The sequence below is a fragment of the Salmo salar genome, chromosome ssa22, assembly GCF_905237065.1.
Source record: "Salmo salar chromosome ssa22, Ssal_v3.1, whole genome shotgun sequence".
Lineage (NCBI taxonomy): Eukaryota > Metazoa > Chordata > Actinopteri > Salmoniformes > Salmonidae > Salmo > Salmo salar.
This window is the reverse complement of record NC_059463.1, coordinates 33,450,795-33,580,315: the sequence shown is the minus strand read 5'-3', so window position 1 is coordinate 33,580,315 and position 129,521 is coordinate 33,450,795. Positions and strand designations below refer to the sequence as shown.

Genomic DNA, 129,521 nt, shown 5'->3' with positions numbered 1-129,521 from the left:
TACACCCCCAGTGGCTCTGTGACGTCCCCCTGACAACTGTAAGATGAGGAAATGTCTGGTAGCGACAACCAATCATATCGCCGTCTACAACCAAGACGTAACCATGAATTGCACTTGCCAACCTATCCGAGACCCCAGTGCACCAGGAAGTAACCAAGAATTGACCAATGAGAACAGAGCTATAGAATTGGCTGGCACTAGAATAGGGGCCTTTCCTCTCCATCTCTACCATGAACATTTCATTCAACAGTAAAGTTTTTGCTGCTTACGTTATCTTTTTCTGAAATCAGAAGTTTTGTTGTCTGCTGTTTTCGATTAGAATATCTAGCACTAGCAGGTAAGATCAGTGCATTAGATTACATCACATTAGTACAGTTGGCTAACAATTTAGCTAGTTAGCGAGCTAACTAGCTACAGTACTTGCAGTAACAGTGTATTTTGACAGATTGTCAAAATAGTTTGTCACATCATCATCAAAATAGTCTAATGTCAGCGCCAATACTTCCATACTAAGTTAAAATCATAAAGTGTGTGATTTTATAGTAGACCTATGTTTTGTCACACCCAGTTAGCTAATGTTAGATACTAATCGATAACAAATTTTACTGTGTGATATTGAATAAACATGCACTTTTTTTCCTAATGTGTTGAGTTCTTAAGTAAAGGTTAGGCACTATTCATTTAATGTTCCATCTATACATCCAATCTGCACACTGTGATTACATTTTACATCTTATACTCACCATTACAATCTTTTCCTGTTATTTCCATAACGGACCTGGAACAGCCCATCTTCAAAAAGATGCCACATGGGAGCCTTGTCCTGAAAGACACCAGTTTCTACAGATGCACCATTGAGAGCATCCTGTCTTGCTACATCCCCACCTGTAAAGGCAGCTGCACCGTCCCCTGGAAGATCACAAAGGACTTCAGCCACGGCCTGTTCTCACCGCTTCCGTCTGGAAGATGGTAAGGGCATCCACCTCCAGGCTATAAGACTGTTGAAAAGCCTAGTTGTCCACCTGCACAACCTGCTGTTCACCTGCACCTTAAGAGACTATTTCCACTGACTCTCTGTAACAGTATTGCTTACGTTCCTGTCCTTGCCTCAACCTGGGCTCGAATCAGGGATCCTCTGAACACTTTTACAACTTGTCACCCACAAGGCATCGTTAACTATCGCTCCACAAAAGCCGCATCTCTTGCACATGCACGCATGCATGCACACTCACTCACTACCATCACTGCTGCTATTATTTATTACTGTTTATATGTACTGCTCACTTTATCTACTTGTTGACATAGCACATTTCATACTACATCCTGTTACTGCTAGTTTTACTCCTACTTTTGAGAGATAGCCCAATAATAGACTAAAGGAGCCTATCATTACTCCTTATAGTCCAAGGACCTTACAGGTTCTGTTTGAAGGTGAATTGGCTCTAGAAGCCAAAAGAACCAAACACTCCATCTAAACGTGGATCTATTCTCAATTGCGGTACGGTTCTAGAAACATAAATCCCTCTACTTTCACATCAAATCAAAATAATTTCCCAAATGCAAAATACACACTTACTGTACACTGTTTTGACTGGTTTAAACTTCTATGGGCTAGGTGGGACGTTTGCGTCCCACCCTAGTCAACAGCCAGTGGAATCGCACGGCGCGAAATACAAATAAAATGCTAAAACTTCAATTTCACAAACATATGACTATTTTACACCATTTTAAAGACGAGACTCTCGTTAATCTAACCACATTGTCCGATTTCAAAAAGGCTTTACAGCGAAAGCAAAACATTAGATTATGTCAGGAGAGTACCCTGCCAAAAATAATCACACAGCCATTTTCAAAGCAAGCATATATGTCACAAAAAACAAAACCACAGCTAAATGCAGCACTAACCTTTGATGATCTTCATCAGATGGCACTCCTAGGATATTATGTTATACAATACATGCATGTTTTGTTCAATCAAGTTCATATTTATATCAAAAAACAGCTTTTTACATTAGCATGTGATGTTCAGAACTAGCATACCCACCGAAAACTTCTGGTGAATTTACTAAATTACTCATGATAAACATTGACAAAATACATAACAATTATTTTAAGAATAATAGATACAGAACTCCTTTATGCAAACGCTATGTCAGATTTTAAAATAGCTTTTTGGCGAAAGCACATTTTGCAATATTCTGAGTACATAGCTCGGCCATCACAGGCTAGCTAATTTGACACCCACCAAGTTTGGGGCTCACTAAACTCAGAATTATTATTAGAAAAATTGGATTACCTTTGCTGTTCTTCGTCAGAATGCACTCCCAGGACTTCTACTTCAACAACAAATGTTGTTTTGGTTCCAAATAATCCATAGTTATATCCAAATACCTCCGTTTTGTTGGTGCGTTCAGGTCACTATCCGAAGGGTAACGCGCGAGCGCATTTCGTGCCAAAAAAAATCAAAATATTCCATTACCGTACTTAGAAGCATGTCAAACGCTGTTTAAAATCAATTTTTATGTTATTTTTCTCGTAAAATAGCGATAATATTCCAACCGGGCAACGTTGTATTCATTCAAAGGCTGAAAGAAAAAAAATTGAGAAGTCTCGTGAATGCGCATCTCAGTCTCACTGTCCCCAGGCTGACCACTTACAAACTCTGCTGCTGTTCTTTGCCCAGAGACAGCAGACACCCCATTCCACTTTCTGGCGGCTTTAGAGAGCCAATGGAAGCCTTAGAAAGTGTCACGTTACAGCACAGATGCTGTATTTTCAATAGAGATGCAACAGAAGGACAACAAATTGTCAGACAGGGCACTTCCTGTATGGAATCTTCTCAGGTTTTGGCCTGCCATATGAGTTCTGTTATACTCACAGACACCATTCAAACAGTTTTAGAAACTTTAGAGTGTTTTCTATCCAAATCTACTAATTATATGCATATTCTCATTTCTGGGCAAGAGTAGTAACCAGTTTAAATCGGGTACGTTTTTTATCTTGCCGTGAAAATACTGCCCCCTAGCCCCAACAGGTTTTAACACAGTTGCAGCCAACAGTATTTTTCAGTGACACATTTGTGGCATCCGTCTGCCGTTTACACACAGCTGTTAGCAGACGCATATAGCTAATTAGCACAGGTAGTCAGTTGGCTCTTGTCTTCTGTCTTTTTTCCGTAAACACCAGTAGGGATTTTACCATGTAAATCTTGGTAGGGCAACAACAACAAAAAGAAGTGTGATGCATGCCATCAAAGTCACAACACAACACTAAATAATACATTAATTGCACTATAATGGTGACAAGCGGTGCCCACAAACTGTTAGGGCCTACATAATGCTGTCCCAACAGCAGAGTCCCAACAGCAGTCCCAACACCTTACTGCTACACCTGGCTATCAGCGGAGCCTTGTCTGGTAGCGAAACAGTTCCTTCAGCCTCATTTACTGCCTTAAAAAAAACATAGCTGATATGGCTGACTTACTTAAACAAATGCGGTTTCTGCTGACAATTGAGATGTACAAACTATGGGATAAGGGGACGACGAGCGGTAAGAGGCAATCTGTAATTTTGATTAAGACATTAATGAGCGAGCTAGGATGGACGTAGTCAATATAACTATTTGTTCAGCACTTTTGAAATGTACAGCGACAGAATTCAGAACATGGGCCGTTCTTACAGTGTTCTTCCTGTACACCAAGTCAGAAACATAGGATAAATAAAGGGGGCATATAAGCAGACAATGAAAGCTCTTACAATATTCGATGATTACATTTCACAAAAACAGGTTATAGGCTACATGTGCACCACCAAGTCAGAACAGTAGGCAAAATTAAGTGGTGAAAATAGACCAAATTATTAGGGTGAGGCACATGGACTACTAACAGCTTACTATACAACATACACTTAGTATTACTTTCTTACCTACAGTATACATATCTCCCTAGTATATTACATCATTTATGCAGCAGCATACAGTACAATACATTTTTGGACTTGCGTTGTTGTGCTGTGCTCACTTGAACAGGAAGGTGGTGCGGTGGTCCTTCGTGGGAAAATGTTGTCATCAAAGTCTGGCATTCTCTGGATTCATGGTGCTTTCAAGACAACTGGGAACTCAAAAAAAGGAAAAAAAGGTTGAATCATGATGACGTCAGTGATCTTCAAGTCGTAGCTCTAGAAAGAGGCCCGAGTTCCCGATTTACAATTCCGAGTTGGATGAAAGTTCAAACGTATTTTCCCAGTCGTAGCTCGTTTTTCCAAAGTTCTCAGTTGTCTTTAACTCACTAAAGTCAGATTTTGCAGTTGCGAGTTAACAGTTGTTTTGGGTGCGGCACAAATCATGCTTCATTGACAACATGGCCAATGTGGAATGTCAATCATTTTAAACTAGGAAAAGAGACCCTTAATCTTAGACTTGGGACCACACAGCCACTCCACAGAATAGCAGGCTAATGATTGCTTTGCAATGCTTGCAGTTAGCCACTGATTCCTTCCAAACCACTAATTGTTGAATTTGCGATTTCCAACTTGTTGTGTAATGTTTATGTCCAATGAGCACCGATACGTTTTATTTATAATTTCACTTAATTATTTATCTTCATATGACAATGATTAAAAAGGATATGCCAGTAGATTGTCAACTTGATTCATGATGATGACTGCTAGCTAAGATTTTGAAAGTAAGAAAGCTACTGTAGATATAACGTGATTTGATGTAATTTTATCTTTGGCCAATGACCTTGAGCTTTCTTGGATGGGCACTTCTAATGTAACTCTGTGGCAGCACCCAAGGGGCTTGAATTTTCGAGCTCTACCCTTAGACTTGGTGGTGACGTAGTGTCCCCATGATTGACAGAACACTGAGCCAATCACGGCGCAATGCTCCGTATTTTCTGCTGGCTTGCCCCACCACCACAGAAAGCACTTTATTTCTTAAATGTTTTTATATGCTCTGCCCCACCTGCCCTGAATGACGGGTCGCCACTGGCAAACACACACTGTAACATGGAGATATGGCCCTGTGGTAACACTAACCCCATAAAGGTGTGTATCAATTTAACCTTTTGTTTTTTGTTTTGTATTTGAAAGATAAGGTCCTTATGCTTCCAAGACCGTACCGCAAGCGGTGCGTGTAAATGTTCAAACCGAACTTCGGGGCTCTTAACAACTTCCCGTACAGAATACGCCTTCGTCCAATGACTCTTGCGTGTAATGGAATTGAACTGAGAGTTTATGACCTTCACACCTGTGCCCGGCTGGGCCTCTGTCCATTCTCCACATCTATGCTCGGCTGTCCCTCAGTCAGCTCCTTGTCCTCTGTTCCTTACAGGCTGGGCATTCTGATTGGAGCCAACGATCAGTCTCTCTCCATTTTAAGGTAATTATACAAAATTGTAATTATTTGTGTTCAATTGTTTGTCCCTCTGTGGTGTTTATGACCTCCACACCTGTGCCCGGCTGATCCTCTATTTTTCAAGCTTATACAGCATCATTTTTTATTGATGTATTAGTCAACAGTATTCTCCCCTTCCTCTTAATTTACTCTGAGCACAAAACCCCTTAGCTGAATGCTGTAATTACATTCTGAACAATTAATGTCAGTCTTTGAATGCCCCATTGTATAAACTATTTAATTTTCCTGAGTGTGTGCTGTGCACTGATTTTAAAAAAAATTGAGTATATTTGATATTCTCACATCTTCCTCCAATTATGTTGTCTTTAATTACATCCTTGATTTACAATCAAAATAACTTAGCTAACATTAAAAACATTTGTCATAAGAAACTAGCTCCCTGGTATACAGAAAATACACGAGCTCTGAAGCAAGCTTCCAGAAAATTGGAACGGAAATGGCGCCACACCAAACTGTAAGTCTTCTGACTAGCTTGGAATGACAGTACCGTGCAGTATCGAAGAGCCCTCACTGCTCCTCGATCATCCTATTTTTCCAACTTAATTGAGGAAAATAAGAACAATCGGAAATTTATTTTTGATACTGTCGCAAAGCTAACTAAAAAGCAGCATTCCCCAAGAGAGGATGGTTTTCACTTCATTAGTAATAAATTCATGAACTTCTTTGAGGAAAAGATCATGATCATTAGAAAGCAAATTACGGACTCCTCTTTAAATCTGCATATTCCTCCAAAGCTCCGTTGTCCTGAGTCAGCACAACTCTGCCATGACCTAGGATCAAGGGAGACACTAAAGTGTTTTAGTACTATATCTCTTGACACAATGATGGAAATAATCATGGCCTCTAAACCTTCAAGCTGCATACTGGACCCTATTCCAACTAAACTACTGAAAGAGCTGCTTCCTGTGCTTGGCCCTCCTATGTTGAACATAATAAACGGCTCTCTATCCACCGGATGTGTACCAAACTCACTAAAAGTGGCAGTAATAAAGCCTCTCTTGAAAAAGCCAAACCTTGACCCAGAAAATATAAAAAGCTATCGGCCTATATCGAATCTTCCATTCCTCTCAAAAAAAATTGAAAAAGCTGTTGCGCAGCAACTCACTGCCTTCCTGAAGACAAACAATGTATACAAAACGCTTCAGTCTGGGTTTAGACCCCATCATAGCACTGAGACTGCACTTGTGAAGGTGGTAAATTACCTTTTAATGGCATCAGACCGAGGCTCTGCATCTGTCCTCGTGCTCCTAGATCTTAGTGCTGCTTTTGATACCATCGATCACCACATTCTTTTGGAGAGATTGGAAACCCAAATTGGTCTACACGGACAAGTTCTGGCCTGGTTTAGATCTTATCTGTCAGAAAGATATCAGTTTGTCTTTGTGAATGGTTTGTCCTCTGACAAATCAACTGTAAATTTTGGTGTTCCTCAAGGTTCCGTTTTAGGACCACTATTGTTTTCACTATATATTTTACCTCTTGGAGATGTCATTCGAAAACATAATGTTAAATTTCACTGCTATGCGGATGACACACAGCTGTACATTTCAATGAAACATGGTGAAGCCCCAAAATTGCCCTTGCTAGAAGCCTGTGTTTCAGACATAAGGAAGTGGATGGCTGTAAACTTAATACTTTTAAACTCGGACAAAACAGAGATGGTTGTTCTAGGTCCCAAGAAACAAAGAGATCTTCTGTTAAATCTGACAATTAATCTTGATGGTTGTACAGTCGTCTCAAATAAAACTGTGAAGGACCTCGGCGTTACTCTGGACCCGGATCTCTCTTTTGAAGAACATATCATTACTGTTTCAAGGGCAGCTTTTTTCCATCTATGTAACATTGCAAAAATCAGAAACTTTCTGTCCACAAATGATGCAGAAAAATTAATCCATGCTTTTGTTACTTCTAGGTTGGACTACTGCAATGCTCTACTTTCCGGCTACCCAGATAAAGCACTAAATAAACTTCAGTTAGTGCTAAATACGGCTGCTAGAATCCTGACTAGAACCCAAAAATTGTATCATATTACTCCAGCGCTAGCCTCCCTACACTGGCTTCCTGTTAAGGCAAGGGCTGATTTCAAGGTTTTACTGCTAACCTACAAAGCATTACATGGGCTTGCTCCTACCTATCTTTCCGATTTGGTCCTGCCGTACATACCTACACGTACGCTACGGTCACAAGACGCAGTCCTCCTAATTGTCCCTAGAATTTCTAAGCAAACAGCTGGAGGCAGGGCTTTCTCCTATAGAGCTCCATTTTTATGGAATGGTCTGCCTACCCATGTGAGAGATGCAGACTCGGTCTCAACCTTTAAGTCTTTACTGAAGACTCATCTCTTCAGTGGGTCCTATGATTGAGTGTAGTCTGGCCCAGGAGTGTGAAAGTGAACGGAAAGGCTCTGGAGCAACGAACCGCCCTTGCTGTCTCTGCCTGGCCGGTTCCCCTCTCTCCACTGGGATTCTCTGCCTCTAACCCAATTACAGGGGCTGAGTCACTGGCTTATTGGTGTTCTTCCATGCTGTCCCTAGGACGGGTGCGTCACTTGAGTGGGTTGAGTCACTGACGTGGTCTTCCTGTCTGGGTTGGCACCCCCCCCCTTGGGTTTTGCCGTGGCGGAGATCTTTGTGGGCTATACTTGGCCTTGTCTCAGGATGGTAAGTTGGTGGTTGAAGTTATCCCTCTAGTGGTGTGGGGGCTGTGCTTTGGCAAAGTGGGTGGGGTTATATCCTTCCTGTTTGGCCCTGTCCGGGGGTATCGTCGGATGGGGCCACAGTGTCTCCTGACCCCTCCTGTCTCAGCCTCCAGTATTTATGCTGCAGTAGTTTATGTGTCGGGGGGCTAGGGTCAGTCTGTTATATCTGGAGTATTTCTCCTGTCTTATCCGGTGTCCTGTGTGAATTTAAGTATGCTCTCTCTAATTCTCTCTTTCTCTCTCTTGGAGGACCTGAGCCCTAGGACCATGCCCCAGGACTACCTGACATGATGACTCCTTGCTGTCCCCAGTCCACCTGGCCGTGCTGCTGCTCCAGTTCCAACTGTTCTGCCTGCGGCTATGGAACCCTGACCTGTTCACCGGACGTGCTACCTGTCTCAGACCTGCTGTTTTCAACTCTCTAGAGACAGCAGGAGCGGTAGAGATACTCTCAATGATCGGCTATGAAAAGCCAACTGACATTTACTCTTGAGGTGCTGACTTGTTGCACCCTCGACAGCTGTGATTATTATTATTATTTGACCATGCTGGTCATTTATGAACATTTGAACATCTTGGCCATGTTCTGTTAAAATCTCCACCCGGCACAGCCAGAAGAGGACTGGCCACCCCTCATAGCCTGGTTCCTCTCTAGGTTTCTTCCTAGGTTTTGGCCTTGCTAGGGAGTTTTTCCTAGCCACCGTGCTTCTACACCTGCATTGCTTGCTGTTTGGGGTTTTAGGCTGGGTTTCTGTACAGCACTTTGAGATATCAGCTGATGTAAGAAGGGCTATATAAATTGATTTGATTTGATGATTACATTTTCGATGGGATCATGATATTACATTTATAGATTAAGCCCTTTCTCTAAAACTGGGATAAACAAGATTTAACTCCTGTGGTGTTTAGGCCTACCAAATGTACCCTTCTACAAGTTCAAAGCCTGACGAAAGTGAATGGTTTGACAAAAATAGACAGGTTTCATATTAAAACGTTATGGAGGATGATATATGTTGGCAGAAGCCCAATGCTTTTCTACTCTCATATTTTCAAAGTAAGGAAAAGAAAGCATAAGAAACACAATTCTAGGCTAAATACAGCCGCTATGTCAGGACCGTGTCGGCCAGTATGTTCATTTTTGCTTAAAAAAAATCCTGGTGAATTCGCTACACTTATTAATTCCTTAGTTGCATAACCTCGACTGATGAACGATATCCTTGTCATGGAAAGTGCATGGGACTTCTAAGTAAAGGCTTGAATTGATTCAAAGGTTGTGGGCTCGAGTCCCATCGGAGTTTAGGTTTTGACCTGTTGATAGTAAAACATGAGTGGCCACGCACACCAGTGTCGAAGGAAGGATGAAGAAAAGAACGTCATACCTACTGTAAAATATGGTGGTGGATCTTTGTTGTTTAATGGCTGTTTTGCTTCCACTGGTCCTGGGGCCTTTGTTAAGGTCAACAGAATCATGAATTCTACCAAGTACCATGTTATTTTAGCAAAAAACCCGGTTGCCTCTGTCAGGAAGCTGAAACTTGGCCGCAAGTGGATCTTCCAGCAAGACAATAACCCAAAGCACACATCCAACTCCACAAAGAAATGATTAATTTACCACAAAATAAACATTTTGCAATGGCCATATCAGTCTCTGGACTTGAACCCCACTGAAAACCTGTGGTTTGAATTGAAGAGGGCAGTCCATAAGCACAGACCAAAGGATATCAAGCATCTGGAAAGATGTTGAATGGAGGAATGGCCTACCAATGTGTTCTCCAATCAAATAAAACATTTTAGAAAAAGGCTCAGTGCCGTTATCTTTGCAGGGGGAGGGTGCCGGAGTATTGAAAACAGGGGTGGCAATCATTTTAACAAATTTTATTTTTTTTTTAAACGTGTTAAATCAAATCTCTTTCTCTGAGCAATTGTATTAATGTAAAAATAATAATAGCATTTTTTGCATACAATATAGCTCAATATTTGAATTATTTATTTAATTGTCTTTTTTGCTCATCTTTATCAAGGGTGCCAATAATTTTCACCTGACTGTATGTAGCCTAGGTATGTATACAGGTTGTAAGAAACTGTTAGCACAGGTGAGAGGAGAGCGTACGGTTCTTTCCGCCTCACTAGAACAACATGGAATACACGTCTCTGCATCCTTTCTACGGTAATCTTTTGCAGGGAAACTATGTATGTTATCTCATGCAATAAATGGGAACCTCACTCAACCAAATATCTATCAACTTTTAGTCTGATAAGCCAATTTTATATGGAAGCGTCATCAGTGGCGTTCCACAGCTCTGTTCTCATTGGCTAATTCATGGTAATGTCTTGGTAGCCGTGCCGTCTCTGATTGGTTGGTGAGTGCAATTCTTCGTAACTTCTTGGTAGGAACAGGGATATGATTGGTTTGCTCTACCAGAAATTTCCTCGACTATTGTTCCGAACCGCCAGTACAATATTGTAACGAAAGACCATCAAATTCCTAATGTGTAAGAGATGGTACTGTGACTGTGCTGGAGTGATGTAACGGTTGTGTTGAGTTTATGATGGGCCTATGTTTATTTTATTTATTTACTGTTTTTTACCTTTGTTTAACCAGGTAGGCAAGTTGAGAACAAGTTCTCATTTACAACTGCGACCTGGCCAAGATAAAGCAAAGCAGTTCGACACATACAACAACACAGAGTTACACATGGAGTAAAACAGACATACAGTCAATAATACAGTACAAAAACAAGTCTATATACAATGTGAGCAAATGAGGTGAGATACGGGAGGTAAAGGCAATAAAAAGGCCACGGTGGCGAAGTAAATACAATATAGCAATTAAAAAACACTGGAATTGTAGATTTGCAGTAGGTGAAATGTAGCGTAATAATATATGACCAAAAAACTAGAGTTATTGTAGGCCACAGCTTGGGTCATCTATTTTGAAACCCCAAAAATAAAAGCGTTTGATGGATTTTTTTTGAGACTTTGGATTTTACTTCAAATCGTGTGCAGCCTATTTCATAACCGCCCTAATCTTGACAGAATGACGTGAAGATAAAAAGATGGACATGTTTCAAAGGCGAGGGTCGTATTTGAAACTGCTTCCCAAGACGTCAGCGGCTCCGTGGCGCAATGGATAGCGCATTGGACTTCTAGGTTAAAGATCGTGGTGATTCAAAGGTTGTGGGTTCGAGTCCCACCGGAGTCGAATTTTTTTACCTGTTGATAGTGAAACATGGGTATAGAATGACAATGAAACATGAGCATTTGCGAATACGCAAAATGTGCTTAACCTCAACTATAATAATAGCTCGACTATTCATCTCCATTGATAAGCCGAAAGGCCTATCTACACACACCGTAGCATAATCTTTCGCTGACATTCAAGGAAGAATCACCAAAAGTTGTATACTTTTATTTACATCAGATATCGGGTCAATAGTCATAGTCATAGTCAATAACCAAATAGGCGATCCTTTACTATGCATACAATCTTGAAACATGTTAAAATACTGTGCTGGCAAAAGTTGTTTGCGAACTGCTTGTTGCTCTCGACGTGCTCGTTCAGGATTACGCAGCCTGAAAGCCTGCGTAACAGTGCACGTGGCGTAGTGGGTGTGGACTCGGAGTTGGCGGCTGGTGCTGGAAAAGGCTTCCAGGCATACAGTGTTGGAACAGAGAAGTGCAACGAAAACCCATCAGTCACCATGAAACATATAACTTTTTTAGTAGGTTGATGGAAAAACACATCATCAACAGAATAATTCCGCTATGAACAGCAGATATTGAACACACGCAATGGTGCCCCAATCTCTGATAGAATCTCCATAAATAGAAAGCATTGGCTGGATAGCCTATATCCCACTAGGAATTCCCAGTGTAGTTCATCCAGTATTACGTTTAACAGAGGTCTACTACTGAGTAGTATCAATACAAGAACATAAACAGGTATGCCGTCATGTTTTAGCAAATACTGACCACATTGTTCTTGAGGTGACATTTGGTTCTATTCTTATTTCCTATTGAATTGTGTGGTTATAACAAGGCAAAACACTTAAATACAGATTAGGGAATTATGCGTTTGAATGCTGCTATTTTATACTGCAGAGACGTTAACTTCTGGCAGGCAGAGAGAAGCTGCATGTTTGCGTTCAATCAGACTGAAAACAATATTTCACTCTCTCACAAACTTGCAGCATCAGCTCGCTCTAGATTGAAGCCTCTCTGCACGCTGGCTGTGGTCTCACAACTAAACATAGACTATTATATTTGACTAAAATCCGTCCCACTCCATTTAGTATGATATGTTACTTTACATTAGGAGTATGATATGCTACAATAGGGTAGACAAAGAACGAGAAGAGTTTGAATACCCCAGTATTATGGGCCCTTTGTTTCTGCATAGGCTGTTCAGACGGAAAGAATCATTCATTTTCATTTATCGTCTACATGAATCAGGCATGCAGGCCTGTTATATCTACTATGTTACACAACATTGACGATAAACTGTAAGGTATCTCTGTTACCTTTATTTTCGGCAGCCTTATGTCATGACCGTCACGTTAAAATAACGGATCTCTCCAAGTTGATATTATGAAGTGCCCTCCCTAAACGATAAATAAAAAGTATAGGCCTATACCATCAATGATCTTAATGTAACCGGGTGCTCATTATTCTTCTATTTCGCTAACATCGATTGTTTCAGACCCAAGCTCATGGTTCTGCAAATAGCGGGACAGCCCTTATACAAAGTGATTTGTCCATTAACAAACTAAAGTTCGAGTCAAATCTTTAAAAGTATATTGGTATGTGTCTCTACACTTAATGCCAAGGATCACCGGGTGAACTAAGGCTAATAAAATTCATGTGAATAACATACCTGCTCATATTAATTACACATTACAACAACATACAATTGTCTCAATAATAATATAGTTTAATTTATAAACAAACATTTATTTTATGAATATGTTAATAATAATAATATTTTTGATTTATCATGTTTTCAATCTTATACAAAAATAAATGACTGTCAAAGTCAGTAAAAAAAGGGCACGCATCATTGTTAAATGTGCAAGTTCCTATTCTGAGGTGATTCTACAAAATAACAGAACTTATTCAACTTCACACCAGACAGATTTCAATTTGCAGTATAGCCTGTGACAGATAAGTGGAGTTGGAGTGGTTTGTTGGTAATCGATTGAGAGAATTTTTTGAATATTTAGTCAACTGAGTGTTGCCTCTCCAACCCGGTGACCGAGTCAGCCCAAGGCGAGTCAGAGGTTAAAAGGTCGAAGTTGAAATGGGGAGCAAGTTCCAATCACCCAAGGAAAGCAATGTAGTCGAGGAGTAAGTGAAGAGCTGTAAACACCAGTAAACATGCAATTTGATGTTTCTAATTGAAGTTAATTTGGAACGAGTGAAAACACTAAAATAAATCTTTGAAATGGTCTGTAAAAAGGTTCATAACATTATCCCCACTTTTTCCTGAATTTAATCTAATTCATTCCGATGCAGCAGAAACCTATGTTCTTAAATTTGTATTTTCTTAACATGTATTTATTTTTAAAACGTGTAGGCTATACTTCAGCGTTCTGATATCGTTGTTTTGCCTTTTAATTGTTTATTTTTCAATGAATATCTGACAAATCCAGATTCTGAACGTACCAGATGTGATCTCCCCACTCACTACCGTTCTCACTTTTCTCCCTTGTTTCCCCCAAAACATGTCAGCATAATGCGGAAATCAATAGTGACTAGTCATTTGTAGTTTTCCACCATAATCCACATTTTTATGGCCGACATTAACTTGCCAGCAGTCATTTACCGTGTTTAACTTCATTTAAGAGACGGAAAAATATTGCACGGTTGCACAAGTTAATATAGATCTAGCCCAACTTTAAAACATGTTTTGTTGGCTGCACTTAAACCTCGAAAGTAATTCGTTTTGAATTGAATTAGGCTAATTGCTTTTTTCCTTTAACCATGATGCTCACTGACTTCGGTACCAGAAGGACTGCTGATAAAAGTGATGAAACCTATCGAGAAATTATCGGAAATGAATTTCAAGACCAGAACTTGCTGTGTCAATTAAATGTAGCCTACTTCTTTGTAGGCAGTTATAGGACGTGTTATCCTTTTTGGCGTGTTTTTAGTGGGATAATTTTTGTTTTTTTGAATGGCCAGTTTCATAATTACGTTTTTTAGATGTTAGTCATTATATAGGCTCTGAGATTGTAAGGGGTTGATATGCTATTTTTACCAAATCATATCTCTCAAGTTGCACTAGCTTAATATTCTTTATTCTTTTCTCAGTCTTAATATCTCACAGTACCGCCTGTAGGCCTACTCACGTACATGTAGGCGTATTTATTACCAGAACGTCGAGGTCAATAATCAGACAATAATCATCGTATGCCATTCTGCATGCATTTCGATTGCATTGAACTTGTACAGTGTCGAACACATTTTCCATGGGATTTAATTGAAAGGGTTTACCATGTAGCCTATTATCCTTTCCAAGTATTGTGCCAATAGTTTATCTGGGCTATTTAACACAAAAAAACATTAATCATTGTGTTAGGCTACACGATAACTAATTTCCCTTGCATAAAGAACCGGCACGTGCCACTCTTTCCTGACATTGTTCACGCACGGGAGCTGCTTTAAGACCTTTTTCAAGATGTTACCCGCAAGACATCTGTAATAGAGAACACATTGGGAATATGAAGGAAACGCCTATATCTTTGTTCAGCTTGAAATTAACATTTCCATTGTATCAAAATGTATTATAAAGGATCGTTTAAATGAATATTTAACTTATCGCGCTTAATGAAACCATCATAACCTATCATGAGGCCTACATAGATGCTTCACAAACAATTTATAAGAAAAGTGATGGGTGATATAAAACGTCCATACATCTTGTGCTTGGCCAAATGTGGCATAACCGTTTTGACACCCTTTACCTATTGTTACATTTGCTTTTGAGTGCTTTGAAGCTGTACATCCTTATTTAGCCTACATAATGAAATCTGTATTCTAATAATTCTTTGCTGACTACCAAAGTTGTTGAAGTGTTCATGTTACTGACCTGTTACTGCGCTCTCTGTTAGCCTACATGGGGATGTTGAGAGTAGCCCAGGGCCCCTATTGACAAAGCGTCTCAGAGTAGGAGTTCTGATCTAGGATCAGGTCCCCCCTCTTATTTATTCTGATCAAAAAGGTAAAACTGACCCTAGATCAGCACTCCGAGATGCTTTATGAAAATGTACCCAGCTCGTGGATCTGGGGCATGGGGTGCAGTCATAGCCCACTGAGGTTTGGTATGATGGAGGCAAGAGGCAAGTGAGCAACATCACTCAGAGGTGCCCTGATAGATCTTCCAGGGCTCTGATAAATGATAGGATTGGCCCGTGCACACAGAGCCATCTCTCTTTCTGGGTCCATCTCTCTCTTCTTTATCTTCTCCTTTTTTCTTTCCCTCTATCACCTGTGCTCTCCTTTTTCTCTCAATTGTCTCTCCAACTCTTTATTTTATCTCCCCTTTCTTTGCTACCTCAGCCTCACTCTTTATCTCTTCCTCCATCCATTTCTTCTGTCCTTTGTGACCTCTCTCTCTACTGTAGCTCTGACGATTTTCTCTAAGTTCATTTCTAAAATGTAAGGTCATTTATAGGCGATTGAAGAACGTATTTTTACAACACCAAGCCTTCACATTTTATCACTGTTTAGACAAACATGTCACACTACTTGATAGCAAGTACCTTTGTCCTCTCTCTCTATATATTTGGGCTCCTGAGTGGCGCCACGGTCTAAGGCACTGCATCTCAGTGCTCAAGACATCCCTACAAACCCTGGTTTGATTCCACGCTCTATCACAACCGGTCGTGATTGGGCGGGGCACAATTGGCCCAGCATCTTCCGGGTTAGTGTTTGGCCAGGTAGGCCATCATTGTAATTAAGACTGTTCTTAACTGACTTGCCTAGTTAAATAAAAAAATATATACCTCTGCCAATTGTTTCTTGAAGACCTTACAATGACCCTTAAACTCTCTTAGAACTGGGTTTAGCCTGTAGTTGGACAACATGGCTCCAAAATGTGATTTCTGTCGTGATTGCTCTGACCAAGTGTCTTATTACAGCAGCTCATTTGATAGCAATGGGGCACAGTTGACCCTCTTAGTTAGCCTATAGGAGACCACGATGTTAGGGAACTTTGAGCACGCACGTGTGTAACTCGAATTTTCACACATTAGGCTACCCATTGACGTCAATGCATGATTTAGAGCTCCTCGTTTAAAATATCATTTGAAACATAAAAAACAACCAGAGCTGTTGGTTTCTCGTCGCCTCCATAGGTTTACCTGAAACAGGCTGGCCTGTCAAGCGCCTGACTTCAATCACAGCTTCAGCCTACTTTTCAGAAGTCATTTGATCCACCGACCTGTGATGACGTAGACTGCTTAGATGGGTCCGTAGGTTTGTCCATGCAATGGTAGCCTACCCCTCGCTTCGAGTTGAGGATCGAATACATTTATTTATTTATTTAACCTTTATTTAACTAGGCAAGTCAGTTAAGAACTAATTATTCTTTACAATGACGGCCTAATTTAGTCAAAACTTTTGTGGAAGTTTTTCATGATCTGGAAAACAACAGGATTCAACTTTGTATTTGCTCTGTTAGAATATCTAATATTGAAAGGAAATATATCAACTCGGAAAAAAACATTCGCCGACTGAGGTGATCTAAAGCCATTTATAATCCGTAGTGGACCAGTGACTTCATTATGGACTCATGATAATTTCGCAAGCTGCATGATGCGGGTGGGCTCGAATGGTAAGGATAAGGAAGATCAAACTTCTATTTTGGTGGTGTTTATATTTTTGTGTGAGGTCAACATTCATAAAACATTTTAAATATACCCTGCATATCTAGGATTTATACCATTTATGTTTTCAAAGTTCGTTTTGAGAACCATTCGAATGTGCCTTGTGCCACTGTGCCATTACGGTATATTGCAGTACAAGACTCGGCACATATTTATTATGTCATGCTTGCCAAAAATATTTCTTAATTAAGATTTCTAATATAGGTCTACCTTTTCCAAACTGTAATCACAAAAATAAAGAACATTTTATCGGAGGAAAAAACAGCATACAATCAAAATCTCCGTTTTTACTGAAAACACTAGATCTATCCTCAAATCGAAGGAGACCTAGCAACACAATTAAATTAAGGTAGGTATTTTGACAAACTATTTAGCAAAAGAGATTCAACATTCTCAATTTTGCAGAACGTTGTCAACACGTTTTGATAATAGGAATTCCTGACTCCCATACATTCTGAATAGAAACCTTGAAAATTCATCATGAGCACACATTTCTGTAGCCTAAATCTTTAAATTGGATTACTTTGGTAATACGTGGACAGATTAATGTGGTAAATTGTGGCTGTTGTTCGTTTGCTATGTCTTTTAGAGACAAATTAAAACATAAGATAGAGATAAAGCATGCTACTACTATGCTTAACCTTTAAAAAATAATCTCAAAATATATGGTTAATCATTATTTGTCTTCTTAGGTTTTGAGAAAAAAAAATCTTTCTGAATGTTTTATGTTTTTCAAATAATATGTCATGCTCCAACAGAATGGATGCATTTATAACAGTCATTCATTTGTAAATATCCAGCACAGTCTATTAATACTCATAATAATTCACACATATACAGCGCTTCTTTATGTAAGCCACTTACCTTCATTATGGTGTTTAGATGCCATGTCTGTCTTCACTCACATAGAGCAGGTATCAGGCGTTGTAGTGGGCTCGAGACAGGGGCATTCGGTATGCGCCATTGACACTTGAGTGTTTCTAATGGGTCTATTCACTAGCATCAGTGTTCATTGATCTCTGAATTTGTACTTGGGAAAGTTAGATTTTGGGTTGAAATGACATGGAAACAATGTAGATTCAACAAGTTTTTGTCCAGTCGGAAAGCTTTGAATTCAACCAAAAATGTATGAAGAAACAATGTGTGTAAATGAATTGCCGTGCCTGTGCTCCTCTTCATCCAGCTGTGTTGTCTCCTCTGTAAACTTATTTGAGTGTGTTAGCATTTGTGTTCTGCTTGTGGTCAAATCCTGTGTGTTTGACTGCTAGAGAGAATACAATAAAGATCTGTAGAGAACCCAATTAAGATACAGTATGTAGCCTACTTTATTTAAAATATATATGTACAGGAGGCCTACTTGATCCCTATTCCTGATTACCATTGCAGAAACAGAAATGAATAATCAATAAACATGATTAAAATGTGTTTACTGCTTGTGATTGTTATTGTAGAATTACAATCATTATCAATATCCTCATCGCCATTATCATCATCATCATCTTCATCATCATCACCCCTCCTCTCAGTGTCACCATCATGGGATATGGTCTGTTTGCATTGAGTGTCTGGAGGCTGTTTCATGCAGATTTGATATACATTTGCAAATGATCAGCAATATGCAGTGTGCATGGGTACAACACTGAGATATATCCCTGGTCCCAGCTGGGCGGGCTAATGGTATCCTACAGGCTGGGATCAATAGCTCACTCCTTACATTTGCATAATAAGCAGATATGTCTGTGTGACAGCTCCTGGGGTCGTCCAGGGTTCACCTGCCTCCCCACTACTGTTTCTCCCACCCGGAGCTCGATTAATACAAATACGGGTAGCTTTTTTTACCGTCTGAATATTCATTTACTCACAGTCAATAGTGGAGCTGCCTCACAGAGACACACAGGAAACAGCATGTATTTGTAATAGCCTGCATCTGGAGTAGGGGACAAAAAGTGTCCTTCCTTCCTCCTCCTTCCCTTTTCTGTTTAATTAACTCAGCACTGCATGCCTCTAAAACCGACCTGCATCTTGCCAACACACACAACTCCCTAGGTTGGACGATAATACATTTTTTTTGTCTGAACTCATTTTCAGCTCATTGTAATTCATGAAATAATGAATTACTAGTCTTTAACTTTGTTTAAAATTGGATCATAAATGTGCATGATGTCTCAGTGATTCCATGCACCTCATCCAACAGTCCATAGCCTACTCATGCAGTTGAGTTTACTGGGAAATTGGGGTTCCCGTTTTTTGGTTTATCTTCTATGATAGCCTTTTCCCTTGTCTGTCTAATAATCATATAAGAGCACATACGTCTGGTGTCTTGATAAACCTGCTAAGTGCAGTGGTGAGCCTTGGCGCAGTGGTGAACTATGGGTCTTGGTGAGCCTGTTCAACCTTGGTACTCAGGTGAAGTGAACCATAGGTCACGTAATGTCATGTAATGAATCAATGCCTGCTGAAACCCCTTCAAACACTGTGGAGACAAGCACAGCCAGACAACTGAACCAAACACCCTAACTGCTTGGTGAGCTGATACAAGTAGTAGCATTTCGAAGCAGTGGACACGCCTCTCTGACCTCAACATTCTCTCTCTCTCTCTCTCTCTCTCTCTCTCTCTCTCTCATATTTTAGAGTTCGGGTTAACCCATTGTCTTTAAAGGTCTGGAACAGTTTCTTAACAATTTGTTATCCTTCCTCTTGACTGTTCTTGTACCTTCTACACATAATAACATGATTTTACTGAGCGGTTGTTCTCTCCTCTCAAACATTAGGAGAGGATGGAATTCAGTGATTTCTGAATGACAGTGTTGAAATATAAAATCGTGTTTTACACATTACGTTGTATGTAAAGTGAATCCCTGAATTCAGGCCTTCAGAAAACATCCGGTCATAGGTTCATGTGTTTTCCTGTGTCAGCTACATGAAGAGTTTTAATCAGGTCCCAGGCCTTCATCTGCATCATATCTGCTCACCTCATGATGAACTACATACCAATCACCTTGGTATTTAAGAACGGAATGATCACATGGGGAGGTCAGGGTTGTTATGTAGTGAGCCTCACTTGACAGGGATGCATCTCCCCGTAGCGCATTACCTCCTCACTTCCCCTGACAATGCCCTAGGAAATTATGCAGCGCCTGGTGGCCTCTCGTTTGACCGCAGAGGAGCGGGAGGCGTTGTTATTTGTCCATCTCTCGACCCTGGAAGCGCCAGAGGGATGAATTGGTGCTGGCAGATGACTGTCACCGCCAGGAGAGGAGAGGAGAGAGGAGAGAGGAGAGAGGAGAGAGGAGAGGAGAGAGGAGAGGTCAGCGAGCACCGCTGAAGTTGAGGTAGTGCTGCCTGGGCTGCTGCCTGGGCTGTGGAGAGAGTATGATTGGTGCAAGCTTGCTTCATTCAAACTTGCCAACCTGTGTGAGAGTATGGAGTGGTGCTGAGAGAGTGGGAGAGAGAGCAAGAGGGAGAGAGGGATCTTTTACTCCATCTTAATGGACAGTGCCGTGGACAACACCTGCCTGGAAGCATAGTATGGTGCTGTGTGAGAGTGAGCCATGTCATGATCTAACACACTGACAGGGATTTCATATCACTAGTTAAAATCCAAGGGATATTTTATCGAGGCATTGATTTCAGGAATAAATTCAGCTACTTGAATCAGAGGAAAAAAAGATTTATGTAGAGGGTATTCCAAATGATTGTCTATTACCAAACACACACTCTTAGAAAGGAAGGTTCTGGATATAACCAAAAACAGTTCTATGCCTGCTTCATATGACATCCCTAAAGGTTCTATATAGAACCCGAAATTGGCTCCATATAGAATCCTATATTGAACCCAAGGGTTCTATATGGAACCAATTTTGGTTCAGTGAAGAATAACCCCTGGGTTCTGATCAGAGAACCATACAAAAGGGTTCTACATAGAACCTTCAGGGGTGCCATATATGAAGCAAACAATATAACCTTTTTGGATCTACCCAGAACCGTTTTTCTAAGTGTATGGCATCTTACTAGTTCTTTTTATTGATTTAGGGGACAGTTTTATTAACAATGACAATGAAGTGACCCTTAAGTTGTGTGTTTGGAGTTGTTGTTTGTGTTTACCCGTAGCCTCCTCGTACCTCTTTGCTTTAACTGGCACCAATCATCTGCTTAACTGGAGTGCAGTTAAATCCTCATTGATTTTGATAATGTGCTGCTTTAATATGACAGTAACAGTTGTAAGCAATACAGGTAGTCAACTTACCCAGATTGATGGTCCTTAGGTGAGTTACGAGTTACGACCCATCTACCTTGCTGATGCCTCTGTCCCCAACACCATAAAAGAAAGCAGACAAATAAATAAGAGCCGTAAAGGTGACAAAGGAAAGGGGACATTTAACATTCCCCAGTGAACAGGCTCTGGTGGATGGAGACGAATCGTGTCTCACCAAGCCAGGGAATATCTGACCAAGAGAATGTGTCATTATGACCAAACAGTTATATTTCATTAGACCAGAGGACATTTCTCCAAAAAGAATGATCTTTGTCCCCATTTGCAGTTACAAACTGTAGTCTGTCTTTTTTTATGGTGGTTTTGGAGCAGTGGCTTCTTCCTTGCTGAGCGGCCTTTCAGGTTATGTCGATATAGGACTCATTTTACTGTGGATATGGATACCTTTGTACAAGTTTCCTCCAGCATCTTCACAAGGTCCTTTGCTGTTGTTCTGGGATTGGTTTGCACTTTTCGCACCAAAGTCCGTTCATCTCTAGGAGACCGAACGCGTCTCCTTCCTGAGCGGTATGACGGCTATGTGGTCCCATGGTGTTTACACTTGTGTACTATTGTTTGTACAGATGAACGTCGTACCTTCAGGTGTTTGGAAATTGCTCCCAAGGATGAACCAGACTTGTGGAGGTCTACAATTTGTTTTCTGAGTTCTTGGCTGATTTCTTTTGATTTTCCCATGATGTCAAGCAAAGAGACACTGAGTTTGAAGGTAGGCCTTGAAATACATCCACAGGTACACCTCCAATTGACTCAAATGATTTCAATTAGCCTATCAGAAGCTTCTAAAGCCATGACATCATTTTCTGGATTTTTCCAAGCTGTTTAAAGGCACAGTCAACATAGTGTATGTAAACCTCTGACCCACTGGAATTGTGACACAGTGCGTTATAAGTGAAATACTCTGTCTGTAAACAATTGTTGGAAAAATTACTAACCGACTTGCCAAAACTCTAGTTTGTTAACAAGAAATTTGTGCAGTGGTTGAAAAACGAGTTTTAATGACTCCAACCTAAGTGTATGTAAACTTCCGACTTCAACTGTGTGTGTGTGTGTGTGTGTGTGTGTGTGTGTGTGTGTGTGTGTGTGTGTGTGTGTGTGTGTGTGTGTGTGTGTGTGTGTGTGTGTGTGTGTTTGTGTCAAGTGCACACAAGGAGATTGAATTTCAAGGGATTCTTTTGCAAGATACTACTTGATTTAATGTCAACATATTCCATGTAAACAGCTGTTGTTCAATCACTGAGAGATTTTCACATCTTTTGAAGGCTCTTGACACATCTGGGAGGCATAAAATAGAGCTAATGATAATATGTATACGCCTTCAGAAGTCACACACACACACACACACACACACACACACACACACACACACACACAGTATTATTCAATCACTAAGCGTATTCACACTCTACATTTCTTAACCACATTACTTGATACAGGGAAGAAAAAGAAAAACGGAAGAACAAAGTGAGAAGTTTGAACAGCAGGCTTGGTTGGACCACCAGAGGCAATAACAAATAAACACAATCAAAAACAGGCAAACAGAGAAACCACTTGTTTGGTGTGGGTCATTGAGTCTTTCCTCCAGCATTGCTGCCATTACTTGGAGTTCCTCTTTTGAGTAATAGCCGTGGGATTTGGAGCCATGTGTCGCCAAAATGCTCTCTCATCTGCATCTGTTCCCACATTTACATAATTTCAATCTGAGTGTGATTAGACCAAAATGTCGTTATTCAGCAATGACTTGGGCTGCCAGCATGACCCCTTCCGGTAATGTAACACAGAACATAGCTGTTTCCCTGGCTTCTGGAGTCATTGGGTTATGCTGTTTACTCCATCTTGTAACTCCAGTACTCCAGTGCAGGGCCTCCAGGGTAATGCTAAAGGATGAAGGGGAAAACAAACAGAATTGTCATTCACAGTAGTAGGCTAGTTTTCATTACTTTTTTACTATAGGGTTATGAAAAACCTTCAATGAATAATAATGAGTAATTTCAACACAATTTCTAGAATTCTCTATTCGCTAAGACCTCAATTGAAGTTCTCAAGCCCCATATGTGAAATCTGCATAAAGAGAGGGTCTCCATGTGTTGGGTTCTTGTAGATTGAGTTGCATTAATTGTGCTGGTGTATTTCTCCCCCTCCTCTTGTTCTTCTGTGGCTGTGATTAATAGTCATATGACAGTAATAACAGAATTAGAATGGCAGAGCGCGAGGCGTGTAGCACAGAGTTGGCATTTGCTACTGTTACGAACAGGGGCCATTGGCGGGCCAACTCGTCCATTAAGCCCACTGCTCTGACTGCGTGGCTGACAGATGATAATGCAGTGGCGTATTTACAATAACAGCATCCGCGTACACAGCATACAGCCAGCCACTGCAAACACCATCAGAGAAGCAGACAGAGAGACAGATAGGGTGGGCGGGCGGGCGGGAGGGAGGGAGGGAGGTTGAGGGGAAAAAGAAAGAGAGGGGTAGGGAGAATGAGAGAGAGTAATATGGATGAGAGAAAAATAAACACTTCAAATATCAAATACACTTCACTGTAATTCTTTGATAATAATTATTTACACATTCTCAGAAATGTTATTATTATAATCTGTAGTCATTATTTGGCAAAAACCTTTTAACCTCAAAGCGTATCAGACTAAGCTAGGATGAAAACAGAAGGACAAAGCAGGATTTGATTGCAATGCAGGGATAATGTTACTATGCACTGATGCAGGAGCTAACATTGTGTTCTATAGGGAGGAGGTCAGAGACCTGGCAGTGTGGTGCAAGGACAACAACCTATTCCTCAACGTCAGCAAGACAAAGGTGCTAATCGTGGACTACAGGAAACTAAGGGCTGAGTGCGCCCCCATTCACATCGACGGTCTGTAGTGGAGCGGGTCGAGAGCTCAAGTTCCTCAGTGTCCACATCACTAAGGATCTATCATGGTCCACACACACCAACACAGTCGTGAAGAGGGCACGACAACACCTCTTCCCCCTCAGGAGGCTGAAGAAATATGGCCTGGGTCCTCAAATCCTATAAAAGTTCTACAGCTGCACCACTGAGAGCATCTTGCTTTGCTACAACACCGCAAGGCGCTATAGAGGGTAGTGCGTACGGCCCAGTACATTACTGGAGCCAAGCTCTCTGCCATCCAGGACCTCTATACCAAGCTGTGTCAGAGAAAGGTCCTAAAAATTGTCAAAGATTCCAGTCCTAGACTGTTCTCTCTGCTACTGCATGGCAAACAGTACCGATGCACCAAGTCTGGAACCAACAAGATCCTGAAAAACTTCTACCCTCAAGCCGTAAGACTGTTAAATACTTAGTCAGGGTAGCTATTTGGATAACTATTTAACTATCTGCATTGACCCTTTTTGCACAAACGTTTTTTGACAGATCACATACGCTGTTGCTACTGTTTATTATCTCTTATTTTGACTTACATGTACATACAGTATAGTCAAGTTATTGTTACTCATTGTGTATTCATTATTACTTTTATTATTACGTGTTTTACTTTTCTATTTTCTTTCACTCTGCTTTGTTGGGAAGGGCCGTTAGTAAGCATTTCACTGTGTCGACACCTGTTGTTCATGAAGCATGTGACTAATAACATTTGATTTGATTTGCAAGAAAATGGTGTTGATCTCACAGCAGTCTGCAGACAATGCACCAAGGCATGGCTCGCTTCTTTCTCCTTAATTTGGGAATAATTCACATTGAATTTATGGACTAGAAAATGATGAGTTTTGTGTGTTTTTAGTTTGTTTTCCATACAACAAGGAACAAAGGCTGTCTATTTGCCACTGGTAATGAATCCCTCTATTTCACAGTATGTAATCTTATTATTTGCATTTCTAATTTGAACATGCATCACATTTACATTGCTCAGTTCAAAAGACACAAACTAGAGAAATACCATCAACTCTCATATTAAAGCATTTAATAAACAATTTCACAATCTGTACAACAAATTTAATTTGAATCTGTTTTTTCCATAGTTTATGGCTTCCATAATATTTGGTGGTGTGTCATTATCACAGGTGTATAAAACACATATACATATGTTTAACATATAAATTGTTTCAGTATTCAATATGAATATCTTAATACACTGTAGCAAAATACAATTAATGCATTCATCTAATTTAGCAATGAGAAAACAACTCACTTGATGAATCACAATGGGCCTGCAGATATTGGTAGTTCGCAAAATAGCTAAATATTTTGTGTGTCCTCAGAACAATCTTATCAGAGGTACTTGTCATAGTGAGAGGCTTCTACCAATGTCCCAACTGTAGCATCACATATCATATTAACCCGACTGGAACAGGTAAGGGTCCGTGGAGCTGGAGAGTTCACTAGCCTGCCGGTCGACAACAGTCCTCAGAGGTGTAGTCCAAAAGAGGCTGATGGCAAGATCAGTGTACTGAAGCAATTAGCCCTTGTCCAAGTTCCTGAGAGTAGCACTCTACTCTCAACGGCCCTCACTAATCATAACCTAATGTACTGACGGACAACATCACTTAATTCATAATCACTGCTGATCCAACAACGATCCCCCCTTAAGCTCTAGAGTTCAGCCTTGTTTGCTCCTCTTGTTTCCCATCGCTGAAGCTCTGTTTACTGTAGGGGATCAGAGGATGCACCATTTGCTGCAGGAGTGAGGTAGGTGCAGGCCATAGCTTCTACACTTAGGTCCTTGTCAGAGCACTGAGTGAAGTGCTGCTGCAGTCATATTCTCCCTTAGAGAATCATATCAAGGTGGAGCCCAAGAGCCAGGTTCCTCACAGCATCCATCCATGTGGTCGTCCAAGAGGAATAGGTGTGCTAGGCTCATCTGCTGTCTTTGTCACTGAACAGGATCCACCTCACTTTGCCTCTCAGGTGACATTCCTAGGGAGATAGAAAGCAGGGGAGAAAAACACATGGGGTTGAGGTTACATGTACAAAACCAGAAATGATGGACTATCAGTCAATTTTGGTGGCATGATGCAACGCAATGCTTCGCACACAATTTCTGTAAAAATTGTATTACAGAAGAAAATAACATTTGTATTTGCAGACATTTTCACATTTTACAAAGCATTCTAGTTAGGTTTTTTAGAAATACTTTTTTCCATCCAGGGCCTTGAACCAACACCACACTTAGAGGACAAGCTACCCTGGTTTGCCACTTTCATACAACTATTGTACGCATATTTGGGAGACTTCATGCCACATATAGCTTGCCTTCCACACCCTGAGTCACAATGTTAGGTAAATGGAAACACCTATAGCCTCCACACTGAAGAGAATGCCTGTAGCCTCCACACTGAAGAGAATGCCTGTAGCCTCCACACTGAAGAGAATGCCTGTAGCCTCCACACTGAAGAGAATGCCTGTAGCCTCCACACTGAAGAGAATGCCTGTAGCCTCGACACTGAAGAGAATGCCTGTATCCTCCACACTGAAGAAAACGCCTGTAGCCTCCACACTGAAGAGAATGCCTGTAGCCTCCACACTGAAGAGAATGCCTGTAGCCTCCACACTGAAGAGAATGCCTGTATCCTCCACACTGAAGAAAACGCCTTTTGCCTCCACACTGAAGAGAATGCCTGTAGCCTCCACACTGAAGAGAATAGGATACTCTCTTAGTCCCTAAAGTGGTTTGAAGGATGTTTTGTTGATATAAAGTGCAACAAATTAAATTAGTCAAATTCTACTGAGCGATGTTTTCTGTCTTTGCATAACCATAGACGTTTAAAAACTAAATTTGCATTTATTTCACATTTGCCAGAAAAATAAACACAATATAGTTCCCTGTCTTACATTTGGATGGGAATGGTGGAATGGTGTGTTTACAGATATCCCTCTACAATATTTAGTTTAGTAATAGCCTGAGACATCAGTCAAACATAGTCAAACATCTGCCCCCATTACAATAATGCAAATGTAATAAAACAAATTATAAACAGAATGATATATTCCTTTACCCATAGAGGTACTCATACAGAGTCATAAAGAGGCAATGACAGTCATTAATATAGAAAATAATACTAGGCTACAGTTGAAGTCAGAAGTGTACACTTAGGTTGGAGTCATTAAAACTCGTTTTTCAACCACTCCACAAATTTCTTGTTAACAAACTAGAGTTTTAGCAAGGCAGTTAGGACATCTACTTTGTGCATGACACAAGTCACTTTTCCAGCAATTGTTTACAGACAGATTATTTCACTTATAATTCACTGTATCACAATTCCAGTGGGTCAGAAGTTTACATACACTAAGTTGACTGTTCCTATAAACAGCTTGGAAAATACCAGAAAATGATGTCATGGCTTTAGAAGTTTCTGATAGGCTAATTGACATCATTTGAGTCAATTGGAGGTGTACTTGTGGATGTATTTCAAAGCCTACTTTCAAACTCAGTGCCTCTTTGCTTGACATCATGGGAAAATTAGAAGAAATCAGCCAAGACCTCAGGAAAAAAATTGTAGACCTCCACAAGTCTGGTTCATCCTTAGGAGAAATTTCCAAATGCTGGAAGGTACCACATTCATCTGTACAAACAATAGTACGCAAGTATAAACACCATGGGACCACGCAGCCGTCATACCGCTCAGGAAGGAGACGCGTTCTGTCTCCTAGAGATGAACGTACTTTGGTGCGATAAGTACAAATCAATCACAGAACACCAGCAAAGGACCTTGTGAAGATGCTGGAGGAAACAGGTACAAAAGTATCTATATCCACAGTAAATCAAGTCCTATATCGATTTAACCTGAAAGGCCGCTCAGCAAGGAAGAAGCCACTGCTCCAAAACCGCCATAAAAAAGCCAGACTACGGTTTGCAACTGCACATGGGGACAAAGATCGTACTTTTTGGAGAAATGTCCTCTGGTCTGATGAAACAAAAATAGAACTGTTTGGCCATAATGACCATTGTTATGTTTGGAGGAAAAAGGGGGAGGCTTGCAAGCAGAAGAACAATATCCCAACCGTGAAGCACAGGGGTGGCAGCATCATGTTGTGGGGGTGCTTTGCTGCTCCCAAGGATGAACCAGACTTGTGGAGGTCTTCAATTTTTTGGGAGGTCTTGGTTGATTCTTTTGATTTTCCCATGATGTCAAGCAAAGAGGCACTGAGTTTGAAGGTAGGCCTTGAAATACATCCACAGGTACACCTCCAATTGACTCAAATTATGTCAATTAGCCTATCAGAAGCTTCTAAAGCCTTGACATCATTTTCTGGATTTTTCCAAGCTGTTTAAAGGCACAGTTAACTTAGTGTATGTAAACTTCTGACCCACTGGAATTATGAAACAGTGAATTTTATAAGTGAAATACTCTGTCTGTAAACAATTGTTGGAAAAATGACTTGCACAAAGTAGATGTCCTAACTGACTTGCCAAAACTCTAGTTTGTTAACAAGAAATTTGTGGAGTGGTTGAAAAACGAGTTTTAATGACTTCGACCTAAGTGTATTTATACTTCCGACTTGTACTGTACATATTCTGCTGTGATTTGTATTATTGTGGTAATCAGTAGACCTAATTGGATTTCTAAAGTTTTGTCAAGTTGCCAAGATAGAACAGGTGAGTGAGTACAAGCTGGGCAGGTTTATTTAAACAAGGAAAGCAATACCAGCAAGGTTGTCAAACAATAGCAACAGCCCTGACAAAGGCCTACATTGCACCAAATTAAATTATAGTTATGGGCTAAATAGTTACATGGAGAAGTATGCAGAAGCAATATGCAAATTAATTATAAAAAGTCTTTACATATGCTAATCACACAACTCAAATGCTTCTCAATTTTAAATTGAAATGATATTGCACTTGCTATTGCCCTGCCCATGCATACATTTCCCACAAGTATTTTCTGCCTAGATAAAAGAGAAGCAAGTTTGACAGCAATTTCCCATGTTAAATAATCCTCATCACTGATGTGCCATGAACACCATAAAAGACATAGGCCTAAACAAAGTCAATATTGGAACATTTTCTTGGCATTTTGCCTAACATTGAGCTTATCAGAAGTCAAATGTCAAATTATTATAATTCTATCCAAAATTGTGCCTTCTCAAAGCCTTCGGACATTTTGCAAAATTTTCTAAATATATCATATTGTTAAAGTGAACACTTGGATTTATTAAAGAAATCATGCAAATATTGTACAATTATAGAATCCGCAATCTCTTCATTCTGAAGCAAAACTACTCTGCCATATCACTCGCAATTCTGCTTGACCACACTGATAAAAAACTATGAATGTATTATTATTAATAATATTAATATTACTTACAGAGTATGACACCATTGAACTAACATTTTAATTGTAATAATTTGCAAAGATATTTTCTATTTTGTTATTCTCTTTCTTCAGAGAGCTAGACTAGCTCAAGCCTTTCCTGTCCTTTCATTCACAAGCAGGCTGCAGCTCTTCGTGAACTCTGTGTGAACTGGGATGGCGACAATAAATCATTTTTTACTCTCCTCTTTCCCATCACTCGCGCCTGCCGTTAGCTCACCCTGTCAAACCATTATAATGTCTAGTCCCTGCCTTTGAGCTGGTCTAGGGGATATCGAGAAGAAATATCAATAAAAAGGAATTAGAAAAAAACTTCAATTAAATATTGAAGAAGATTTTAATCAAATAAGTCAAACTGGCTGTGTGCTGCTGGTAACTATAGGCGTGTAGTCAATAAGACAAAAGGCTCACATGTTACAATGAGTTTATTATTAATTTGTTCAGGGAATTTATCAGGCAGATAGTGACTTATGAACTATACAAACAATCAATAAGACGTTTTGATTCAGCCCTATAGGCAAACACAGTCACTCTCCTTGGGGTCAAATGGTATGATAGTGTATATAGGGGACAGACTGACCTGAGGGTGAGAGCAGGCAAGAGGCGAGCTGGGGAGACGTGAATAGGCAAGGTATGGACAGTGGTTAGAACCATGCATACAAATGGCGCTGTCTCGGTCCAGTCAGGGTAAGATGTATGACTCCATCGCGTTCTATTGCTGTAAACAACGCCGAGTAAAATAAAAAAGTTTGAGTTGACCGACGGTTGAGGAGACCAATTGTTGTGTTGGACCAATAATAACGTGATAGACCGTTTCGCAGGATGGCATATCCTTGTATCAAGACAGCACAGGGTTTAAATTATAATTTTAAAAAATGATGTAGGCTAATTTAGGTATCTAATTTAAATTGGGCGTTTAGGCATTTTGAAATCTTCCTCCACAATTATATTCACAACACATCAGGACTTTTATACAGGTGGAAGAGTGGGGCTGTTTTCATTTCACAAGGTATTATCTACACTTAACCTAGATAAGCATTATAAATGGCCTCATGAACAGATATTACATGACTATTATCTCATGCCCTGGCTATAGGTTTAGCGTTTATTGTGATAGCTGAAAGGTCCTACATTGTCCTATACAATGTAAAATAAAAAAAGCATAAAATGTCACTTAAAAATACCAATTTACACTGTCACATTTCCAAATCGTTCAGAACGCTTCTGTTTCTTTGCCTCAACGTCAGTTGCGACAGCACCAGTGAGTATCCCAAATCAAATATGACCTAAATATGACCTAAATATGACCTAAATTGTTATATTTGTGTGTGATATGAAGGAATATCATGACCATTTGTTGCAAATCAATTAGAGGACTATTAGACTATAGACAAATATAAGCTATTATTGTGTATGTGTACAGTTTTGTAAAGTACTTAAGAAAAATACTTTTAAGTACTACTTAAGTAGTTTTTTGGGGTATCTGTACTTTACTATTTATATTTTTAGCAACTTTTACTTTTACATTTAAAATAATGTACTTTTTACTCCTTACATTTTCCCTGACACCCAAAAAGTACTCATTACATTTGGAATGCTTAGCAGGACAGGAAAATTGTCTAATTTATGCACTTATCAAGAGAACATCGCTGGTCATCCCTACTGCCTCTGATCTGGCTGACTCACTAAACACAAATGCTTCGTTTGTGAATTTTGTCTGAGTGTTGAACAGTGCCCATGGCTATCTGTAAATTAAAAAAACAATAAAATCGTGTTGTCTGGTTTGCTTAATATAAGACATTTTAAATGATTCATACTTTTACTTTTGATACTTAAGTACATTTAAAACCAAATGCTTTTAGACTTTTACTCAAGTAGTATTTTACTGGGTGACTTTCACTTTTACTTGAGTCATTTTATTTTTAGGTATCTTTACTTTTACTAAAGTATGAAAATTGGGTACTTTTTCCACCACTGTGTGTGTGTGTGTGTGTGTGTGTGTGTGTGTGTGTGTGTGTGTGTGTGTGTGTGTGTGTGTGTGTGTGTGTGTGTGTGTGTGTGTGTGTGTGTGTGTGCGTGTGTGTGTTACAGTTGCACAGTTGATAGGCATTAGCATAGCCTGTTAGCCCTACTGTCCCATCTAATGATGAGGTCATAGTAACTGCTGGAGCCTTGAGCACACACCATCTTCATTCAATTTCTTGACAAGACAGAATAATCACTGGTGATGAAACAGTCATGACTGTTTGTGTGGGGAAAGCTTTATGTATCAGAGCACGGGCCTACTGTTGATTACTGTTGACACCCATACATCTGCAGTGGAAGTATCTTCTGAGTGCCATTTTGCTTTGACATGTTTCACACTGCATCTGTGACTGGATAGGATGAATAGGCTGACTGACCTCACTGTATTGCTCATTCACATAGAGATTTCCTATTTGATATTCTCCTCCTCCTCAAATAGTAAAATGTTTTGTCCATTGGACTAGATGGGACTGGGTATTATTCTCCAACAATGAGCCTGGAGGGAGAGTCAAACAAGACTTTATTTGTCAAGGCATAATTGTGGATCCTCCTAATAAGCCATATTAAATTGGAATTAAGGCTCCGGAAACACAACCTCCACTCTCATGTAAACAATCCTTTTTGGAATATGATAGTATACCCATAAACCTACCCACAAGCAAAGTTGTAGTGTAAAGTGTGAGATAGACACATGTGGACAGAGGATCCATTGAGGGACTACCAACGACCAGCAGCTACCATGCTACTGAATTTCCTTATGTTTGGCATTCTATTGAGTCCTCAAAATAAAACAATTAACAAATGGATCTAAATAAAATTCCACCAAAGTGTTTAATTAGCCTACAGGCATATAATCTTAAGGACAATTGACATGGAAAGATATTGAAGATAGGCCAAGTAGTTTGTTTTGCAATAGTATCCCATTTGTCATCCATCACATGACTTAAAACGGGCTATTGGCGAATAACTTACAATTTTGTAAACTTGAAAGTAGCAAGTAATATAAATCTGTCATTCTCTTAGACCACATATTTTCTGAGAGAACATGTTGACACAGCCACCAGATTATTTGACTTGCAAAACTCCCGTAAGGGTGTGTATGTGATTTGTGAGGGGACTTGTAGACCTATATGAAAATACTAGCCACCTTTCGCAAAAATGATTCCTTACAATGTATATGTAGTACATCGGATAACACATGATAATATGCAAATAGTTTTGTTTCATGTAGGCTAAAGTATAATTTTTCATCACATCACGTGTGATAGGTTACAGGGAGAGGTCCTAAACGACACACGCACGCACGCACAAGCACACACACGAATACAAAAACACACACACACGCGCGCGCGCGCACGCATCCGGGGAGAAGGGAACATCTGCTGTGCTTCGGAGTTTGAATAAAGAAGCGGCTAGATTTATAACACATCACCATTGAGAGTGCCTCCCTTTTTGTTCAATAGCCAGACGACCTCTGTTTCAACCCTGGGCTCCTATACTACCGCCATGATGCACATAACACTCTCCTGCACACTGAAACCATCGGCGAACTCCCAATAGAGATGGAATCAGCTAGGCTACCAATGTAAAATCCAAATGGTAAACTATTTATAGAAAATATTTTTCTAATAACTTGGTCATTTTATAAAATTATCACAAAAAGTCTGTGTAAATTAGGAAGCCATTGGCTGCAGCTGTGGCCTATATATCCTCCCACATAGCCTGGCCTATTCCAAAACCATTCCATGTCTTGTGGAAGAGTTCCGCATTTTTGAGGGACATGAGAGCAAAACTTGCCATAAATCAGAATGAGAAGGAGGAATGCTGGAAAGACTGCACAGTTCGAAAACAGCCCAGGGGCTGGGGACTCCTCCAGGCATGCAGCGACACAGAAAGCTATATATAAGCCCACTGAATGACACCAAGCGGAATGTTTTGAGTAATTTTATGGTTAAACCAATTGGCCTATAGGCCTAATTGCAAGTTTGATCGCACTTTTCTCAGCCTATTAAAACGGCCTTATGCCTATAGACACAAAACTATCAAGGGTGCTTGCCAACATGAAGCTGTCTGAATTGAAGACGGATATGGTGTTTAAGATATGACAACATCACGTCATAAAGACCCATTTTGGGAAATTTAGGCTTAAGAAATAATGGCTTATTTCGAGCACCTAGACTACACACGGATTTTTGTAGGCTACCAAATTACACGAAAAGTCTAAATACTACATACTACTAAATCCATTTAAACTTAAAAGTTAAAAACATATTGTTTATGGGCATAGGCTAAATCAATTTACAAAAAGACAAAGTTCGATCTAGTCCTTCATCCCTCCTCGCATCATATCTGAATGAAGGATTCGTTGACCTGAGAGCAAATGTCTGTCCGTGTGCCGTGTGACATGCCCAGTGCACCTGCATAATAGCCTAGTTTGGTGCCAATACAGCCATTGGTCCATAACCCATACCACAGCGCTGAGTGGGTCTCTGCTGCACCTCTTCTCCTCCCTCTCCTCTAAAGTGTCCATCCCTGTCTCAAGTAGGGTCATGACCCTTTTCGTTGCCAGACACGAACTCACAAGTAAACATGTCATTGGGTGTTTAAATATTTATCATTGCTCGCAAACAGCAGAAAAATCCAGCACAGCTCAATAGGCATGTTCTAGGCTCTTATCACGACAATAGTGTGTTTTCGTTGTTGGAGTTGCTGGTTACATCGAAATTCATTTTACAACCTATCAATTGTTCCTGAACACTTTTCTGACTCAGCCTTTCATTAGCAAATGCAATGATGTTAGTCATAGATATCGATTATTTTTGCCAATATGAAAATGGAATGGACGTGTATTCATCACTGACACTGATCGCTCAGAAATGTCAACGTAAACACAGTAAGTGCAGAAACCCGATGATGTAGCCTATCAATTCAATCCTGACAGACACACCTCTCTCTCTCTGTTCCGTCAAAGACACCTGGGAAGTATTAGGAGGTGATACTGTAAAACTTTTAGCCGACTGGATGGATGAACACGTGTGCTGCCTATAGGCCCATTGAAAATAGTGGATAGATTTGGTAGACTAACGCCTGTACTGAGAGGATGACACATTGAGATACATATTGAATTTTAAAAACACAATTTAAAGCTAGGCTACTAGCTGTACTATGTATCATTTAACCAAATGTAATAAAAAACGATTTGATGCTAAATATACACTGTGTACAAAACATTAGGAACACCTACTCTTTCCATAACAGACTGACCAGGTGAATCCAGGTGAAAGCTATGATCCATTATTGATGTCACCTGTTAAATCCACTTCAATCAGTGTAGATGAAGGGGAGCAGACAGGTTATAGAAGGATTTTTAAGCCTTGAGACATGGAATGTGTATGTGTGCCATTCAGAGGGTGAATGGGCAAGAACAAAGGTTCAAGTGCCTTTGAACAGGGTATGGTAGTAGGTGCCAGACGCACCGGGTTGAGTGTGTCAAGAACTGCAATGTTGCTGGGTTTTTCACGCTCAGCAGTTTCCCATGTGTATCAAGAACGGTCCACCACCCATGGACATCCAGCCAACTTGACACAACTGTGGGAAGAATTGACTCAACTTGGGCCAGAATCCCTGTGGAACGCTTTCGACACGTTGTAGAGTCCATGCCCCAACAAATGGAGGCTGTTCTGAGGGCAAAAGGGGGTGCAATACAATATTAGGAAGGTGTTCCTAATGTTTTATACACTCAGTGTATAGACCTAAAAATACACTTTAGTAATTTAGCAAACACTTTTATCGAAAGTGTCTTACAATAGCCCTTAGAAACATGTTGGTATAGATGGCTCCAGTGGGAATCGAACCCACGATGCTGACGTTGCAAGACAGGACCAATTTCTCCCCATAAACCTTGAATGTTTTATACAGGCCTATACGACATTTTTAGTGTTAAATAGCCTCAGGTGTATTACATGTTAATAATCGTAAACTAAGCTTTGTTATAGGCTATTAATTTCAGACATTACTCACGCATTTACGGTATTACGGCATAATGAGATTTTAGGCTTCATATTTGTAGTTAGAGATCACAGATAGGCTACAGCATCAGGACAATTAACCAATCACATCACACACACTCTCCACAGGTCAATTAACGTAGAACAAACATCCACAATCAAGGCAACCCCATGAAGACATACACACACGTTACAAGTCGACGTTACACGTCGAAGGAGCTTGACCGGCCATGTCAGGCCGTTGAAAAGGTCGAGCATCTCGGACTGGAATTAAGCTAATGGCACAGAAAACTTGTCCCCCGCCTGAACCCCAGTCTTTTATACCGTCCGCCTGAAAAAAAATTCAATACGATTGCCCTTTTCAGCCGCGCTATAGGGCGACAGAGTGGTAGGCTATAGAAAACAGATCACTGGGAGGCAGCGATTTTGGTATGCATACACCCTCATTTCTCACCGGTGTCCGGGAGTATAATGGCAGCCAGAACGGTGGGTGGATCTGGAGGGGTTCCACTCTCCCCGAAAGTCATGGCCAAGTGAAACTCAGAAAAGCCATGTCGCTTTGTTCTATAAGAATGAGCTGAGAGGTCCATGCTAAGATAGGAACATGTATATTAGAGGAATACTCCACTCAAAAACTGCAAAACTCATCATACTGTGACCTTTTCTGTATTTTGACAGTTCTATATCTTGAAAACTTAATTACTGACATGCAAAACATTTTGGGAATGAATCAACAGTGGACTAATAAAACAAATACCAAAATATATTGAGTGGTATTTTCCTTTAAGACTTAGAATATCAAAGCTTACAACTTCAGTCTATACGGAGATGCTCACTAGCAGTATTTGGGCCTCAGGCAATTAACGCCACAATCTGTAGACATCTAACTGCTTATTAACTTATACACATATTATAACAAAACACTTAGGATTTTGTTGTCATATAAGACTTTGTAAACCGTTTTGAAAAGTATTTTTGCTTGGAATGTCATCCCCTTGAGCACTACAGATAACCTATAGAAGATATCAAGTGCTATTTGCATGTGAAAATGGCTTGGAATACAACTCTTGCAAATTGTAGATTGAAAGTGAATCTGTAGGCTACGAAGCTGCAGTGAGTTTTATAACGCTGCTAATATCAGTCTAACCTATACATTTTAAAATCACTTTAGATTGAAGAGACATACTAGCTGGTTTGATTTGTAGTACGACTGTGTGTGCATGAATATTTTTCCTAGAATAACTAGACGAATTCAGTGTTTTCTACAATTAAAAATGTGTCTTGAAATAACATAATACAATATACACATATTTTTTAAGTTATAGCCAATTTGTTGAGGCTTTCATAGGTCTAGTTATGTTTAATATGTGCAAAACAGTTGCACATAGGCTTATGGAAATGCGCACGCAGGTCCATAACATTGTTGGTAGCCTGCTTGAAACACGTCACCTGTGCTCGTATGAATCAAACTTTGTTTGCAAACACATTCTATGGCATTAGTTTAAGTTTTATCAATGCATAATGTGCATTTCAATTTGGGGAAAACATTTTCAACCTTTTGGTGAACTCTGAAAGGGCTATTCATGTGAGATGACTCGGAAAACCCTCTGCCCCTCTTACTCATGGAAGAATGGAACTGCTCTAAGAGAAGTTATCAATCAGATATTCCGATGACATACAGGCCTAGGCCTACCACCTTAAGGGCCGAGCACTTCTTCGTTTGCAATGGGGACGCTCAAGGGTTCCCCATCTCTTACATTAATACATTTTCAAAACATGGTGTAGGTCACATGTAAATAGAATATAGGTTTTTATGCTGAATACGTAAATAAAGATGACTCAAACGTATTCTAAACTACTCGACACGGTTTTATTGAGCACTACGATTATCACAAAAACACTGAACTTATTTTGTTGCATTTTACAATGATCAATTAAAATAAATCTAAATCACAAAATGTAATCACAAAACACACTACCCTCACTGACTTTGCTTGATAAGAGGTTGTGCTGAAAAATAAATCACAACATTTCACTGATTCACATGTATTGCAAAATAAAAACTGGCTATTGATTCTGTCACCTCTGAGATGAACAGCCTAAATAAATAGATTACCCTAACATTATTTTTCAGAGAATAAATAAAACGATTGTGTTTGTATAAGTCTACTGACAGCTATGTATTCTGCCACAGGCAAATACTTTGATAATGTCTATTACTTTTCGTCAGAACAACTTACTAAAAAATAACAAAACATGATATAATAAATAAATAAACCCTGATAACCGTAATAATCCGTTGGTACAGTATCTGCAGTAATCCATGCTATATCACATGCATACTTGAATAACTGTGGACTGAGAAGAAAAACCCGTTTACGCACAAGAACACTACAGGAACAATTATATATATATAAAAAGAATATATATTTTTTAAATAAATAATCCGTTGTTTTTTCATCCTCTTTGTCAGATACTATTTTGTGTCTATAACCTTGTAATATCCTGGTCTCGTCCGACTACGGACACTCGAGAGAGTTCCTGGGAAGCTGGCACGGTGTCGGAGCCCACAGCACGCGGGAGAGTGCTGGCTGTTGTGGACGCTGTGTTGGACCCGGAGGTCGCGCTAGTGTTGGATGAGGAGGAAGATCTCACTTTCGTGTTGGGTAGCCTATGGTCTTTTTTCCACTTCATTCTTCGGTTCTGAAACCAAATTTTGATCTGGCGCTCGGAGAGAACCAGGGTGTGAGCGATCTCGATGCGTCTTCGCCGAGTTAGGTAGCGGTTATAGTGGAATTCCTTCTCCAATTCTAAGACCTGCTGGCGAGTGTAAGCAGTCCTGGACCGCTTTGCGTCTGCTCCATTGTAATTGGGATTCGCTGAGAGGTTTGTAGAGGTCAGTAGAAGAGAGGAGAAAGGGAAAGGAAAAGAAGAAGAAATAGGAGGGAAGCAAGATTGGCGTGAATTGAAATATGAAAAGAAATAGCGATGTGAATGGAGAATGAAATCACTATTATCTAATCCCCAATAAAATATTTCACAGTCAGGGACTCGACTCGTGGGCTCTACAATGGGTAGCACTTTCTCCACTGCGAGAGAGCAGCTGAATTATTTATTCTACATTATATATATATTTTTAAATCCTTAGCCCTCTTTTCCTCGCTCACTTTCTCCTCCCTCTGACACATACATAACACAAAAAGCCACATGGCAATACAACTGTCCAGACTAGTGCTTCCGCTATAAAATTTATGGCGGGTGTAATTGCCAATGCTGACTCGTAAATCCACATCATATGTGCCATTTCAAAGGGGCTGCTCTCTCAACGTACGTAGCACGAGCCGGTTATAGGCCAGGCGATATAGGTAAAATAAGGGTGAAAGAGGGGAAGAGAGAGCACGAGAGGTAGGGAGAGCGAGTAAAGAGAATAACAACACAGATTGCCTACCGATACTGACGTGGATTTTCTTCATCCATGGGTACACTACAGGCTGCTTAGCCAAGGCAGAGCTGGTGGGTTGCTCCGGGGCGGCTTGGATGCAGGCAGGCGGCGCAATCGGTGGGGTGGTAGGGGATGTGGGTAACAGTGGCAAGGGTTCACATGGAGATGTATGTGCCTTCCCCGCAAGCAGATTCCCCGAGTGTGTGAGCCCATGGCCGGTCTGGGGCTCGGGCTCGGGGATGCTTACACAGTTATACGGGCGCTCCTGGTAGGTCACTCGCGGAGGATACAACTCCTGGTGGTGATGCTGGTAGCCGGTGTCTCTCGTGCGGCTGTAGTATTCAGGGCTGTGTTCTGGGATGTAGCTATTTTGTGAATATTCCTCGCAAGGAGGAAATTTCGGATCGATGTAGCTAGAGTCCATCAAATACGAGCTCATGATCATTAATTTCTGGAGTGAAAAATAATTTTTCTACCTTTGTCGTTTTTCTGGTCCATAAAGCCCTCCTACTAGCAAGCGACCCTGTAAAGTTACTTTAACCACGTGACACAGCAGTCCAATGGCAGCTGGCGAGGTAGTTCCCGGATAAGGAACCAAACATTTATTCGAATATTTTTGTAGCCTTTGTGTGAGAGTGTTTTCTCGAGGCAAGGCCTCGGCTCTTCGACCAAGATCAGCATGAAATGACTGAATAGGGCAGAAAGTGGCGAAGATCCGTTGGAGGCTATGTGAGGAAACAGACAGGCATAGATACACACATCTCAGGCAGGGACTGAGGAGAGCAAAGGTATCGTGACATGACTCGGAAAAATATACACCAAAACAAACAGAACAAAGTAACAATTGCATAAATTGGTGTGAACTATGCGGTTAAGTACAGATAAACCACCCCATTCTTAAACCATGACAGCAGAATGCAGTCACAATCACACCCAATGGCTAACAATGATAGAAAATAACAGATATCTGAAGAAAAGGAGGATTTAGGGAAAACAGGACAACATTCTTACGATAACACACGTCTAATTAATTGGGCCGTATTGATCATTGACAAGCCAATCGTTTGTAGACCATTACGCACAGGGTCAATTCAACCATTCTAAACCAATGAGGATGATGCTACTACCAGTACAATGCTACTAATATGATAATAGAATACTTATAATGCTAATTTTCACGATATGAATAGGCCAATAATTATACTAATATGCTTAATAGGCTATTAGGCCATTACTATCCTATTGTAGGCTTGTTATGCGTTCACTACTGTAAATCGCTCTGGATAAGAGCGTCTGCTAAATGACTAAAAATGTAAAAAATTTAAAATGTTATAACAACAACAATATTGCCATTGCAATTTTTTAATCTTGTGTAAACCGAAGACTAGAATATAGCATTAGGTCGTGGTATTGGTGGTAAAATAACAAGTAGTTGGCAGCAGTATTTGCACTGGACTAGCAGTTATGGCTGTATAATGACCCTATGAGTGATAATGGCCTGGTAAATTACAGACGGAGTCCCCCTCACGATCTATATCAGAGAGACTGAGAGCTGAACCTCCAGGTTAACTGTCTACTTCCTAAATAACAGGCATCATTGCCATGTCAGTTTTTATTGGATAAAAATAAAAACGACACATAAAAGTTAGATTGGCTTATTTATTAGAACCCCCCCCCTTGTTGTTTGAGTTTTATTAGGCTGTAAATGCAGTAAATCAATCGCTTCAAATGATGCCCGCTCGTACGCGTGCTTTACGGTTTCCTAGATCATTCTCTCTCCAGGTTTCTATCTCGCTCCGTCTCTCCCACTCTCTCTCTTTGCGGCCCCACCTTCCCTCTCCTCCATCTTCCAAAGGTTAGACGTTTGCTTACGTCCATTGAAGCATTATCAGATGTTCTTGATGGGCTACTACGTTCTAACACAGAGGTATTGAAATCGCCCATATATTCCCGTAGAGGCGAATTTGCGGTTGTTAATTGTAAACACAAATTCGGTTCTACAGGGTGCATATAGACGACTTGAACTGCATTCCAATGCTGCAAGCTGTGATTGGAAATAACTGTTAATAAATTCCACTCAGAATAATAGGTAGGCCAATGTCATGCGGGCATATTTTAGAGATAGCACGTATTCAGCTCGTAGAAACTTTCTCACAGCCTAGCGTATAGGTTATGACGCGTCAATACACATAACACACCACATAGTGGCCTATATCTTGAAATATGTTATAGGCTATTAATGGGTGCACATGATGGTAAAGTGTTAATAATTATATAGAATTGAACATTTCTGTCATCATAGTGTCATCTAAACATGATGCACACAAAAAACCCAAACAGTTGAGACATTTCCGCAACACACTGTGAGACGCCGATAGTGTCTATTAGACCCATAAATTACTAAGCAGAGGCAAGACTTAAATCTTTCATTGCACAAAATGTATGCCTTTAGCTGAATGTCCTATGTTTGGCCTACATCTGGAATGTATTGGCTACACAAAGGAACTTCGAGAAGTAGCCAAAACACACAACAAACAAGTGAATATGCATGCGCAAAAGTCAAATGTATAATCAAATGTCATTCAACATTTCCCTGAATATAACCTTGCGGGTACCCCTTCCTAATCATAAATATTCAGTTTGGAAAAACGGAGGACACAAAGCGGCCACGTGACAGTAGAGATGAAAAATAACTTTCTATTATCCCCGAGGTATATTGTGTTTTCCATTACCATACTGACCGTTGGGTAACCCGAGTGTGGCGCGCTGAACGTACTCAATAGACTATGCCTATGCAAGAGATCAAAAGTGAACTCCCCAGAAAAAATACATTGAATATAAGCTACAATGAAAAAATATAAACCTCAAGAGCAATAACAATATTAATATGAAGAATAACAGTAATCAACATTTTCAAAAATAATTAATATGCCGTCGTCTATGTGTGTTTATTTCATATTTGATAACCTTAGTCTGCTTGATACGAATAGGCTAAGAGTCCCGTGACTATGAAGTTACTTCCTATAGGCTTATGGGGGGGAAAGACTATCGTTTTATTTCCCATCCCCCACAGTCCTCTTTCTCTCTCATCCTCTCTCGCTGAAGGCTCATTTTAATACTAGTTAGACAGCTTGACTGGTGTTTCACCTCTTGCATTTGACTCGTTCCAATAGTTCACTGCCAAGGAGCTATTGATGAAGAATCACCAATGAAATTAGTCTCCACACAAATGCCATTTAGATCTGTTACCTCGTTCAATAACTGAGTATAGGTAGAGATGGAAAAAGTAACCCCTTGAGTAAACTAGTCTTAAATCGTGTTAGATTTTTATTATGGCAAAATGACGTTCCTTGAATCTATATGGGCTTTGTTGCAATATGTACGCTACTTCAACTCAACGCATACTTTTGGAAAACATCAGCACTACTCTGTCTGCATCCTCCACAGTACCCCGGGTTTATAGGTTTTATGCGGGGCAGGGACTATACATTTATCCATTTCTCTGAAACGTGACTTGGTGGTGATACCCACTTGAAACACACTTTCAATTGATTGCAGTAATAGATCAACGACATGCCATTTTATTCAATCAAACAGACAAGGTGACTGAGCAGTCCTTCACCTGATGCCATCGCTTTCAGTGATAGAAAAAACAATAAGGTAACCAACAATGACATTCGCAGGTAATTGGCGTATTATGGATTAAAAATCCCAGGGCAAGGTTTTGGAATTTATTTTCAGTTCTCGTCAATACCGTTTGATCAAGTTGGAAGACTAAGGTACTTTCAAATTCTTCTAGTCAGGATGTTACAGCTCCCTGCAATAGTTTTCACCAAAAGTTATCTCTACAAGGCATAACCCCAGTTTGGCAATCAAATGTCATAAGATACAATCAAAATGTTTGTTGCTTATGTTAGATGTTAGGAAAAAACATAACATAGCCTCTGTCTATTCATTGCATTTTGATTAGTTTAAAAGTTCCTTCACATACACTACTTGAGATGTCTCATGTTGCCTACATTAAGGTGACCTCAGCCGTGCCCTCGCGCACTCAAATCAATTATACCCTGTGCTTGCACGAGAGTTGACCCCAAGGTCATTAGTGTGTGGCTGGCCTAGCAAGGACTGGTGTACTCCAGATCGATATTGATGACTCATCTTCAGAGATGATTCGTTTATATTGTGATCGTTTGTTAAAGCAATAAGCACATTATAATAGTGGGAATATGGTTTGAATAAATATTAGAAATAAGTATTGAAACCCAAAAAAGTGAGGCTACTATATAAACTAATACGAAGTTCCGTTAACAAGCGTTGTAAAAGTAAAAGTTGAAGGGGACAGTGATTGAATTGGGGTGCAATAGCTGAGTGAGATAGTACTTGATTTGTGCTGCTACCATGTTGTGTTCCTACCATGTTGTTGTCATGTTGTGTTTCTACCGTGCTGTGTTGTCATGTTGCTGCCTTGCTATGCTGTTGTCTTAGGTCTCTCTTTATGTAGTGTTGTGTTGTCTCTCTTGTCTTGATGTGTGTTTTGTCCTATATTTATGTGGACGAAATAAATATATATCATGGTAGGATTTTTTTTAATTGAGAGGAAGCCAGATCAGGAGAAATGTGACCCAGATGGGAGCTGTAATTTGATGCACATCATTCATTTTAAGGGGTAGTTTAAGGGGTTGTTGTTGTAAAAATGCAGTAAAGACATAATGTTATTAATACACATGTTTCAGAGTAGAAGTAATTGAGGTGGTACAACACTGATTTGAGTATCTGGTGAATTGATATGGACGTGCAACAGTATTGCAGCATTGTTAGAGGTAGCATAAAATGTAGACTATATCATAATCACAGTAATCATAAGTTTGGTGTGGGATCAGCGATGTAATAGTTTCAGAAGTGGGTTCTGTAGCCAGGCATTTGAAGTACATACAACAATGATATATACTACCTCTTAATTGTTTCCGCATTAAGATTCTCAAAATGTGGATAACAGGATTTTGTCGTAAAATGTCATTTAGTTCCCTAATGGAACGATAACTAAATAATATCCTAGTTATATGTGTTGCAAAATTTGAATCATCATATTTTCAAAGTAAATAGATACACTCTGCCTGTTTTTAATCATCAGAGTTCCCGCTTGCCTGAAATTCCACGATCTTTCTCTCCAAGTAGCGTGATAATTATTACTAAAAAAAGGCCATCCTACAGGGGAGGCATACTTTCTACTCATAGGCCTATTTCCTTCCAGTTAAAAGGTCGCTATCAAGATCCGATATCAATTTGCTTTAGCTCCCACAAATAGTCATGGAATAGCTAGGCCTACCAGATCTCATCAAACGTGACCCAACTACTACTGACGTCATGCACCACAGATACATTGTCTCAGGCCTGATGTATTATTATTAATATCATTACATAGCCTACTATTCAATCAGCATATGTTTTAGGCTTATGTTACCAGGTTATCACCTTCCAGTCAATTGATAACCCTAATTAATCAGGTACATATGAGAAAGAGAGAGCGAGAGATAAAGAAGACCAACAGTGATTATGGCCATGAAGACTGAGGCTGAGTGCTATGATCAAGTAAACATCAGGCCAGCAGTTTTTTTTGCTTACATTTTACAACACTATAGCTATCATCCCCAATATGAACACAAAGGTTACACTTCTGCGAAACCTCATAAAACACTCAACATCGCCGGTGGCCTGTAGCGGTGGCCTGTAGCGGTGGCCTGTAGCAGTGGCCTTTTTTAGACCTATTATAATATTGAATATCACAGGTGCCAGTCCAATGTTATGTTAATGAGGCCATGAGTTGCAGCAGTCTGGTTAGAGCTGTCAATCGGACGTGACGTCACGTGACCCAATCGTGACCCAATAAAACTAGGTTAAATCCTGAGCGTTACACCGGCTCTGGCTCTGACTGTATCTGTCATGTAACATTTTAATTCCAGCAATATTTAAATGCTTGTTGATATTCAATTTATTCATAAATTAGCTCTTAGGAACACGTGTCTACATTTCTTAGGCTACTGGTGAAGCCTAATCTAGGGTACTCAAGGTACAATTCACAACAAACATAAAACAAAGAATGAAACAAATCACCATTTGTGAAAACTGTCTATTGAACTAAAAGCAAGCCGCCATCTAAAGTAAAACACAAGGAAACCACGAAGCCAACACAGCTGGAACTTTTTTAAGTTAAATTCTGAGGTCCGGAAAATTTGACTTCCACAATCTGTTCCTGTGTTCAGTATAGGAGTCTCTAATGAATGAATGGGGTTCACGCGGTACTGGCAGGCATCACAGGGTTTAATGGTCCAACCTGTTGTTATCTCCGAGTCGCCTGCTCAGCCAAGTCACACCAGATCCAGTGCTGTATTCGACATTCGCCCAGGAGGAGATGCCTTTAATACCGGCCACTAGGGGTAATGGTGAGAGCTATTACCATCAAGTATGCTTGCGTCTTGCTTGGGCGTTGTGGATGGGGATGGCCGTAGGCCTACTTTGCTACTGAAGTCAATACTTAATTTGAAGTATGAAATATTTCCAAAAATTGTCAGCTGCAAAATTCACATTCACATTCAAATCATTATCATACACATTTTAAACACATTTTCAGTACAATGATATAGGCCTAATAGAATTGCAGAGCAGTCTACAGTCGACATTGTATGAGCTATTGTCTCATACCAGAAGGTGCAAATAAATTATAACTAGCCCAAATGTTGGAGTCCTGGCATTCCCCCTACAATTAAGCAACAATTGATAGCCTACAATTGCCATGCTTTCATGTTTAATTTAATTTTGTTCTATGTTCAAGTTGCCTATGTATAAATGCAGTATAAATGCTGATTGCTGAATCAAAGCTGATTGACTGCCGGATCAACAAAAACATTGCAATGTTGAAGTCTAATTATGTAATGACAACCACACACATATACACACACGTCAGGAGAACTCTGGGGGCTTCCGATATGCTACACGCTACAGTAACTGAAGGAAACGCACATAGCCTATACTGAACTGTTAACCCCCACAGCATCACATTCATATCACACGCAAGGGGCAGGTGTCTATTTCATTAAAAAGCAAGAGAAACAAGATTATTAACTTACTGCACCGTCTGGGAACAATTTTCCGGAGTCGAACGATGTGAGTGCAGAGCATTGGGGGCTAGATAATCCTCACTAAACGCCTCATACCCCTCCAACCACTCAGATAAGAGGACCCGACAGCTGCGATCCACGACAGTTAAGATTATATATGATGTAAATATATCGAGGGCTGGTTTGTCAGCTCTCCCAAACCATAAAATGTACTTTAATGACATCACGTGTTCTCTGTGAGCCACTCAGGGTCAGCGCCCTAGGGCCTTCAGCATACACAACCTCCAAAAGTTTAAAAGTAAAAAAAAAAAGACAGACGGAAACAAAAAAGTATCCAATACCAAATCAACCCTACTCCATGCGGTAAGCCTGCAACTGAAATATCCGAGAGGAATGTCAGACGCGGGACGTCCTGGGGAACTATAACCACAATAACATAGGGGTGAGTAATGTTTTTTTCATTCTCTCTCTCTCACGTGGACGCAGGGGTTTTGAAGTGTAAATAGTGTTTGGGAAATATTGCACCAAGAAGTCGCAGAGCACTGCGTAGCTAGACAAGAGTTTCCCCTCTAGTCTAGTATAATGGAAAGGCTACTTCAAAAGTGAAAGGGCATGAAGAGGGGTGGGGTGGGGTTGTCCAGCACTGTTACCTGCCTGTGTTGATACGGTGTGATGGCGGCTCCAGGAGTTCCTCTTAAGGGGATTTACTTGGTTTCATACTGCTCCCGGCCCGGTGTAGGACACATCCAATGACATCATGGAGGCAAGGCGTGTAGGTACTATTCCAGGAACGACATGGTAGTTGACCCTAAACATTTAACCAAACTAGAATTCACTTTGAACAGAGGTTTTGAAAATGATCGATGCATCGGTATCAACTTTACAAGTCACGTTTAGTGGACGTTTTCATCCAAAGTGGCTCCTTAAATGTGTGTTGTGTGGAAATTTCTGTCAGAAACATAGATATGGACAACATGTGGAAGAAGTGTTTGGACCTGTTTTGAGTACAGGTAGTCGTGTGAACTGATTATTACGGATAAATGATCGTTTCTGGTACAAGGCTACCGCTGATGGATCATTCAAAACGTCTAAAGAAAACTTTAACATTATCACTTAAGTTTGGTAGGCCTAGATATTGTGTTGAATGTTTCTGGAAATAGCCTAGGAGTGGAACGTATTTTAAAAGTACTTCAAAAGTTGAACTGCAGCTTGGGATTTTGATTAAAAGTTTACTTTTCCTTGGGAAACTGATATTCATTTCATCAACCTTGGGTGATTCATTTATTATTTTATCTAAGTGAACAGATTGGCTACATTCAGTGGAAATAGCGTTTTCTTATGTATTCAGACTCAAGAGTCGTGCTGAATGTGCATCTGTTTCGTTAAACAATTGTCGTTGTTTGAGAGGTGTTAGGGAGAGCTGTAAAGTTTTATGATGCGTCAGGGCCATAAAGTTTTACAGGCATCCGTCTGTACTGTACTGTAAATAATTACTGAGGAAGTGGAGGCTGACAGAGAACCGGGATCAAAACCTGAGACCACGTTGAGAATTGCTAAGGGCCAAAGAGTAAAAAAAACAGCCACTTCTTCTTGGAGTAATCAAACGACTACTGAATTGGCTGCACACAATTCCAGTGGGCCTATACACTTATACTTCCCCACCACAACCCGTTTTCCCCGTGACATCGTCAAAAGACAGTGGTATGAAGCACATGTTCACCCATCTTTATTTCATTATTTAAAACACAAACATTAACGAATGCCTTTCTTCTCAAGATTTCAGTCCGCTTCAAAGACAAAACTTCAGCTATCTAAACAAGGTGAGCAATGTAAAATATAGGCTCTACCATGGTGCTGACTGTTCTAGATGAATGAATAGGCCATTAAATCATTCCAGTGCATATTGTTCCAGAGGATCAACCCCCAATCTACCACTCAATAGATGAGTATTTCCACAAAGTGAAACAGGGATTTGACAAGAAAATGCGAACAGTAATATGTGAAATCGTTTTACCTACAAGGCCTTCAAAGTTTTCTTTGTGAGCAGTTATAACCATGCAGAGTATGAGAAAAGGTTGACATAACACTGTTTTCTGGCAGACGCTGGAAACGAGGGTGAGAAGGAAATTGTTTAATTGTTAGCTACTCATTGTGGACATGAGCCTCCTGCCTCATGACAACATTTTTGTGAACTCAACATCTCACCTCAGTTGGAGGCTACCTGTTCTGTGTTCTTCACTTTCAAACATTGGGCAAATGAATTTATATTTTTCCATGTTCCCAAATAATGGGACATTTGCAGGAAATGTAGGATGACCAGAACACTGGTCCATGTATTGCCCAATTCTCAGCAGAAATCCTCTATTACATGCATTTTTCGTGTTTTACCAAATATCTTCTAAATTGTTAATAATGATTTGTCACAAATGTAATGCTGAGGCAAAAAAAAACTCATCCCATGATCATACTTGGCACAATGAGTCAGATCTTAGTCAACAATCAGGCCAAATTCCCCCAAATATGAATCTCCTGCCGACTGGCAAGTTGTGTATTACAATATACCTTTCATATGAGGAAACCAATCACAGTATAAATGTTAACTACGAAATGTATAATAAGGTTTAATGTTTTATCGAAACTATTTAGATTGTACGAGTATCTCACTGTTCTCACGACACTGTTGCCAAAATCAACAATTTTACGTGGAATATTTCAAATACAATATCGTCATTGAGAATGATATAGTCCCCGCAATTGACTAAAATCTGTCTGTTACAGCTTAAGATCCCTGGTTGTTTAAACGGGCCTGATAAATAAAAAATAAAAAAACACAAACAGAACAGAAATATACAATAAGTTTGAAGAGTAGGCTAACTACAATGAATTTACCTTTCATGGTTGTGTTTAATATAAATTAATAGAAAACTCACACGGAGAAAACAATGGTGATAGTACTGTAGGAATAAGATAATATCAATAACTTTCAACTTGAAAACAATTGAAGGAAAAAGAGGGGAAGGGATGAAACGTTAAAATGATTAAAGTAACATTTTCTATAATTAATCTATTTCAAGCGTTTACATTCTCACAAGTTCTATAGGACTCTGTTGCACAAGTTCATATTCCAAGGTATAAAATAAAACAGTACAATATTCAAACAAATGACAGGTATATTACATCATCACATCCATAATCGAAGAATGTTCATTATTATCACACTGAAACATCGCATCACAAAAGTCACGGTTTGGAAACGGGTGGTGATGAGAGTCTTTGAATGTCATCTCAAACAGAAACGTTGATATCGTTTGAAAATGCCCCGCTGTTTTAGATGGACTCTTTCATTTTAAGCTTTGAGTCCTTCTTCCACTTCATTCGTCGGTTCTGGAACCAGATTTTGATCTGCCTCTCATTCAGACAGAGCGTATGCGCGATCTCGATGCGCCTACGACGCGTCAGATACCGGTTGAAATGGAACTCTTTCTCCAACTCCAGAGTTTGGTAGCGCGTGTAACTCGTCCTTGACCTTTTTCCGTCAGCCTCTGTGGTGTAATTGAGAGAAAATGTGTGACCGCACTGGAAATGTGAATATTCATATAAAAACAGAGTAAACATTATCACTTAAAATATACCTTAACTTGTCAATGGACATGCAATGACTTGTAGTTTACAAATAGATACGAATGAATAGCAAAACACAGCCTGTAAGTCACTATTCTGTGACTATATCACCATGTCAATAGATTACTTTAAAGTTTTAAAGTTACTGTATGGCCTAATGAACGTAAGGATAGCTGGATGGCTGGATGAATGATCATCAATATAGAGCTGTATGAGTTATCAAAATGTGGCCATTCGGGTTTACTCAATGAAACTACAGTGATTGTATTACTATTAGGCCTATGACTAATAATAGTATTGTAATTATAATGAAAATTGTTTTTTTAAACAATAACTAAAACAAGGGCAAGAGTCGTTACGGTTACAGAAATATCCTTTCTCCCTCTGAAGTAGCCTACTGTTGTATAACAAAAAATAACTTACCAAGGCCAGTAGCCTATATACATATTTTATTACATTAGAAACGTTCAGTTAAAGCGTATACAGTGAAATCCACAATCTCACTCTTCAGTTCAAATATCCTCAAAATAAGGATCATGTTTATCATACTACGTTGTTTTGGTTCTAAATATAGAACGCACACATTGTTTGTTGAGGGTTTGCAGAGACTTGTGTCTCCCTTATCCAATTACCCTGTCATAAATTTGGACGCAGATCGCCTCTTCGTTGTGACAGGACAGTTTTACGAGCAATTGATGCCTTTGTCATACAATTTATGACTGCGAGTTTTATTATTTACGAATACGGCCTATAAAACTCATAGAAGAAAAACTGTGAATGGACTCAAGAGGGTAAAAAAGATAGAACACATGGAGGAGAGAGGGTGAGAGGGTGAGAGGGACACTTTCCCTTCTGTATAAAATAAAGCGAAAAGAAACATCAAACTTTACCGTGACCCATGTGTAGTTTAGTCATCCAGGGATATATTTGTGGTTGCTGCTCGCTGGTTTGTGGCTGAGTCGAATGGTTTGCTAGTGTTACTGGCTGGACGGGTTGCAAAGTTCCGACTTTGATCTCTCCTGTTTGTGTCTTGCGGATGGGCATTTCGCTCAAATCGGAGTCCGTCACGGGTTTTCGACGATACAGTCCCAGATTTAAAGATCCCTGGCCGCTTGTCTGCTCGTTCATGAGGTGTCTCTGGGTAGAGTCTCCTGTGGAAGACTCTGGCCGTGGTGTAAGGTCGCCAGGATTGCCACGCAGCGCAGCGTTCATCTCTCCCATGCCAATGGAACTCGAGGACCGTGGGGACGCAAATGACCCGCGGTGATCATGCCCTCCATAACCACTGTAGCCGGACACGTTGAGTTCGGGGTTAGATCCGTAGCCATGGTTGTGCACAGCGAAAGTTGACGCATCGTGAGTTTGCTTAAACAACGAGTTGGCTACGTAAGAGCTCATTTCAAGAGAAAACGCTAAGGAAACGAAATGGAAGCATTTATACTGACTAAATTATTGCATTAAAGTTTTGACATAACGCGATAATTGTAAAATATGTACAGATAGCAATTATAACGGTGTAGTATTGTTATTGCGTTTGCGTTTGATTTGTAGCTCTTTTGAAGTTCATGGGGTTTTATCCTAAAAATGACAACGATTTATAGGTGGGGGATTTTTTTATTTTTTTATCCATTGCCCAAATATGGGACGTCTAAAAAGAATCACGTGCTCGTATCGGCCAGTCATAAATTTGGCTAGATCACATTTGGAGCTTATTAATGGCAATAGGAGAAACGCCTGATATCCGGGCATCGGGGACCCTGCTGGGGCACTGGCGGTGCAGGGCTGGACGGAAGGCGGAGAGCGTCACCTGGTGCCAGGGACGGATAAGAGCATAAAACACACAAGGGCATAGGGCACCTTCTCCTCTCTGCCACACTATGTCTTGATCTACCTGGCAACAACTACACAGTTATGCGCATCGAGGCATGCGCGCACATAGAATATTGTTATTTTGTAGGATAGAACTGCATTGATGGCCTAATCTTGCAGACCAGCTAATTGATTACCACCATAATCAACAATAGTAAAATTGCTCTATAGTTTTAAAATCAGCCGTAAAAGTGTAGCGTAGAGCAGGCAGTCGGTCTCCAAACAATACAAGGTCAATTTTCAACCTCCTTTATAATAGAATTGTCAGGCTACATAATGTCTGACCACAGCTTTACGCGCAATTGTCAGAAGTTTTTCTTTAATTGTTTTCCCACCATAAACTGCTAATAATAATAATGATAATAACAGAAGGCTAAACAATCAGTTACTATGGGATATGACTTTGGCCTTCTGTTATGCAGTCACCGTACTAGCAATACTTGAGCTTACTTTTTTGGGTCACTATACTGTAAGTTCGCCTTTTTTTCACTTTGGCTATATGTTTTATATTGAATTGTATCTGGAATTGTTTTCTAAATGGCTTGACTGATCACTAGCAACACGTTTCTCGATATGGCAGGTATGGCAGAAATCCAAATAGTCGTGCATAAGTTTGAGTAATTGTATAGCCTACAACGACTCTTAGAATGATAATGCCAACATTATGATAATGCCAACATAATAATTCTCATAAGAGTAAATGAAACCCCAAGTTCTTTTTATTGAAGTTGCATCACAGGTTTATCTGAAAAGACAAAGGCAAACAGAATGTCCTCCGTAAACAACGGTAACATCGGCTGGCAATGGTTTTAAATGGCTTGTGTGTGACTGAGAAGAAGGACTTTTAGTATTATGCTTGGTATTACGTTACATATAGGTCTACCTAATAACACGAATCACAACCTTAAACCATACAGTGAAAGATGAAATGGAAGTCTCTTCAGACTAGGAAATTAGATAGGCCTCACAGACAGTGATTTTCTATTGAATTGTGTGTGATTTGCGTTTCCTCTCCTCTCCCCATCCACATTTTCCAATATTTCTGTAGCTATTTGAAATGACTAGCCTATTCAAAGAGTTCACTGCATGGCTTTGAAAAAATGTGGGTAAATTGAATTGCTTTAACTTCTCAGTGAGCCCTACCACAGAGAGCCACAGACAAATATGAAAGAGCCACAGACAAATATCAGAGAGCCACAGACAAATATCAGAGAGCCACAGACAAATATCAGAGAGCCACAGAATATTCATTTATTTTAAGTGGCAAAGCTTTGAATTAAAAAAAGAACGTCAATAAAACATATAAGGGTAGCTGGCTTTGGGTCTATTATATGACGAATAAAAAACTTGAACAATGACATGTGTACACATTTAACCTGCATGGAGGGCTATAATGCTGCTGTTTGAGAACGAGACTAACTGGGTATGGTGGGCGCAAAGACATGGACAACTTTTTTATTAACAGTTTTATTAAATATGACGACGTAAATGTCATACATCACTGTTATTGTTTAGTTTTAGATTTTAGATTTTCATCTAACGCTACAATCTAAGCCACACCGGTCAGTTATTATTTGACCACATACTCAATGTAGGCTACTGGTACATATCTAAACATAAATAATGTAGACTACTGGTACATATCTAAACATAAATCATGTAGGCTACTGGTACATATCTAAACATAAATCATGTAGGCTACTGGTACATATCTAAACATAAATCATGTAGGCTACTGGTACATATCTAAACATAAATAATGTAGGCTACTGGTACATATCTAAACATAAATCATGTAGGCTACTGGTACATATCTAAACATAAATAATGTAGGCTACTGGTACATATATAAACATAAATAATGTAGGCTACTGGTACATATCTAAACATAAATAATGTAGGCTACTGGTACATATCTAAACATAAATAATGTAGGCTACTGGTACATATCTAAACATAAATAATGTAGGCTTCTGGTACATATCTAAACATAAATAATGTAGGCTACTGGTACATATCTAAACATAAATAAAGTGGGCCACTGGTACATATCTAAACATAAATAAAGTGGGCCTACTTACTACAAAAAAGTTGCGGGTTGCACACAAATGCTCTCACAGGGCTAAGGCATGTATAACAGATACACATATATATACAAACGTATAAACGATTTAGGTAGTGTGGGTCGTTATTATTCAGCATAGTTTTTTCGTACAACAGAACAGCAAAACCAAAAAACATCAATAAGTTACACAAGTGGATGTAACGCTTGTAGTTTCATTCACATATTCTTTTGACAATTCTTTTTGGAAAAACATATTCGTCATAGGTGTACAGACATCTGAGAACCATGTGTTTTGCATCGTTGTCAAACCACATTTATGAAAATACAATAATGAACGTCTTCGCGTTACACACAGTCTGGGTAGGCTATATGAGGGAATGTCAAGTAAGGAAAGAAATTCTGTGGTCACCGTGAAAAGTTCATATCAATACAGAATAAAATGAAAAAGGCAAACATTGACGTCTGAAGATATCTTGCATCCACATTGAATTTAACGCAGCCATATCTTTGAATACACTAGTGTTTTTATTGTGCCAAAAAATAGTTGATAGGTACTTGTTAGGTAGTTAAGTTATTCTCACATCACGGCGGATTGATGCATATAATAGGCTAAAATATGAAGTCGTTCATTCTTTCTTCTCTTCTGTCGCCTCTTTTGTGTCCTCTTTTCCTGTGTCTTGACTTGCCCCTGCCGAACCACTTTCGGCGAGAGTGGAAGTTAGATTGCTTTCCTTTTTCCATTTCATCCGGCGATTCTGGAACCAGATTTTTATCTGACGTTCCGAGAGACATAGTGCATTGGCGATTTCGATACGTCTGCGTCTCGTCAAGTAGCGGTTGAAATGGAATTCCTTTTCGAGTTCTAGAGTTTGGTATCGGGAGTAAATTTGGCGTCCTCTTCGTCTGTCAGAACCGTATCCAACTCCTGAATGGAAACACAATTTTGAATTATCATAATCAGGCATAATCAATCTTTTTACGTAGGATATGCAATGTCACTAGCCGAACACACGCGCACACATAATCACAAAAAAACACGGAAAGAATCGATGTGTAGGCCTAATCGTGTCAGTTCTTACATGCAATTATCTAAATAATCAACAGCAGTGGTGGTACATACTGACGCAACACACACACACACACACACACACACACACACACACACACACACACACACACACACACACACACACACACACACACACACACACACACACACACACACACGCACACACACACACACACACACACTTCCGCTATCAGGGGAACCCAGTCCACTGAGTGATATTTGAAGAGATTATAGGTTATTCGTCTTTAAATACCGTGAACTCTTTAATATGGGTGACAAAAGGATTAGCTTAAAATATATAAACTATTTTGTTTTGAGGGACATGGGGATGGACTGTGACTGAGACTTTTTCCTAGGAAGATAAAAGGCCTTTATTGCATGCGACAGGGTGCTGCTGTAGTAATGGTTTATGGGGTGATAAAAAGTAGCTTCCCCAGTCGTAAAACGGACCAGCTCGTTTAATTCATCTCTAGGAGTTTGTAATAGGCCTACTCACCGCTATGAGAGTTCATCCGCTGCATCCACGGGTAGATCTGAATGTTCCCCTTTTGTTCCTGTGAGCCGTTCCTGCCTGGATCAGACGGGTAATCCTGCGCGAGCGAGCTTTGTGAACCTTGTCCCAAAGTGCTCTGCCTACAGCTGGGCAGCACGTCCTTGTCTTGGTAAAACACGTTGGATCCATACTCGTACGGTCCCCTGGTCGAGCCGAATACAACGTTGTCTTGGGGGGAATAGAAAGGCGAGGAATATATCCGGTTTTGGGCCACAGCGGTTCCGTAGGAGGAGAAGTGTCGAACTGGTTCATAGGTAGTTGAGTTTAGGGCCACGTTTGGTAAAACCTCTTGACCACCAGCTAAATGGCATGAGAGCGACGGGTTTGCGAAATAAGAATTCATACCTCCCTCTCTCCCTTGCTCCCTCTCTTTCCCTTTCCCTCCCTCCCTTTCAATCTAAGCTCTCTCTTTATTCTCTCCCTCTCCCTCTCTCACACTCATTAAGTCACTCTCTTTTTTTCACTGTCAGTCTATCTTTTAATACAGGCACGCTGTATGATTTCTTTATAATGTATTTCTGGACGCCAATAAAGATACAAGGCACCGCCGAATGTTGTCGCTAAAGCCTCACTCTAGGATGGACAAGATGACAATGTCAGCTGACCAAATTTCCTCCAATAAAAAGCAGGGAGTAGAGGGACTGAGGGAGAAAAAGTAACTTAATTTAAAAAAAATCTCAGTCGAAACTACTCTCGCATATGCGCGCGCACACACGCCATCGCAAGCTAACACATGCACACATGCGCGTGCACATACACCCATAAGGACTACATACATAGGGAGCATTTACGCGCACGCACGCACGTACACACACGCACACGCGCACACACACACACACACACACACACACACGTCACCTCTTGCCAATCTGCTCCTGTAACGCAAATTCTTTGTTGTACAGTACTATCCCATAGCAACATAATAACACTCCTGTTCACAAAGGTATAAAGAAGATTCAGTGTGTGGATGAATTAAATCAGATAGGCCTTTAGCAATAAACATTCACAATAATGAATTAGCCTAAATGTGGAATTTAATTATTGAGAGAAATAGATGCCAACGCTAGACAAGCATGCTCTATTTAAATGATTTAACTTGAGTCCAGTCTCTTGTAATTAAAAAAAAAAGATTGGACATTAAAGAAGAACGGGAGTTATGTTTCCATACCCCTCGCGGTTGAGAAAATATGATTAGGGTTTATAACCGCAATACAGTGTGATCGAATTATTCAGTTCGAAAAAGCTTGACAATATTGCCCTCTTAAATCGATAGAATATGTTTTTCTTCGGTGTGAGTTACATAGTTTCTAAACGGATTAAAAAGCATGATTTATGTTGAAAAAAAAGGATTAGGCGGGCCTAATCCAATTGTTAAAATAGAGTCAAGAAAACGTGTTTGGGTGACTTTTAATTATATTATTTATAATAACAACAAATAGATAGATATGCTTTTAGATAATGCTTTAGCCTAATATGAATGGACTGAATGTTGATGTACTGATAATATGAAGGCCCATAACACAATGATCTAATACTTCCAAATAGGAAGTATTGAGTTAATCCAGTTTGACATAAAATAAGTCCTAACACAGGTTTGTTTGAGGGCTACAGGCTGGCAGGAAAACTGAACACAGGAGTGTGCGACACACACACTTCACACACACACACACACACACACACACACACACACACACACACACACACACACACACACACACACACACACACACACACACACACACACACACACACACCTTATTTTCTCATTAGAGTTGGAATGACACGAAAATGCAAAGGGTTCACTGTTGCTTATGGCAAGAGAGGCCTCTTATTGCTAATGCTAGCCATAAAAATAAGTTATGTATATATTGTTGTGGATAGACGGGCATGTCTTTTGGGGCATTTCCATCCCCAAAGGAACACACATTGTCACCAACCTAGCTATTACAGTGTGGTTAACCAAAGCGAGAATCTGCATAGCTAGGTAAATACCCATCTTTCTGATGTGTGTAGGGAAATATTAAGTCTAGGCTACATTAAGTCTAGGCTACATAGGAAATATTAAGTCTAGGTCTAGGCTACATTTGATAGCGTGTGAGGTTGCCCGATATAGGCAACGTTTTATAAGAATTAGATTAGACCCGGTGCACAAAATTCGAGAAACGTATTCGAAGAGGTAAGAAAAGTCTTATATTGGGACACGAGGCTTTTAGCTGCGTTACCCCTTTGTTCAGTGATAATTCTTTCGGCAGAAAGAGGGGGTTTTATGGTAGTTTTACAGCGAAAGAATGTCTTAATGCCTGTGTAAGCCGCAGAAGTCATAAAACCAGACAAATGACGGATTCTAGTCTATACTCTTCTACTGCATGCACTGTGTGTATCCGCGTGTGTGAAATCCTCGCCCATACAAATACATTAAATGCACTAGTGAATGGAAGGCTTTAGCGTTAGAGCATGGAAAGAGAATACACTTTAATTAAAGACGTTTAGTGGTGCCTTTAAAAAAACGTGTATTACTAAAAAGAAGGCTACAGGCCTAAACCTTACAGCATAAAATGCAACAGCAAGAGCGCAACAGTTATTGCTAGGCTACGTTACAGTATTGCAGTGCAACATTAGAGGGTTGTAACTGTAATAGTTTGATCATTTGTTGATGAAATAGCTAAGCCAGTGTGGAGATGGAAACTATTAATCATTGTCGGAATAGGTCTATTGTAGAACAATGCAATACAAAATAAAGAATGAAAAAAGAATATAGCTAACATCTTGATTTTCAAATATCCACTAAACATATTTAATATGTGTTTCAAATGTGTCTGTGGCGTTTTGTCTATCTACGTAGGTCTATCTAACGTTATTTGTATGACTAGACACTGGTAGACTATTATTTTTGGAGTAACATGGGAAAGATAAAACCGACTTTTATGACAAGTTTGATCATTTCGATTGATATCCACATAGCCTAATCAATCCTACTCTGCCTTCCAAATAAAAGTTCAGCACTCAGTTTAATCGAACTAATGAGCTCACGGGTGTGGCAGAAGTTGTCGGATAGAAACGTGGTGTTCCCCAAACAGCCTTTGATCTCTAAATCGAACGCTTTTAAAAGGTTATTGCTTTAATGCGGGCCATATGACAAACGCAGCAGTTGGAATGCAGTGGGATGTTATCGGTGAGCCTTTCTGTAAATTGAATAGAGAACTTACATGGAACCTTTTATCTCTGTAAGCCTTGTTTGTCATGCAACTTTAGATCATTAATACATGTATTAATTGACCCCCCCCCCATACACACAATATTAGACTATACACGTTGAGTAACCTATATCTATCTCTTTAATAGTGCTTCTTATTCCTCGCGTAAAACATATGTTGTTGATGCGCTATCTGTGAAGGAAACGTGAATTGGGTTGGGGGAGAGGTAGAGAGTGGTTTTATTGTACTATAGAAGTGGAAGTGTATGGGGAAGTGTTTTATTGCACCCTTTGTGGAAGACAGTCTGGCATTTGCACGCAAAAACAACTGGTCACTTATAACCTTTGGAGGTCTTGAGGTCTGCAGGTACTGGCCTATATGCTAACATTTGAACCAGACAAAAAACAAATCGGACTAAAACCATGTCGTCCTGATAAAGTTAAAATGGTGTTCTATGGCAGACACAGAAAGTCTAACAAAGCCTTAGAAGCATACAAGGGTAGCAAAATGATGCATTCTAAAACAAACTATTGCAACTCTAACTCTGTCTTATGCGCCAGTAGCACGAAGAGAATAGGTTAGTAAATAACTATACTACACTAATAATAACAATTATGGTATCAGGGTTATAGGTTATATTCAATATTACTGGTCTAAGATGAAATATTATATAAAACCATCATTAAATTACAATATTATCTTATATGGGCAAAACAACCCTAAACGTAGGCTATTTAAAATAAATTAAGAAAAGCAGCTGTCCAAAATGATCACATAACTTGGCTACAATAGTCTCTCTCACATTATAACGATAAGGCTTTTGTTTCAATGCACTTTCATATTCTTATTATTATAGAACATAATTATTCCGAATATTTCTAACAGTTTAATAACGCACAATAGCAGAATGTGCAAAATAGCCTTCAGAATTTTAGGGACAATCGCCTACCAAAGAGATTCAGGCCTACAGTTGCGATGTCCCCAATAATCTCTAAATACTTTGAACCACTTTTTTTTTGTAGTTTCAAAGATTTGTATCACCAAATAAAGCAACATATCGAAGGCCTATACCTGTACGTATAAAGCTTTTAAAAGTGACTTTACCCTATGCCATTCTCTAAAACCCTCAGCAGTTTTTAGAAATGTCCTGATTAGGTGCCAGTGAAGGTGACAAGACAAGCGCATTACCAGTTCACTTCCTCCTGCAACCACCTACCTGCTTTTACAGCAAAATAAATGAACATTAAACTGATATGAAAACAACCACAGCATAGACAGAGTGCGCCTAGAGAAAATCTATGGTTTTTCTAGTAGGCCCGTGCATTTTAGGTGGAGCGTTTTGGGTTTCAACCAAATATTACGCACAGGTTCTGTCCAGAATGTTATCGTGGCATGAAATTTGCTGACTCGAATAAATATTTAGTCTTAATGTTGTACTTGATTTTCATTTTTCATATTGAGCTTGAGTAGCTAGAATGTTTATGAAATGTTGTAGTCTAGTAGACTATTCACACGTAGGCTATAGGCCTACACATCTGTTGTCTATGATTACATTCACTACAGGCCAGGCATGCATGTCAAGCCTTTTGTGATGATAGATGTTCACCTACAAATAGTTTCCTCACTTCACTAAGCATCCATAAAATGTAAATCCCAAACAAAGCCAAGCGACACCTGGCTCTCACTGTAGAGAACTGAGAAAGCAGCAACAACAGAAGTTATAATAATAATAATAATAATAATACATCTTCAATAGAAAGAAGTGTAAAATCCTCAATGTTGGCGAGGAATGGCACTTTAGTACGGTAAAGCCATTGGGTTGTTGGTTGCTGCAGTGTAGTCACACGGTTTTTCCCACGTGTCATATAGGTTCCTAACAGTGAATCTTTACAATAGGCCCTACTAATGACACACAATATATGTATGGAGCATTACGAACAACACCGCGTGCAGCTTAATGTGGGCTATCCAAACAACATAATGTTGTTATTTTGTCCTATATTGTGTCAAAGCTAACATTGAATTAGGTAAAACCAATGTGACTGAACACACCCTACTGACATAGACCTACTGTATGTATGTATGTATGTATGTATGTATGTATGTATGTATGTATGTATGTATGTATGTATGTATGTATGTATGTATGTATGTATGTATGTATGTATGTATGTATGTATGTATGTATGTATGTTCTCGCATTATCGATCACACAGTAGTATTGGCAGTGACAGGATTTTGAGGTGCTGCGATCTAACACTAGATGGCAGTGTTCACTGTAATACATATTAGGTGTGGGAACAGAGGTAATCAAAGTTTGATCCTGAATTTATAGGCTATTGCCAAATGCTGTGCATGACAAAAACACGTTTGATTTTATATTGCTGTGATGCGTTATTGATTTACGCTTCGAACAAACCGCCAGTGTCATTGCATTTTGTTACACCAGAATTAGATTCATTTCCAATGAAAAGCAGCGTTTGCCTTGCAGCATTGTGTTGCAGGGGAAGTTGCAGTGCGTTCGGTGTGGTGCATACATTGGATTTATCGAACGTATGCGTCAAACTGTATGAGTAGACCGCTTGACAGAAATTATAGCAGAAGGTGAATTTTGAACTTTTGTTTCATACATATCCAGATGATGTTGCGTATTATTTTCCACAAAACACCGTCGGTGTGTTCGAAGCGTGAGGCTATCCATTGTGTAACTAAAGTGTTTTGCGTTGGTGATCCATGATGACTAAGTGTGTATTTCTATATATATATGTACATTATACACAATACACATTAGTGTACAGGCTGCTATGTAGATTATACACATTATACATTAGTGTACCAGTTCAATAAACAAAACGAATACTTGCACAATGTTATGATGATGACACCACCACAACCGTCAGCACAACCAACCATCAATACTAACTTTGTTTTGCCTGCTCATGTTGCATTATGGTTCAGATAAGTAACTAACTGAACATTGGGTCTTTGATTTACGCATGTGGAGCAGCCTACATAATATTATTGTAAGGTTTATAAGAAAGGCTACAGCTTGGCCCATCGCAATATATTGCCACACAGAGACATCGGTCCTAAACATTAAAGGCAAAACAATAACCTAGGCCTGGTAGTAAGGAAATAGATGTTCCCTTTTTTAACATCGAATGCTTGACTGGAGACTAACTGAGAAAACCCAATTCCTGAATCACACCAGGGTATCATAACCTATCACACTCGATATTTAATGCGCGTACAATTCAAGAGTTAAATAAATGAAATAGCTCAAATTCTATCGGAACCATTACAGTAAATAATACCAGGCATCAATGCACCAACCAGCAGGTTCTATAGCCCACAGGTACCAGTTACTTTCTATGGTCTGGTACAAGAAGCGCTGCTACAAGCTAGTCCAGGTGATGCACACAGGCCCTCTTTTTCTGTCACAATCAAAATGATTGCTCACGTGGGTTACCGCGAGCTACTACTAATATCAGGAATAGTTTCCCAGTCCCACTTGTAGATGAATTGCAGAATATATAGCTTGGCCTATTACTAACATTTACAAACACAGGCTCAGGTCCTAAAAAGGCAATTTACCTGCACTAACCAATATTAACAAGATAAAGCCTTTAGACGATCAATTATTTTATTACAATGGCAGAGTGTGTAGCTTATTACTAAACAATAATATATACACTATACCTTTATTTTGTGCATTTGATGTTTACGCAAACAGGTCTACTAACTCTACAATAGTTATACCTATATCAGGGGAAAACATGATGTCCATAGACCATAGACCTACAGTGGCAATACAAGTATACATTAGATGCATGATTTGGTTAACTTCTGCATTTTTCCCCCGTTAAGCAAAATATATGTTACATATTTAAATACATCCAAAGGCCACAGACCATTCGATTAATTTTAAACCAATACGGAACGCAGAAACACAAACTTACCCACGTTCTCCTTGCTGCTACAGTGACGTACATCCACTGGTCCAGCGGTTACCAGCGCTGGAGGGAAACCAAGGAGACCGAGGAACCCAACTTGTTAATATCCAATATGTCGCTTGTATTCCGTTCAACGCTGTAAAACGAAATGAAAGATATTCAGGTTCTGAAGTATGACAATCCACAACCTGAATCCGAGTAATCTACTCAGGTTCCACTTCTGATTTAACAGCGATGAGCGCGCAAGGGGAAGAGAGAGAGAGAGAGAGAGAGAGAGAGAGAGAGAGAGAGAGTGAGGGGGAGCACTGGATAGGGACGGAGAGACACAAAGCGAGAGAGGGAGGGGAGAAGGAGAAGCAGTCAAATGGAATGGCAAACATGTAGGTGTGCTGCAAAATAAGGCACATTTCTGTATAGAACGCGAAAAATGCTGTCGCTTAAACGGCCAGGTCGTGTACCGATTGAGAAAGATAGTAATCAGGGGGAGACAACAGTATAAAGTTGTTCATGGAGAGAGAGTCACATGTCAAGTTACAGCCAATCCAATTTCCGATTCAGTCGTAAAGTTTTATTACTCAGCTGAAAATGTCCCACTAAACAACCAGGAATGCGTTGCGCCTCCTTCCTGCCTGGCCGACCCATTCTCTATATCTTTCATTTTGCATAAGGACACTTCACTATCTATGGAATAAGGTCAACAACTCCAGAAACTCACATCTCATTCAGTATGTGTCGATGAAAGCTAGTCTACTTAATTTGCTTATTCGTTCCATACTGATGTGCCTCCCTTTACGCAATTGTATAGTCCTATATGCCAACTTACATGTCCATCGATAAATATTGTTCTGTTTTTCTTTGCTTCTGCATCTGAAAACATCAGTCACATAACCTACATTTTAGTCAGGGCGTAATACAGCATTTACACGGCGGATGTATCCAGCAGATGCACCAACCACTCCTCCACATGCGCAGTCATGCGGGTAAACATAGCGTCACCAAACATGTGCGCGCGCATGCTGTACCTTCACCCCAGGTCAGCAGCAGCAGCTCATTCTGTACATGATGGAGATCAGAGATAAAATATATCTATAAAACATGTTTTAGACCTATGTTTACATGAAAACAAGACAGAGACACATTCATGTTATCAATTGATTTGACGACAGGATTAGATTGTCTAACTCTGCCAATAGAAATAGCCTAATTGATTTGATTAAAATCCTATTGAGTACATTGTCAGATTGTCTGTATACCATTTTAAAATAATTCTGATGACAGCATAGTTTGCTTATTAATGTGAGACCGCCCTGGTATTCATTCCTGCCTTCATTCTCTACATGTTGTTGGCTATGTGAGCACATTGTAATAGGCTATGATATGCTCGTAAAGGTCCAATGCAGCTGTTTAATACTTGCTGTTTAAAACTTGCTGTTACTGGCAGAGAGGTTTGGAACTATCTTTCTTATTGGTCTATTAACTAATTTACAGCATGGTGATGTCACCATGGAAGGACAAACTCCATCCCACCAAAACAGGCTGAAATTTCAGGCGGTCATTTCAAACAGCGCTAAAACATGAAACACACCGAGAATCTCACTGCCGATAAACTGCCGATAGGTACTTATCACAGTGGGGAGGCTGTTCCTTCTCTTTCTAGAACAAAAGCAGTACTTGCTACGTGCAGACACATTAGTGACGAACCAACACAATGCTTGTCAGTGGCCACCAACTTGACTTTGAGCCAATTGGAGAGCACAAACCCCCACTTGGGGGAGCCCCCCAAAAAAGGATAAAGAGGGCGTTTTCTCCATACACCCATGGATGAGCCAGTGACACGTCATATGCAATGTAGGCTATGGGATGGTAGCTAGCTAAGTGCACAGACACAATGTACACAACACTAAATACTTCCTATTGACATTATTATTAAATCACAATGGATTAGTTAGTTTCCATGAAACAGCTGCCTGTGTTAGGTGCCAAGTTAGTGCAGTGTCCTTAGCTAGCTAGCTAGCTAGTTATGTTGTGCTAGTGAATATGCTAACGTTTGCTAGCTAGCTAAACATTTGTCTATGGGCTGGCACTGGCAGTATGGGATTATGGCGAGTGAATTAAATAGTTTCTTTGTCTTCTTACTAGGTAGTTAACTAGCTGTGGCCATCTGGCTAGTATCAACAAAGCTTTCTACAAAACAGCAACATTAAAGCAGATAGCTTGAAATCTAGACCATAAGCAATACGCACAGATATGCATTAACAAACAACGCTACTGCCTCCTTGTGGTTTGGACTATTTTAAGAAGTGGCTGATGACTTCCAAGATCTTTGCTGTGTGAACACAAAAGAGATTGACTGCTGACACTCTGTTCAGAGGTGCTAAGTACTGTTGGCAGGTAAATGTTTAACAATCCTATATTTATAAAACACAGGAAAATCATGTTTTTGACTGCACTGTGAGGGAGAAACATGTTGCACCATGGATTGAAAAATAAACTTATCCTCTGTACAAAAGAACAGTTTTAAATGTTTAACAATCCTATATTTATAAAACACAGGAAAATCATGTTTTTGACTGCACTGTGAGGGAGAATCATGTTGCACCATGGATTGAAAAATAAACTCATCCTCTGTACAAATGAACAGTTTTATTCTGCATATTGTTAACCTTTTACTGTAGTTCGCTAAATCAGGGTCACACAGAGTGTTTCTTGGTAGTCTTAAAGAAATCATATCAAATGTTATTTGTCACATGTGCTGAATACAACAGGTGTAGACCTTACAGTGAAATGCATACTTACAAACCCTTAACCAACAATGCTCTAAGAAGTTTTAAGAAGAAAACAAATGTTAAGTAGAAAATAGAAAATAAAAGTAACAAATAATTAAAGAGCAGCAGTAAAACAACAGTAGCGAGGCTATATACAGGGGGTACCGGTACAGAGTCAATGTGCAGGGGCACAGGCTAGTCGAGGTAATTGAGGTAATATGTACATGTAGGTAGAGTTAAAGTGACTATGCATAGATAATTAACAGAGAGTAGCACCAGCGTAAAAGAGGGGTCTGGGTAGCCCTTTGATTAGCTGTTCAGGAGTCTTATGGCTTGGGGGTAGAAGCTGTTAAGAAGCCTTTTTTCGGGACCGTTTGCCGTGCGCTAGTAGAGTGAAAAGTCTATGACTAGGGTGGCTGGAGTCTTGAACAAAAATCTACTTTGAAACAAAAGTATACACCTCACACACATAATCATGGGCTTAAAAAGAAGAAGACACCTGTACCATGTATAGAGTTGAAATGTATACATTGTTTTTGTATGCATCCCAATATTACACTGTATATACATCACAGAAGACTGAAAATGTTTTTATAAAAAACTGTTTGACATAGAAACACGGATTTTCGTCTGTTTAATTATTTTAGTTTTTTATTCATTATGAAATTATGAAAAATATGAATAACATTCCACAAATGAGGCCACAAGGTCATTTGACTGCAAGAAAGGGAGACCTGTTATTATTAAGCGATGTAATGAGGGTGATCACTTGCCTACAGCGGAATAAAGGTGCATGCCACCTTCACATGATGCATATTCCTCTTTCTACTGAAATATTGAGGTAATATTGGAAATGCATTTTAGTTATTGGAAAAAAATGTCCGCCATAATGGAGAACATTCTTGGTGTGCACAATTAATTAGGAGGATAACTCAAGATTGGCCATCTTTGTTTACAATTAACACAATAATGGATAGCCTATACCTAGAGAGTTGAGCCTCGATTTATTTTTCAATTCTATGAATTCTTTACATTGTAGCGTGTACGCCTACTACATTTCCTTTTAACATTGCAACATTTCTAGCAATTGAATATGTAGCCTATACACTTTAAGTACACTTTAAATAAGTCGGTAAAATACATTAAAGTTGGGCTATCTAATAATTAAAGTTTTGAAAGAACAAATATGAGACTTAATTGTCCATATGGCTGTGTATTAGGTTTTCCTCTTTAAACAACTGGTCAAAGAAGAGAAAACCAGACAATCGTATTGTTTGTGGAGGCCTGCACTGAAAGCACCAGTATACTAGCGCAGGGGTATTCAACTCTTACACTATGAGGTTCGGAGCCTGCTGGTTTTCTGTTCTAACTGATAATTAATTTCACCCACCTGGTGTCCCATGTCTAAATCGTTCTGTGATTAGAGGGGAACAATGAAAAAATGCAGTGGAACTGGCTTCGGGGTCCAAAGTTGAGCTTGAGGGCTATAGTGTGTCAGAACACAGAGACACTGTCGAGTTTATTTGCCGTCCATAAAGTTTACAGGTGGTTACGACCTTATTACGGAAGTGGTCTCCCCTCATGACAATATAAAGTACAAAGGGAGACGGGTAGACAATGCTCACAGACAATTGTCACTGTACAGAAAACTTCCGGAATTTCGGCAGTAAACAGCTTATAGAATTGGCTAAATCTAGCCGGAGACATTCAAGTCAAGAGAGTTTTACTATAAGGGGCCCAGTGTAGGTAAGAAGGCATCTGAACATCTGAGTGTGGCGGAATTGATTGACAAGGTGAGTTTTATTCTGTAAATGTACATGTTAAGGATATTTTTTGTATTTTACCTTGATTTAACTAAACAAGTCAGTTAAGAATAAATTCTTATTTACAATGAAGGCCAAAACCTAACGACACTGGGCCAATTGTGCGCTGCCCTATGGGACTCTCAATCACGGCCGGTTGTGATACAGCCTGCAATCGAACCAGGTTCTGTAGTGACGCCTCTAAGCACTGAAATGCAGTGCCTTAGACCGCTGCGCCACTCGGGATATCTTTAACACAGATTTCTCATTGTACAAGCTGTTCTTGAGTTGTTTGTAGTCGTGTTACGTAGACCTAATGCAGGCTATATGTGGCATTTTTTATTTTATTCCAAGAGATGGTTTAAAAAAATATTTTGAGTCTAGGCTAGGCCTGTGTGGTGTAAAATATGCATAGGATATGCACCATATTCCAATTGCCACACTGTGCTTGTTACGAATATATTTGGTCATCTTATTTTAAGGGTTAGCCTCCATAAAATAACAGATCCCTAAAAGGTTTCAGGAAAATGTTAGACAGGACCGATAGGCCTCAAAGGACTTAACATTTAAATATAAACCTTTCTTATTTCCTGTAACCTGCAGACTGTAATAGGCCTATGTGCATATGATTTCTTACATCGTCTACTCTGAGTATGATTTGATTGAATTTAAGTAACCCAGAGTAACACATCGCAAACATCTTGTACAGTTCCTTCAGAAAGTATGCATACCTCTTGACTTATTCGACATTTTGTTGTGTTACAGCTTGAATTCGAAATGGATTAAATAAAACTAATTCTCGACCATCCACACACAATACACCATAATGACAAACTGAAAACATGTTTTTGGCAAAAATGTATTGAGAATGAAAAACAGAAATATCTCATTTACATAAGTATTCACACCCCTGATTCACTACTTTGTAGAAGCACCTTCGGCAGTGATTACAGCTGTGAGTCTTTTTGCGTAAGTGTCTACCAGCTTTCCACACCTGGATTGTGTCACATTTGCTCATTATTATTTTCAACATTCTTCAATCTCTGTCAAATTGGTTGTTGATCATTGCTAGACAACCATTTCCAGGCCTTGCCATAGATTAGAGCTGCCAAGGTAAAAATCTGTTGTTCTGCCCCTGAACAAGGCAGTTAACCCACTGTTCCTAGGCTGTCATTGTAAATAAGAATTTGTTCTTAACTGACTTGCCTAGTTAAATAAAGGTAAAATATGTTTTTTTAAATTCCAGTCAAATTAAGTCAAAACCATGACTCAGGAATATTCAATGTCTTCTTGGTAAGCAACTCCAGTGTAGATTTGGCCTTGTGTTGTAGGTTATTGTCCTGCTGAAAGGTGAATTCATCTCCCAGTTTCTGGTGGAAAGCAGACTGAACCAGGTTTTTCTCTACAATTTTATTTGTGCTTAGCTCCCTTCAGTTTTTTTTATCCGGAAAAACTTCCCAGTCCTTAATAATTACAAGCATACCCATAATATGATGCAGCCACCACTATTCTTGAAAATATGTAAAGTGATACTCAGTAATGTGTTGTATTGGATTTGCCCCAAACATAATGTTTTTTATTCAAGACAAAAAATGTATTACTTTGCCATATTTTATGCAGTATTACTTTATTGCCTTGTTGCAAATATGATGGATGTTTTGGAATATTTTTATTCTTCTTTTCACTCTGTCAGTTAGGTTAGTATCGTGGAGTAACTACAATGTTGTTGATCCATTCTCAGTTTTCTCCTATCACAGCCCTTAAACTCTGTAACTTTTTTAAAGTCAACATTGGCCTCCTGGTGAAATCCCTGAGCGGTTTCCTTCCTCTGGCATCTGTGTTCGGAAGGACGCCTGTATTAATAAACCAAGTGCAATAACTTCACCATGCTCAAAGGGATATTCAATGTCTGTATTTATTTGATTTATACACATTGACCACTAGATGCCCTTGTTTGCGAATCATTGGAAAACCTCCCTGGTGTTTGTGGTTGAATCTGTGTTTGAAAATCACTACTCAACTGAGGGACTGGACCTAACAGATAATTGTATGTGTGGGGTACAGGTAGTCATTAAAAAATAATGTTAAACACTTGTATTGCACACCGAGTGAGTCCATGCAACTGAACTCATTTAGGCTTAGTATGAGCACTTATTGACTCATGATATTTCAACTTTTTATTTTTCATTTATTTGTAAAAATTTCGAAAACATAATTCCACTTTGACATGATGGGGTATTGTGTGTAGGCCAGTAAAAAAAGTATATTTAATGAGGCTGTAACATAACAAAATGTGGAAAAAGCCAAGGGTGTGAATACTGAAGGCACTGTAGGGTACTCTAATCGTTGCATAATAACGTATTCACTACAAGAGATTAAAGATGCACATAGAAGCCTACACACCTGTTTCTCTTTCCATAATAAAAATACATGTTGGATTGCATTTTTGTTACTGGGCAAATAACAACTTGAAAAAGAATGTCAAACAGTACTAATATAGTGTGTAACAACTGACTTGGCAACAATACAATTTATCTTGTCTTGTAGGCCAAATAGTATAATATACTACTCGACCGTCGTTCTTATAATTGAGATAATTGAGGTTATCTCAGATATAACTAAGCTATTTAGTGATTTTATACCTCTATACCGTATAGTGGTGCACATACAGTATGTGTTGAAGAGGTAGAGTATACAGACTTTTGACGTCCAAAACATAGCATGGCCTTTATCTTCCCATATATCCAGACAGCTACCCAAGGGTAGAGGGTATTTGAAATGTTTTGTAAACATACAGCAAGGTAGCCAATGCGGTTGAATGTGGAAGTCACTAACTTCTGGTATAGGCGGGTCTTAAACAAGAATATAACTGCCTCCGGCACACACACACACACACACACACACACTCACACTCACACTCACACTCACACACTAACATGTACAATCATTTATACTGTATTTTGGGCACCTATAAGGTAGCTTGGAAGTATGAGTTGCGCAGCGGTCTAAGGCACTGCTTAGTGCTAGAGGCGTCCCTACAGACCCTGGTTCGATACCGGGCTGTATCACAACAGGCCGTGATTGGGAGTCCCATAGGTTGGCGCACAATTGTTCCAGCGTCGTCCGGGTTAGGGGAAGGTTTGGCCGGATTAGGACCAGGGGCGGAAATCCCGGGGGGGACGGGGGGGACACGACCCCCCCCAATATATCACTGAAACATAACTATGTAATTTAAATAATATTAATAATACGCAATGAAAGCAATTGTGCTGATTATAGACACTTAATAGCGCGCTTTTAAGTTTCAAAAGATTGCGACCCCCCCCACCCTTTTCCTCACAATGGTTTGATCCACTGCCAGTTCCTTAGTTGGCAAGGTAACAGAGGGGTCGTATCTACTGTCTGAAAGGCACTCAATGAACGTAACTGACGTGAGGTTAATCCAGTCAATCGCGCACACACACTAGCTGAATATGCAGAGCTAGCGCGCAAATATTAGCTATTAAGCTAGCTAGTACCTATTCCATTTATGTGGCGTCGTCAAAGATAGAATCTTTGCTATCGTCAATTTATTCCAAGATCAGCATGCAGATGATGTAAGTTAGTGCTTCAAAGTCCCTGTGATAAGGTTAGCGATAAACTGAAGTCCAAACTGAACAGAACTTCACTCTCTTCTACCATTGTCTTAAATATATTTAATGGTCTCGTTGCAAAAGCTAAATTTTCGCAAGGGAACTTTTATTTATTTATTTTATTTCACCTTTATTTAACCCGGGTAGCAAAGATTATAGCAAACACCACTGAAACTGAATTGGTGCTCGCTAGCTTTGCAAATTCAGCTATTGTTGGAAGCCAGCCAATATGAAACAAACTATTAAAATTACAAAAGGTTGCAGCATATGTTGTGTAAATGGTGAACTCATACAGCTGTCAACTCTTGTCATTTTAATTCGTTTCACATTTGCTAGCTACCTTTTAGATCGAAGCCCAAATAGAATGATAGAAGATGATAGAAGCCCATCTCCTACTGTAAATAACCTACACACTGTGTGTGTGTGTAGCCAGCCAGCCAGCCAGGTAGAAAAATGGCAGAAAAATAAAAGACGGACATCAGAGTATTTTTCAATACACCAAAACGCATAGTAAGAACCCTAGTAGCCTAATATCTCAAAGACTAGTTGATAAAATGTTCATAAGAAAGAAATGAAATTCTAATGGAAATGTTTCACAATGATTTCATTAGGCAGAGCAGGCAACAGATGGCACACAGACAGCAGAGTTGGGGACAGATATGCAGGGACAGACTGGCAGAGACAGGGAGTCTCAGGTAAGTTTGTTGAGTCTTTGTTTGGCAACATTATGAAAGGTTCTCAATTTTTTTTAACTTGTAAAATAGGAACATAATTGGAAAATGCCATGGATACCCCCACTCTCAACTTAAACTGGTGACTGAACTAAGATTTGTTAAAGGCAATGGTATTGCTGTTGTGATTAGTTGTGTCGTTTTGGGTACCGGTAGTTAGGAGTACGGCAAACACCTTATTTCTTTGGTTGCTCAATATACATTTACCATATTACAATGTAGGCTATGTGTTACAGCACTACTTTTGGTGTCCCCCTCAGGAATTGCTCTTGAGAAAATTTCATGTAATTGTCCCCTCCAAAGTTGATATCAGATTTTCGCCCCTGGTTAGGACGTCATTGTAAATAAGAATTTGTTCGTAACTAACTTGCCTAGTTAAATAAAGGTAAAATAAATATAATAAATTAAGTACTCAAATGGATATCGCAGATTTGTAGGCTCGAAGTGTAGGCCTACGAAATAGTTTAGCTAAGGGGGAGCTTCTACATCATAAAACCACTCTGCTTATTGGTAAAATAACTCCTTATATATATATAAAGGGAAATATATATATTTCCCTTTATCAAATATAAACTACGTTGCAGGCGTTTGTGTCTCAAAACTAAAAATGTCTATGAACCACTATCAATACAGGCGTATCCATTCCTTCATCCATTGGTCTGACTGAAAACAAGTCATGATAAAAAATATTTTCTATAATGTCATTTTGTTTGGGTGTAAGATAATGTGATTAAATGTACTTAGAATTCATTGATGTTATTAGGTAAACATAAAATTACAAAACAGACATAATTAGATGTTTGGATTGCCTACCTAATTTGTTTTGTGTGTGTGTGTGTGTGTGTGTGTGTGTGTGTGTGTGTGTGTGTGTGTGTGTGTGTGTGTGTGTGTGTGTGTGTGTGTGTGTGTGTGTGTGTGTGTGTGTGTGTGTGTGTGTGTGTGTATTTTGGTCTATTGCAGTTCAGAGAAATTGCGAAATGGTATCAAGAATGAGGAAGAGAAATTCCGATTTTTTGCCATTTATTTCAACATGTTTATGCCAATCAAGTGTGTGTGCACTCGCAACCAACATCCCCTCCTTTAACTTTAAACATAAGAAATCAAGCTGATTCATACAATAAGAAATACGAAGACATACAGAGGTCATATTCAGTGCAATAAAAAACGAGTCTATTGCATCAGCACAATATTATAGGCTAATGGTATTTAAAAGCTGAAGTACAATTCTTTGTTCAATTATAACATATTGGTTAAATACATGTGCATTACTTAAGGCAGTTGAAGTTGTTGGGACACCAATTTTTGTTACATCGTCCTTTAGCTGGCTAGGTAGTATGGCGCAGAGACATTTGTTTCGAAGATCAATATAGGCCTACTATATCGCAACAAGTAACACCATAAGTATCGTGCAATCAAATGCAATATAATGTGTTATAGGCCTATCATTGCACTGGCGTGTCCCTTCAGTGAGAATGTATAGATATAACATTGCTAATGACAAAACCGTTTTCTTGGTAGATTTTAACATCACCTCCAAGTGCATCTAGATCTACTTAGGTAGTAAAGAGTTCCCCGTCTATTAAAACCAATATAGGCTAATAATCACGTCAAAATAACATTGCTGCCTTCTAGAATCTTACATTTTTCAGAATTAGGTCAAGAATCAAGAAATATTCTACATATGTCGAATTTCCGATTTGTTTTGTTATCGGATTGAATAGGCCCGGAGCATTGGCGATCAAAATCTCAGACAGCGCTCATAATGTTTACAAAATATAGGCTCATTACAATACACAATAGTAGGCCTATATTTGTGAAAATAATAGGCGTATAGATTGAAATTTGAGACAGAACAACATGAAATATCTTAACCACTGGGCCAACTGCCATCCCTTTCCCCACCTTTGGAATTGGCATTTATGAATAAAATAAAATAAAACTCCCATCATCCCAATACACACACACAAATCCACACAAAAAATACTCGAGGAAAAAAAAGTACAAAGAATTTGTATTAATAATGAACCCTTCTCCTCGAATGACAACATTGATGGAACATTTAAACATTTCCAGCCATCCTATCCTCTTGTGCATTCTGTGATATGGACATATGCGTAACAATATGATTTGCAAGTGCTTTAGGTCTTTATGTTATGAGAACCTTTGCAGCGTTTAGAGACTGTATAAGCTAAACATGATTAGTAGTTATTATCCTCATAGAGAGAGACATTTGCTGGAATGCAGAACAGTTATTTTTCTCTCATCTTGTTGACTCAATACAACGGTGGAGATAAAATGTGATCTCCTTCTCCCAGGACCATATTTCAACTTTTAAGCCATATAACCATAAAAAGAAAGAGCAATAAAAATCACTCTTTCGCCTCCTCTTCCTCTCCCGTTTCCTTTTTGTCTCCCTCTTCTCCTTCACCATCATCATTGCCTTCATCATCGCCCTCTCCCTCTCCCTCGCCCTCACCATCTCCATCACCATTACCCTCGTTCTCCGTCTCTACTCTTTGATACGGAAATTGGTCCTTGATGTTCTCCTTTTTCCACTTCATCCGTCGGTTTTGGAACCAAATCTTCACCTGCCGCTCCGTCAGCCCTAAAGCGTGAGACACCTCGATCCGACGCTTACGGGTGAGGTAAGGGTTGAATAGAAATTCCTTCTCCAACTCCAGTGTTTGGTATCGACTATAGGTCTGTCGGCCACTCCGTCTTCCGGGGGCTATAGAATGGAAATAGAACTTACAATTAAGCAGGAAATGTAGCAAGACTGTGTCTGGTTCACTATTGTTTTTGAAATATAAGATACATTGTTTGAGATTTTGTGTGTGTGCGTGTGTGTGTGTGTGTGTGTGTGTGTGTGTGTGTGTGTGTGTGTGTGTGTGTGTGTGTGTGTGTGTGTGTGTGTGTGTGTGTGTGTGTGTGTGTGTGTGTGTGTGTGTGTGTGTTTGACTATACATACCCTCTACCCTTGGATAGCTGTCCGGATGTGTGTGAAGATAAACGCCATGCCAAGTGCTTCTGGTCAACTTTCACTGAATTCGTTTTTACCGTTGTTATTAATCTCCGCTTATTTTCTCATCTACTAGCGATCAACGGAGCCGCCATTAATGGCACAGCACTGATGCCGATCTACTGGTATTTATACGCCTGTAATCAAAGTAGCTAAGATCTGATGAGAGCGAATCATTATGCCACGGTTACGTGACGAAGTTCTACTGTGATAAGTGAAGCTCCGAAAACGTTATAATATGTTACCGGATGTAGTCTACATGCCATGAAAACTACAACAAAATTACCACACAAGAAGCCTAACTGTAGCCCAGGCTTATAATGTTAGAGCCTTTATACTTGCACTAATGCACATATAAACAAGTAGCCTACTAACCGTGCGGTCTCATCCATGGAAACATGAGACTAGGAGACTGGTTTTGATTTAGGTGGCCTTGTCCTTCTCCGAGGTTAGTGCCATTTGACGATTTACAGTCTGGGTATAGCGCCACGCTTGCCTCTTGTTGGGTACCAAAAAGCGTTTGTTTTGGAAGAGCTTCGTATCCATAAAATGTAGTGCCATCTCCATGGCAAGCCAAGGCGCATTGATTCTGCTGGTAGCCTGGTGTGGAGATCGCCGGCGTCCTATGGTGAAAGAAGTCTTGGACGTGATGGGGCGGGTGCTGAAATCCCGTCGCCGCCGCTCCCGCACCGTACACCAGCGCGTGTCTCCCGGTGACGCCTTGAGGGAACCTGCAGTCGTAGTAAGTTGGTTCCAACGTTTCACTGCCTTTGCACGTGGAAAAGAGAGGGTTCACGAAATAGGAGCTCATGTTTTACGGTTTACAGTGGAAGAACTTAGTTTACGACAATTCCAAGTATTGCCTTAGTTTTGTTCCTAACCCCACACATACAACGAACGAAACCACGAAATCATAGAGACATGTTTAAGAAATAAGATATTAAAGCCTGTTTCCTTATCCACCTCTCCCCTGTTAAAACACTGCCCTGCTACCAAAGGAAGTCCTTTGCTTTTTATTGGCTTTTTCCTTTTGGAGCTTCAAATCAGCTTCTTTTGTCGTGCATGGTTGATATGTGCTATATAGCTAAAGCGGATAGCCCCTCCGACACACAGTCACTAGCGTCCCCCCCCCCTTCACGACATCGACCCCCTCCTCTCTCCCCACCAACCTTCAACCCCCTCCCATTCTCATTGGGAAGCTACTGTGCATTTTGCTTTACAATACAATAACATTTTGAATATTTTATGTAGCCTAGACTCTGTGTCAAATATCATTTTGTTTAGTCCTATATACATTGTCTATTTGAGAGAGTAGTGTTCAAGATGTTCCTCTCTAGACCTTCCTCCCTAGTTAATAGGCCTACCGTGTATTGCCCTTAAGAACGTGACAAAAACCTCGACCCCAGACTCTGTGAAGGCAAGGTTTATGCATTACGTCAATGATTTCCATTCAGGCACACATGTACGCGCACCCAGTGGCGGTGAAATGTTTTGTAGCCTAGCCTATTTCAATTAAAATATTATAATCGAAAATGTTTACATGTAGCAAAATTGTATTTGCTAATAATACAGCCTAGATATTTGGTTTGATATGTTTTTTATGTTACCAGAATTATTTTATAATGCTTAATAGTCGTTGATGACGTTGATGAATTATTGTACATGATTTACATGATTATTAATGAAAATAAAAGTGAAATAAACGTGTTTGGTTGAATTTTTGGTCTTTACTTAAAGCAAACATAATACAAATATGAAAATATGTTTCACAATTACAGACTATACATTTTGACATTAAGTTAGGCCTACATGTTCTGATGTTCTTTTGAGCCCATAGTAGATGTAGCCTACCTTATGCTACTTAACACTAAACATAGGCTATCGATTAACACAACGGCAAAACATAATTGATCAGTTATAACTCAAATAATTGTTCTTCATAACAATACAACACCAAGACAGAGATAGAGACCCACTGCCAAAATAAATGGGTGTAGATAAACATAGGCAAAATAATTTGGAATATCGATACTTAAAAAAAGAATGCAATATTGCCATATTACTGATATACTACTGCCTATAGTGTAGGCTAGAGAAGAAAGATAATTATTATCCGTAAAAGTTATATGCAGACAACGAATAACGGACGTTGTTGGTTGTTCAGCTCTACGCATGAGTTGTTCATCTCTACATTTGTGACTAGTAACCCTAGAACAGCCTTTAAGAACATTTTCTCCCTCCAGTCATCCAAAGGTTCCCATACAAAAGATAAACAGGCTACATGAGCTCGAAAATGTTAAATACTTAGTCAACAGCGACATCCAGTGGCTTTTTTTTGTGTGATTTGTACTGCACTAACTGGAGTAGTTCTAGACCTACAGTACTTTCACATAACCATGAGAGGCTATTATTTCGTGAGATATAGGCTAGGCCAACACATTTCTATTGGTTGTATCATGATAGTGGAAGATTGGATCGGCGATAGATTTTAAACCATAGGCCTAATTATTAGCCAATAATTTAAATACATACTATGAATCATATGAATAGAATGTTTCTGCCACTACTGGGCCTACTGCTAGTGCTGCTAGCTTGCTAACACGCCAATCCTCGTAAGGGATATAGTATAAGAATACTATAGCCTAATAGTGAAAGTAGAAATAATAACCATTTAATAATGAGCAATGAGGATCCCTAGGATACCTCTGAGGTTCAGAGGAGTATTTATGTCTGTAATAAAGCCCTTTTGCGGGAAAAACTCATTCTGATTGGCTGGGCCTGGCTCCCAAGTGGGTGGGCCTATGCCCTCCCAGGGCCACCCATGGCTGTGCCCCTGCCCAGTCATGTGAAATCCATAGATTAGGACCTAATTTATTGATTTCAATTGACCGATTTCCTCATATGAACTGTAACTCAGCTAAATCTTTGAAATTGTTGCATGTTGCGTTTATATTTTTGTTCATATAGATTTGGAATAAAGGATGTTCAATTTGGGGCCTTTCATGTGTTCCTCTTTCCCCTTCTGCCACACAATTCAGAGTGGGTAAATACAGGAGGATGGAGTCACGTTTGCAGCAGACAAAAACAAGTGCAATAAGCCTCCTTTAAACCCGCACACCATACCTTGAAATAAGAACAATAAAGTCATTTAGCCTAGAGGTCTAGCCAGTTCTGCTTTGTTAGATTGCATTCAAGACGAACAGCGCTGCCCGAAGCAGGGTCGTAAAACCCAACATTTCTCTGTGCACCACAACGGAAATGTTCAACTATATTGGGCTCTAAAATCTCTGCATCCTGTCAGTATTGTTTTTGACACTTAAGGGGAAAGCCAATTTAGTCCGGCGACCAAGAAAGAAAAATAAACGCCAGAAAAGATACTTCACACACCTCAAATGAACTGATCGGGTAAAAGATGCAAAAGATTACGCGGCAAATTAGTGTGGCGTCCAGAGGGTGTCCAAAAATAGCACCATGTCACAGGGGAACACTTGTATCGCCGTTTGTTGTGGGTTACATACCCACAACACATGGCCAGCATGACCCATCTAAAATACAACATAGAGCACCAACTCAGCTAGATCTAAATAATATAGCGCACTGCTCGGCTCACAATAGCCTCAAATCAGTGACCGAAAGTTTGCATTAGTTTATTACAAATGATTTCGTAACGTCAACAATGTGTAGACTAGGCCCTATATTCGCGATTTATGCTATGGAAACAACCCACTGGGCAAAGACATCAATTCAAACTCGATTCCACGTTGGTTCGACGTAATTTCATTGAAATGCCGTGGAAATAACGTTGATTCAACCAGTGTGTGCCCAGTGTTAACACTCATATAGACTACATCTGTATTATAAAATAGTGTTGTCTCTAGGCTACAAGAAGGCTAAGTAAAAACTGTAAAACACCTCACGCGTTGAACTAGCCTACGTTGTTTTAAACTACGCACGGATAGGTCTATATTGAGATAGGCCTATGCCACGTTGTTGCACGAAATGCACTCTCAATGCCCACCTCCGTTATACCTGAATCTCAATAATCAAGTTAATATGTGTGGCATGTTTTGTTAAATGACCACCAATCAGAAATATGGCCAGGCCTGGACAGATGACGGACTGAAAACGTTTCAGTGCCAGAATAACACGCTAAAGCATTTCCTTAAAATAGTTACAATAATCTTAAATGATTATGATTGGATAACACGTATAAAGGAAACAACGCGATGAAATGCGTTTACACAAGGCCTCAAATGTCACCTTATTTCCCCCCCAGAACCATTCCCATTTCAGAAAACACAGCGGCTGGAAGTGGTCAGGAAACGGGCTTTATAAAAGGAAATAGAAAAGGAAGAATAATGAGTTAAAAGACACATCTGCTTTCAATAAGGAGTAGTCCGTATCTAATGCTAATCTGTAGCCTATTGGAATTGTTGAATTACTTATATCCCAACAACAACTGCGAATTATAGTTTTGTACCCTACTCTCTTGTCAAGCCATCTCAGAATGGCATTTTTGCAAGTGTTAATATTTATGATAAAGGTAAGGTTTTAAGGTTTTAATATTGACCCAACAAAGACAGGAAATTAGATTATTTCGGATAGAAAGATGAGCACAATCTACATTATAACGTAAAAATGTAGCGTCGAGAGAAAATAATATAAAAACCATACAACAAAATCTATATCCACATAGGCCTAGACGAAACACAAGACACACGTTCCATGTACTTCGTGTACAAAACATTAATTTAAACTTGAATAGGCCAAAGATGCAACATCTACAAAAATACACAGGTTTTGTTATACACAGTTATCCAACTTGACCGTATACCTTTCTTTACTAATGTCCTATTCGTGTCTTTACTATGAAGCAGTAATAAAGGATAAATAGTCAAAACAAGCTGCATACTGTCACAGAGAGACGTGGCCCCAATTTGCAATGTGCTACTTTGTCAAGAATAGGCCTATAGATCTCAATTATATATCAGATCAAAAAGGAAAACTATATCCCTCAAGAGGAGAGACCATTGGAGAGGAGAGAACATGAGTGCCATTTTTTCTGAACGTGTACAAGTCAATTTGTCCATACAGCACGTTACTGCTCATTGCTTTCTGTCTTCTCTTTATTCATTTTCTTCATCTTCATTCGCCGATTCTGGAACCAAATTTTGACCTGTCTCTCGGTCAAATTAAGAACCCGAGCGACCTCATATCGACGGTCCCTAGTAAGGTACATATTGAACAAAAACTCTTTTTCGAGTTCGAGAGTCTGATATTTTGTATAAGGACACCGTTTCTTCCTCGTTGAACGAGCGTGTATCCAATTCGCCACCGGGTTGCCTGTAAAATGATAAATCAGAAAAAAGTAAATACATTGAGCACTTTTGCTGACCTTTTCCAGTGTATAACCCAAAATCATTATCATAAACACTTCGACAAAGAATAGACCAACGGAGAGCAGGCCTACTCTCTTATACATTTTGGGGGGGAATACGTCTATGGTTCAATATAATTCATGTACATTGTCAAATGTGTCATCAATGTTTTCCTTAATAATTATAAATAATCATCTCTCTTATAGACATGATCCATCTTCAACAGTGCTAGAAAAGGGCCGAGTCATAAAACTGTGAGTGCACCCGTTTGCTTTATTGGCCCATAAAATATTTTAAAAGCCTTTAACTTCAAGTCTCGGCAGGTCTGCAACCGAGCCAGCTAGATGCATTTCACCCTGGTATTCCTGTTGTGGCCTAAAATATTCTGTTCTGTGTTTATTGTAAGGCGTTTTCTCGGTGTTGTCATGTTTTTATAAGTACTGATATGAAGAAACTTCCATATCAATGGTTCTGGTCCTTGCTGAATAGGCTGTATTTGAGCAAAGTTATGTTTTGTGATTTGCTCGGCTTCGGTTGTACCAGAAAGTTGAATAATCACGTGAAAAAATCAGCCATTATTGACCAAATAACACGGGGCAATAAATAAGTATAAGTTTACATTGAATGAAATGAAATGAGCCATTATAATCATACTGCAGATAAAAACCATGGTGACTTGGTGGTTTCTGCAAACTCTTCTGTAAACATGGATCATCCTATTAGCTTGTTGGTTGATTTTAGGCTTCTGGATGTGCATTTCAATCGAAAGTATAATAATCCACTATAACACAAAGCCTATATCAGGCCACACCTCTTGTGTATAAATTACACGACATCAAATGTCTCGATAAGTAAAATAAAATATGCTTTTACGCACAAAAAAATGCTTTTAGGCACAAGTTTTGGCCATGTAAGAAGACAGTGGAGTGGCATTTACTAGAGATTCTGATCTCGCCAATGAAAAGCTTGCTTCCAGTTTCCCCATTGTATAGCTGTTTTATAGCTAATTCATATTTTACAACCTTAAGGGGATTGGCGTTTGTCCTGTCTAACACTGTCTAACAGCCCCTCCAGTTCCCCTTTCGTTCAAAGGGAAGAGAAAAGAGACGACCATTTCGTTTTATAGCGGGACAACAACCACGAGCAAAAACCCCATGGATGACGAACACCGCCACCTCATACACTCCTTTACCCGTTTGTAGACTGGCATGGCTTCCACTTACTTGGGTCGAATTCTGTCTTGTCGTCTTTGTGCTTCTCGGAAGCCAAAACCTCCGACTCTGGAGAAGGGACGATCTGCTGGGCCTGGTCTAGGATGTCCACGCAGGTGTTATAGAAATAGTCTGGGTATCCGCAATTGTTGGAGGTGATGCAGTCTCCGGCACTGGGCTGAGGGAAACCATCGGGTTTGAGTCCGTAGTGTCTGCAGTTAGCCGGGTAGCCTGGAAAGGATACTGTTCCAGATATGGGCTCCAGCCATGAGCGAACATACCTCGAGTCCGTTCCAACATGAGGTTGGTGGGTGTATGGGTGGTAGACCACTGAGGATTGGGAGTGAACTGGGCCCCAGGAGGAGGTAAAGACAGAAGGTTTAGGCGCAAAACTGCAGGAGGGATAATCGGAGCACCCTGGTACTACTGTCGTCTGACGCGAGCGGGTGGGGAGAAGCTCTCGGGCTGAGAACCGCGACGCCAGCACATCCTCGCGCTCATGGTTTATCCAAGAATCCACATAATAATTGCGTATAGGACCCGTGGTCGACATGGCGATGCTCTGGTCTCTTTTACATGCATCAGATTATTATATGGAGTGTATGTGTACTTTTATTTTACCCCTAGAACAATCAAGGCAGGTAATTATTTATCCCGGGGTTCTTTGACTCTCATTGGCCACGGTTGAACACGTGATTATGTTTACCCCAAAATGTTACAGTCGATTAATGCGCAAGCAGTCACAGGTCAGGGGTGTGTGTACCTCAGACCTTTGAATGCTATTTATGTACAATAATGATATTATATGAGCAATCATTAAGAAGGATTCACCACCTATAATGTTTTCGTTTTTCTTTGTTGTCCTAAAAGCATGGAGAACTGATTATCCCCTTGTATTGGAGCATGAGGTACGTTGATCACAGTGCATGAAGCACTATTTATCGATGTAATTGTCGACAATTTGAATAATTCTTGAGGTAAAACAGTTTTGGAAAATAAGAATTCCTTTTTCCTCTAGAGTTTTTTTCCAATCTTAATGCATTGTATAGACTTCGATGGGTGTAAGATGCACAATAGCAACAATAGATTAAAGATCGAATAATATAATAATATACGCCAAATGTGTGATTCACATGAGGCTTTTATGTTGTAGAAACACATAACACACGGTGCATATTGTAAAACTTTGTGACTGTGTCGCAACACTTGTTCACCACTGCAGCTAAATTCGGAGAGAGGCCGCTCATGTTTTATGTCCCTCAACAAATGTTTACGAGAACCATTTGATTGTTCATAAACTTGTGGTTAATAAAAAAAACTCTACCGAGTTATTCATAACACATAAACCGAACATATTACCAAAAGAACAAGATGCGAAATACAACTATGGCAGGAGTTATATAAAAACAACATTCAACAAAAATGTTTTGCAGGAAAAAACAAACATGCTAAACCTATATTGCAGAATGGAATTGGGCATCACGGGTCTGAGCGACAGTCAAAAGTAGAAATAGGCCTATAGACATATCCTACAATGAAAAGTTGGTTGGATAGCTGTGGGTGAATATATATTTTTAAGGATAAAGCTCTTTATAACCAGACAGGTCACCCATAATGCAAGTCAGTATTCGACGTCCATCCATGTCTCAGGATGTCGGGAGATGACGTGGAAACCGCCCACTAGAGGCAACAGTGAGCGCTGTTTTGCTAGGGCGTTGTGGATGGGGATGGCGGATGGGCTTAAGCATCTGCCTCTGGTTCAAAAGGTTGCATGTTCACATGTTGTTTTAAGCCTATCCCAAACTTGAACCCTTACCTTAACCATTCGTAGTTAATGCCTCACCATAAGAATTCGGAGTTAATGCCTAAACTTAACTGTAACCTAAAACATGTGGACTTAATGCCTACACTTAACATTAAACACTTCGAAATGTTATGTTTGGAACAACTTCGAAATGTTATGTTTGAGAAACATGGATGAACGTCTAATTCTGAAGTGAGGCTTTGAGAGCTAGTTGTGATAACAGCAAGTAGCCTATAGGCCTACCACAATACAATGTGTTTTTGATCATGTAGGCAAGGGGTCTCCAACCTTTTCTAGCATGAGTGCTACATTTAGAAAAATTAAACGTGTCTGAGCTACTATTTTTTTCTAGCATTCAAATAGGCACATTCTTCTCCTCTACAAGAGAAAGTAGTGCACTATAGTTTCTGTCAATATACCTGGTAAAATAATGGTTAATAAACAACTCTAAGGGGGGCCCAATAAAATCTGTGATGTCTTTCCCAAATTCAGTTTTATTTTTTCCAAAATTATGTTTTCTCAGTTTTATTTTTCCTGGTTTTAGATTTTTTTTGTTTTTCACTCTCAAAATTACAATTGTTCATAGAGAAACAACGAGATTGGATGTTGAGTCATGTTAATACTTAAATCACATCAGAAGACCAGAAAAAAAAGATTTTAATTCCCCTTTAATTGCGCATCTACTGAGTGAGGAATGTGCAGTCTAATGTTCCAGTCTCCGCTTCTGCCCTAGTAATAATATGACAAACTGCCATGTGGAGTAAACACAGTTTAGTTTGGATTTAAGTGGTAATATTGCGAACAATCTGGTGTGCACAAATCCTTAAGAGTCTATTGATGCACACCGCGTCAAACTAATTAACATAATAGTTTAAAGAGTTACAGTATCCTTTTTTTTTTTTGGTCCCGCCTATGTTGGCCTTCCACATCTGCAGTGGAAAAGTGTCAGAGCTACAGCACTGTTTGTCAGACCAGGAGACATCCTTAACATCGGTCTGGAGAGTCTGAACCAGCCTACAAACTCATTTGATGAGACTCTGAGGAACACAATGGCATTTGTCTGAAGTCGGACTGAGGACACATGGCTCCCGAGTGGCGCAGCGGTCTAACATGCTGATCACACCACTCACGTTGCAAAATACATTTACACAAACATGTTATTCAATCATTGTACCCACACTGCCATTGAGCATCTGCGTTGCCAAGCACTAAAATAGAAGTCAGTTCTATTTGTGACGCTGAACGGATGCAAGTCCTGCCTCTCCCATCTCCTCATTGGTTAATAGAAGCAGATACCTATGTGCCATCTCCTCATTGGTTATACCCACGTGGGTGATTGAAAGATGAACTGAGGTTGTGGTCGTTTTGGTAATACTATGAAAGTTAGATGCCAATCGCCATATAAAGTCCAAACAAGAAAAAGCCTGGAAGGAGGAGAGATGACTAGAAACGATTCGGTTGACCGTTTTGTGTGTGGATTAATTGTCGGAGTAGAGGACCTTGTGCATTTCAGGTAAAATAACAACTCAATGTTTATATCCCAGGGCAAATTAGCTAGCTAAAGAGGACAAATTAGCTAGCAACTGCCATAAATGTTTAATCCTTTTTGACCTGCCTCCTAATTAATATAATTGGTTCAGAGTTTGTTTTGATATTAAAACCTGCGTGTCGTGATCACGTTTGTTGTGGGGTAACAAAATCAATTTGCACACGATGGCGCGTCCGGTCTGGGCATGGTGTTAGGCACTGCATCTCAGTGCTAGAGGCATCACTACAGACCCTGGTTCGATTCCAGGCTGTATCACAACCAGACGTGATTAGGAGTCCAGTAGTGCAGCGCACAATTGGCCCAGCGTTGTCTAGGTTAGGGTTTGGCTGGGGTTGGCCGTCATTGTAAATAAAGAATTTGTTCTTAACTGACTTGCCTAGTTAAATATATATATATAAAAACATGCCAACTTCTCTCTGTAGCGTCTGAACCATTTGGGTTACAAACTAATGTGACCCCACTATGAACACGAACATGATGGTGTTGTCTGTCTTGCTCTACGACCCCCCCACAACTCTCACAGGCTCGTCTGAAGGTAACCATGTACTGGTTTAAAAACTGAATGGAATTATGGAGGTAGTTTTGTGCCAACAAAAAAAGGGTTACATATGTGAACAAAAAACGAAATTATTTCCTGAGCTTATTCCTTATGATTAGTTTTTTTTACTGGCTGTTTTTCCATTTTTTTTATGTGTTATTCAATGCGTTTCTATGGGCTATAGTAATAAAGCCCAAATGAAATATTTGATCAAATAATGTTTTTATATTTTTGGGGATACCTACAGGTGTCCTAAAACCAAATAGCTAAATGATCCATAGTATGACCACCTTAAAACAATATGTCAGCTTAGAAGAACAGCCTCCCCACAAGTCTGTGCATGCTCTATCCATCTCCCAACCTCAAACTTTAAATTGTGCTCATCAGGGAAACTCGTAAAATCGTCTCATATAAAAAAAACAAGCACAAAAACAATTTAAAAGAGTAAATTAAATAACCTTACCAAAATAAGAAACCTACAATTACCACAATATCTCTTTAAGAAATGTTTGGATTGGGTAGCCTAAATCCGGAAAGTTAGTAACATGATGAGCCATTGGGATAAGTATACCCTATATTGGCTTAGGACATTGGATATATAACTTCTCCAAAGATGAAGAGGCATGCATGGAGTACTAGGGAACTCTGCAGTGTCATTCAGTTGGGATGCATTTAGACAGGCAGCCCACTTGTCATATTTGTCCCACTAGTTGGTCATTTGACCAATCACATCACATCTTTTTACATCAGATCTTTTTCAGAGCTGATCTGATTGAGCAAAATATCAGAATTCGGTTGCCTGTCTCGACGCAGCCTCTGTCGTTCAGTCTGGGTTAAGCCCTTTGCCACAACACTTCAACCTGCGTTTTTCTCTTTTCGCTGAGAATAGGGTGCCAAGGCTCAAATCACCTTCTATTCCCAAATGCAATATACTAAAAATGCAAGAACACCTGTATTTTAAGATTTTACAATGCTGTCTTTTGAAACCTAATGGAAAAGATGGCTGACTGAATTAAGCCACTCCGATTAATCGATTCCATACATTTAACAACTACAGACTAGCTACATGACTCTGTGACTGTTGTTGAGAAAACAAATAGACTGTTTGTTGCGCCTTCTCCAATCCAAAACTGAATCAAACTCCTTTGTTAAATGATCAGCCTAAGATCCATGTTAAAATATAATTTGCTGGAAATTATGTAGCCTTGTGCCATGCTGAACATCAAAAAGCTATGTTAACTGGTATATAAAACACAAAATGTTGGAAAAAGTAGGTCTAGGCTGTAGGCTATGTTAATTTGGTGAACCTATCAATCACAATAAAATGTAGGCCTGCCTACACATTAGAATTTGGTTTAGATTCTTATCCAAATTACATGTATACATGGGCTCGAATATATAGGTCATGGACTGGGGTAGCCATGACTTTATCTCCAAATAGATAGGTATGGAAATGTGACGTAATGTATAACAAGAGGCGATAATCGTACAGCCTTGATAATCGTTTTTCTCGCTATCTATTGCTGGCGTCTGAGAGCCAATGTTAATGCCAACCGACATCCAGTATGCCTACACACCCAACCACTAACACACACAACAAATTACTACGAATAAGATCCTCTCAAAAGTATTCTCAATGTAACCGTCAATAGTCAATCAAAATGCAACTTTTGATAGGCCTATATTCAATTTTATGTTATTATCGATAATTGAATTGCTCGTTTTGAGAATATATTTTTACAACATCAAAATATCTGGATTAACTCATAATTTATAGATAAACAAGAATGTATTTGAAAGACAAATATTTAACATGAGCGTTGGTTTTGAATTGTGCTACTATTCGTGTGCGCAAACTCTATATGTCATGCGTAAAAGAATACTAGGCTATTTGCATTTCCTATAGGCCAAAGCTTTGACTATATTATCATGATATTCATTGTCTCCTGATCTTGGTGGTAGGGATATTTCAAATATTCTATAAACATATACTTGTCAAATTATAAATAGGTGGTAAACAAATATATACTGAAAATTATCCATACGTTCCTCTGCATCAGCAATATGCAACAAAATAATGAAAAATATCTCCAAGAATTGTTTACACATTGACGTTACACATTACAACTTCAAACTAGGCCAAACTATACAATGATACATTCTACGTTTTTTTGCATGCTTATCTTTCCTTTCTCTTTGATTAGTTGTTTCTATTGTAGTGGCAATCCTTATCTATATCGTTTTTTTGTTTTGTTATTTTAGTGCCAACTATAGCAAAGCACTTCCGTAGAAACCCAGAAATTCCATCTCTAATTTCGGTACAGCCAAATCGAACAATCTTTCTTAGGAACCAGCCTGATTAACATCTCATTGGTAAGTGTACAGTAGTTTACATATAAATCATGATTCAACCTTTAGAACTGTATGTTCTCTAAATTGGCCAATCAACATGTGTGTAATATTTGAGAATTCTACTTAGGATATATAATTACAGATGTTTGTGCATAGGCCTATCCCACATTTACACGGTCTGCTCTGGGGCCTATTTGGAGAGATTTGGGTACCGTGTTCTAGTTACGGTCTGCTCTGGGGCGTATTTGGAGAGATTTGGGTACCGTGTTCTAGTTACGGTCTGCTCTGGGGCGTATTTGGAGAGATTTGGGTACCGTGTTCTAGTTACGGTCTGCTCTGGGGCGTATTTGGAGAGATTTGGGTACCGTGTTCTAGTTACGGTCTGCTCTGGGGCGTATTTGGAGAGATTTGGGTACCGTGTTCTAGTTACGGCGTTATTGAGTTGTAACGATGTAGGACTAGTTTTGCACTCATATAATATCATCCATATTCTAGTTATGGACGAATCTACATCAATGTAAGGCTTCAAACGCTTTTTGTCACATTTCAATGTCAGCTTTTTTCCTTTGTTTTACCTTTAAACTGAACAAATAAACAATGATTATTGAGAATTTGAGTCCATTGTAATTTCTTCAAATAAGTCAAAATAGGTGTTGACTCCATTTCAAACATTTACGTCAAACAACTCACATTATAAAAGATCCTAGATCCTCCAAAATATACGTTTCAGGGATGGATATTTTACATTTCAGTTCATTTAAAACACTCAACAACGTGCTAAGAAGAATTAGCATACAACAAGAACCATATGAATGTGCACATACAATACGAATGTTGATCAATGCGAATCAGGCAATCTAAGCTATTAGCCTAGTAGGCCTAGTTTAAGGTGACATCATCACTGCCTGCAGTAGGCTGATGTGAGGTATATAAGGCTACTTGTATTTCAGCTAAGCTGTAAAGTATAGGCTACACTGCCCGCAGTAGGCTGATGTGAGGTATATAGTGCTACTTGTATTTCAGCTAAGCTGTAAAGTATAGGCTACACTGTCTGCAGTAGGCTGATGTGAGGTATATAGGGCTACTTGTATTTCAGCTAAGCTGTAAAGTATAGGCTACACTGCCCGCAGTAGGCTGATGTGAGGTATATAGTTCTACTTGTATTTCAGCTAAGCTGTAAAGTATAGGCTACACTGCCCGCAGTAGGCTGATGTGAGGTATATAGGGCTACTTGTATTTCAGCTAAGCTGTAAAGTATAGGCTACACTGCCTGATCACTGAATAATGGTCATAATGAATAAAAAAACATTAGCCATTTGAAAACGTTATTGAAAACATTAAAAAAACATACTGGCCTTAAATGGCCATGTTCTGTTATAATCTCCACCCGGCACAGAGATCCTGGTTCCTCTCTAGGTTTCTTCCTAGGTTCCTGCCTATTTGTAAAGATAGGCGGGACTATCGTTCATTAGTTAATTAAAAGTTGATGGGTTTTCTTAACTAAAAAATATAGAAGTTTCAGCCCACAAAACCTTTATTGGTGTAAGAGGATTGAAAAAAATTCTGTTTATGTTTAAAACATCATCAATACTCTTGTTATTTCCAATAAAAAATATATATGCCATTAATAATAACATTAAGAACATGAATACAAATGAGCTAAGAGACTGACAGCTCAGTGTGTGCAAGCAGGTGGTATTAAAATTCATATTGAAGGTGATTTACGTGTGTGTGAGAAAGGACGTAAATATAAGAAAAAGCTATTTCTCCGTTAATTCAATTGTATATGCCTATCCTAATTCAACACAGCCATATTGGTTTAAGCTTTCATAAATTCTCATAAAGCCAAAAATATAAATACAAATATTAGGTTATTTATTGGATATAAGCTCCCGAGTGGCGCAGCAGTCTAAGGCACTGCATCTCAGGCGTCACTACAGACCCTGGTTCGATTCCAGGCTGTATCACAACCGACCGTTATTGGGAGTCCCATAGGGCGGCGCACAATTGGCACAAAGTAGTTAGAGTTTGGCCGGGGTAAGCCGTCATTGTATTAACTGACTTGCCTAGTTTAAAAAAAAGGTTAAATAAATGAAACATTATTTGGTATGAACCCTGAAAGATAGGCTATTCAATATAAATCAAGTTTTTTTTTAGGTCAACGGAATGCATTTTGAAATGATATACCAGTTAAATGGGTGTCGCAGCGGTCTAAGAAACTGCATCTCAGTGCCAGAGGCGTCACTACAGACCCTGGTTCGATTCCGGGCTGTATCACAACTGGCCGTGATCGGGAGTCCCATAGGGTGGCGCACAATTGGCCCAGCGTCGTCCGGGTTAGGGGAGGGTTTTCCCGGGGTAGGCCGTCATTGTAATATAAAAATGTGTTCTTAACTGACTTGCCTAGTTAAATAAAATGTTGCTAGCAATAGAGTGCATAACATACATTTATATCTATGCCGTGAGATTAAAAATTGAGAGTAGTCGGATTGGAGGAATGCTGTTTATTACAGACGTTCATTTCGTGGAGTGGACTGGAGTAACATTGCGAACTCGTAAACACATTTAAAGACCACTTAAAGGCCTTACTGACTGGAAACGTTTGATTAAAGCTCTGGTCGTAAAGGCATTCCTATTACGACAGCAGTATTGCCTAGGCCTATACCTTCTCTGACGAGGGATCACATTTGTAGACTATATATTTGCTAAAAAATATTTGACATCGGAGATGGCCACCATACACGGCGGATTAAGTAAAGGCCTAATAATATTCCAATGAGTCATATTGAGTCCTAGCGTTGGCATTGCAAACCTGTAGATAGACAGGTCATGTTGTCAATGACAGCGTCTGCGTAGGGCTATGTGTGATTGTGGTCCGTAGGTAAAAGTGGACCCATATATATCTATCTATATCTATATCTACATTCTTATTTTATTCAGGGAGTCACATTGAGACACATGCCTCTTTTACAAGTGAGCCATGACATACACAAAATACTAAATAAACAGATCAGGGAAGAGACAATACATCGATGCATGTGCACTCATGGGCTAAGATTTGCTCTTTCGGCTAACATTTTTGTGTCAATTTCTATGTATGTCGTTCATGGAGGATTTTAATTACATTTTGTCTACGTAATGTTAGTGGTGATTAGGACAAAAGAGCGAGTAGCTGATATCATGCAATGGCGAATACTGAAGATCGGCTAGTGTTACCGGTCTCAAACCGGATGTAATTGTTTTTGAACCCATTACGCTAGTAATATCCAAAATAATTCATAATACAATAGGCCTTTAATAGGCGATAATAAACAAACACACATATATTTGTTAAAATGTAACATAGGCCAGTTGTAGTTGTAAGTAGCCTAGCCTATCTACAGGCTATAGCCAAGGCTTAGCCTTTTTGATAAATTATGAATGTCTCATTTTACGAAATCATTTGCATTCTGCCTGTTTTCTAGCTTCTCCTCAATTTACTGGCATATCTAACGAAGATAAGTAGCTATATGTAGCAAAAACGTTGAGGTAAATTCATAACGGTAAATTTAAGAAAACAAAAAGGCTCAGATCTAGCCTACTAAATCGGTTCCAGTGGCCCGTTTCAGCGTGCTGGACATTTCTGTTCAGGGACTATTCGATAAACAATATACTGTTTTGTGATGTCGACTGAATTTAATGTTTCAAAATGGTTTATATTGCAATGCATGTTAAATTTCAAACATTTTGTGCAGGCTTTATTTGAGCCGAGATTAAGTGCAAAAGAGAAAGCAAGCCCACCATAATGACGAAATAGGCCTAAAACAATCACAAATGGTCATTTGATGTTCTTTGATTATATTTCAATGATCATACAAGTGATATAATAAAATATGTCCATTACAACAAAAGCATGAGTCCAGAGATGAGACTGGGATTTTTACTACTTGGCAGATGTCCCATGGCACCTGGAGACTCTCTTGGAATGCTGAGTACCATCCCTAAAATACCTCCGGTCAATAATCCCGTCTACAAGGCTAGACCTCTAAAGTCTCTGCGCAACAAAACAAAGCTGAAAAGGATTTTTTACCCGTGATGTTTACAACCCAAATTCTCCCACTGCAGCAATAGACCTTTTAGTGTCCACCACATAAAGCCAAAGAGCTAAGAAAAAAGGGCTCGTCGTGGATATTGATGCCATTTGCGGCGACTCCTGAGCCGAGTGTGTAATCTTGCAGAAATGGACGCCCTTGATGAAGGCGAACTGACGTAATCAAGGCAGTTTCTTGTTGCCGAGCCAGGAAGTCAATCCCAACAACATGAAACTACCTAAACCACGCATCAGCTGAACGTGAAAGGTCAATCCATTGAGAATTAGAGACAATATCAAACGTATCTTATAGTCAAATGTTTTTCTATGTACCGATGGGGGGAAAAATCTATAGAAAATAAAAGAATAACAAAAATGCTGCATATGTAGACCAGGACTAACGATCCTAGGCTATGCTGCGTTTCCATGTTCATCAATTAGATCCAGGCCTACCTGTTAAACTTCGACAATAGGATACTGGACTAATGAGTCCTTTGATATGCTTGATGTCGTTTCGCATATTAGTCGTATTTGAAAATAGCAAGATAGGCCTAATATTATGATGTCCACGACTTGAATGCATATCCAGCAAGGAGTGATCACATTTTGTAAGATTCTTTGTAATATTCTATTTTTTGTTAACAGGATAGCATGCTCCATGAACACATTCAGGTTCACAGTCGTCTGTTCATTCTATGACAAAACATCGTTGTCCATCCAAGGCAGAGGTAAATTGAACAAAACTGTCACAGCACACATCATAATCCAAAGTCCACTTGGAAATCGCGAGCAGCTCATCAACATTGAAAACTCCCACAATCATCACTGGTCGGATCTGGAATGTCTGCATGGGATTAAAATAAAGCAACAGAAAAACACGAGATAGCTTCGGTGTTATGGAAATGAATGTGCTGCCTGTTGCAAATATAACAAATGAACAGAGCCAGACGTGATCTAGTCCAAAGCAAAGAAGGGAAATGCCAGCGGCTAGTCCTACCTTCAACGCAGGTTGCATTCGGGGATCCGTTGCCATGCTCCTGCAGTCGTGTAGTTGCTGACTCTGTTCCATCATATACATTGATTTAAAGTTATCACCCGGTCTCCTTTTGCTCCATAATTTGCTCCATCATCCGTTGGAGAAGGTCACATTTCCCTCATCTGGTGAAAGAAGTGGCGTGAGCACGTTTAACCAAGCCCATTTTAGCCCGGCTCCGTGGTTTTAGACCTCCTCCTTCTCACCTTTAAACGCATCTTTACTGCTGCGGTGCACATTATACTTGCAGATCATAAAAACCACCTCTAGCGCTGTACTCCGACCATCATGACGTTACTATTTTATGACCTTGAATTATTGTGGTCACCTGGCTATTTAAATCACCGCTATATGGTCGGTCTTTCCACTCACATTAAAACTCCCACTATTGCGCCCTTTCCCTCTCCCCTCTCTTTCTCAAAGCAAGCCATAAAGGAAACGAAGGAGAAGGACAGCCAGGGGAAATTATGCTCCATACACATTTTATTTATTTTTGTATAGGCTTATTTTATATCTTTACAAAACTTCCAGACACATACTGTTTGCGATAATTATTTGGAAGAGCATTGACTTTATGATGCTGTAATGCACAGGACATCAAGTTCAGATGAACAAAAAACAACAAAACACATAACAACATAAACGAAAGAAAGTCAGAGACCAAGTAAAGACATCAAAATTAATTAAAAGTGTATGGAAAACAATTCAAACGCACTACTGTCACTTTAAGACATTTTCTAAACAATTCATGTCCGGCGTTTTAAAACAATGTGCATCTGGAGAGGTTCATAGCATTTCACTGTCAAGTCCTAAAAACTGAAACATTTGACAAAACCATGCATGAACTCCATTTATAACCTGCTCTAGATGCTTTCTCCTGCATGCGTGTAGCGTGTGCAAAGCTTGGCCTTGTTTGCCTATGTGTAGCAAACTTCATTAACAAGGGAGTGGAGTTTAGTCTGCTACCTTATGTGTAGCCTAAGTGTAGTTTTTGTGAAATTTCTCTTCAAATAAGGTGTAGTCATAAGCAGAGGTTAGCGCTCTCACTCGACTCTCCCTGCGGAATTTCTTGAGTTTCATGCGTCGGTTTTGGAACCATGTTTTGACCTGTCTGTCAGATAAGTCAATACTCTTGCTTATCTCCAGGCGGCGCTCTCGCGTCAGATACATGTTGAACAATAACTATTTTTCCAGTTCCAGAGTCTGATGTTTGGTGTAAGGACAACGCTTTTTCCGTCCACTTTTATCTATGATCCAGTTTCCAATGCATTTCTCCAATCTGGTGTCCCCTGTAAAAAAGGAATTAGTTGAATTAACATAATTATTCGTTTATAGCCTAAACGTAGTCTAATTTGTGATAGAACATAATAATCACTGGCATATGCCACACACCTCCGCAGCTTTTAGGGTTGGGGACCCCCTGGAGGTAGCCCCCTTCCCCCATACACCCACCCACACACGTCATAAACCATGGCCAAAATGTTCAGAATTATAGAAAATTAGCTGTAAAAGTGCAAAATGTTCTCTCAGCCTCATGGCAAATGTGTAGAATAACAGGAAACTAGCTTAAAAATTTCAAAATGTTCTCTCAGCCTCATTGCAAAATGTGTAGAATAGCAGGAGATTAGCTATAAAACGGCAACATTTTATTTGAGCTTCACAGTAAAATGTGTAGAATTGCAGGAAATCAGCTTTAAAAAAGCTAAATTCTCACAGTCTCATTGCAAAATGTGTAGAATAATATGAGATTAGCTATAAAACTGCAACATTTTCTCTCTGCCCCATGGCAATATGTGGAGAATTACTGGAAATTAGCTTTAAGAAAGCAACATTTTCTCTCAGCCTCATGGGAAAATGTGTAGAAAAGCATTGCTCAGACCTAAAACACGAACTAAATCAGGTTACCAAGAATGCCATGTCATTTAATATCACTACAGGATTTTTATCTATTGGCCATTGTATTTACAACTTCACTGTAGGCCTATAGCTTAATGGAGTTGCTAATCGATGCAACTCAGTGGAGAAATATATATAATTTCAACTCCAATTGTTTTCTTTCAAGGTTATATAAAGATCATAATATGTCGTTGTCTTTGATGCCTTAATGCACGGAGGTATAGCCTAATCATAGACTTTAGTGAGATGATAAATGACCTCTTCTTAGAGAATATAGCTTAACTAATGCTGCATTATTTGCGTATCTGGAGAAGCCTACGCTCAATCAAGGCCAATTGAAACTATTAACTATATAGAAACACAGGGCCTACGAAAAATGTGAGTTGATCTCATCAGGCAAATAGGCTAATACAAATACATTGCTAATTCATATGGGTAACTCATGTATTTTTTGGCGATAAGAATTACATTATGTTCTTTCAATCCCCTCATAAATAGCATAAGAGATACATTAAATGTAGATATTAGTTAATGCCACAATACAGGTCTTGGTAAGAGGGATGGATACCACGGACGATGTCCGGGGTGTATAGCCGAGTCTATCCATAAAGGAGTCCGGAGGAGTTTCTGATTAGGCCTAAATGGTGCAGCGGGCACGAATAATAAAACTAATCACACCGTTCACATGGGGAAAACAATCCGGAAATCATAAAGGCTAGTAATTCAACGGCGCAGAGGTTTTATAATTTTTCAGTGAATTACTGATGAATTACTCTTTTAGAATGTGGGATAAAAGTCTTATATTTTAATAGCAAGTTATTAGTAGGCCCTATTGTAACGAATCTGTCAGATTTAAGGAAGAGAGAAATGATGGACTGAAGCAACTTTTAATATTTCGCGCTAAATCATACGTTGTTTTTAATTACATGGAAATAGAAGCCTCATATCTGCCGGATTTAAACAAGAGTTAAATAAATAAAACATTAATTGCGTAAGCATTGGCGTGAATTTCGGATGCACATGCCGTGGTCACATATGCTCAATACCAGGCCTAAGAAGAATACATAAATAATGATAATAATAATAATAGTCCTAATAATAATAATAAACGAATCACCATCACCCTAAAGTTCACCAGTTGGTCCTACAATTGTTTTTATAACTATTTTTCTTTCCTGAACTTACTAAATAAAACGTCATAACTTGAGGTTATATGTGTTTATTATTTGCTATTTTATACTTCGAAAAATTATTTACCGACAATGTATCTACAAAATGTTGTTTCAAAAGCGAACAAGCTGCAAAAACATAAGCAATCATACAAGCACCCATTCCGTTACCCTTCACCTTCCAGAAAACTTTCATAAGCAAAAGGCTACATTTGTTGTATTTTTGTCTGCACAGTTTTTCTGTAGGCTGTCTTCTCGGGTCGGTTTCCCGGGCACAGATTCAATACAGATTAAACAGTGAGTCTCCATTGAACATGCTTTTTAGTCTAGGAATCTGTGTCTGGGAAACCAGCGTCTTCTGTTTAAATCCAATGAGATATAAACCAGGCTACATTAGAAGCACATAACAACGTGAATGATGCTTTATTTCATTAATTGCCGTAACTATATAATTACTGTGTATTCATTTGGATAGGCCTCCCATTTTACTAGTAGCCTATTCATTTAGTATACAAAAATCCAAGCGAGACATCGGGATTAGGTCTATCCAATCTGATTATTATTATTGTCATGACCACCAATTAGACATAACAAATCTCATTTGTTAAACCTTCTCAAAATAAGAATGAATGAGCTCCATCTCAACTGCAAAGTATCTGAGGCTGTGCAGTGTGCAGTTTCATTTCTCAAAATCATAAATGTAGTTCAATGGTTAACGGACTATGTTCCTCCCATAAAATTGGCAATGGCCTGGCAGCTTTGGGAACGAAATAAAGTTGCTTAATAAATGGGCTATGTCAAGAGCATACGCAGTCTACCCTTCCAGATCGCCCTCCAGTGAAACAAACAACGAAAAGTAGCCTACAGGCAGGCCTGTGCGTTAACCAGTATTGTGTGAATGTTATTTGGAGATGTTTAGGAAAGAGATAAGGAACGGAGATTATATTATTATAAAGATGGAGTAGGGAGGGAAGTGTATGGCTTAGGCTACTCAATTTAGGAGAAATGTCTACTTAATCAGCGTGGTCTGATAATGCTTGTTTTTGGGATATAATCCGTGTGTGTGTTACCTTTTACCTCACTGTCTGAGTTGTCTGTGCTTCCGTCCGTTTTGAGGACAATCTCTTTCTCAGACAGTTGTTTCGTTGGGCTGTCATTTTCCTCGAGTTTACTGTCTGCCCGATACGCCTCCTGATTGGTTTCGCAGGTGTAGTTAAATGGTTCTGGATTCTCTGTCCCAGTTTCGACCACAGAGAAGATACTATATGGGCCGAAGCCATGCACATTCTCCTTTCTCAGGTACCGTTGACTAGCTGTAGGCGATTCCGGACGAGAATGTTCGTGCATTTGACTGTGATGGCGTCTGTCAGCCATCCTGTTGTAGGAACAAGGTCAAACAACAGTCTCCGTGCGTCCGTTTGGATCCCCGCTATACAGGAAGCACATTGAGTCCTCCTTCACACTTTCTGATGGGAAAGAACATGGAAACAGTGGTCGGATAACAGGCTGTGTTACCTGGGATGCATTTTTATCTTCAACTCCAAAAGCATTTAGCTGCGTTAGGTAATGTTGGTGATGGTAGGTGGTGAGAGCCGTCTTTGTCAGAGTTGGCGCACCTGGTCCTTTGGAAAGAAGCGAAGACGCGATTCCATATTTTTTTATGTTGATACCACTCTTCAGAGCCCTCGTAGAGGATTATAGTCGGGTAGGAAGCGGACATATTCGAGTCGGGGGCGTGGAGTATCAAAAAACGTAATCAACATAATTATGGACGTACGAGGCATGCCACGTGACTTTCAGACCAATAGGTGTTTGAAAGTGGCCTTGATGCACCAGACTGCCATGACGACACCAGGGTCAAGTTTTCGAGTTTTTAGCTCTATGACAGAGTAAGGGCGCCATCTAGCAGGACAGATAGAGATAGCGTACAGACGCAAGTTCTTGAACTTACAGTAGTAGAGACTAATTCAAATAGTGTTCTATTGAATTATGTGTTCTAGAAAACAAAAGTGAGCAATGGAGCTGGCAAAAAAGAACAGGATAAACCTAAAGAAGATACGTTATGTAAATTGCACAACATGTAGGCTGACATTACATCATGATAAGTGTTGTCTTTGATTCTTGTGTAGAGGGTCTGCACTCCATTATTGTCATTTCATGCTATTTATTTCATTTAAAGGCATCAAGAGCAAAAACAAACGTTTTGACAATGATTCTTGAAATATCAAGTGCCAAATAGTTGTATGATTTGTTCTTATTATAACTATGTTTTCTAAAGGTAATAACTAAACATTATCTGTTGTTTATATTTCTTATAGTTCGTTAAAACTGGACATGGCAGTACTTAAGGTCCCTTTCATAGAGTTTTATAAATGGCATGTTTTAGTAGTGTATAATAAAAGGGAAAGAACAATAGAGTTGATGAACGCAGTAGCTTTGTTTATAGGCTGCCAGAGTGATAAAGAAAGGAGTGGAATGAGAAAGTGTATCAGGGATGTAAGGTTTATAAACACTATTATCGATAGCCAAAAGGTAATGTAATATGTTTCAGAGAATTTATCACATTACTATGCATTAACCTGTTATCAAACGCCTGTCCTTTTTTGGTGTACAAACCTTTACATTTGTTTTTATACACTTAGACAGTCGTTGTTTGACAAGTAATTAAAAAGTAAGCAAAAGGCTACTACCCCTTTTGTTTGCCTTTTTTTAATTAAAATGATGTAATCCATTTAAATGTTTATGTTTTTAAAAATCTATTTTTACTGGCCATTTTCTTGCATTAATCATAGATCAATATAGTTGAACCACATATAGGCTATAGGCTACAACAGTGGCTATAATAGTGATGAAAATAATGAACGACGTGGAAGGTGTGTTCCACTATGTGCTATGGGATTTAAACTCACCTTCCACGGAGTTTCAATATTTTCCAGAGGATGCATGGAGCCCCGAGTTGATTATCCCTTTAAAACCATGGCTATAATTTAACACATTTGCCACTAGAAATGTGTTCATTTTCAAGCAGTGCTTGACTTGGACTGAAATAGGTTCCAGTACTCATTTTGGGTGGCGGTACTGTTTATATTTAGGGGCGGGAGCTCCACAATACTGCAGTAGACATTTTGAGGTGCCTGTACTCAGCTCCAGTGAGAGCCTGCCCAAGTCAAGCACTGTTCACAGGTAGAAATGTGGTCAACATCCACTGAAGCAGCTAGCAAGTTTACTAGAAAGCTGTTTGTTTGGTAACCAAACAAACAGACTTGCTAGTTTAGCTAACCAAACTATCAGTCCTAGCTTGCTATTATGAAAATCGAATTCAATGCCATAAAATGTTTTCAATTCGACTTTTGCTTTCAGAAGCAGCTCAATAGAACATGTAAGAATGAACTATAACCATTTAACTGATATACCGTGCTGTTACAGGGAAATAACGAGCACTCTAGAATGCTCTTCAAGCCAATCAGAAAGATTTTTCCTCAATGCCACGATATAATTAAGCAATAAGGCCCGAGGGGTGTGGTATATGGCCAATATACTAAGTCTAAGGGCTGTTCTTACACACAACGCAATGCGGAGTGCCTGGATACAGCCCTTAGCCGTGGTAAATTGGCAGCAAACCCCCAAGGTTCCCTATTGCTATTATAAACTGGCTACCAACGTAATGTTCATTATACAGTTTAATAATAAACTGGGTGGTTCGAGCCCTGAATGCTGATTGGCTAACAGACGTGGTATATCAGACCGTATACCACAGGTATGCCAACACACTTATTTTTACAACTCTAATTAAGTTGGTAATCAGTTTATAATAGCAAAAGGCACCTCGGGGGTTTGTGGGATATGGACAATATACCACAGCTACGGGCTGTGTCCACGCACTCTGCGTTGCATCCTGCGTAAGAACAATCCTTCGACATGGTATTTTGGCCATATATCACACCCCATCGGGCCTTATTGTTAAATAAACCCATTTTATCATGGTTAATCTATTTCCAATTCTTGTAAAACTTACTGCCATCACTTGTTTGAGGCTTCTAGGCCTAAATATTGGCAACAAATTGTGTGAGAGGCAATTTCATAGAGAATCATCTGTTTCCTCATAGCATGAGAAAACCTACAGAAGAGACTTGGGAATAAATAAATACAAAATAATATAGTGGCAATTGAGTGTTGAGTTTTCTTCGCTGATTCTTAATCATTGGATTCAATCATGTAAGTGTTAATTGTGTTGTGTGACTCAGTAAGTAGCCTACAGAGCACACTGCTAGAAATGCTATGATCGTGGGTTCACTTACAGAAACAACATGTAGTCTGCTTGTGGCATGCATTACATATGGTGAACTATACTAGATGTGCATCTGAATGTTCATATTTTACTTAGTTAAGTTATCTTCCTGTTGACCCAGCCTACATAATCCATGATGATTTAGAAAATACAACATAACATTACATTCTCCTTTACTGGAATAACAGATATGCATATAAGCCTATATTTGATCTAACTTCTCAGTTAACGTGTCGCTGTCATAATCTGCCAGAGAGCCTTGCAATTAAAAATAAATGTTATCCACAAATGAGTAAACTATAGGCTACCATCTAAGAATTATTGAAAAACTGGTTTGTTTTGCTGCGACTTTTGCCCTCAATGGTGCCGACAGAGAGGTCACTGACAATGACCCAGCCTTTTCACAGCATGTTATGGTGTAGCCTAACGATTTAAACACGGATCAGGGGGGAGAGAAAGTGAATGTAGGCTATGCTGGTCGAATCCTATAACGGTAGGGCTAGGCTATATCTGCACGCATCTTAAATCGCCCATTTATATCAATAGCTTACATGATTTATGCGAAACATCCCGTACTTGGCCGTTTCTAAAATAATAATTCAGCCCTTTGAGAGTGAGCTTGATTTCAAAGCAATACAAAATGGTGATGTGGCTGTCCATGTTACAATTGATAATATCTCGTCCTTATGTCCTTATGAAATAAAACAAAACAGCTAGGCCTATAGCTGGCCTGCCTATAGATGGCCTGCCTATAGATGGCCTGCCTATAGCTGGCCTGCCTATAGATGGCCTGCCTATAGCTGGCCTGCCTATAGATGGCCTGCCTATAGCTGGCCTGCCTATAGATGGCCTGCCTATAGATGGCCTGCCTATAGATGGCCTGCCTATAGCTGGCCTGCCTATAGCTGGCCTGCCTATAGCTGGCCTGCCTATAGCTGGCCTGCCTATAGATGGCCTGCCTATAGCTGGCCTGCCTATAGATGGCCTGCCTATAGATGGCCTGCCTATAGCTGGCCTGCCTATAGATGGCCTGCCTATAGCTGGCCTGCCTATAGCTGGCCTGCCTATAGCTGGCCTGCCTATAGCTGGCCTGCCTATAGATGGCCTGCCTATAGCTGGCCTGCCTATAGATGGCCTGCCTATAGATGGCCTGCCTATAGCTGGCCTGCCTATAGCTGGCCTGCCTATAGATGGCCTGCCTACAGATGGCCTGCCTATAGCTGGCCTGCCTATAGCTGGCCTGCCTATAGATGGCCTGCCTATAGATGGCCTGCCTATAGATGGCCTGCCTATAGATGGCCTGCCTATAGCTGGCCTGCCTATAGCTGGCCTGCCTATAGATGGCCTGCCTATAGATGGCCTGCCTATAGCTGGCCTGCCTATAGCTGGCCTGCCTATAGATGGCCTGCCTATAGATGGCCTGCCTATAGATGGCCTGCCTATAGCTGGCCTGCCTATAGCTGGCCTAGCTGTTTTGAGGGTGGGCTGACTGTGAGGAGCTAGAGAAGTTATGTGACTGAGTGTTGTCAGTAGCACCTGGTCGACCCGTCTTCCACACATTTGTGAATATAAACAAGATATTGTCAGTAGGCCTATATCATTAGGAACAAAACGAATCTTTTTTACAAGGGTGTGTTTAGACAGAACTGATCCAAGGCACTGTGATTGGTTGTTGGCTCTTGTATAATTAAATAAATAAATAGACCGTCAGCTTTCAGCAAAATCTGCGTTATAAATCCAAACGGCCTTGAAGTAGGCACAGTGTGCTGAAATGGTAGTGTTTTATACCCATTATATTATTTGGAGGACAGAATGTGCAACAATGTAAATTTTTTATGAAACGCCTTGGATTACCATGGTTTCATAATCTGTATAATATATTAATAGCACTATAACATAATATAAGTGTATATTTCATAAATAAGATCCGTAGAAAAACATCGGATCAGTCAGATGTTTTCAGTAGACAAAAAAATAAACATCTGGGTTTTCTATAAAGGGTTTTCGATTAATAAAGTAGCCTTAAAATATTTCTAAATCTATTGGTTTTATTGGGTATCGCGATGGAATTCAACAGATCTGAAAAAACATTGCTTAAATAAGAAGGTATGAGATGTAGGCTATGTCGGCGTTCGTTTATTGATTTTAGGTCACCTTGCTGCCGACTCACTACACCCCAAAACCTTAAAATATAGAATCTTATTACACAAAACACACACACATGCTCAAATCCTGTGACATTCCAATACACCAGGGTGAACGACCTTAACATATGCACACCCATGCACACAGATAGCCTACCTGCGCGGCTACGCTGAACGGGCCAGGGGTCTAGACCTGCATAGAAAGTTTACAGGTTAGAATATAAACACGAGCAGATAAAATACCAGTCTGAATTTTAAATATAGCATGCACATTTTCTGAAAAATGCAATCTTAATGATAAAAAGTTGCATCAATGGAAACGTTTTAATGGTTAAACGCCCATTGCTAACATTAAACGGACTATTATTATTTATATCCACGTTCTTATTCTTCACATTCACATTCCTATATTCGTAATTAATTTGATCTTAATATGATTAGACTACTATACGGGCTAATTATATATGTGTTTTAGGCTACTTATTACTATTTCATGCTTCACGTTACTTTTCTTGAAAGGAATGTGAATTACTTTTCTCGAAGCATAACATGACGTGATAAGAGTCAAAATCATTCCCGAAAACCTAAAGCCTTGATGGTGTAACATTATTACTCACGCAGCTAATCCTCCACAACACACACTAAAATGGAGTCCGCCTTCATGCCATCAAAGTGACAGTAAAATAATATTACATTTGAAACAACGTTGAGCTATTTTGCACTTGAAGCCCGCTTTACTATACCTGTACACACGAATGGTACATTTACGCTCGACGCAGGTTCTCTGCCTTAAATCAAATTATAAATCTGCCAGGTGTGATATAGGCCCATAAGATAAGTCAGCATAATATTACATTTGAACATCGTAAAAAACCTTAAACAATTGACCAAACTGCACAGGGCTGGTTATTTATAGGCTTGTCATCACCTTGCTGGATTAAGCGAAATGTCGTTCTCTGAAATAATAGGCATACACACAGTCTATCTCTCTGTCACACACCCACCCACCATTATGCACACCATACACCAGAAATACCTTTACGCACAAACAATTGCTTTTTGGAAACCTGACCTTGATTTCCTGAAGATGTTCATCACTGCATCCTCTCGTCCAATTTCATGCCTTCATACTATAAGCCTAGCTAGCTTATAGGCTAAATATTATTTTTAAAGACCCATACTAACAAAGCCTTCAAAAGAGCAAGCTCGTATCGCAGTTGTGCCTGTTCAACCATTCAAACACATAGCTTACAAGCAATGTAGGCTATATTCGAAGTAGCTATTCTTCTTTCTCCTCCCTGTGGTTCTCTTGTCACTAGAGGGCTATAGTACCATTAGGGCCTTGTTCAACAATTGTCTATCTGGTGCGGAAGCGTCGCCTCGTGGTCATAACAAAATTGACGTAACACCAAATAAAGCGCAGGTTTTTGTGGGGCCCTGGTTTTGTGTGGGGTCTGGATTTATTTGATTGTACCACAGCCACGACTCCTACCCGATTAATAATGTCAAGAGGTCGATTTAGAGAGGATGTATTGATTATGTCAATATTGTAAACAGAGATCTGACACACCTTTGAGTGACGTTGGACACCACCAGACAGAACGTGATATCCGCGTCTTACTCCAGAGGCCGCTGGTCTCATAGGCACATGCACACAAGAGTAAAATGAGGGAGGCAAGAGCCAAGAAGAGCAGGCAATCTGATGCCGTGAGAGGGACCCTGAGTTGTGAAAAACTCCAGTCCAGGCCCAAGGTCCCTCAGCGGGGTGTGAGAGCAGTAGTGTGAGAGTCTTGATCTCCATCACTGATCCAGAACCTACTCCTCTTCCCTCAGCCATATGTATTTTATCACCCGGTAGGCATATTATGCTAAATTAGTTTTGGGGGGAGTTACATGTTACTTGAGCTATAAGCCAAAATTATACATGTTCGGTAATCAGCCAATCCATTTTGTATTTGGAACTAGTTGAAAAGAAAATGGAAAAGGCGTATTTGAAATACACTGAGTGTACAAAACATTAGGAACACCTACCTAATATTGAGTTGCACACACTTTTCCCCTCAGAAGAGCCTCAATTCGTCGGGGCATAGACTCTACAAGGTGTGGAAAGCATTCCAAAGAGATGCTGCCCCATGTTGACTACAATGCTTCCCACAGTTGTGTCAAGTTGGCTGGATGTCTGTCCTTTGGATGGTGGACCATTCTTGATACACACGGAAAACTGTTGAGCGTCAAAAACCCAACAGTGTTCCAATTCTTTACACACTCAAACCAGTGCGCCTGCCACCTACTACCATACCCGATTCAAAGGCACTTAAATTTGTTATCTTACCCATTCACCCTCTGAATGGCACACATACACAATCCATGTCTGCAATAGTTTATGCTGCAATAGTTTATGTGTCGGGGGCATAGTGTCAGTCTGTTATATCTGGAGAATGTATCCAGTCTTATCCGGTGTCCTGTGTGAATTTAAGTATGCTCTCTCTAATTTTCTCTCTCTCTCTTTTTCTTTCTTTCTTTCTTTCTTTCTTTCTTTCTTTCTTTCTTTCTTTCTTTCTTTCTTTCTTTCTTTCTTTCTTTCTTTCTTTCTTTCTTTCTTTGAGGACCTGAGCCCTAGGACCATGTCCCCAGTCCACCTGGTCTTGCTGCTGCTCCAGTTTCAACTGTTCTGCCTGCGGCTATGGAACCCTGACTTGTTCACCGGATGTGCTACCTGTCCCAGACCTGCTGTTTTCAACTCTGTATAGACAGCAGGAGTGGTAGAGATACTCTGAATGATCGTCTATGAAAAGCTAACTGACATTTACTCCTGAGGTGCTGACCTGTTGCACCCTCTACAACCACTGTGATTATTATTATTTGACCCTGCTGGTCATCTATGAACATTTGAACATCTTGGCCATGTTCTGTTATAATCTCCACCAGAAGAGGACTGGCCACCCATCATAGCCTGGTTCCTCTCTAGGTTTCTTCCTAGGTTCTGGCCTTTCTAGGGAGTTTTTCCTAGCCACTGTGCTTCTACACCTGCATTGCTTGCTGTTTGGGGTTTTAGGCTGGGTTTCTGTACAGCACTTTGTGACATCAGCTGATGTAAGAAGGACTTTATAAATACATTTGATTGATTGATGTCTCAATTGTCTCAAGGCTTAAATATCATTCTTCCCTTCATCTACACTGATTCTAGTGGATTTAACAAGTGACAACAATAAGGGATCATAGCTTTCACCTGGAATCACCTGGTTAGTCTATGTCATGGAAAGAGAGGCTATTCGTAATATTTTGTACACTCAGTATATGTAGGCCTATATCTAACTATTATTTCATCCTGTATGTATGAGACTTTTGAAGTAGCCCATAAGAGGCCACATGAAAATATGGAAAATGCAAAACGTTTAGGTTATTTGGAGTGTTGGACAGTGTTATACACTTAGACCTCAAAGTTCCAATCTGGTTTTAACAAAAATATGTTACACTATTCAATTGCTTGAGGATGTCAAAATGCTGCATTCCAGAAGTCAAATTGGGGCTGCTTTTCCATTTCAATTAGCCTACAGCAAATTAATTATAATAGTATGATCATGCATATAAAGTGTATCCAATACAGACTAACTGTCTTGCTTATTTTGGGTTCACAAACACCTAAAATGAAACAGATATTAAACAATAGCAAACAAAACATGGCAAATTGTTTTTCAAAACTCTACCACATGCATAACAGTTTGAAAAAAAAACATTAGCCTATATGCGCCAGTTTTGAAGAGGTCAATGGTAGGTTCTCTAAACATCCCCCTTCAACCCCATCCCCCTTCAAACCCCATCCCCCTTTCCCCCAGACACTCTTTCGTTTGCAACCCTCATTGGCTGGCTCACCAGTTGGTACCCGAATTTCCGAGAGCAAAGCCAGTCTCGGGAATTCAACTTTATTGCGTAGGGTTAAAGGTGATGGCCTTGACTTCACGAAAGTTCAAAGACAATATCTCTTTCTTTCTCGCAATACATTAAAATACACCTAAACGTTCCAAGTCCTCCATATCTGTAAATTGTTGCGCATCGGTATGACTTACATTAGATATAGCCTATGCAGCCACAGAGTAAAAAACATGTCACAGCCGCAGGACATCAGTGGTGAGGTATAGGCCTACACCAAATGGTCGATAAACTTGAGGTTTTTTTCTCTCCAGAAACGGATATCCAAGTTGTCGTCGTTTTGTTGTCCCAAGCGCAAATGGATAAAGATATAGGCCTAGTGGATGACGTGAAGATAGTGCGCTCGGGATGTTATCTAAATTAGACTTGTTTCAAATAGGATGTTTATATGTTTTTACGTAAACGGCCACCTATAGCCTACTCGACCTCTCTATTTACGATGGAAGGAATCTCTCCACTGGGCAGACGGTGTAATTAAGAGAAAAGTAGCTATTTAGTGCCCTGTCTTTATGACAGTGTCTAGACCAGGCCAGCTCATTGACACATTCACTCAACAACATCACTAACACGCGCACACATGCACGCACACGCAAATGTGTTTTACTTTACATATAACCTATAGGTCATACATGGGTGAAAACCAATTCAACATTATAGCGCCTCTAATTATTTGCAGAGTTTTTCCTGAAAATAAGAGTAGTGGGCAATTAAGACACATGTAGCACCCTCATGTTCATGACAAATTGCGGCTCAGGTCTATAGTTTTACTATGTTACAAGCACTCCCAATATTTTAATCTGACATTTTACCTAGTTTTAGCCTATTGATTTGTGTGTAGACAAGGACTTTTGATTTGTATCAATTAGCCTACCAAGTTGAGTTCTGAGATAGAGCCTATACTTATTTTCCATGAATCTTAACATGAAATCTGAACGACTTGTCAGAGACACGTATAGGGTTTCACAACGTTTTATTGCTATACTGTGCTATTAAGGGCCTACTTAAGAAGTCAAGTAGCACGTAACTTGCAATGCTCTTCTACAAGCATTGAGGACTAGCCCAACTGATTCTGCAAAAGACCAAGCATTCTGCATGAATACACGAAGTATAATATTACGTTCTTGGTAGTTGATCTTTGAAATACAGACCTAGACCCAGTAAAAAATAATAATATAAAACTCTCAAAGATTGGCTTGATTTAAGAATCACTATTCGTTTATTTTTTATGTTACATTCTTTCACTTGATATAGGCCTATGCAACGTCATATCTTCATACTGCATAACATGTAAACGGAAAGCAACCAACAAAAAGCTCGCTATAGTCAAAGAGCTTGTAGCCATAGAGCTAAGTTATTTTTTCAGTTCTGGAAAATATAGTAATTAGGTTAAGTGGTAACATTTTATAAACAAATGAAATATATATACAGTCATATAGTCAAAGGAGATTAATTTGGGACCGATGATTCGTGTCGAAGTTCTTGGTTGCTGCAAAAATGTTTATATATCTGCATATCTATGAAGAAGAGTCTGTGCGGCTGTCCTCAAGTCGGTTTAGTTTGTAGCAAAATCATTTTCACAAAGAAAGGATAATGAAGTAATAAAGAGATAAAAGAGAGAAATGTCACTGGAAAGACAGAATTTCACAAGTGAACCGAAATAGGCTATAATCAAACAAAAAGAAATACTGATGTCGTACTTGCCATTACAATGTTTCACATTTTTGGCCAAATGTGACAAACGCGTAAATATACATCTTTCATTGGAAAAAATGGAATAGTTTACCTTCATTGCTCTGCTATTCTCAGAGATACATTTCTCTGAGGTCTTGTTTTATGCTGGTTCTTGTTATTGGTTCAACAAACAAGGAAACGTAAAACATATTGATAACTGATTTTCTTTCCAGTCCCAGCGTTTCCATGAATGACCTAACACTTGTTTTTGGCTAGTCGACTCCGGCCTTGTCCTCCAAAGGCAATTCAGTTTTAGAGATGATAATATTGATGATTATTTCTCACCAAAGCTACCAGTTTAGAGTTTAGTTCACAATAAGGGATTTCCAGAAAAATACTGCAGCCGATCTCGGCTTAATTTCTTTTCTTTCATTCGGCGGTTCTGGAACCAGATTTTGACCTGACGGTCAGTGAGGTTTAGCATTCTGGAGAGCTGCAGGCGTTTCTCCTTGTTGATATAAACATTAAAGAAGAACTCTCTTTCCAGTTCCCGAATCTGGAACTTCGTGTAAGGACACCTCTTCTTCCTCGTGCGTGGTGTACCTTAGAGCAATATAAAACAAATAATCAGAAGAACGTAAGGTCGAGTGTATTCAACATGTAGGCCTACACTTTTTTCAAATAAAACAAGCATTAAGATACACGCTGAAACGTATGGGGATTCAGAACGTAGGTATGTTAAGTTTGATAAAATGTAAGTGTCCTAAACACGTAGCCTACCCTCAAGCCTGCACATTCATTTTCTTTCTCTGTATCCTTAAATCCATGGCCATCAGTGCCATCCTCTTGTAACATACAACTATAATCAGCCATCTCTGTGAAAAATCTCTTGACGAGTTTTGTAACGCTATTCACGAAACGACAAAGACATTGCACTTCATCACCTCACTACCTACCTTAATATATATATATGGCTATCATGGAAAATAGGAACCTTCCTTTCATATCATAATGCGATCATTTATAGCGAATTAACACTGGATACCTAGATAGCATTTCTTGGCATCAAATAGGTGGGATATAATTATAGGCTAGAGACAAATTCTTCCATGCCACTATGGGGGCGCTTGGGCCTACGGACTGTGAGCCGCTGTTTATTAGTCTCAAATGAATATGAGTGAATTATATCGAGGCTATTTGCTCATTGGTTTATCATATTCTACATGGACTATAACAAAACCGAACGAGTTTGTTGGTGATTTACAGAATAGCCTAGACTAAGATCTCAACGCTTGGAAGATTTAAATCATTGATTAGTCTACAAACTAAAATACTAGGCTATCCTACTTGCACGGTTACCAATACAGATGCACGTTTTGAGAAGAGCATAGGTCCCAAAGAAACAAAACATTATGATTATCACAACTATTATTAGGCTTGTATTTTTTACATGCAATCTCGATCGAACATATAGGCTAGCTGCTGTTAATGCGTAAAACAACCTGTCCAGAATAACAACACAGTAGCATTTCTGCATTTTACAGGAGGCTGCTGAGAAGGGGACAAAATCAAAGGACGCCCAAAAGCAGTGTTCTGCTCAATTGCTTTTTACCCTCGACAACTTGGTGAAACATCGCCCAGCGCAAGTTCATGATCAAAGTTAGCGTTTGTCACAATAGCGGGCTCTTAAAATTTCACAGACTGGGAGAGCTGCTGCCTGCTGCCTGTGTGTAACGTATCGTTTTTTTCAAAGCGCTGTCCCATCGTAAAAAAATTCTTGTTGGAAGAAAGAGCTTTGTAGGTTATAATAAAATCCTTTGAATGCTTATAAAACTCCACATAAAATCAGACCGACAAAAATACCGGGCTAGTCCCTTAACCTTTTTTTACAGCTTCGGTACCTACTCGAGTGGCTTGTTTTGTTGGCGCTGTCGTCTTTCTTGCCCGATGAAGAAGCACAAGAACCAGAATGAACGTTTTCCTCTTCATCCTCTGGGTCTTTCTCAGGGTCTGTGGCGCTGTGGAGGAGGGCGGCAGGCGGCTGGGACGCCGAATCCAGTTTACTGGATTCGCCGTTCTGAGTACAGTTGTCTGTCGAGCTGTTTTCCGTCCCATTGTGTGTGCTTTCGAAAAAGCGGTCAAAGCCCTGGGGTAGAACGTGGTTTTTCCCCACACCCGAATAAAAGCCCGTGGATAGGTGGTTGGAGCTTGGGTGGTTGTGGTGATGATGGTGATGACTGTATACACTTTCGTTTTTCATCAGCATTTCTGTCATGGTGGACGATGGCGGAAGGCAGTCCCTATGTACCAGTTCCTCCCCAGAGTAGCACGACGCATAGTTCCCTCTATGGTGCCACTTAGTTGAGGGGTCCAAACCGTAAGAAACGTCCCGAACCGGTTGCACTTGGGAGAGGTTCGTGGAGTAAGGGTAGGTGATTTGCCGAGACGGGGCCTGTGGCAGGAACGAAGAGACAGCAGAAAATTCGGGGACGTAATATGTGCAGCTGGGGAGGTAAAGGTTGGACGCACAGCTCGCTCTGTCTCCGAACTCGGAAGTCCTGTCTTTTCGCGTCTGTGAGCAGAAGTTTCCCAGATTAACCGAGTTAAACATCTTTCACCCCGTTCTCTTGCACTATAGATAGATGTTTTGGATTCGAACTGCAGAAGCAGAACATTTGGGAAGGCGAGATGACGTGCTATCCGTCTAAGTCGCCCCAAGACACGTGATTGAAAGTAGATATTGTCATATATCAATTTGGAACACTTACATGTGTAGGAGTGGTTCACTTAGGTAAGATACAGAAGGTTCAAACGATTGGTTTTCCAACACCGCATGAGTATTATAAAAATCAATATCAGGTATCTTACCATTTTTTTCTTTAGTCTCTAAACGATATAATCAAAATATGAATACCGTATAGTACACGCGCAATGCAATGCATAGCAAAATAATAACAGGTACGGGTTTTTGATTATAATAACAATGATGATTAATGTTATTATTATTATGGTTATTATGGTTATTATTATTATGAGGCCATGTGAATGTCAGCTATAAAGGGTATTTTGCAAGCCCTTAGTGAATTTCGACCATGTGAGCATGCAGTGTTTGAGATTACCCCTTTCTCCAATTTATTTTCCTATCAATGAAAGACCTCTATTAATCCTCCATCCTATCAAAAAAACCCTTGAGGTGAATATTGAACATATTCTACAAACTCTTGAATTATTACAAATAATGATGATAACACTTAGAATTTCTTACAGTCGTCTTTTGTGAATGAATTTGCATGAAGGCCCAACTTCCATATAACCTGTTATTTCAGCAAATAAAAGATAGATCAAATGTTCATTATCATGTAGTCTGATGGTTTAGTTTATATGTTATGAATTACAAGTAAACCTGCTGTAATAACTGGTTTAAAGATCTCGTTAAGAACCCAATTTTAACGCGGGTCATTGCTCTACCCCCATAACCAAGATCACGGAAAGAAAGAAACATGAATGTACATTTGCATCGAAATTATGAATATATTTTTTGTTAGGCCAGTGTCTGGCGACGTGATGGAAACAAGGAAGTCAGAGAGCAAAAACATAGTTATTGAGTTTATAACCTGTGTGTGTGTGTGTGTGTGTGTGTGTGTGTGTGTGTGTGTGTGTGTGTGTGTGTGTGTGTGTGTGTGTGTGTGTGTGTGTGTGTGTGTACCCATGCTTTTCCCGACATGAATATGTTTAGACATTAACCCGGCTTTACATATGTAGATTTTAGCTTATATGCCTACTCGTCGGGATTTATATATGTTTGACAAATTTTCAAACCACTTAATATCATTATATTTGTATATTGGCCATCTATTTATGGGATACATGCTCGGTCTGTAACATTTCACTCATTTGAATGTATTATTTCATTTATATTCCAGATAAATCCAAATATAAATATGGCTTTACCATAACATTTCCCTACACGTGTTCGATGGCCCTACGTTTGCACTTTGCCCGTTGGGAATAGGCTAAAAAGGGAGAAGGCCTATACATAAAAGGAATGCAAGCTCTCTATAGCACATTAGTTTTCTTCCATGCATTTTTCCATCAACCAGAACCCGGGATGACAAGCCATTATGCATATTCGAAAACAAAAGTTTTCCATCACTGACAAGGACCAAATAGTTTCATTGAACTAGAAGTGAGGAAAAGCGCTCAATAAATAATGTTAATATATAATAGTGTTCAATATATAATACCAGACTTCTTACAGAAAGTGCTAAAGCTGCATTCCGGCTGCTATTTATTTAAGATAGTTCAGCGTTATGCTGTTCAGCGTTATGCTGTAGCCTAGTGCTGAGACCGTTGGACTAGTAAACGAAAGGTTTCAAGATCAAATCCCCGAGCTGACAAGGTGAAAACCTGTCATTCTGCCCCTGAACAAGGCAGATAACACACAGTTCCTAGGCCGTCATTGAAAATAAGAAATTGTTCTTAACTGACTTGCCTAGTTAAATGAAGGTAAATGAAATAAAAAATGCAGGAACATGTTCAGGGCCTGAGGTCGAGGCGCAAGAAGCCTGCAATCAAGTACAAAGAGATCCGACAGCTATCCAGACACAGCACTTGAATTTGACCACCAAAATCCTGAAAGCAACCACCATAAAAGACGGAAGAGCTGCAGTAAATAGGCTTTTCTTCACCTCTTTGGCTAGCAGGCTTTTGTTGAAAGGAGCGTAGTTTACATAGATTTGTGCCATTTTAATTCCATGCATCTCGACCACAATCACAAAATATAGCATACCTGAAACAGACATTTACAAGAAGACTATACATCATTGTGTTTACTTACTGTGTTAAATATTTCATAGGCTACATGCATGGCATTCCAAAGCTGTTGAAATTCAAGAAAAGATAGGTGCGATGTGTGCACAATATAATGTTAGCAATAGTGTTTGCTTTGAAATATATCTGTATATCTCTAGTCACATTCAGCAAAAGATAAGATTGAATCTCGGTACGCATAAACTGCACCCGGAGAGCAGTAGAACTAATAAACAAATAGCCTGCCATAAAAATTGTATTCTCTTCCTGGGACAGCCGGCCGTGTATGGCCATTAAGTGCTCTCTTCCATACTGCAGGGATGCCAAGTGCACTATACAGTGTTCATTTGAACATACTGGCTATACTGTTTCTTTTCGGCACAATATAAATTCTTTCTACAGATTATTTCTCAATACAGATTAGCATGTAGCCTATAGCATCTGAATGTGAGTGGCTACATTGCTTTCACGAAGGCTTGCGTGCACTTGGAAAGCTAGGTTAGCTCAAGCCTGCTCGCAATAGGACACTGACATAAAACAAATCGAGATGTTCCTTCGACCTGAATTAAGATATTTGTCCTAAAACTGTCGCTCTTCAACAGTTTAATATTGTGTGTAGCAAATATAATCTCGATGAGGGTAGCCTAATATCCCTAAAAGCGTCAATTGTCTCTACAGTCATGAGACTTGAACACGAGCTTTTTTGTAAATATTTGCCATTCTCTGCTTGAAAACAACACTTGTTGGGGAGAATACTTGACAAAGTGTCTGTCCGCGAAATCCACGTAAGGCCTCACCACCCTTTATAGTAAACTAACAAGACTATAGACCTTGAGTATTTTTAATCCAAAGAGAAATCATGAAAATAGAGACCAAAGGGAGAATAGAATAGGCTATATTTTCTCTCAAGACAGTGGTCAAGTTAGCTCCATCAAATGTCTACACCCACATAAATTCGAGCTGAAACAAGCGCTCAATGTGGCGAGCGCGTGAAATAACATGATTGTCCTCCCATGGCCCAGATCATTTTAATTGGATGTAAACCAACCTATTAAATTCGGTTGTATGAGCTGTGAAGAGTTTCAAGCATCAGCAAAAAAGGCCATGGTTACACTGAGGTCCTGGCAAAAGCAACGAGCCACAGCGACTGAGAATGGGAAACGGGTTTTAACACATAGGCACTTACGTGAAGATACCATAAGTTGATTGTGCAGTAGGCCGAAGCACACAACAGTAGGCCTTGGTTGTGCAAGTTTTGTTTGGCAAACCATTATTGAAGAAGAGAGGATTTATCATGTGATAGCCTATTGATTATGGAAATTAGCCATATAGATGATAGGCTATAAACATAGGCTACAATATATAGCCTAAAACAATGATAAACAATGAATAAAATACTTTACGATAAAGTACCCAACGTTAAATGTGTGGATTGTTCTGTCTCGTTATTGGTGGGATAATTTATGGAGAGGGTAGCCCACTCATGGATATAACAAACCAAAATGAGCTATGAAAAAATATTTTGGAGGGTTAGCTGAGGTATGGTCTAACCCAGGGACAGTCAGCGTTGTAAGAATATCGCTCCTCGAACGAGCTATATTTATTATATGCTTGTGTGAGCAATAAACACCAAAACCGCGACAACATATAATAACGATTTTTTTTTCTTCATTCATTGTTTATTCATAGCCCGTCTGTCACTTCCAATAGGGTCTAATATAAAAATGAAGGGATGTGGTTTGATTTTGGTGGACAATATTCTCCACCTTGTGGCAGAGTAATTTGTAGGCGTATGGTTTAGAATTTAGTGTTATTTCAATGAGTGCATTTTTGCATTATACGAAGAAGAAAAAAACGAATAGGCTGCAATTTACAGATGTATTTGTGAGAACTGTCTGTCATTTGTGTGTCGAATCTGCACGACTGGCGTGAACAAGCCATCATCTCTTATGACAAATAGGAAACGGGCATAAACAAAGAGAAAACCCTGTGCACAGCAATGTGTCTAGATGCTGTCAGGAAAAACGAGTATCAACAAACACTGAAAAGGTTATAATTAAACTTAAGGTCGGTTGCCTATCTTCCCTAGTGTGCGGCTTTTACACTGGTTTTTAAATATGGAAATAGCATCTGTCGTTACCAAATACTCATTTTGTTACGATCCCAAAAGCAGCAACAAGTTAATATAGCCTACTGTTACCAAAGCTGTGGTTAATTGTGTTTCCTCTGTCTTAAATAAGCTACATACAAATTCATGAAAACATTTGAGTAGGCACAGCTTTTTTCTTAAAACACACAAAGAAACCATTACAAATACTTATAAAGTGGGTCCATAAGCGCTAAGCAATGTTCGAGTTAGCCATGATAGGCCTATCAAAAGTTGACGATTAAAGCCAATCATAAAGCCTATTTTTTTTAATACTGTATATATATTTGCAATATCTGCATTGTATAGATTAGGAATATAACGGATTGATTATTCAAATAACATACGTTGGAGCATGAATACGCCGAATTGTGGCATTATTTTCAATCCTAATATAGCCCAAATTAGCCTATGTTACCGTATTTAGAAAAGACTCAACATTCATCCAAGTGTCTAGATTTCGTTTGTACCTCCATGTGCAGGAACAAACGCAACGATTGTGCAGTAGGCCTAATGATAAAAATCAACTTGTCAAAAACAGTAACATTTCAGACAAAACTCGTCAAGGTGATTAGGTCTCAACAACGTTGAAAACGAATTAGATTATTAAAAACGACCTAACAAAACACACTTGTCTTGGTTCAAACCAAAATACACCGACATGCAGTAGTGTCACATGGTAATATCACATTGAGCCAACAACAAACAAATATTGATCAAATTGAATATTAAACGGACATCCAGTGGAAAGCATACCCCCTCAAAACAACAACCTATAACCTAAATAGCTATAAAAGTACTATATACCACCACTATATTGTCACTACGACAAACAATAATAAGCCAATGAGGCCCACATGTCTTTATCGTTCAGACTACATGTGCCATGTCCCGTGGAGCTCTCAAACGCATTATGGGCATGCAAGTGATTCACCAAGGCGTCATCAGTCAATTCCGTTATCTCGCTGAGATTCAACTGGAAATGGTCCAATATTAGGTTTATGATGATCCAGTTGGTTTGAACATGGTGCCTGCAAGATCAGGAATGAGTAGATCTATATTTGATTCCCGCATGGCCAACATACTTAGCCTAACATACTTAGCCTACCGTACTATTATATTTTGAATGATGGTTTCCATCAAAAACGCTAATTTAATTTGTATTAATTTACTGAACTGCCCTAGTTTCAATTGAATTGAAGCCAAATCGTGTCTATTTGTTCGTCCCATAGGCTATTTGACGAGAGGCGTCATAAACGTCATGAATTGAGAATTATCCTTCATATATTTGTATGGAGTTTGGATAACAAGTCATGTGGTCGATATCCCAGGACCAGCCAATGTCTCCATTTTGCATGGACATACTCTTTAATCAACTGATAGAATGACAATATCAGTGCGTACCAATGCACGACTCAGGATGACCACAAGTAAGCCTACATTGTAATGCATCATTGACTTTGATAATGTTCTGACGAAACGTATAAAATCACCTGCTACCTTTTGTGAAAATAAACATGAACCTAAGTAACCACAAATGTGTGAATTTATTCATTAAAAAATGGAAAATAGCGTGGCTCAGATTATGCGTACTACTATGCTAGCGCAAATCAAAAGGTAGTCTATTCCCGATTCTATAGTATTAATAAATGGCATAACATTGCTTAGTAATAGCCTGGGTTAAAATCACGACATGTCCAAAATACACGATGAACTTTCGCTGACTTGAGACATTTGGCATTTGACTATCTAAGACCAGACAAAAAACGCGGTAAAACTTTTTTCTTAAGTATCTAAAAGGTAAAGTAGATTTATGAGAGAGGAAATAGAATCTGTATTTTCTTACCGAATATCCGTCTTTGTTTCCTACAGGATTCGGTAGCGCTTAAGCATTGGGCCCCTAATTGAGCCTCTCTCTTTATGATGTTTAATTTCCTTTCCAACTCTAGACACTGCTGCCTTCAGATCTAGCGGAGACTGCCGCTTTTGAAGTTGGCATTCCGATCACTTTGGATATATTACATGTTCTATTCTTGTTGAGAAACAATTTACTCTCTCAAAACGTGCCCTGGAACCTTTCCTCTGCCGTCCCTCTCTATCCACCTAAGTTGTAAGTCTTTCTTTATACTCAACGAGAACTTTAAAATAAAATACAACCACCATATAGCTACGACTTTAAAGAACAGTTTTCCCCCCCTCTTTTTTTAACCGGTCTTTCTTGCCCTTTTCCCAAAACATTTGCGATGGACAGTGGAGCCCCATATAAGGAGCTTACTAACTTGACCTTCAATTTGTATGTGGGTTCCCGCCCACATAGACGGCAGGAAACACTGGGACGATGTGCCGCACCGTCCTCTGGGGCAGATGTGTGGAAACCTTGAACATCAAAACACTGCCATTTGTATGATGCACTCATGTGGAAACAAATGTTTCTTTGATATCCACCTCTGAAATAGTTTTGTGTATGGCATTTTTAAGTAAGCATATAGGTCTTCATACAGTAGGTAGACCTGTAGCCTACAGGCAAATATGACGAAGGATTATGTCGCAAGGCCTAGTACATGCATACTGAACAGCCCAACAAGATTCCAAATACAGTATAGTGATGACTATGACTCTAAACAATACTCAGGTGATGCGTTTTAGTTATCAAGACATTATGGAGATTAATTAGGCAATTTAATAACAGGCCTACTTTGAATCTAAGAATAGACAAAATGTGTGCGTAAAACTTAAACCTATCTGATAAGCGTGTATAAAAGTCAAAATTCTTAGCGTGCGTAAAGGTCGGAATTCTATGAGGAGACGCACATGATATGGTATGTCTAAACAGCTATATCGCAAAAATAATAGACAGACAAAGGGCGTGCATAAAACCTACTTTGAATTTAAGAAAAGATAAAAGGTGTGTGTAAAACCTAGACCTATCATATAAGCGTGCAATATCGCCAAAATAAATAATAGACAAAAGGTGTGCGTAAAACCTTCTTTGAATCTAAAAATATCAAACATATCAACACGGCCATATGTCGAAACATAATCACCTTAAAAGTAGCTTATATTGTTGAAGCGGTGCCGAACCAATGCGCGGTTAGTCTTACTGAAATGAATCGAGGTGGTAGGCTTATATGCCTTGTTTGGACGATGCATTTCGATTTTGGGGGGAAGGGGGGGGCAGAATCTAAGCAAAATGTGAATGAAGACTATAACTAGGACGACAAAAAAAGCATGCAAATACATTTTTTTAAAACAATTTCTAAAGAATGTAGGGCCTAATCTTAATTTGGCATAGGCCACCTTTTTGTTTTACCATGCTCCCATATTATACTGGGGTGTATAAATTCACATGCATATTCCAATTCAGTTGTTGTTTACATTATATCTGTGAAAATACAAATGTAAAAAAAATTACAATAAAAAGAAGACCATCTCGGGAAATGTCAACATTTAAATTCCTTCCTTTGGAAGAGTGTTAATAACAGACACCAACATCTGCCGAGATAGTTTATACAAACGGATACAACTAAAATAGTTTTAGATTAGTTTGTTTGTTTTAATTGTATTTAAACACTTGGGTTTTGAAACAAAACCGCAATTCATTTGTTGTCACTGAAGAAGGTGGGATAACAACACCTTCGTCTGAGGTTTGGATATGAAGTGTAATTCAATATTATGTTAGATTCGTTGTTCAGATATCACTGATATATTGTTCACAAAGCCATATTTGAAGATCTATCCGTTGCTTCATAGAGAATTGTGATACGTGTCTGTAAATAAGCAGCACAGGCTCCAAATATGACCTTGACACCGATTTCCCGAATTTAGCGGGGAAAATCCGAAGACCTTAGCTATGTAGGCTACAACTATGGTTTGACACTCGTTAAATAGTGCTATGACAATAAAAGACACAGTGAATACGCCAGGCTAAATTGTGTAGCCTCTCTTTCTTCTCTCTCTTTATTTCCCGCTTACGAGCACACGCACGCACACACACACACGCACGCGCAAACAAACAAACAAACAATGGTGTCTGAACTTGGCAATTGGCTTTGGAAGTGAAAAGCAAATGGTGGAAGAAGGGGCAAGAATGAAGGAAACTTCCTCTTTAAGAATACAATGTATCCAGAAGCATTTTCCAGTGATTAATCTAGACCCACAGGTTAGTCAATATAAATGTACATTATCGGAAGCAAAATAAAGGCACATGGACCTATAATCAGTCCTCGTGTTTCTTAAAAAATCCAAAAGCAGGCAATTAATCTCTACTTGGTTTGATAAAACTATTGTGTTTCATTAGAAACTAACATTTTTGTGTATTGATTATAGAAAACATTATTGGTATTAACAGTGTAATACTCATGCTTATAGTCTACTGTTTATAATGTAGGTATATCATGTCATTTTAGATTTTATCAAGGCATTGTTATTAGCTTAAGCAGGGATAACGACTACACATAATCCGTCGAACAGTATTTGCATATGCTGCTTGGCATAGGCTATTATATAATTTCATTATGTTGTAAATAGATCAACTCGAAAGAAGAAAACTGAGGGGAGTAGCCTATTAAATAGTCGTTATCAGTTGGGAAACGTAACAGCAAAAAAAATAAACACACTTTCTTCACATTAAGGTATGCCATTGCTTTTTTATCCTGAAATTCCAGACACGTAGGCCTATAATAACTCGTCTAAAGATGAGTGATCTGACTATAGGCAAATACTGAAGCGCTCAAATGTTACATCCCGTAGTTTGTCGATCAAGATGCTGAATGAACACAATAACACTTTTTGGAAAACCTCTAATTGTTTTCGCTTACAGCACAGTTCAAAAGGCATAACAGAAAACGGCAAAATGTATGTATTTTGGTTTTACACACAACCTCACGCGTAAAAGAGTGATATTCACTTATTGTAACTATCCTATAACTTTTCTATTTGTCTATCCCTGGACCGAGGTCAATTTAATATTTATGTTAGGCCTACGCTTCACCTAATCAATCAATTATGACATTTACATGGAAAATAGAAAAATCTACTTGAAATACACATTCTCTCAATAGACTAAAGTAAGGAAAAACAATGTCATAAATGGTCACATAAAATTTCATACAAATCTGGTAAAACCATCCAAAAATATGGAAAACATTTATTAAGTTCACATTCGTGGCGTAATTAATACCGGAAGAAGGCTATCCTATGTATGCATATCTAACATTAAGAAGGAAATGACATGCCCTTATTCTCTCTCTCTTTCTCTCTTTCTCGCTCTCACTCTCTCTCTCTCTGTGTGTGTGTGTGTGTGTGTGTGTGTGTGTGTGTGTGTGTGTGTGTGTGTGTGTGTGTGTGTGTGTGTGTGTGTGTGTGTGTGTGTGTGTGTGTGTGTGTGTGTGTGTGTGTGTGTGTGTGTGAGAGAGAGAGAGAGAAAGAGTGTGTCCTTATCAGAGTGCTGGCCTTTTCTATCCTATCTTTTGTAAATATATATAATTATAGTTCAAAACAGTACACTCAACTCTAAAACTAAAATGCGCACAACGTTCTTGAGGCCAAATTGCGATTTAGGTTCTTTTGGATGTGACACAACGCTATGGAGCGCAGAGACTCACAAACAGAATCTCCCAGCCGATCTCTCTCCGCAGAGGGAGGCCTTGGTCCCACATTCAAGGTCTGCGTCAACGTAGACAGCTCTGACCTTTGAGCTTCACAGACAAGCCGCCATAAAAGAGTCTGCAGACCGTCTCAAAGTCAAAACTAGCTGTTGGTTATCCAATATGATATATGTCATACACTTGCATCTGTATTTTCAATATACATGATACATTCAGCAGCTCCACTTGGACGTACCAGATGCAAAGGGAGGTTAAGTCTATACAGACACATTTGACCAAAAGGTTTAGGTGAAAAACGCATTCAGCGTCTCCGTGCATATGGGAAGATGTCATTTTACTGCATTAATAATTAGAATAAGACATTGTGACTAGCCTACTTGATAAAATGTAACCGTGAGAATAAATCTAAATTCCACACGACTTGTTGTTTGACAGCAAGAACATGAGTATAATCAGTGCAGACACATAGCTCTGTATAAAGAGTAATGTCTACCACTGGTGACTCTTCTCCCCCCGCTAAACATGCATGGTCAAAACTAGTGAATATTACCTTTAAGTGCAGCCTAATTCACTTCTCGTTTCTTTTTCGCAGACATACAATATCTAGGTTAGATTTAAGAACCGATTACGATAGGCTAAAATCCAAATAATTAGCTAAATCTCAAAAAGGCTTTTAAATACATGTTTTTTAACGCAGATATATGGGCAAGACAAGACATTTGGATAATGCTTAAATTATTTGTAAAAGGAATTTATGCTAGAGAGCCTTAGGCTAGAGTATGCCTTTAGCATACTCGATGAGTTGATCTAAGATTAATTGTATTTACTAAAGTTAAAAGTGGTTGAAATGAACACTATACTATGTTTTCGCTAAACCCAATGTCAAGTTGAATAGAGGTAGCCTATGTGTGATCAGAGGCAGGCCTACGTGTGAATGTGGGAATCTGAAAGCATTTCTAGAAATAAAGCTTTAAGTTAACTCAAGTTCACTGCGAGAAATCCAGTTATGTAAAAGCATGAATATGATGGAATAAGCTTTTTATTCTGAACACAAAGTGGTAGTTGCTATTGATGTTTTTGGTCTCTGGAACCGTAACACGGCCCGATCCAGTGGTTCTAAACCTGCGCTGAGAAACAAATGTTTTCACAACTTAAAGTTCCTCTCATTAAACCAAATATATTTAGCAAAGTGTATGGTTGAAGATAAATGACAAATTAAAGAGCAAAGCAAAACAAAGACTGATGCGTTCCTAACAAAAATATCGTAATGTTACAATTTCCGATAATCGGCCTATATTGCTGAACCATACTGTTATGCGGATGTGCAAGCGGCGGGAAAAGTGTTACACAGCAAATATATTATTTTATTGCATCCTCTTCGCAGCCTTGTAAAAGCATAGCTTGCTACGGCCAGCTTGTTTAAAAAGGGAAACATAACTGGATTCATTGCTATCAGCTCTCTTACCACTATACCTTATACAATTATTTGCTTGAAATGAGTGGCTGAGAATCAAAAAGGCGTCAGGCTACTTCTGTTAGTGCCCCTCGGGTAAGGTGAATGCGTTTGCAATATTATGTTGGTTGTTAGGATACACAGAATGGCGTGTACTCTACATGTGCTTTATGTTTAGCCTACATGTACACAAAAACGTCTATAACCCCTCCACTTGTAGCAATATTGATGTTAATCATAACTCCAATTACACCGAACAAAAATATTAACGCAACTTGTAAAGTGCTTATCGCGTGTTTCATGAGCTGAAATAAAAGATCCCAGACATCCATAAGCACAAAATATTATTTCTCTCAAATTTTGTGCACAAATTTGTTTACATCCCAGTTAGTGAGCATTTTATCCTTTGTCAAGATAATCCATCCACCTGACAGGTGTGGCATATCAAGAAGTTGATTAAACAGCATGATCATTACACAGATGCACCTTGTGTTGGGAACAATAAAATTCCACTCTAAAATGTGCAGTTTTGTCACACAACACAATGCCACAGATGTCTCAAGTTTTGAGGGAGCTGCAATTGGCATGCTGCCTGCAGGAATGTCCACCAGAGCTGTTGCCAGATAATTTAACATTCATTTCTTTACCATGTCATTTTAGAGCATTTGGCAGTATGTCCACCTGGCCTCACAACCGCAGACCACATGTATGGCGTCATATTTACCACTTTTTATAACATTAAAATATAGCCTACTTATAGCTTTCAATATGATAATGACTATAAGGATAATAGAAAATATGTAGCAGACAACAAGCAGTAATCATCAATGCATAGAAGGTAAGTGAATTTCAGTATTTGGTGACGTCAACCTTGTGAATTACGGTATGGACAGGCATAAGCTACGGACAACGAACAAAATTGCATTTTATCTATGGCAATTTGAATGAACAGAAATACCGTGACGAGATCCTGAGACCCATTGTGAGGCCCATTTGTTTTTAAAGGGATCTGTGACCAATAGATGCAGATCTGTATTCCCATTCATGTGAACTCAAGAGATTAGGGCCTAATTCATTTATTTCAATTGACTGATTTCCTTATATGAACTGTAACTCAGAGAAATCAGGATAATTACCTTAACAATATGATAATAATATAAAAGTTAACATATTTTAATAGACATAATAAACCGTACACATACATTGAAACATTCATGTAATTCATATTGGTATAGGGCAGGGCACACAATCGCCAATGTATTCTATACACTGGATATGATGTTACATAACAACACAGACAAAACGAAAATCTATCACATTGGACATTCTAAAATGCAGTTATCTACATTCTAATTTTTACAATTTAGCATATGCCTACTCGCAAGTGAGTTGATTACGTGGAGACAACAAACGGGTAACATATTGAATAATACTGAGATGGGGAGAGAGAGAGAGAGAGAGAGAGAGAGAGAGAGAGAAGAGGAGAGAGAGGAGCACAAACAATTCAGGACATTTATACTGTATATTCATGAACGAAATTCCTATAGGGGAGAACTTATTCAAAATTCTTTGCAAACACTGTCACTTCGACAATAATACAGCTACTGACTACTTTCTATAAGAGTTAAATATAGCCTAGTTATAGCTTTCAATGTGATAATGACTATAAGGATAATAGAAAATATGTAGCAGACAACAAGCAATAATCATCAATGCATAGAAGGTAAGTGAATTTCAGTATTTGGTGATGGAACGGATAGGCCCAAATTGCGTGACAATAAATCATTTTTGCGCAATTTCTCGACCTAATTCACATCTTACAGTGGATATCCTATACAAGCCTACATTACATGTACTTCTCAAAACATGTATTAGTCTTTTTGGTATTAAATATCAATCGAATCGATAGAAGAGCCGTTTGCAGTTAGGACCCATTTTCACTGCTCTCATTCATGCCCTAGTGGGGCTAAGTAAGGGACGGCCTTAAACCAGACCATTTTCACCTACTCCATGACAACTGCTCAGTTATTTACACAGGAAATACACGTTTTAAAGAGGGATCTAATAGGGATGTGTCCGAGTGTTTACGGAAAAGGATATTAGTCTACACAAGCCGCCAATTATTATTGCAGTAAACAGATCGCAGTCGATAAATAGTCATGACGGTACATAAGCTATTACTTTGAGCTCAAGCGTCGAGAGAATCAGCGGATCATTCCGCACAGAAATAGCAGCATGGACACTTGCCCACCCCTCCCATAAAAACCCTCAAATAGCTTATCGCAGTCCCCCCAGCCTTTAAAGAATGCAACTCAAATGTGTGTGTGTGTGTGTGTGTGTTTAAATGGGACGAGAAATGTAATACCAGATAACCGATTTTGGCAAATCAAAGTGTTGTGATTGACAAACAATATCGAAACGCAATTTAAAAAACAGCAGTAGGGTGTAGGCCAGGTGTTGTCCTTGACCGTGGCCATGCACGTCCCCTAGAGCACGTGACTGATTGGAAATACATAACTAAGGATTTTAATTGCATGCCCCAAAACTGTCTTGTTGTCTACTATACGATCAAGACAATAGGCTATCAAATAATAGGCCTATGCTTATTTAGACCTTAGCCCAAATCCAGCCTGGCATTACCATTGGGATTGTTTTAGGATTCTGCAATTTAATGATTGTTATAGGTTCTGGGGTCGATTTTGGAAAAATATCACGTCATGACTTATTAAACAGACTACTGGTGGAATGTAGATTAGATGTAAACTATTATGCGCCATAGCCATAATGCACCGTCGCCTACATAGGCGTATAGGCTATAGTAGCCCTATAAACTCTAACTTATGAAACAGAATCGTGGTCAGTTCAATCATAATTCCACTAAACTCAGGTGATGGACGTAAATGCTTTATAAATACAGGCTGCTATGCATTCTTCAATTGAACTGAGCTATTAATTGATACTTACTATTCACTTGAATCCAATAGCATGAAATCCGTAGCTTTCTGTTAGCTTCATATTCTTCACAACTATAGGATACTTGTTCATATTTTAAATCAAGTACATTTTTAAACCCCAGATAAACTTTGATTAGTTCCACAAAATTTTTTCAATGATTGTGACCATTGTTGATCCATGGTTGATCTAGGACGTTCCGCCATAGCGAGTGAGCCACAAGTGTGTAGTTATTGTACTGGTAAAGTTATGGGAAACTACACAGCCAAATATATGTATCAAGAAGTTACATATCACAAATGATATTTTCCCAAATTATATAAACTGCCACTTTCTATTGCTTTAGACTGCACTGTGCCTTTCATTCCAGGGCGTTTACTCATTAGATGTTTCTGTAGACCTGTCAAAGAACTCAGAATACAGGCTAGGGAATACTTTACGCCCTTGTACAGGCCATTACTTTAGTAACGTTTTATGCGATTCAAGGTCAGATAAACATATATTTGGACTCTTAATTAATTTGTTTTTCTAAATATGTAGCGATAAACCAGATGCGTCCTCCTTCTTAAGGACATCAGACTTCATACTGTGCATGCTATGCGATCGAATTTGATTAGACCAAAATACCGTACGTTTAATTTAAAATACTGCCTGCCTATATTCCTCTTCACAATCTCTCTTTCCCCTCTCTCTCCCTTTTAGAAGAAGGACAAGGCCTGCTCCCTAAGCATCAATCTCTTCTTCTTCATCCGCCGGTTCTGGAACCATATTTTAACCTGTTGGTCGCTGAGGTTTAGGCGGTCAGAGAGTTCCCTCCGCCGCTGTCTGGTGATGAACTCATTGAGCATGAAATCGCCTTCCAGCTCAGCCAGCTGGAGTTTGGAGTAGGGTTTACGTTTCTTTCGGGTTCGGGTGTGCATTGGATACCACGGGGCGCCTGTAGAGGGGGAGAAGAAGTGGATGGGTGAGCATGGATGAACGTATAGGCTCTATAGCCTATAGTTTGGCATGCATCACCAAGCTAAGGTAAAGGTCCTGCACTGCATCAGTTGATTCTATAGAGCTGGTTATCAGTGAGCTTTTGTCATCAGTGTGAGCAGTTCCTGGCCCAGTCTTAAAACAGACTCATTTAAAACAATGACTTAACATTCGGAGTAGATGATGGACACTCAAACAAATGATATTATACTACTACTGTTTATTATGTAAAAGGTATTTACAATTTTGAATTTCACCAAAGAATGTGTGGTGAGACAGTGGGACGTATGACATCTTGTAATTTGATTGTGGATAGATACGCTGTAATTCACATTAGTCTGTGTCAGGTTTACAGTGGCAGTTAAGGTCGTCAATAACGATAGTCTCACTCTCAACCATGCAAGCATATCGAATTGCCAAAGGCATGCAAGCTAGAGCTCTTGTGAATAACAGCATGTATTTTTTCGGTGTCTGATTTTATTTGCAACAAACTATCAAAAACCTTGAGTCTATGTTTTTGCTGACTTTATGCTGAAATCCTATAGGTTGAAATTGTTCTAAATATTTTGTGTCAATTCTCATTTTTACCACAAGACATTCTCATTTTTACCACAAACAATACCGATTTTTTATTGTGCTGTAAGGGTTTACTGGTGTGTAAAAGGCTGAGTGTAAACGAAAATATGTACCCTTCCTTGAATGCTTCCCCTAGCGGCGCTCACCCCAACATGCAAGCCTGGTATCAATTCAGCATCCTAAGAATTTATAAAGACGAGCAATAGGACTATCAACAAATCAGGAAATAAGATTCCAATGACAAAAACAAGCGCATAACATTCCATTGTTAATGTCCAATAACTCACCTCCACCCGCTGCTGTGCTTAGTGCGTGATTGCCAGGGGATGTCAACGCCTGAGCGATGCCTGCAGAAGATTTGCTCCCTTCATTGAGCAGCGATGAACTGGAGTCAGATTCTAGGGATTGACAGGATGGCGGATCTTGGGTCAACTGCTCCGCGCCATAGTCGTATTTGGAAAATGTACCATTGTTGCCCATCCCGTTGTGCAGTCCATGCTCCGTCGTTATGGAGGAAGAGGAGTCTCCTCTTGCCCTCTCTTCACGTTTGAGGATTGCGCTTTCAGCGCAGGGTTCCCTGTTGCCGACACCATTGCTGTAAAAACATTTGCTTTCATCCTGTCTGGTGATTTCACATGTACGGTTGAAAGAGGGATTAATGGGCACGGGACTGCTAAAGTAGGTTTGAGGATATCCATTGCACGGCTCCGAAGGGGTCCAAGGGAGCGAGCATACATTGTCCCTTCTTGGGTAGGAGAGAGAGGGTAGACCCGCCAGTTGTCCCCCGGACGCTCTGAAATTGGGGAGGTAAAATGTGTCTCCAGTGTGGATGTTTACCAAAGGTCCCACAAACCCGGACCCGGGATTAAGAAGATTATGCTCGCCCATTTCGGCGGGCCCGACCAAGAGCTTCTAGTTTATAGCGATCTGACATTTAACATAGTTAAACCAAGCGGCGCGCCTGATTGGTCGAATAGGGTCACATGTCTTCACCAACTTGCGTTACAGAAGGTGCCACCCACTATGTCCATGTCTGACCAAACAAAACATGAACTTCTGTATTGTGGGTTTTATATGCTTTTTAAAATACATTTTATGCAAAAGAAAATCTGGGTTTGTTTTCTCTTTATTGCTTGTTTGATTTCTCCTTATTGCTTCAAAATACTCTACTCTTTAATTTTCAAGTGATGACCCAATCCATTAATATTAGGCTACAGGCCATATTGATCTTAATAACGTTTTCCCAGAGCCTGCCTTTTCTTTTTAATATGTCATTTAACAGTTACAAGGCAGTTGCACAAAGGTCTGTAAGTGTTATATTGTTTCCCCCCCACCAAATATCTACTGTTGTTGGGTGTGCATGCCTCACTCTTTATTTTAGAGCAAATTACAGACGAATTGAATGTCATATAAAGCTGTGATGCTCCACTTTACGGGTCTATTTTAGGGAACGACTGATACTCACAGGCTCACTTCTCTCACATTTACAGTAACAGGGTCAGTAAGTTGAAACCTTTGGCTCTGTAAAAAAGATGATCTGCAATAAGGTTATTTTAAGAGCATTTCCAAGGAACAACTTCGACATTTATCCTATTAAACGTTCGTAGCAATACATTTGGTAGCTTGTTATTAGCTATTATTTTTATGTGGGTTTAACAAGGTGGTCAAAGCAGCTTAAAAGCGCATCATCAGTCGAAATTCATCACAGTGCGTTTTTATTAATTGATTTGCAATTGAGCGGCCCTGTCACAAACAAGTTGAGTAAGGTAACTAAACATCTGTATGATACTGCGAAACAAGGGCTCACCGAGTAATGATAATATTTCATGGAAAGAAATGGCTAAATAGGCATGCACTGAGCCGTGCGCTTTTCAATGAGGAGACTGGCTGGTGCAATTAGGAAAGTGTTCCATTGCCTCTAAACACAACAACATGTAGGAAATGGAATTGAACAAAGACGTAATTTTTGGCTTAGACATAGGCCTACCCACTACCCACTTCTCATTTTAACATTACTCGTGTAGGCCTAATGTTGTTACTCTTGAAATTCCTGACAACCTTCACTGCTTTCTAATCATTTGTCTACTTGCCAAATTATAGCAATTACGTAAGCTGTAAACAAAACATTGCTTATTAAGAAATTGCTAATGGATTACCATTCTTGTTACAGTGCAATAGTGGGCCTATGTGTGCATACTCCACATCTTAAAGAGAGGAGTCGCTATTTTATCAATGTGTAATAAACCTGCCCATACATATCACTTTTCATGGAAGCATTGGCTTCTGCAGCAGCTTCTGCTATGCGACAAAAAATAAATGATAGTGTCTGTAAGGATTCATATTCGCCAAGAAGGATGGAGAGAGGCTAGGCCTAATATACAATGCCACATTTATAACTAACGTCAGCTTTGGAAGTTGGCAGTGCATTTGCATGTGCATTTGCGTACTTCTGTGAGAAAGAAAATATCACATTAGTCACAAAATAAAGATTGTTGTTATGTATGGGAAATTTAAATGGGATATCGAAAGCTTTGTATTCGAGCAACGGAAGGAAGGCTTCTGAGGTCAGAAGGAGTTAAAAATATAGCTAGAATACGTGAAATCTTTAATATTTGGGACATGTAAGTTAAAAAAGTGCCGCGGGTCTTAAACTGCATATGTGATAGATATTCAAAAAGCACGCATAGCCTGTTTCAGCTGTCAATCAATGTGTCCCCTTTTTACCAATGATAAAAGACAATTGTAGAAAACAGAAACAATATCTGATTCCCTTGCTAGTATGTTTTCTTTGGGGGTAAAGATTAGGGGGGATTTCATGTTTTGTTCTGCCTTAAATAACTGATGTAGTTAGTGGATCGTTCAAAACGACTTTTGTGTATGGGTCATCTTCCCTGGATTTTCAAATCAATAGCGTTCGGATTAGTAAAAAAAAATGGTTTAATCTTTTTAATCTTTTTTTTAACTAAGCAAGTCAGTTAAGAACAAATTCTTATTTACAATGACGGCCTACCGGGGAACAGTGGGTTAACTGCCTTGTTCAGGGGCAGAACGACAGATTTTCACCTGGCCCAAAGCTCTAACCACAAGGCTACCTGCCGCAATTAGTTACGCGGAGTAGGCCTATATGCTGCAAAAGTTCACAAAATGTTGTAGGCATATTATAATTCTTATCAGAAAAAGACACCATCAGTCATCGGCCTCCAGTCATTCACGGCTTCAGTCATTGCAAAGGTTAGGGTACTAGGCTGGTATTGACCAAAGTAGCAAGGGGAATCTCATAACAACAGTTTATGATATCTAGGATCACTAACACACAGGCCAATACATATTTGATGTTTGTGCTAATGTAGCCTATCCATTTCTCAGCGCACACAGTGCTTATCACAAGTTATGAGTTTAAAGAACAGTCAGTTTGGCAAACACGGAAGCTACCTTGGTGAAAGAGAAGGTAAGGCCTTCCCATGCCGCATAATGACAACCATTGAAAAAAAAGAATAACTACAAAACCTGACGCCTCGAAAGGAAGCAGAAAACACAACATGATCACTTATAT

At 39.4% G+C, this 129,521-nt stretch overlaps 8 protein-coding genes, 1 long non-coding RNA gene and 1 other non-coding gene across 14 annotated transcripts; 1 reads left to right on the top strand and 9 right to left on the bottom strand.

Moving 5' to 3' along the window:
- The first annotated feature begins 11,225 nt into the window (after positions 1 to 11,225).
- Positions 11,226 to 11,315, top strand: trnar-ucu (transfer RNA arginine (anticodon UCU)). The gene is given in 2 exon segments: positions 11,226 to 11,262; positions 11,280 to 11,315. It is a non-coding gene; the product is annotated as a tRNA-Arg (tRNA).
- An 11,186-nt stretch (positions 11,316 to 22,501) lies between these two features.
- On the bottom strand, positions 22,502 to 92,646 carry LOC106583297 (uncharacterized). Of its 4 annotated transcripts, none has more exons than XR_006761401.1 (3): positions 92,315 to 92,646; positions 62,474 to 62,603; positions 25,190 to 26,159 (listed from the first exon to the last, which is right to left on the bottom strand). It is a non-coding gene; the product is annotated as an uncharacterized lncRNA (long non-coding RNA). The 4 variants fall into 4 exon arrangements; XR_006761400.1 differs by lacking the exon at positions 92,315 to 92,646 and adding an exon at positions 63,291 to 63,581; XR_006761402.1 differs by lacking the exons at positions 25,190 to 26,159; positions 92,315 to 92,646 and adding an exon at positions 22,502 to 23,145 and having other exon boundaries at positions 62,474 to 63,274.
- On the bottom strand, positions 38,051 to 39,543 carry hoxc4bb (homeobox protein HoxC4bb). Its single transcript, NM_001141668.1, has 2 exons — positions 39,035 to 39,543; positions 38,051 to 38,465 (listed from the first exon to the last, which is right to left on the bottom strand). Exons 1-2 carry the CDS (start codon positions 39,471 to 39,473, stop codon positions 38,074 to 38,076), a joined length of 831 nt encoding a protein of 276 aa, NP_001135140.1. The 5' UTR covers positions 39,474 to 39,543; the 3' UTR covers positions 38,051 to 38,073.
- hoxc5 (homeobox C5) lies at positions 49,391 to 51,162 on the bottom strand. Its single transcript, NM_001139548.1, has 2 exons — positions 50,655 to 51,162; positions 49,391 to 49,685 (listed from the first exon to the last, which is right to left on the bottom strand). Exons 1-2 carry the CDS (start codon positions 51,160 to 51,162, stop codon positions 49,471 to 49,473), a joined length of 723 nt encoding a protein of 240 aa, NP_001133020.1. The 3' UTR covers positions 49,391 to 49,470.
- hoxc6 (homeobox C6) lies at positions 54,245 to 55,663 on the bottom strand. Its single transcript, NM_001141622.1, is given in 2 exon segments — positions 54,245 to 54,623; positions 55,264 to 55,663. Coding segments are annotated over 2 exon segments (699 nt in total). The 3' UTR covers positions 54,245 to 54,324.
- On the bottom strand, positions 73,767 to 75,227 carry hoxc8 (homeobox C8). The gene is made up of 2 exons (NM_001139547.1): positions 74,792 to 75,227; positions 73,767 to 74,125 (listed from the first exon to the last, which is right to left on the bottom strand). Exons 1-2 carry the CDS (start codon positions 75,225 to 75,227, stop codon positions 73,767 to 73,769), a joined length of 795 nt encoding a protein of 264 aa, NP_001133019.1.
- On the bottom strand, positions 79,515 to 81,558 carry hoxc9 (homeobox C9). Its single transcript, NM_001139546.1, has 2 exons — positions 81,018 to 81,558; positions 79,515 to 79,759 (listed from the first exon to the last, which is right to left on the bottom strand). Exons 1-2 carry the CDS (start codon positions 81,556 to 81,558, stop codon positions 79,515 to 79,517), a joined length of 786 nt encoding a protein of 261 aa, NP_001133018.1.
- A 165-nt stretch (positions 92,647 to 92,811) lies between the features above and the next one.
- LOC106583250 (homeobox protein Hox-C10) lies at positions 92,812 to 97,259 on the bottom strand. Its single transcript, XM_014167199.2, is given in 3 exon segments — positions 92,812 to 93,639; positions 96,486 to 97,099; positions 97,249 to 97,259. Coding segments are annotated over 3 exon segments (936 nt in total). The 3' UTR covers positions 92,812 to 93,328.
- A 9,711-nt stretch (positions 97,260 to 106,970) lies between these two features.
- LOC106583298 (homeobox protein Hox-C11a) lies at positions 106,971 to 116,652 on the bottom strand. Of its 2 annotated transcripts, none has more exons than XM_014167336.2 (2): positions 109,354 to 110,652; positions 106,971 to 108,051 (listed from the first exon to the last, which is right to left on the bottom strand). In XM_014167336.2, exons 1-2 carry the CDS (start codon positions 110,057 to 110,059, stop codon positions 107,819 to 107,821), a joined length of 939 nt encoding a protein of 312 aa, XP_014022811.1. In that variant the 5' UTR covers positions 110,060 to 110,652; the 3' UTR covers positions 106,971 to 107,818. The 2 variants fall into 2 exon arrangements, 1 of the variants encoding a protein (XP_014022811.1); XR_006761354.1 differs by lacking the exon at positions 109,354 to 110,652 and adding an exon at positions 116,250 to 116,652 and having other exon boundaries at positions 107,879 to 108,051.
- An 8,460-nt stretch (positions 116,653 to 125,112) lies between these two features.
- On the bottom strand, positions 125,113 to 126,856 carry hoxc12 (homeobox C12). Its single transcript, NM_001139544.1, is given in 2 exon segments — positions 125,113 to 125,351; positions 126,256 to 126,856. Coding segments are annotated over 2 exon segments (840 nt in total).
- Positions 126,857 to 129,521: the final 2,665 nt, after the last annotated feature.

Excerpts from the sequence above, each read along its gene's own strand:
- hoxc9 (NM_001139546.1), bottom strand. The coding sequence starts at position 81,558 with ATGTCGACCACGGGTCCTATACGCAATTATTATGTGGATTCTTGGATA. Across the intron at positions 79,760-81,017 it reads CAAGACAGAATTCGACCCAA|GCAACCCGGTGGCGAATTGG; the intron begins GTAAGTGGAAGC and ends ATCATTTTACAG.
- LOC106583298 (XM_014167336.2), bottom strand. The coding sequence starts at position 110,059 with ATGTTTAACTCGGTTAATCTGGGAAACTTCTGCTCACAGACGCGAAAA. Across the intron at positions 108,052-109,353 it reads CAACAAAACAAGCCACTCGA|GTACACCACGCACGAGGAAG; the intron begins GTAGGTACCGAA and ends TATTGCTCTAAG.
- hoxc8 (NM_001139547.1), bottom strand. The coding sequence starts at position 75,227 with ATGAGCTCCTATTTCGTGAACCCTCTCTTTTCCACGTGCAAAGGCAGT. Across the intron at positions 74,126-74,791 it reads TCCATGGATGAGACCGCACG|CCCCCGGAAGACGGAGTGGC; the intron begins GTTAGTAGGCTA and ends TCCATTCTATAG.
- hoxc4bb (NM_001141668.1), bottom strand. The coding sequence starts at position 39,473 with ATGATCATGAGCTCGTATTTGATGGACTCTAGCTACATCGATCCGAAA. Across the intron at positions 38,466-39,034 it reads GAAAATCCACGTCAGTATCG|CGAATCCCAATTACAATGGA; the intron begins GTAGGCAATCTG and ends CAAACCTCTCAG.
- hoxc5 (NM_001139548.1), bottom strand. The coding sequence starts at position 51,162 with ATGAGCTCTTACGTAGCCAACTCGTTGTTTAAGCAAACTCACGATGCG. Across the intron at positions 49,686-50,654 it reads TAAACTACACATGGGTCACG|AGGCTGACGGAAAAAGGTCA; the intron begins GTAAAGTTTGAT and ends ATTACACCACAG.